The sequence below is a fragment of the Pelodiscus sinensis genome, chromosome 1 (assembly GCF_049634645.1).
Source record: "Pelodiscus sinensis isolate JC-2024 chromosome 1, ASM4963464v1, whole genome shotgun sequence".
Lineage (NCBI taxonomy): Eukaryota > Metazoa > Chordata > Testudines > Trionychidae > Pelodiscus > Pelodiscus sinensis.
The window spans coordinates 9,094,044-9,215,939 of NC_134711.1; the positions used below are offsets into that span (position 1 = coordinate 9,094,044).

A 121,896-nucleotide genomic window follows, 5' to 3' on the forward strand; every position below is an offset into this window, starting at 1 on the left:
GAGGAGGAGGAGGAGAAGAAAAAGAGAGAGTGAGGCAGGAGGGGAAGGAGAAGAGAAAGTGAGAGGCAGGAGGGGGAGGAGACGTAAATACAAATGAAAATTATTAATGCGGAATTTTGTTTAAGAATGACTTACAATATAATTAAAATAAAAATTATGCAACTAAATTAAGTTTCTATCAAACTTACCCAATTCACATTTAATATGAAAAAAGCCTTCAATTTGCACATTTGACGTCTTTTTTCTATTTTTTCCTTGAAAGGGGGGCCCTGCAAAATTGTGCTGCCCTGAACCCCACAAAACTCTCATCCGCCCCTGGATCCTCAATTCAAGGAACTAAGTTCCCTCTCTGGTCCATTAGAACTTAAATTTGCTGCTCTCCACATCAGTCTTCAAGGATCATCTCTGTTTAGGCAGGATGGGGAAAGTGTGGTAGTGGAGCCAACAGCAGACAAAATGGTAGGGATTTACTTTAACAATCCTTTATCATTATTGATGTGGGAGCAGCTAGGGCAGGAACGATAACTCACTTGATCTGTTTTTTGCAATAGCCATTTTAATGTCAGTATGGGTATGTCTACACTACCCCGCTAGTTCGAACTAGGAGGGTAATGTAGGCATACCGCACTTGCAAATGAAGCCCGGGATTTGAATTTCCCGGGCTTCATTTGCATAAGCGGGGAGCCGCCATTTTTAAAACCCCGCTGGTTTGAACCCCGTGCAGCGCGGCTACCCGGGGCTCGAACTAGGTAGTTCGAACTAGTATTCCTATTCTAGTGGAACGAGGCGTACCGGTAGTTCGGAATAGGAATCCTAGTTCGAACTACCTAGTTCGAGCCCCGTGTAGCCGCGCTGCACGGGGTTCGAACCAGCGGGGTTTTAAAAATGGCGGCTCCCCGCTTATGCAAATGAAGCCCGGGAAATTCAAATCCCGGGCTTCATTTGCAAGTGCGGTATGCCTATATTACCCTCCTAGTTCGAACTAGGAGGGTAGTGTAGACATACCCTATGAGACCATAGGACCAGGTGAAAGCATTCATAAATAAATGAGGGGCTAAAAGCAGAAACATGCCCAATATTGCCATGGACACTATTTAGATTTTTTTTTCTCTGTGCTGCTACCCTCAAAGCGTCTACTGTTTATTTCAAAATATGTTAAAGCTGAATGAGGCACAGATCAAAAACAACAATCCAGCTGAATCTGCTTTCTTCCCTTTAACAACTTCAGTTAACATTTGTGGTTTGGAACTTTAGAGCCCAAATAGTACTGTACGCAGTGTTTGAAATGTAAAAGGTTTCTGTTTGGTTTAGGATGCTTTCTTCTTGTTGTTGCAATAATAAAGGACGTTGAGAAATCTGAATAAAAATCAGGACTCCTACAGGGAATTATGCCTCTTGCAAGATGAAGCTGTAGCTCTGAGCGACTCGCTGGGAAGAGGCAATTAATTTTCCCCTTGTGAGTCAAAGCCATTATATAAAATACCACAGTTGCCTCGGGGGCCAAATCGGAGGCACTGAATTATGTATTATCAAAACTCGTTTCACAATGATGGCTTCATGGGCACTTCTGATGTTTGTGTATGAAGAGAAAATTGCAGTCACATGAAAAGATCTGAGTGTCCTCTCACTGTAAATATATTTAAAAAGGGGCTGCTAAAGTGAAGACCTGAAGGGAATTGTTTTTCCCTGCAGAGAGCAGAGGAAGTTCTGTGAACTCTAGCCACCTGAATGGGGTTAGTCTCTTCTTACCCCATTCATCTCCACTCTGGTCCCATTTTCACGAGGGTTGCTCCTTGTCTCTTCAATTTCTCCTATCACCCTTTGGCACCATGACTCTTGGAGGGGCTGAGCTGGGATTGACCCTATCTGGGTAAAATGCTTTCTGTCTGACTGGGGTGCAGGTGGTGACATCACACTTAGGCCTGGATGCCCACTTTGGGTACATGCTACCACCAGAGGGAAGAATTTCTTGGCCAATGGGATCCAGTCCAGCTCCACTCCTGAGCCTAGTAAGAAAGTTTCTGTGGTGTGTCAAGGAGCCAGCTCTCCTCTTTGACAGCCTGTGCACTGGAAGCTTATAGTTTAGTTCTCTAAGCATGGCAGAGGACAGAAAGACCAGGCCAAAGTTTGGGTGCATGTCAAGAAAGAATCTATTAGGTGAGCCAACCAGCTAATAAGAAAATCTCATGTCTAATTTTTATGGAAGGCATTTACTGTGTGTCAGAGATTCATGGGCCATGTTTTCCCACATGAAACTCTTAAAATTTACCACCTAGAACTGGCTAACACGGATCCTGGATGCCCCATTGTCTCTTAGCTACCAGGGTTAAGAAATAAAAGAACAACAAACAACAAACAAAACCCACCACCAAAACCAACCAACAACCAAAAAATAAAAAAATAAAAAAAAACAACCCACCCCAACTAAGTATTTGCCATCTAATTCTGATGGCTGCTTGGTGCTCTCTGTGAAATGAGTTTTATTGTGCTAATGATTTCATGGCCCTGTTGATTGAAGTTGGTACGATAAAGCCATTTGCAGAGCAGAATAGCAATATTATCGAGTGTATGAGCTTACAAATAATATCACGGCTTTATTCTTGTATGACACGAACTGGCAAACTTTAGATACACTAAACCCATTCCAAGGCACACAGTGGGGAGTAATTCCATTGATTTCTAACTACTAGCTCTCGGAACCTGGCCCCCTGGATACAGACTTTCACAGACCCTGCCTTGTCAGAGGTATCAACAGAGATGCCAATGGTCTCCAGAGGCTGATCTCATCGTCCTCACAAAGTGGTGTGAACACAATGGAGGGTCTTGCCCTAAGGGTTTCCATCTCTGTTTGCTGATTTGAACCATCTAAGCCACCTGCTCATTTGAGCTTACTCTGTGAATGCCAATCCTGACCAGACTGCACCTTCTTCTGGTCACTAAGGGAACGCCTACACTGCAACACTATTCTGAAATAACTTAGTCCGCGTCTACACAGTAGGCAATTATTTCGAAATGGCAAGCTGAAGGACTTCTTACTCCAACTCCTGTAATCCTCATTGTATGAGGAGTAAGGGAAGTCAGGAGAAGAGTGCTCTATTTCGAAATAAGTGCTGTGCAGATGCTCCCTATTTCGAAATAAGATACGCAGTTGAGGTAGCTCAGTTTGCACAGCTTATTTCGAGTTAAGCCCTGCAGTGTAGACTAAGGGCATGTCTACACTAGGAAATTATATTGAAATAACTAAATTTGAAATAGTAACTCCCAAAATAAAATCAAAATAGCGTGTCCACACTATGGGGGAGCCTCGAAATTAGTCCGAGGCAGGCTCCGTTATTATGGATGCTCTACCTCAACTTAGAGCCCCAGGAAGCACTGGGGAGAAATTCCTTTGATTTACTCTGGGGAGTAGTTTTTTGAAATAGTAGCAGAGCCTCCACAGTACAGGTTGGACCTCCCTTGTTCAGCACCCTCAGGACCTGACTAGTCCTGAACAAGGGGATTTGCCGAATGAGGGGAGGTTCCTTCCAACATGGCCCATGCTGCCCTTGGCTAGGACTGCAGCCAACCCCACTGTGGCCTGCCCAGCCATGGCTCCCCAGGCTGGAGCTCCGGGGCTGCCGCAGCTTCTGGGACTGCTGGGTCTCTGGCGCTGCTGCAGCTGTCAGGAAGGACCAAGGGTTTGTAGCTGCTCGTACTCTGCAGCCATTCACGCTGCCCCACCACTACCACCTGGGAGCAGTGGTCGGAACTCCGTGCTGTGCCCTGCTCCCTCAACACGGTGCTCCTGGCACTTTAATACAGCTAAATGTAAGTATATTCCTCTAGGACCAAACTATATGCCTCTAGGACCAAAGAATATAGGCCATCGTTACAGAATGCCTCCATTTTCCAGCTGTAAAATGGGGATAACCACACCATTTTCAGCCTTAAAAGGGCACTTTTAGTATTATTTCATTAATGTCTTCAGTGTGCCCAGATACTAGACAAGTAGCAGAGTCAAAGTAATACTGCAATAGACATGCTAAATAATAGTAAATACATTCTCTGCTTTTGTTCTCCCCAGTCCATGTCTATAGCTCCATCCTCAGTACTATGTTTGATTGGCCTACCCACCAAAGTCAGTAGCCTCCCCCCTTTAATCTTCAGGGCAAGGTGGCCCAGTGGTCAGAGTCAATAACTCGCCCCTACTTGTGGGGTAGTGTAGCCTGATGGCTATAGTCTGTGACTCGCCCCTATGCACAGAGTGCTGCAACTCAATGGTTAGAGTCAATGACTCATCCTTACTTGTAGAGTAGTGTGGCCCAATGGCTATAGTCTATGATTCACCTCTGTGTGCAGGGTGGTGCAGTTCAGTGGTCAGAGTCAATAACTCACCCCTACTTGTTGGGTAATGCAGTCCCCTCTGAAGGGACAGGAGGAAGGGGAAGGGTTTATATCCTCCAGCAGGGGGGTCCAGGCCCTCCCTCTCCTCTGGATCCCAGTTCAGGGCTCTGTTAGTGGCTTTCTCTAGCCACAGAATCATCAGGGGTAAGATCCATCCAAAACACACTGAGTCCCTGGCATCGGCTCACTCACCAGGTACCCGTCACCTTCCCTGGGCTGCTTCCTGCTATGGTTGCCTCAGCTTCATCATGAATCTCCGTCTCCCTTCCTTTGTCTGGGATCTGTCCACTCCTGCTTGACTCAGGAACCCGTGAGGTGTCAGGGAGTATCTGGCCTTCAGCTGGGGTGGTAGCACCTCGGCATCTGGGTAGTCACTGTAATTTACTTGGAGCTGGCAATAGATGTTCTCTCCCTCCAGATGCCACCCCCAACTGAGCTGAGGTGCTCTCTTTTATAGCTGTGCAGCTCGAGCATGCCCAGAAAGGTAAAGGGGGTGTGGCTTTCTCAGCCCTCAGGGCTGAGTTAACCCCTCCCCCCTCCATGTGGGGAGAGTAGGCCCTGTCACACTGTGCCTATCCCAGGATAAGGTCCCACTATGTCTCTCTAGTAGCAAATGCCTGGCAAAGAAAAACTCTAAATAATAAATTAAATTGCTGGTACTTTTTAGCCCAGAAGAAATAAACTTGAAAAAGCTTTTAATACTAAGATTTTTTCTTTGAAAATTTTATATTCGTAAATGAAAAAAAACCCAACATTTAAGAAAAATACTTTTATGTGCTTGTCTAACTCATATTTGGATTTTAAAAATTGTGATTTGGAAGAAAAGACCCTTTTCTTAACCAGGCTACAAAATCCCAGTGAGCTTCTGAATTAAACTACAAAAAGGTGAAAAATGCAGAACAAATACTTGAAAAAATACCTGCTTCATTCTAATATACAATAGCTTTGTACTTGGCATTTTCCACCCAAGAAACTCAGACCATTTGAGAGAGGTAGACAATGGAAAGGTCAATGATCTTAATGTTAGATATAGCACGAGCAGTTACTGCAAGTGTGTATACTGGGATTATTATTATTACTTCAGCACTGCTTCTTCCCCTTCAGCTGGCTGCACTGAAGAGTCTTGCTTGTGATGAAGCTGATATGACAAATGACAGAGGTGATAAATACAGATACAGGTTTTACTTAACACCCAAATAAGTCCAATCATTAATATAACCAAATAACATAAAGCTACAACCAGAGAGATACCACTTAGGACTACAGACATGAATACTCCTAAGAGTCAGGGTACGTCTACACTAGCCCCCTATCTTGATCTAGGGGGCTAGTGTAGACGTACCCTTAGGAAAAACAAAGTTTGAGGAAATGTGTCAGTGAAGCACATAAGATAGCAGGTCATGAATCAATTGACAGTATTTCAGGAACTTGATGTGGTCAAATTTTATGGGATACATGGACATATTTTATTCTTTCTTTACCATAATAACATTTTTTCTTGCCCACTATTCATATATGACCATCCAGGTACTAAAATCATAATTCTAATCTATTGACTGAAGCAACTGGAGTCCATTTCTTAATAAATCAAAATAAACAACAAATAATAAATTAGTTACTTTTTTCTGTTACAAATTGTGAGGCCCCCCCCCCCTTTTCTCTCCACTTTGTTCATCTGGGTTTTATCCACACACATGTGTGTGTGTGTACATATATATATTTGTTAGTTTCTAAGGTGCTACTATTCATTGTTTTTAAAAGTTACAGACTAACATGGCTACCCTGCTGAGATAAATCAGAGACATTACTGAGGTTTACCTGCCTATAATTACTATAATGCAAGCTCCTCACCTCCAAGTGCTCCTATTTGAGGATTATTTCTGTAAGTTCTCTGGGTACCCGTTCTTCTGGGTACAAGGTGTATGGTACACAGAACAAGATGGCACTATTTATGACCTAGGGTTAGAGCTGTTTTGTCTGACTAAAAATCAAGTGTGGCCCATAAGGTTCCATACTAAATAAAACAGAACTAACATGTTATTTGTGCTTTCTATTTTCCCATCATATTTCAGTCTACAAAGCGCTATAACCAATCAGTAGTGTATTGTGTCGTTACAAAGTCATGGTAGTATTATAGATTCACAATGCTTTCTCGTTAGAATACCTGTTTAGATTGGGACTAGAAATACCATGAAAGCCACTTTCCTTCATGGCACTTCCCCTTCTGGAAGTTCAGCTGGAGATGAAGAATGAAAGAAAATGAAAAATAATGAAGGGGGGAGAGAGAGGGAAAGCTAATGGAACATTTCATCAACTTTTGGTTCGTTCTGCCTGTCTGGTCCCTGGGAAGCAGAGGGCAGCCACAGGGCAGCATATTCTGGCACCACCGATCTGTCTCCTTGCATTCCTGGACTGGGAGTCGGGCCAGTCCTTTACACCAGCTGGGGGTGACCTCTGGAGTAAAGTGGTTATCACATGGTTAACTGGGCCACTCAGACTATTATGGGTTGGAGCCTTGCTACACTCCTCCTGTGTTTCCTGTTTAGTTAGCAGGTGTCCCCCCCACCGCCCAAACACACACACTGTTTGCTCTGTGACTGACTAAAACAGCACTTTCCCATCCTGCCCTAACTTAGGCAAAGTGTGTTTCTTGTGTGCGGAGTGAGCCCTTTGCATGCACCTCCACACACTGTAACGCTCCTCTCTGCTGCCAGAGGAGTGTAAAAGGGCCTCCGTGTAACTGAGAATGTGCTCCATGAATCTCATGGTGATCCCATTTCCCTGTGCTCTGGGATCCAGTCCAAAGGCCGCTCAAACCCTCATGTTTTAGAAAGGGGGGTGATCAAAATAATCCAGCAACCCCCACTTGTGTTGAGTGAGGAAACGCAAACCTATCTGAGCCACGTTTGGTTGAAGTGGCTGTTTGTTTGCTGCAGCTAAAGATTTGAAGGGGAGCCAGCCTTGTGGATTCTGAGAGTGTCTTTTAATCCACAGAGAGAGAGAGCTGTTTGCAAAACGGCTTGAATCTCAAGCACATCTGAGGCTATGTCTAGACTGCAGGCTTCTTTCAGAAGAAGCTTTTCCAGAAGAGATCTTCTGAAAAAACTTCTTCCAATAGATAATGTCTACACAGCAAAAGAGCATCGAAAAAGCCATCTGCTTTTTCAGAAGATAGCGTCCACACTGAATCAATACTCTCTCGCATTTAAGTTGTCATTATTATGGACAGAGTGGCTATGGGGGCACCTGTGTTTTTTCCTCTTTCGTCTTCTTTCGAAAGAACTCCCTCTTCCCCGTCCACACATGCCTTTTTCCGAAAGGGCTCTTTTGGAAAAAGGCTTCTTCCTCATAGAAAGAGCTTTACCAATGTCAGAAAAACCCCTCTGTTCTTTTGATTTTTTTTCTTGAAAAAACGTTATTGCAGTTGGACATAAGTGAAGTTTTTCCAGAAAAATAGCTGGTTTTCCAGAAAAACTCTGCAGTGTAGACATACCCTGGCTGAACTGAATGACCACAGATGTCTGCAACCAACATGCCCATCTGAATCCCAGTGAATAATAACCCACTGGAGTGACTTTCCTCTCAGGGTCTCAATATCCTGATAGGGATTGTTATTCTCCTTTTACAGACAGGCATTAGAACCCCCACTCAATGAAGTGAATTGCAGAAGGTTGCACAGTGCACAATTGCAAGAGAACTCAGATCTCAATTCTCCTTGACTTGGGCCTTAGCCACTAGGCCTTGCTCCTCACAGTGAAAACAGGGAACCCTTCTCAGTTTCCACACTTGCAAGTCAGGGCCAGCAGGTATAAAGCACAGAGCAGCAGAACTTACACCCAACTGAGGGGCCAGGCTGTAGGAACAGACCTAGCTGATGGATTATGCATTTGGTGGTAGCTGTGTGAGTAATTAGTGCTTTACCTTAGCCATTCCCCCTGTGTGAGGAGTGATGCTGGTGCTCGAATTAGATAATGTGGATGAATGAGACTCTCCTGTCTGTGGATATGTCTACACTACAGAGTTTTGTTGGCTAAACGACTGTTTTTCTGACAAAACTTGAGGAACGTTCACACTGCAATTGAGTTCTTCTGCAAGAAAATAAAAAAAACAGAAGGGATTTTCCGGCATTGGTAATCCTCATTCTATGAGGAAGAAGCATTTTTGCAAAAGAGTTCTTTTGCAGAAAGGCATGTGTGGACAGGGAAGCGGGAGTTCTTTTAGAAGAAGAGGAAAGAGGAAAACGCATAGGTGCCTGGTATTCATTCCGTCCATAGCAATCACAGTTTACATGTGAGAGAGCATCCATTCAGTCTGGACGTTCTCTTTTGAAAAAGCAGATCACTTTTTCGATGCACTTTTGCAGTGTGGACGCTCTCTTTCGGAAGATGTGTTTTCGGGAGATCTCTTCGGAAAAAAACTTCTTCCAAAAGAAGCCTGTAGTCTAGATGTAGCCTGTGTTTAAATAAAATCATGCTGATCATATCTTCCATTCTATCTATTGAATTTCATTCTGAAGAACCCTAATGTGACTTCTGTTATGTACAATGAGGCATGATATAGTCACACCCTGGGCTTATTCAATAGTTGACGTGGTCTAGAGAAGGGTGAGGTAATTCCTATATGAAGATATTCCATGAAAAAAACCATTTCATCCACTGCTAGAATCCAGCCTTCTTAGGATCTGGACAACTCTTTATGACAGGACACAAAGAAAAACACTGTATCCAATTAAAACTGCTGGGCCAGTGTATGGAGGCACACTGTAATTACTCACCTAGGAATTTGGCCATGGACCGGATATTAATAAACCTTCTTTTGTCAAAAGGGCCCCGGGATTTTTAATAATCCACATTGGTTTCAGGACTTCTCCGGAATAGAGTACCTTTCCTCCATGACCATGCTTAAATGCTGCTTCAGTACAGCCAAACGCAGCAAAGCCAGCAATTTATCCTCTCATCATATCATTGACAACATCTGCCTGCAACAGATGTGCATCTCCACAACAGAAGGAAGGTGCTTCAAGATAGCCAGTTTTGACCTGCTACGCCACACCCTCTGTGCCAAATACCACTGTTCCACCTTCATCCGGATACACTTCTCAGATGCTGTTCCCCTTACAAGAGGTCCCATCAAGGCTAGCAGGTTATCCACCAACAGCAGCACACTCCTCCTGCTACTATTTTTTCCTGCGGGAGCGAGTGTTTATTTTCACTGCTGCCCTGGGAGTCGTTCATAGCTTTGCTCCTAAGGAGACATGTTTGCATGGGCCAGCACTTTAGGAATAGAACTCCTTACACAAAATGGGGATAGCAGAGGTCTCTAGGAAAGGCTGGGAAGAGGTCAGAAAGAATGGTCTTGGCTAAAGCAACTATCATTTGCTTTGCGGAATCAGCCAGTCTTTCCTTCACCACCACCACCACCCTTCCCATTAGAGTTTATGGGAGGGATCAGTTACAGCTAGAACACCTGTGAAGCAGCAGGCCTGTAAAGTGGTGTCTTATTTGTACCAGTAGACACCTCCTACAGCTGCTGCCTTGAAGTGCACGGGTGTTGCACAGGCCGACTAACCATTCACAGTGCAAATTTGGGAAAAAAAGTCTTTGTAAAAGGCGAAGGGTTGTACTTCCTAATCCTACACAGGGGAAGAATCTGTGAGAGGTTAATTTCTATTTACACTTTCAGACTTGAAAGAAAATGTTGGATTTAAAAAAAAAAATCTCTATCCATGAACAACCTCCTCCCACCCAGCAAAGCCCTGAACTTCCATGGAACAAAAGCACCCGCTTTAAAGCTAAGTGTGTGTCTAAGGATTTTGCCAAAAAAGGATGGGAGTTAGACATGCACTTCAATGATTTGCTGGCCTGGGTACTATGCAAGGCATTTAAAAAGGCACTAGATAGCATTGTAGTTTTGATTAGGTGTAAGCTTTCTAACTCTCTTTTTTCCCCCTTTAGAGCATCAGAATAGAACTGCTAGAAAAATTTCTGATGGAATCATTTCCCTGTCAAACAGCTGATTCAATACAATCCCACAAAGCATTTTGATTGCATCAATGAAATCAAACTTTTCAATGGCAATTATCAAACTATTTCATTTTAATTCCTGTTATGTTATAATTTATAGTACCTTGTATAAAAATTTTCTTTCATGTATGTTATATGCTAATATAGCAGAAAAGTCGCAATGATAATGTCAAAATGAAACATTTCAACCTTATTGAAATGAAATATTTCTATAAGGTTGAAACAAAATATTTTGTAATGTTGTATTTTGTAATGCAAAACATTTGGTTCCAACCTGAGACTAAACCAAATTTCCGTACCTCAGAATTTCTCATGTGATGGAAAGTGCTTTTTTTTTTTTTTTTTTTACTAGCTATCTTGATGACATACATGATCATAAAGCATAATTGCATATGGCAACAATAATTTACCTGACAGCTCCTGTAATGGACATTTTGTCATGGACCATTTTGTATGTTTCAGACAAGGAAATGATTTCTCAGATATTCCCTATCAAAAAGGTACGGTTAGCTGAAATCTCGATCCAGACCACTGTCTGAGGCTTTGAGCCAAAACACTTAACTACATACTTAACTTAAAATCCCATTGATTTCTACTGACTTCAGAAGAACCAGTTGTTTGCTAAGTTAAACATGTGCAAAAGTGCCTTGCTGGATCGAAGCCATAATAAATAATAATGAAGAGAGTTAAAGGGAGAAAAGAGAATATGTCAATGAAAAAATATCTGAATTTCAGGAAAAGAAAAACAGACTTTAAATCTAGCTTGTGATCTAACCCGGGATCTGATTCAACTAAATCTTTTTTTTTTTTCATTTGGTTGATCACATGAAAGACACACTGCAAGAGTGTGTTATTTGCTGTGATAAAGCCAAAACTATAAATAGAGGATGGTATCTTATCACTTTGAACCTCTCTCTATATCCTTTTGAGCTTGTGTTTCAAAATCAGAGGTTTTTTTTTAACACATCACCAGCTATTACAGTCTTTAGAAGACAATCTAAAAAACCCATATGTCACTTTCTGTGGAGGCAATTCAGACCAGTCAGGGTTGTGTCACCTTTCCATTGCAACCTTGGGTGCCTTACAGTGCTTTGCTACCATATTTTCCACCCCGGGACACTCACAGCCAGCCTATAGCTGGTCACACCTTCAATGTCTGTGTGCCATACTGCCAGATCTGGTTCAGCAGCTTGAGTCCAGAAACCTGTCTACAGCCTCACTCTGGCTTCCACCAGCCTTGGTTACAACCAGTGCAGTAACCCCAAAACACTCCCAATTCTGAATTTCCCCCAAACCATGTTCCCTGAAGCATCCAGCTCTCTTCTGGGGCATGTCTGCACTGAGCAGTTATTTCGAAATAACTCCCCTTATTTTGAAATACCAAGGCGAGCATCCGCACTACCAAGCCCATTATTTTGAAATAATGGAAATACTATTATTGTTATTCTGAAATAAGATATTTGTTATTTTGAAATAATAACTCCTGCTTGTGAAGAGGAATAAACTTATTTCGAAATAGTTATTTTGGGAGTTATTATTTTTGAAATAACGTATTTCAAAATAACCTGGTAGTGTAGATAGACATAGCCCTGGAGAGCTGAGAGAAATAATGTTTCTTGCTCCTTCAAAAAGACAAATGCACCTTTCAGCTTATTGAAGTAACTGAGGTAAATACTCCTTTGCATGAAAACACAGCAGCCCTGAGTGGGGATTCAGTACAAATAAAACAAACTTATTAACAGTGGGAGAGAGGTTAAGTGAGGTCAAGTAATACGATGAAAGTTAGAATTGGTTACGAGCAAATAAAGAGAAAACGCTCATCTAGAAAACTTCAACTACCAAGGTACAGGTTTTGCTCAAGGTGAGTTGTTCTGCATTCTTCTCAGTCAGGATCTCTCAGGGTATGTCTACACTACAAAGTTAATTCGAACTAACGGATGTTAGTTTGAATTAACTTTGATAGGCGCTACACAAGCGCTCCGCTAGTTCGAACTTAATTCAAACTAGCGGAGCACTTAGTTCGAACTGGGTAAACCTCATTCTACGAGGACTAAGCCTAGTTCGAACTTACTAGTTTGAATTAAGGGGTGTGTAGCCCCTTAATTCGAACTAGTGGGAGGCTAGCCCTCCCCAGCTTTCCCTGGTGGCCACTCTGGCCAACACCAGGGAAGCTCATATACCCCCTCCCGGCCCCGGACCACTTAAAGGGCCACGGGCTGGCTACGGTGCCCGTGCCAGGTGCAAACCTGCCAGCACCCAGCTAGCAGACCCTGCACCTGGCACGGCTCGAGCTAGCCACCCGATGCCCCCCAGCCCTCCCCCTCTTCCGGGGACCAGGCTGGCCGTTCCCGGGAGCTTGCCCAGGACCGCAAGAGGTGGGCACCCGCCTGGTCTAGTGCGGACATCGTTGACCTCGTCCACGACCTCCGCACTAGGCACAGGAAAGTGGCTGTCTAGGGCAGGAGAGCTGCCAGCCTGGCCACCCAGGAGCAGGTGTGCATGAAAATCAAGGTGGTCCACTGAGACCCCCGACCCTGAGCCCTGGAGCTTACAATGGCCGTACTGGGACAGACCAAAGGTCCATCTAGCCCAGTAGCCTGTCTGCCGACAGTGGCCAACCCTAGGGACCCTGGAGGGGATGGACCGAAGACAGTGACCAAGCCATTTGTCTCGTGCCATCCCTCTCCAGCCTTCCACAAACTTCGGGCAGGGACACCACTCCTACTCCCTGGCTAATACCACTCCATGGACCCAACCTCCATCACTTCATCTCACTTCTCTTTAAACTCTGTTCTAGTTCTAGCCTTCACAGCCTCCTGCAGCAAGGAGTTCCACAGGTTGGCTCTTTGCTTTGTGAAGAACAACTTTCTGTTACTAGTTTGAAGCCTGCTACCCATTCCTTTCCTTTGGTGTCCTCTAGTCCTTCCATTATGGGAACTAATGAAGAACTTTTCTTGATGCACCCTCTCCACCCCACTCATGCTTTTATAGACCTCTATCCTATCCCCCCTCCATCTCCTCTTTTCTAAGCTGAAAAGTCCCAGTCTCTTTAGCCTCTCTTCATATGGGACCTGTTCCAAACCCCTCATCATTGTAGTTGCCCTCCCCTCTCCCACCCTCTCTCTTCCCCTCTCCCACCTCCTTTTCCCAGTCTCCCCGAGTTTTGTTCAATAAAGAGAGATTCTATTTTTGAACACAATTGTCCTTTATTTTGTACGTCAGGAAGGGGGGCTAGCGAGGGGTAAGTGGAAGGAGGAGAGGCAGGAATGGGGTACGAGCCCCCGATGGGGAGGACTGGGCTGGCTCTGCGGGCTTCTGGGGGCGGAAGCCCTCCTTCAGCTCCCCAATTGCCTCCTCTCCCCAGATGGCAGCCTGCGGCAAGTGCAGCCGGTCTGATGGCCGAGTGCTGTGATGTGCCCAGTGTGGGTACTCCGGGCACTCCAAGCCAGGACTGCTTTGCAAGCGGGGCACTCCTGAGAAATGTCTGTCCGGGGTGGGGGTCGGGACCCTTTAAGCACAGCCCTCAGCTAGCCTGAGACAGCATCTCCACGCTCTAAGTCCTCCTCTGATGCCCTGACGGCACTGCTTCCGGCCATCCTGAAGCCTGGTTCAGGGTCCACTTAATGTGGATGCGCTAGTTCGAATTAGCAAAATGCTAATTCGAACTAGTTTTTAGTTCTTGATGTGTTAGTTTGAATTAGCTTAGTTCGAATTAACTAATTTGAACTAAGTTAGTTCGAATTAACGTTGTAGTGTAGACGTACCCTGAGAGGGAAACTGTTTCTCCCAGATGGTCACAGGATTTAAGGCATAGTAACATTAAGTATCCATATTTCCTCATGGAGCATTAATACATACACATCAGAGTGACATAATCACCCATGTGTTATCCGCTTTCAGAAAAGACCTCACTTTATACACATTTATAATACAGTATTATTATATTCAATCAGTTGATTCAGTTGCTTATCACTTGCAGTTCAAACCCCCAGCCCCCATCTTCATAGGCCAGTAAACCTTTGAAATGGATTCTCCTGAAGGTTACCCCTCAAAGCAAAGTTTATTCAAGCAGTGAGGAAGACAACAGAGCATGGAGTTTTCTTTATCACCAGTCTCCTTCCCCTCCTGCCCCAATGGCGTTTGCTAAAATGAAAATTGATCCGTTTCCTGCAATCTCCCCCATTTGTTAGTTTCATGGCCCTGTTTACTGCTTATATGTTAGCTGAGGTAGATCCTCGTCCCTTTCTCTAAGGCACTCTGGACATATGCATTGCTTGCCAAACACTTAAGAATGTATTTCTAGCACAGACTCATAATGGTTTATACACACTCCCTGCATAGATAGCACTAGAATATTAATGATCAGTGAGTTATTGGTTTTCCAATGATATCTTATCTGCCACCTTTTAGATGCAGATTATGAAAAGTGCTTTAGATGTAGTATGTGAGGCCTGACAAGAACTGCTGACTCAGAGTAGTAACTCACAAACAGGTTTCTTTATCCAGGGCTGTTTGTGTAACTTACGGGGCTCTATGCAGCTCTATCCCCTGGAGCTTTCCCTCCCCATGCACAACTTCTGCTGGGGGAGGGGTGGGGCTCAGGGCTTTCCTATTCCCCTTCCCAGCATGCAGGGCTCAAGGGCTTCCCTGGGGCTTGGTTTGCAGAGGGTGGGGGCTCCTCAGGAAGCTGTCCCTAGTGGGCTGCTACTGGCCAAGAGGACATGTGGGGGAAGGAAGAGGGGAAAAGGAGAAACCCTGCAGTGGACAGGAGAGAGCAGCCTGAGGGAGGGGCCAGAGAAGACTCAGCAGAGGCATATCCTCAGGCACACAAATGCACATGGCTGCACAGGGGTACCTGAAAATTTGGTGCTTCAAATTTTCAGATGCCTCACATAGACACATATTTTGCATAGGCCTAGGAATGGCCCTGTCCATATCACATCTGGCTCAGTTTAACTTAAGTCTGGTCTACGGTCTCGGGGGAGATCAGTTTAAGTTACACAACTCCAGCTATGTGAATAATGTAGCTGAAATCAATGTATTTAGACCTACTTATGTCAGAGTCTTCACCGGAGCATGTCAGCGGGAGACTCCGCTGCCACTTCTCATTGAGGTGAAGTATCAGAATCAATGCTGAGAGTAATTGGCAGACAATTTTTCATGTCTACACTAGACATGATAAATCAAGCCCTGCTGCATTGAGTACTGCCCTTCAATCAAGCCAGTAGGGTAGTGCTACTGTATCCTTAGTGTATGATAACCACCCAACTCTTTCCTGAGCTCTATGCTAAATTAAAGATACTCTTCAGTTCTTCAAGCTGCACCAAACAGGAGTGATGTTCTCACCATGGTTACCTCCTTCCATCATAACCTCTCAGAAATTTCGGTTGATTCTTACTGTATCCTGTAGCTATGTATGACACACCTTGGCTAGTTCATTGAGAAAAGATGGGTGTTTATGATTTAACCAGAGGATAGAGCACTAGTAGAACCTTCTGTTTACTTTACAAAGCCGTAAGCTCTTGCTAAGATTTTACTGTTTGTGGCACATCACTTGATCAGGTGGCATTTGCAACTCCGTATTCAGGGAAATTTTCTCCACCTGAGCCCTTGTAAATGCCACGTGTGCAGTTTCAGCATCTGTGATTCATTAGCTAATGTTACTTCTCTGTAATTAACTGTTTCAGTGTTGCAGGTGCTTCAGGTAAATTTGTCCCAGGTGTTGCTCAATGCGCCAGAGGTAGCATGAAGTTCCAATGAGATATCCGGTGGGATCGTGTAGGGTCTTCAGAAGAATGCAGCTCAATCACAAAGCTGCTGGCTCAGTGCTGTTGGGTTGTTAACCATGATGCTGCCAGTCATGGCATTGACCGCTGGGATCTCCATGGGAGCAGAATAATCCATAAAAACCCAAAGCTATGTGAGAGGTGAACGAGAGAAGACTTCGCAAAGTCCATTCAGGACCTCCCTGTGGCTAATCTAATTAATGTGGGATATGTTCAAATACCATAAGAATGGGGATGAGTACAACACCCCTTGCTAAATTAAAAAATGATGAACTCTATCTACCATTCTAATGGCACAGGGACATGGTAGCTCTCTCTACCATGCCTATCCTGTTGAAAAGGGAAATCTAGTTTAGAACACCAAGTCAGTACTTAACTCTCTAGCTGGCCTGCACGACATCACAGAGGAGATGAATGCAATCTCTAGGGAATTTGACCCAGCTGAATCCTTTTGCCATCCATAGGGTATGTGGCAAACTACCTGCCGGGCCCCATGGATCTCATGCTTCTGGCGGATCAGGGTTTGCCTGAGAGGCTCATTGTGACAGACGCTTTCTTTTTACTAGAGGCAGGGGCACACGTACTGAGCCATGTTCATCATAGGCTAGTTCACAGTTTTGGGGTAAAAACCCCTCGGTGGTCCTGGCCTCCCTTCTCGGGGCATATTCTGTGATGGCATGGAGAGGCTTGGGGGGAACCCGGGCCTGCCCACTACTCCGGGTTCCAGCCCCGGGACTCTAAGGCAGTGGCAACAGGCCAGGTTACTACTGATACGTCTACACTACAGCGCTAGTTCGAACTAACTTAGTTCGAATTAGTTAATTCGAACTAAGCTAATTCGAACTAACGCGTCTAGAACTAAAAACTAGTTCGAATTAGCGTTTTGCTAATTCGAACTAGCAAGTCCACATTGAGTGGACTCTGAACAGGGCTTAAGGATGGCCGGAAGCAGTGCCGTCAGGGCATCAGAGGAGGACTTAGAGCGTGGAGATGCTGTCTCAGGCTAGCCGAGGGCTGCGCTTAAAGGGTCCCGACCCCCACCCCGGACACACAGTTCTAAGGGGTGCCCCGCTTGAAAACCAGTCCTGGCTTGGAGTGCCCGGAGTGCCCACACTGGGCACATCACAGCACTCGGCCATCAGACCGGCTGCACTTGCCGCAGGCTGCCATCTGGGGAGAGGGAGCAATTGGGGGGCTGCAGGAGAGCTTCCACCCCCAGAAGCCCGCAGAGCCACCCCAGTCCTCCCCATCGGGGGCTCGTACCCCATTCCTCCCTCACCTCCTTCCACTTACCCTTCCCTAGCCCCTTTTCTTGATGTACAAAATAAAGGACAATTGTGTTCAAAAATGGAATCTGTCTTTATTGAACAAAACTGGGGGAGACTGGGAAAAGGAGGTGGGATAGGGAAGAGAAAGGCTGGGAGAGGGGAGGGCAACTAACATGATCAGGGGTTGGGAAAAGGTCCCAGATGAAGAGAGGCTACGGAGACTGGGACTGTTCAGCTTAGAAAAGAGAAGACAGAGGGGGGACAGAATAGAGGTCTCTAAAAGCAGGGGTTGGGTGGAGAGGATGCATTCAGAAAAGTTCTTCATTAGTTCCCATAAAGAAGGACTAGAGGACACCAAAGGAAAGGAATGGGTAGCAGGCTTCAAACTAGTAAGAGAAAGTTCTTCTTCACAAAGCAAATAGTTAACCTGCGGAACTCCTTGCTGCAGGAGGCTGTGAAGGCTACAACTAGAACAGAGTTGAAAGGGAAGTAAGATCAAGTCAGGGAGGTTGGGTCCATGGAGTAGTCTTAGCCAGGGGGTAGGAGTGGTGTCCCTGCCCAAAGTTTGTGGAAGGCTAGAGAGGGATGGCACGAGACAAATGGCTTGGTCACTGTCTTCGGTCCATCCCCTCCAGGGTCCCTAGGGTTGGCCGCTGTCGGCAGACAGGCTACTGGGCTAGATGGACCTTTGGTCTGACCCAGGACGGCCATTGTAAGCTCAGGGCTCAGGGTCGGGGGTCTCAGTGGACCCCCTTGATTTTCATGCACACCTGCTCCTGGGTGGCCAGGCTGGCAGCTCTCTTGCCCTAGACGGCCACTTTCCTGTGCCTAGTGCGGAGATCGTGGACGAGGTCCACGATGTCCGCACTAGCCCAGGAAGGTGCCCGCCTCTTGCGGTCCAGGGCAAGCTCCCGGGAGCCGCCAGCCTGGTCCCGGGAAGAGGGGATGGGCTGGGGGACATCGGGTGGGTGGCTCTGTGCCGTGCCAGGTGCAGGGTCTGCTGGCTGGGTGCTGGCAGGCTTGCACCTGGCACGGGCACCGTAGCCAGCCCGTGCCCCTTTAAGGGGTCCGGAGCCGGGAGGGGGGCATAGAGTTTCCCTGGTGTTGGCCAGAGTGGCCACCAGGGAAAGCTGGGGAGGGCTAGCCTCCCACTAGTTCGAATTAAGGGGCTACACACCCCTTAATTCGAACTAGCTAGTTCGAACTAGGCTTAATCCTCGTAAAATGAGGTTTACCTAGTTCGAACTAAGCGCTCCGCTAGTTCGATTCAAAGTCGAACTAGCAGAGCGCTAGTGTAGCGGCTATGAATGTTAGTTTGAACTAACGTCCGTTAGTTCGAACTAACATTGTAGTGTAGACATACCCTACCACATCCAATCTGGCAGCTTTTCCCTGGGCCACTTCCCCAAACAATCCCTCACAGTACCTCTCCTCTGGTACGTGCTCATCAGTCCTCAGCTCACACCCACACAGTTCTTCTACACTGATCGTCCTCCCTCCAGTCCTTCACTCTTTTCCTTCCCCCCTTCCTCGCCTGGGGGTAACCTTTTAAAAAAGCCCCACAGGCCTTAATTGTCTGCAGGTGTCTAATTAGCCTGCAATCTCTAATTAAGCCCAAGTGCCAGCCTGATTATGCTGCACTAGGCTCTTTCCTGCTTATTCAGGGAAGAGAAATCTGTTCACCCAGGGACCAGCTTGTTTTCTTTCCATTAGTGTGCAACAGCCAGCTGGTCTGGGTCTATCACAGATATAAAGAGCAACTTCCATGGGAGAAATTGCTTGCTTAGACCTAGAAAGCCTTACATGTAGCTCTCCTGGCCAAAACTTTGTCCGCAGATGAATAGGATAGAAGTTGGATTCCTGGCTGAGATAATGTACAGAATGTAAATATGGCAAGATGACTTTGACGGGGAGTGTCTCTTAACAACATAAATCCAATCTAGTGTCTGGTCACGAGCTAATGGACACAACCTCAGTTTTCCTATAGAATCCAGAGGTGGGGGCAAAGTAGTGTGCATATGTATGCGAGACAGACAGGGCTGTGCTATTCACCTGTTCATCCAGGAAGGAAGAATCTAGCAGTCAGTATAACGGTAACCTAAGGTAGTAATGATTGTGTGGTCAAATGGACACCATAGTTATCAGTTAGTCCATGCACTGTGGCCACATTACATTGGTGAGAATAGAATTTAGGACCACAAGGCTCTTCTGTTTGAGCTAAAGGAAAATCTCTACTAGCTGTAGCAATATTAGGGCATATTTGCTCCAAGTGTGTCAGCTATGAGAAAGTGACATTCAGATACATTTCTATGTAATGTGTGACATTCTATCAAATAGAATGCAAATTTAACCATGCCTACTACATTACATGTCCATGTGCATTTCATCCTAGTGGTTAAATACACATGAACATGTAAAGGGCCATTAAAAACACCCAGTTCTGTTTCTACAGTCCAACTACTTTGTTATAAATTGCTAAGAGATACTGGAAAATTGTTTGACATATGAGACAAGTTTAGATGATGCCAAAGGAAGGACATTTGTTTCTTTTGTTTGCCATCAGCTTTATAACTGAGTTCCAAAAATAATCTAACAAGCTTCCATGTTAATATGATTTTGCTATGTCAAGCCTAACGGATCATGCTAGTCAAAACTATCTGTTTGTGATTAAATTGCATTAACAGCGCTCTATTAGCTAGTAGCTTAGGAAGATGATTTATAGCATTAGCAAAGCAAATAGCTTGCAAAGACCTCCAGGTCCAGAAAAATTATTTCCGCTTTGCATGAGAGCAGCTGCAGGGAGTAAACACAGTAAAATACAACTCTAGGGTTTGTAACAGATAAGTTTAAGTGAAAGTGTGTGCAGGATCTGCAGCCATAAGCATGCTCTAAAGAGCCTTGCCCTGTATATGGAAGAAGTATGGCTACTAGCTAGCATGAGTAGACTAAAATTTTTTCATTGGTATCTGCGTTGTAAGGGCAGATTTTCAAAAGCACCTAAGGGGTTTATATGTAGAAGGCCTACGGGCTTGAACATCTAAACCCCTTAGACACTTTGAAAAAAAACTTCCCCCATAATTAACATCTCCCTAATGAAAATCCACATAAAAACCTGGTATTTCAGGGGATTTGCAGCATTAGAACAGAGTGAATAACATTTTTCAATTTACTGCCAGCTCTGAAAAAAAACCCAGTTTCATGTTGACCCAAAATTAATTTTGTTTCAATTCTTTTTCATTCTTTTCAGCAAAGCAAAGAGTTGTGAACAAATTGTTTTGGGTCAAACAAAATATTTTGTGTTGTTTCTGTACTCTTTTAACCATTTTTTCAAAAATAAAGCAAACGACATTTGGAATCAAAGGGCTAGATTCATGCAGGGGCTTTAGGTGCAGAACAGAGGTGTTGGCTACCTGTTACACAGCAGTTCAGTGTTTAGGACGTACACTGTGGACAGGGAGACACAGCTTTGAACCTTCACTCAGCGGCAGAGATGTGAAAAGTTTCCTAGCAATCTATTGTGTCTTGTTCAGTAAAATTGTCTCAGATGCCTATTGAACATTGAGGGCCTGATCATGAATAGGAATGGAACTGAGGACACAGGATTAAGCCCTATCTCTTGTTCTAAAATCCCATGGTGCTCTTAAATTATTACCCGAAAACCACATAAAATGACACAGCAGGTTATTTATGATGAGGAAATAGAAAAAAAATAACAACAGAGGTCTGAGATCCAGGCCATCACGCGCTTACATTAGACAGTGAATAATTATTAATTAATCTTCCATCAGCCTAATAACAGGCCTTCAGTTCTGCCAAAGAATTCCCCTCCCAAATTGTTCCCCCATTACCAGTAACAGCCAATTTAGAGGTTGTGTTATTGCATTAGTTTTATTAATGTCACATTTTGAAGGATACTGATGCAATAAACCGTCATAAGGCTATAAAAGAGGGTGGCTACACATATTAATAATGTATTTTATAGTTCAGTTTAATATTCCGAGTCTAAGCTAATGTGCTTTATAATCAGAAGGGAGGAAAAGAGAGCTAATCCATCATCTCTACATATCCTCACAGTGGCTAGCAAAATAGCACCACCATGATATCAATGAATATAATATGTGCTTGCTTAATAACAAGGGTTTTTTTTTGCACTGTTAGTTCTAATTTGTTCAATTGCCTTATAATAAGTTTAGGAGTGTGTTTCTAAAAGATTTATAGGTTCCTTAAGCAGGAGGTTACATCCCAGTGCCTTCTGTGGTTCTCCTTCTCTGCTTTAAGAAACTTGCTGTGCTAGTTTCAAGACAGATCATGGGGAGCAAAATGGAGGGGTCAGATGAGGATAGCAGGTCTACTACTGTGCACACTCAGGGGGTTGATCTTCAGCCTCTTTTCAAGCCCTTTCATTAGTTGCCCTCCAGATAAAGAAATGAACAGTGTTGAGGTTTTAAACTATGACATGAGGGGAAATGTGGCTCTTTGGCTAAGGTGCTTCTCTAGGCTTTGGGAGACCTTGATTCATGGCCATGCTTTGCGGTAGACGCCGTCGATGACTTTGGGGTATTTACGTTGACTTCACTCCTCCAAGGTACTGAAACTCCTTGAACACTGGGGCCATTGTGCCTCAATGAGGATCAAAAGATGGCCCTGCCTCCCAGGTGCTGAGAGGATAAATATAGTGAAGCTCATGAGGCACTCAGTTACTATGGCAACGAGGACCATTTGAGTTCTGAAGCAATTGCTCCAATACTTTATTCTGTGTTTTAGCCAGTAACATCATGCAGCTACCTCACAAGCATCTTGTGTTGGCCAAAGGTCATTCTCCGGCATCCTGCCTTGTTTCCCTGTCTTCAGGGCCCTTTAAGAACTCATGGTTTGGAATGGGCCCCATATGAAGAGAGATTAAAAAGACTTGGACTTGAAAAGTTATTTACTTATTTCCACAATATAAGAACTAGGGGTCGCCAAATGGAATTAATAGGCAGCAGGTTTAAAACAAACAAAAGGAAGTTTTTCTTCACTCAGCGCATAGTCAACCTGTGGAACTCCTTGCCAGAGGATGTTGTGAAGACTAGGACTTTAACTAGGTTCAAAAAAGAGCTAGATAGGTTCTTGGAGGTTAGCTATATCGATGGCTATTAGCCAGGATGGGTCAGAATGGTGTCCCTAGCCTCTGTTTGTCTGGAAATGGATGACAGGAGAGAGATCATGTGAGGATTACCTGTTGTGTTCCCTCCCTTTGGGGCATCTAGTATTGGCTTGCTGTCAGCAGACAGGATACTGGACTAGATGGATCTTGGTCTGACCCAGTATGGCCATTTTTATGTTCTTATGGTTCAAGGGGACTCAAACAATCTCCAAAAGGGGTTCAATTTGTTTATTCCTTTGATACATATGGGCCCTTTTGGCCCCAAGCATATGAGTATTTCTCTCCTGATTAACACATCAGAAATGGTAACACAGACAAACACATAAAAATCTGTAGGGGAACATTTTAATCTGCCGGGGCACTCATTCGTGGATTTAAAAGTAGCCATTCTTCTACTAAGGAATTTCACCAGCCAGTTGTAGAGATAGTGCGGGATTGACATTCATCTGCAAATTTGACACTGTTTCCTTTCCTGCGCTTGAACAAAGACATTAACTGGATGTTGCATTATAAAGCTATCCTCCCCTGCCTTTAACACCTCATTTTTATTTCAGAAGCTGTGAACGGGACACTTCCACCCCCACTTAATTAGCCTCATTAGCAACGGATCCAACAATTGACAGATACCTTTCCCCCCTTCTTTTTCTGTTATAAATTCTGGGTTCCTGCTATCCCACTCCAGCTCATCTGATGAAGTGGGTTTTGCCCATGAAAGCTCATGATACTATATACAGTTTTGTTAGTCTCTAAGGTGCCACAGGACTACTTGTTGTTTTTAAAGTTACAGTCTAACACGGCTACCCCTCTTAGGCTGGTTAACACAAACACCTGCAGCCTTCATCCCACTTACAGGCCCTCTCCTTCTTTCTCTAACTCTCTCCTACTTCTTTAGTTTTTCCCTACTGGCATCCCAGCTGACCCCGGGCTGCACGCGGTGTTTCAAAGTGGCAATGTCGCACAGAGCCTGGGACTGTTCCCCAATTGATTCCGGGCTCCACACAGCACTTTTGCCTTAGGGCTGTTGCTACACTTCAAAGGCAAATATGCCCTATCGACTAGTTGAAATGCATCGACTATTCGATTGGTCCATTACTTGCAATTTAACATCCCTAGTTGTAGCTTTCTAGGCCTTAGCGCAAACGCCTTCAGCGCTTTATGGGAAACCAGTGGGGCTCATTCTGTGATCAGGTGATCTTCGCCCAAGGCTCTGCAGCCCGTGGGGAAAGACATCCTGTTACATATCCCGTTGTGGCTGCAGAAAGCCAGTGCAGGCCTCTGTGAAACTAACAGCCTGAAGGGTTGCTTCAAGCATTAAGATCTTCAGTAGGACATGGGTCTTGTTTTGGTCTGCTGTATAGTCCAAATTTAATTCTGTGTGGTTTAGACCTGTATCAGTTCCTTGTTTCCTTTTAGGCTCCATCTACACTAAAAATACAGCTACACCAGGGTATTGATTACAGCATCCGGCCTCCGGATTAGATGCAACAGAATTCCGTAGGCCATGGATGGCAATGGGAATCCGTCTATTTAGTTCAGAGGGCTTTGAATCAGCACTTCAGGAGAGCCCAAAGGTTGCTCATGTCTCTGGCTGTCTGGTGGCCTATGCTCATCGAGCTAGCTGATGTTGGTTCAGTTGCTTCTGCACAGGTGTCCACATCATAAGAGATCATCATCTCAGCTGAGACCCAGAACTGAATGGTCCATCTGCCATTCTGCTGCCATCAGATCCTCAAAGATGTTCCTTTCAGCTCAGGGTTGGGGAGGCATGTACTCTGCTAATCCTCTTTCTTCTTCTTTATTTTGCATTATGCTATTTCCTAGGGGCCCTGACCAAGATGTGGGTCCAATTGTGCTAGGCACTGTACATTAACAGATAAATATACAGTCCGTGTTCCAATGAGCGCAATCTAAAGAGGTAGGACAGACACAGGATGGCAGATCAGATGTGTTATCACTCCCCTTTTACAGATGGGAAACTGAGGCACAGAGAGACGGTTACTAACTTGAGATCGCAGAGTAAGACAGTGGCAGATACAAGAACTGAACTTCCTTAGTCCAGTCCAGCACCTTATTCACCAGGCACTTCCTGCCTGCCCTCTCTCTCTCTTATCTGTCATATATGTTGAGCACAATCATTATGTTTTGGGTGGAGCTGTCCATAGTGAACTCTGCTCTTCAACTCTGATCTCCCTGCTCCATAGAGAGGGGACACTTGTTTCCAGCACTAGAGACCTAGACTCACTGCCCAGCCCTAAAATTCAGTTCAATCCCAGTGAAGAAAAGATCTGTGTGATATTCCAAAAGATGACTTGTCGCCCTGGCCAAGTCGGGGCAAGCCTGGCTGGATGATGAATTAGCGGGTACATAAGTACCTCTCACATGCTACAATTTTGCATCAGACTGGGAGGGATGAAGCAGAGACAAAAAGGGGTCATGCTTTAAAGCCCATTGAGTGGATAAGAGAGGATTAGAGGTTAATTTGTTGACACCCAGCCAAAGGTTCCATTTTCCCATCACTCCCTCACAAGGCAATAGTTCCTGGGTGCCATGTAAATGCAGGCTTTTAACTGTAGTTGCAGCCATTAATTTGAAACAAAGGACGGCTCTTTTGTGCCTATGCCATGTAACATATTGTTTGAGTCTAATGGCTCTGATTACGGCCATTCCTCTGCAGTGATGGACAGCCCTCTTCCCGTTCCAATGAGCATGTGGCCCTGGAAGAGGTCCTAGTTTCAGCACCAAGGTTTATAGCTGTGGTTTATGGTGATTGCTAGTGGTTTATAAGCTACATTTGTTTCCTGTGTTTAAATATATTGAATTCTAATTGGAAATGGTTGGAACACCACCCTAAAGGAAGAGATACTTGGACTTTAAGTCAGGGGCCAGCTTCCCAGTGTAAACTGAAGGCATTCTGTGGACTTCAAAGATCTTACTCTGGGAATTTTTCTCTAGTCTTAATGAACATTCCCTTTGGGGTGTGGTCCATGGTGGAGTGACCAGAACAGGGAATGTGAGTGGGCAGTAGCTGCGGACAAGCACCCCTCTCTCTGCCTTTGCAGCTTGTGATTTGCTAGCATCCTTCAATCTCACTCACATCCTTGCACTTTGCTTTCATCTCCTCCACCAAAGTGAGATTGGGGCCCCGTGTTTTCCCCGGTTACAGTTCGTTTTACCTTCACTCTGGCCTGAAAACTAGAAATGACCTGGATTTTGTCTCATAAATCTTTAGGTCACTAAATCATCACCATAAAGATCATGGAGTCCATTGGGATCTTTACTATTAACAAAGCAAGGGCCAATCCTGTTCAGGTTGAAGGGCCGGACTCTTTCTCAATGAAATCCACTTGGTTTAGGAGACCAGTGGAAATAGTAAAGAGCTGCCTACATGCATCTATTCTAACCCTGATCACTACCTTAATGGATCTTAGAGCAACCCGTGGAACTCCTTGCCAGAGGATGTTGTAAAGACCAGGACTTTTAACAGGCTCAAAAAAGAACTAGATAAATTCACGGAGGATAGGTCCATCAATACTTATTAACCAGAATGGGTAGGAATTTTTTCCCTAGCCTCTCTTTGTCAGGGGCTGGGAATGGATGACAGGAGAGGGATTACTTAAAGATTCTCTATTTTGTTGACTCACTCTGGGGCATCTGGCATTGGCCACAGTCAGCAGATAGGATACTGGGCTAGTATTGCTTTGACCCAGTATGGCCATTTTTATGCTCTTATGTAACCTACAGGCTGCTTTATATTACGCCAGATGGATATGGTCCCCAACTTACCAGCTGAGAACCGGTGACGTGCAGCTGCATTCTCCCTTATCCAGCATGCCCTGTCCCTCCCCTCAGAGATCTTCTCTTTCCCTGGACAGGCCCCTTATGCTGACTTTGATGGGGAATGCAGATAGCATAGATGCCAGTTTTACACTAGCTGAGAGCCCTCTTATGCGAATACTTAGGGCCAGATTCTGGCTCCAGGCCACCTGAAAGGTGCACAGGGGCCAGAGCAAGGAGAGACAGAAATGGCTCAGAATCTTGATTTAAGTTGGGAGCAGGATCAAAGCCAAGATGTCAGCGGATCGACACTACAGTGTTGCTTATTAGAGGCAAATCCCGCCACATTCCAAAAATAGAGCTGTCGTGTAACAGAACCCACTAACAAACATAAAACGCTATGCAAGGGAAACATTCCATCGTTTATATGACAGGTAAGCTTCATAAAGACTCGTTAGCAAGTTTAACATTCTGGGCCAGATACTTGCTCTTGTAATCTGTGAAAAAGTCCAATAAATTATCAGTCAGTGATTCTCAATATTTCTATTAACGGGGTGAGTAGCTGCCAGTTTTCTCGTGTTGCGCTCTGCATAATTTACACTGCGACTGGATTGTCTGGCAGCATTCCTTCTCAAAGAGGCCACTGACAATAAATTAGTGCACTACACAGATTTAGACATTTTTATTTGTTTATAATCTCCCTCCCTGCCTGGGAGTTGTCAACAAATTCAATTTTTGTTACATTGTCAAGGCTCTGATGTCTATTTTCTTGTAACTACTGCGTCTTACTAGAGTGCGCTGTTGTTCCTTTCGATGGTGCGAGGGAATAGTAAATACCTCCACTGGCTATAGCACGCCTCACCTGAGGAACACTTGGTAAACTTTAGTTAAACCTTGCAGTGCTCCTATGGGATAATCCAATGTTATTATAACTAGAGCCAGATTCTTATGTCAATTAGGCCTTTATCCTGCTAAGATATCTACACACTAGTAACTCTGTGCATTTAGAAACTCAGTGGTGCTGCTCACATGCATGTAGTTAAATGAGCATTTCAGACTTCAACTAGAGAGGAAGGAAGGTCTTTGGGTGAGGTACTGGGCTAGGATATTTGTTTCACTATGTAGCAAACACTTGGGTGTTGGAGGACTTGTTGGAGGACTGAGTCCTGTCTTTTCAGGGCAATGAACTGGATGATCTAATAGCTCTTTTCCGCCACTGACTAGAAAACTCCTAGGCTAGTGCATAGGCTGCAGGAGGGACCCTCCTTCATTTGAGTGGGCTGAAGGATTGTTGTAACAAAGACGGTCTCCTGGAATAGGGTAGTTTTGCTCGCCGTGCTTGCATACCTAGAATTTGTGGGATGTGCCGACTGAACCATAGCAGCACTTTGATTGGATGGAGAGGGAGTGCATGAGTCTCACAGCCAATTAGCATGCACCTCACTTCTCAGGCCTGTACATGGCAGGGTGCAAAGGGTGCAAACACCCCCACCTGTCATGGTCCAGTCTGCAAAGTGGAGCACAGTGCTAGGCACCGGGAGAGAGCTCCTTCTCTTTGGGTCTACGCCGGGGCTTGACTGCATCAGCGCTGCCAGGGCACCCAGAGCCTCACAGGCCCTTGCTGGATTCCTGGCAAAATCTGAGTTTTGCAGAAGTCCCGGGGGAGCAGCAGGGCTGGGATTTCAGTCCTCCTGTCTCGGTCCCTGCTCCCCAGCAACCACCAATCCAAAGCGCCGTAGCACTCAGAGCAAAAGTTAACAGGCAGCGGGGCCCGATCCGGATGGAAGTGAAGGCAGAGGCAGAAGGATCCGCTACCGGGCTGGATTCAGGACCCCCCAGGTAAACCCTGCCACTGCAGTCGGGGGTGGTGGGGGGGGTGAGCTTGTCTGGGTAGGGAACCGAAGGGAAAGCCCCAGTGAAGGCGCAGGTCTGTGTTGCTGAGCTGGGAGTAGTTACTGTCCCATGGAGGCACGGGGAGAGCTCAGACCCTCAGCCGCTCCAGCAGTATCGAATGTATCATAGAATCATAGAATAATAGGACTGGAAGGGACCTCGAGAGGTCATCGAGTCCAGCCCCCCGCCCTCAAGGCAGGATCAAGCTCCGTCTACACCATCCCTGACAGATGTCTATCTAACCTGTTCTTAAATATCTCCAGAGAGGGAGATTCCACCACCTCCCTTGGCAATTTATTCCAATATTTGACCACCCTGACAGTTAGGAATTTTTTCCTAATGTCCAATCTAAACCTCCCCTGCTGCACTTTAAGCCCATTACTCCTTGTCCTGTCCTCAGAAACCAAAAGGAACAAATTTTCGCCTTCCTCCTTGTGACACCCTTTTAGATATTTGAAAACCGCTATCATGTCCCCCCTTAATCTTCTTTTTTCCAAACTAAACAAGCCCAGTTCATGAAGCCTGGCTTCATAGGTCATGTTCTCTAGACCTTTAATCATTCTTGTCGCTCTTCTCTGTACCCTTTCCAATTTCTCCACATCTTTCTTGAAATGTGGCGCCCAGAACTGGACACAGTACTCCAGCTGAGGCCTAACTAGTGCAGAATAGAGCGGCAGAATGACTTCACGAGTTTTGCTTATAACACACCTGTTGATACAACCAGAGCTAGGCAAACAGCCTAGGCAAAAACAGAGCTAGGCAAAAAGCCACTGGATCTGGCCCACAAGAGCCTCAGATGTCTCTCTACCTGTCCTGCCCCGCTCCGCACTCAGTGAAGCAGGCTGCTGTGAGACCATGTGCTTCTGTGAATGCTGAGAGCCTGGGGGAGAGGGCGGAGGCTTCTCACCCTGCTTCCGCCCCCAGTAGCTCCCATTGGCTGTTTTCTGGCCAACAGCAGCTGCCTGTTTGCAGGACAGGCACCATGTGAAGTGCCCCTCCCTCCTCATGCGCAGGGCTCACAGGGTTTGCAAATGTGGCCCTTGTGGCTGCTGTGAGTAGTACAGGAGTGTGGAAGGCAGGGACCCTGCTTAAGGAACCTGCTGGGCTGCTGGCTGGGAGCCACTCAAGTAAGGTCTCCTAGCCAGAGCCTGCCTCTGTCACCCCAGCCCCTCCCTCTCCCAACTCTCTGCCCCCCCGTCTGATGTAACCCAAACCTTCTACACCTTTGCTCCAGCCCCCAGACAACTTCCCCAGACAACATTGCATCCCCTACTACGCCCTTCCTCAGGTCACAACCCCCTCCCAGACCTTGCAACCCTCCTGAACTCCTGCCCCAGGTTACACCCCACTCCCCGATGCTGCATCCCCTCCTGCAACACCCTTCCCCCAGGCCAGAATTCTCTCTTGCACCCATATCCCTCCCAGACCCTGCAACCTAATCCCCTGTCCCAGGTCACCACCCAAGCCCCTGCACCTCTATCCCATGTCACACTCCTCTCCCAGACCCTGCACCCTCTCCTGTACCCCATTTCATTGCCCCAAGTCACAATCCCCTCCTTCACCCAAACTCCCTCCCAGATCCCACACCCCACTCCCTTAGCCCACTCTCCTTTCTGCACCCACACTCCATCCCAGAACCCCACACCTCCTTCAACCACTTACCCTCAACCACTTACCAAATTCTTGGAGTGCCCCCCCCCCCATCAAAAATTATTGCCCACCCGAATCTAAAGTGTATGATTGATAATGCTCCCCTCCCAGCTGGCCAATGAGTAACAATCACTGACCCTTCCCAGCCCCCTCCCCCATCAAACTGTCCCCCACGGGATTTATAATCAATTGCTTCTCGCATCCCCAGGGTTTCAGCCAAAATGATAAATTATAATGATAAAGATTTGTGATTTATAAAGCTTTTATTACTGTATACATTTTTAGAATGTTATCACAAAATCATGTTACCAATCGCTGTTTCCACTCAATTTTTTCATGAACCTCTCTTAGGCACACGCATTGCATGACTAATTTGAACTCCTTTATATTTAAAAAATGTGTGGTCCACATTTACCAAAAAAGCACCCGCCCGCACAGAAATTCCTGCATACTGGCCTGCTTCATGTCCCCTGGGTTTAAGTACATGTCACTTTCGTAATAACACTAGGGGAAAAAAACGATGCATACTAAAACCAGAAGAAAATGGCAACCGGGCATGGGCAGTGGTAAACAAAATGTCTCGTGAATCACACATAGAACCCCAAAGGCCGCTGGTTGTTCACCACTGCCCTGGAGCCTATAACTTCACATACAAGGATATCTCCCTACATTCAAATATTCTATAAGGGGAAAACAGATGTTCCCTGATCTGATCTCTCTGATCTGAAACCTTGTGGGACACACCCATCATGTCATTTCTGTGAATGCTGAGAGCCTGGGGGAGGGGACAGAGGCTTCTCACTCTGCTTCCACCCCCAGTAGCTCCCATTGGCCGCTTCCACCCCCAGTAGCTCCCATTGGCCACTTTCTGGCCAACAGCAGCTGCCCGTTTGCACTATGTGAAGCCACATCCTCAGCTGCAGCACCACTAATATCAATGGGAGTTTAGTCAAGTGATTTTAGCAGACCCCAGCTTTCACCTAGCATGACTTTTGAGCACATCGGTGCTGTAGCTCATGGATCTCAAACGTAACGAGACATTACCTACCTGCTCAACTTTATTTCTCAGTAGCCAAAATAATTCAGCGATTGGGCCTGATTCATTGTTTCATATGCTCCTCCCTTCCCCCACCCCCGCATACGGACTGAGGATCTGGCTTGTTAGCCGTCGCTGTTTAAAGTAGCGACATCCAACCAAATGGCTCTAATCGTGTGTGGTCCAGCATACGATGGTTCCAGGTGTTTGATTAAAGCTCTTCCTGCTCTGCTGGATACAAAGCAGCACACTGAGCAAATGGACTAGAACAGGCTTCCTGCCCCACCAGCGGGGCTGGTAGCCTCTGTGGGCCCCTGGGCAAGGTGTGTGTGTGTGGGGGGGGCAGCTCCACACTACTGGCAGGGGCGGAGCTGAGGGCAGATGGGGAGGGCAGCCAGCTCTCAGTGCTGCCTGGAGCACAGTGCCTTCCCTCCCCCCCCCCCCGCACTTAGCACTCACTGGTGTGCATTGTGCAGCTCTCAGGCAGGAATTTAAAGAGGCACAGGGCTCCGACCACCACCACTTGAATCACTGGGCCCTGGGACAACTGCTCGCTTTGCCCTCCTCCCTCACCCTTGGCAGCAGGCCAGTGTCCCAGGCACGGGTGAAGAGAGGGGGTGATGGGATGAAAGTAAGACAGTTGGAGTTAAATGGATTCACAGCAAGCCATGGTGTATCCAATGGACAACTGGAATTGCCCTGTGGTGTTAGCGGTGAGTCACCTCATCAGCATGTGACCATGATAAGTTGTGGCAATGCAAGCATGACAGCTCTTTCCCCCCGTGCTTTATGAAATTATCTTATAGATAAAATCTGCATAACAAAATATCTCATGTAACCTATTGATTGTAATGTCACAGTCTGCTGGGTCTATGCATCTTATTTTGGTGTCTGTGTCATTCTTGTATGCAAAGTTAGAAATATGCGGTATGGAATGACATATGGGTTTAAATGTGCAAAGGAAAGCCATCTGATGTTTCCAGTACTGGATGATCAACTTCACGACTTGAGAACAGCCTCCTTTGTCCTTTAAGTCTAAGCAGTGGTTGGTCTTAAGAAGACAAGTGACCAACCCAACTGGTAGGGTCTAACCAAGTTATTTTCCATGGAAGGGGAGGGAGTGAACAAGTTCCCACCCAAAGTAAAATCTATAAAACAATGGGAATCTAGCTGTTCCTTTATCTTTGGCTGGCTGGACACCCCCAGGGGAATAGCCAGAGATTCCTGTGAGAAAAAAAATCTTCCCGTGTTTGGAATTTTTTTGCCTGAAATAAGAATAGCTTTAGGGTAAGTTTGCACTAAGTTTTAGGGTGTTAAAACTTGCTATGAGTTTTCTTTTATGTTAAATTTATCATCTACTTTGCTCTGTCCATTTTCACTTGATACCACTTAAATCCTACTATTTGTACTTAATAAACTTGATTTTATATACTATCAAGCCCAGTGTAAATAATTGTTATCTGGGGGCGCAATCAGTGGGCATATCTTCTTTCCATTGTAAAAGGGGCTTGCCTGAATGGTTCATTTGGGGTTCTGATCCCCTTTGGGGGTTGGTTTCCTGGATGCTGTGTCTGAAACTTCATCCTCTTCAGACCTGAAGTGATTCAGTGTCTGCATTGCTCTTCGGGGGAGAGGGGAGATCTCAGTTCTGTGCCTTGGCTGGGGAGACCAGGAGATCGGGCTCAGCAAGACAGGGGGGTAAGAAGCTCCAGAGAGCAAGAAGGTGAGTGTCAGTGGCTTTATCAACACATCTGGAAGCAGCCCCAAGGGGCCTTCTGTGACTGCACCCCATGAGAGCAACATTGAGAGGCAAGCCTACCAATGCATTGTCAGGACATCACTCCTCGAGAGTTGTATGGCTCTGTGCAATCTTTGGGTTGTCAGCTCCCCAGATTATATCACAGGTCTTGCGATATTTGTACGAAAGTCCTGGCTCCGTGGAATTCAATGGCCAAGACTCTCAGGGTATGTCTAAACTACGTGGCTCCATCGATGGAGCCATATAGATTTGTTTGCTCGGCAAAGGGAAATGAAGCCACGATTTAAATAATTGCGGCTTCATTTAAATTTAAATGGCTGCCGCGCTGAGCTGTCAAACAGCTGATCAGCTATTTGTCGGCTCAGCGCGCTAGTCTGAACGCTCCCGCGCCGACATGAAAGCCCTTTATTGACCTCCCCGGTAAACCTCATCCTACGAGGCATAATGGGGAGGTCGATAAAGGGCTTTCAGGTCGATGCGGGAGCGTCCAGACTAGCGCACTGAGCCGACAAACAGCTGATCAGCTGTTTGTCAGCTCAGCACGGCAGCCATTTAAATTTAAATCGCGGCTTCATTTCCCTTTGCCGATCAGCCTAATCTACATCGATGGAGCCATGTAGATTAGACACACCCTCATTGACTGCAGGGAATCCAGGATTGCTCCCTGTGTCTTTTTCTGAAAGCTCCATCTCCTAACTTCAGGTGACTGGGTGAGCGGCTCCACTTTCATTTCAAAATGAGCATGTTTCTAGGCCTCAAGGCTGGAGGGAAAAGCATGAAAACATAATCCCCAGGGTATCATAAAGCACAAAGAAAATAGCCTAACGTCTAATATATAAAGGAGAATGTTTGTAAGTTTGTGCTCTAATAACGTGGACACTATAAGAGCTACCGCAACCAAACTTTGCATGGGATAACCTTTCCTCCAGGAGAAGGTTTTAAGGTACTTTTGGACTCAATCAGGCCTGAGCTCAAGCTGTAAAAATCAAAAAGTAACTTGCCATGCTGCACTGCAGGGGCTGCCCCGCCCACCCTAGGTACCATGCCCTGCGCCTGCGGCCCCCAGCGCCATCCGGGACTTGCCCCCTCCCACCCATGAGGTTACATAAGCGACCCTCTCCCCTCCCCACGCCAGCACGCAGTGCCCTGACCCCCACGCGCATAACAGCTCAGGCACCCACCCTGCCGCCCGCAGCACCTGCAGCCCCTGGTGTGAGCTGGGGCAGCCCTCCCGCACGTAACCTCCCCTCCACCCGGGGTCAGACTCCACCCCCGGGGATGACGCAGAGCTATATTTTAATCCCTATAGAAATCAGTGCAACGTTCCTACCATTCAAAAAAAGATAATGGACTACTGTTTTTCTATGTTTTGTTCCTCCGGTTTCCTGAGCAACGCTGGGTAACTCCAGCTAGTTTATTATAAAACAAAACAAAACTGGTGTATGCAAAAGCAGAGGTGGATCCTACTTAATTTTCTCTACTTTCAAAAGCTAGTTAGTATTTTTCGTATCCAACAGAGCCAGTTCGTACATATTGCCACAACTCAATCATGCGTTTTGAGTGAAGATCAGAAAAATAAAGACAGAAATTAAATATTACAATTAAAGAATAGATTTTAAATTAACACACATCCCAATTTCATTATGCACAGATATCTACAGCAGGATTAAACCATATAAAGAGAACACGATAAATATGCTAGAATAATAACATCACTAAACAAAGATAATTCTGTGTACATAGGAATAGTGGAATTGTCACACTAGATCAAATCAGTCATTCATCTACTCCAGTATCCTGTTGTATAAGGTGTTTCAGATGAAGTGCAAGGAATCCCGCAGTGTTCAGTTGTGGAATAACCAGCTACCAGCGAAAGTTACCTGGGAAAGTTGCTACCTATATAAGCATTTAATCTATCTATATATTTTAGAAATGTGTGTCTGTCTGCCTGTCCATTTGTTCAAGAACTCCTCCTAAATGGGAGGCACTAGGACCATCCAAACTTGGTAGGCAGCTTTCTCTTATCCTCACTTAAACCACGTCAAGGCTTGATTGGGACAGGACAATGGGATGTGCCTGGAATGTGACTGTTTCCCATAAAATGGAAAGGGAGGGGGTCTGTCAGGAGGAACATGTATACTGTACTGTACAAGGACCCCAGGGGGCAGCAAATGTGCCAGCCAGAAGACGCTAGCCGGCAACACCCAACATCCCAGCATGCCCTGGGGAGCAGCTAGCCACTATGTGCATCCCCTGAGATCCCCGGGCTGGCTCGACGGAACACCAGCAAGTGGCCTGCACAGTATCCCTCACCTCTGGACGTGCTAGGGGAGACCTGTGCAGTCCACTCCTCAGCTCCCAGGCTGGCACCAGGGAATGCCAGTCGGGGGGGGGGAGGGCATCTGTACCTGCCCTCCCACTTCCCCCAACTCAGGTCAAAGTTGGTGGCAAGGGTGCATCCCTCTCCTCTCCCCTCCCCCGGGAAGAAGCTGGGAGCTGGGGTGCATCTTTCTCCACTCCAGGCTGACTCAGGAAGAAGCTGGCAGCCAGGGTGTGCAGCCCCCACCCGTACCCCTGGTGAATCTGGGCAATGCTGGGTAAGTCTTATAGTTCCTTTTCATATAGGACAAATGCTCAGGACCAGGGATGCAACCGAGTTTCAGAATTACCAAAGCAATTTAGGAGCACAAATCCCGTTGGCTTTCAGTGGGTTTTATGCTTCTGAAAAATCCCACTCACGATTTTCAAAACTGGGTGTCTAAGTGTAGATCCTATTAAGCAAGCGCTAAATAAATGGTCTGATTTTCAAAAGTGTTGAGCATTCAACCACCACATGAAATCAGGCTTCATATGTAGGTGCCTTAATATAGGGTTTAAAGCCAACTTGCGGGCACTTGCTGTTGAAAATGTTGGCCTCGTTAGAATGTGTGGGGATTGATCCTGCTGCCATGTTAATTAATGGGAGCTTTGCCCCTGATATCAACAGGAGCAGGATTGGGGACTAAATTAAATTCAGTCATTGCATGAAAGTCAGATCTGGTGCAAATTTCAATTCTCTGGAATTGCAGCTGTTTACACCAGAGCTTAATTTGGACCAGAGAGTTTAATCCTCATAAGCATCTAAGCAGGAACTAATGAGATAGAGAATTTCTCTCAAGACTATGCATAAAGTTATTAAAGGATCAATGAAAACTTAAAAACAAAAATGCAAAAGTCCCTTGCAAAAATGTCAGTTGTTCATATATAATAAAGGTTCTCTCATTAGCAATTTTTACTTAATTAGATTAAACATGTATACATTAAACTGTCTGGAAGATATCTTCTTTAAATGATGGCAAAATTCACATACCATTCCTCGATATAGATGAATTATTTTGTATTAAAATGGTTTGCCCCTTCAGTCTAGCCAGTCTGGAAATATGGTTTTATTTGGGATTTATTTTCCCAGGGGCTTAAATGCTACACAAAACAGACCAAACTGCCGAGTTTGTATTAACATAATTTTGCTGTAATTTAACAACATGGTATTGTGCTTTACAGAAGCAAAATCTTTCTTTTCATTTTGCTGTGAGAGGCAGTGAGGAAAGGCGCAAAACTATCAGTAGCTCCTCCAGCTGCCATCCCACTTTCAGCCTCCCCCCAGGAAATGTGGAATAGGGAGGGAAGAGGAAGATCATTGGGGTCCGGGCTGGAGGCGGGACAGAGTCATGTGGAAGTCACATGAGGAGGTCAGGTGTCCCCCTTGGCTGGTATGCCCTCCCCTCCCATACCGATAAGAAATGTTGTTGACTTGCACCAAGGACTGTATCATACAGAGAAGAGGCGCTGGAACAATTTTTATAGTGGAGGTGCTGAGAGCCAGTGAACCAAACTGTAAACCTAGGCTGTGTCTAGACTGGCAAGTTTTTCCGCAAAATCATTTGATTTTGCGGAAAAACTTGCCAGCTGTCTACACTGGCCGCTTGAATTTCCGCAAGAACACTGACGATCTCATGTAAGATTGTCAGTGTTCTTGCGGAAATACTACGTTGCTCCCATTCAGGCAAAAGTCTTTTTCCGAAAGACTTTTGTGCAAAAGGGCTAGTGTAGACAGCATAGTAGTGTTTTCCGCAAAAAAGCCCCGATCGCGAAAATGGTGATCGGGGCTTTTTTGCGGAAAACCGCGTCTAGATTGGCCACGGACGCTTTTCCGAAAATGCTTTTAACGGAAAACTTTTCCGTTAAAAGCATTTTCGGAAAATCATGCCAGTGTAGACGTAGCCCTTGTGTATAATGGACACCACTTCAAGTCAGCACTCCCTTAATTCCAGTGTCTGTGATACAGAGAGAGGCACTTGCTTCAGAAAAGATGAGTTCTGAGCTGTATGATGTTTTAGAGTCTGTCAAAACGGTCAGTGTTATCAAGTCCCAGAATAAATAGATTCTCAGCATCCCAGGGTTGGAAGAGACCTCAGGGGGTCATTGAATCCAGCCCCCTACCCGATGTGGGACCAATCCCAACTAAATCATCCCAGCCAGGACTTAGTCAATCCGGGACTTTAAAAAGGTCCAGGCCACTCAATGCTTGCTGGTTTCACATTCTTTGCAAAGAGGTTTGCTGGCTTCACACAGAGGTTTGCTGGCTTTCAAGTGAGAAAGTAGATGGCAGACTGTCTTGCTTACACACGGATGCGCATGGTTTTCTTTCTGATCACACATACCCTTCTTGCCTCTGTGTTTGACAATACAGAGTGGCTACGTCTACACTGGCATGATTTTCCGGAAATGCTTAAAACGGAACAGTTTTTCGTTATAAGTATTTCCGGAAAAAGAGTGTCTACATTGGCAGGATGCTTTTCCAGAAAAGCCCTTTTTCCGGAAAAGCGTCCGTGACCAATGTAGACGCGCTTTTCCGGAAAAAAGCCCTGATCGCCATTTTCATGATCGGGGCTTTTTTGCGGAAAAGACTACTGTGCTGTCTACACTGGCCCTTTTCCGGAACAGTTTTCCAGAAAAAGGACTTTTGCCCGAGCAGGAGCAGCATAGTTTTTCCGGAAAAGCAGCTGACTTCTTACAGTAGATCGTCAGTGCTTTTCCGGAAATTCAAGGGGCCAGTGTAGACAGCTCGCAGCTTCTTCCGGAAAAGCGGCTGATTTTCCGGAATAAGTGGCCCAGTGTAGACACAGCCAGTGTGGTTAGCTCAACTGGCCTACCTCGCAGATCTGTTTAGCCAGCGTAATGATCTAAATCTGTCCCTGCGAGGCCATGACACTAACATTGTTAATCTCTCTGACAAAGTGAAGGATTTTCTCAAGCATACTGGAAGTCCGAAATAGGAGACAAAGACTTTGCCTTTTTCCCCCACTGCCTCATGCCTGATGTCAGCACAGGGAAAACCGAGCAGGGCAAAATTAAAGAAATAACAGTGGATCATTTGGCCCACTTGGCATCTGAGTTCAAGTCCACAATATTGAATACAACTCAGTTGAGCTCGACTGGGTAAGGAACCCATTCATTTTATCAGATGTTAGCTACAGTAACCTCTCCGCCAGGCTGCAACGCAATCTCCTGAGGCTGTGATCTGCAAATGAAGTTTAATGACTCCGCACGAACTCGGTTCTCGTGTTCAGTGCAGAAAGAGGACATGCACCTTGGGGATCATGCTTTGGATGTCCTGTTACTTTTCGGGTCAACATGTCTTAGTGAAGCCTCGCCTTTCTGCCATGACTGCCATTGAGCCAAAGAGTGGGAAATAGAATCCATGTGGAGAAAAACTTAACAGTTGCTGTCACTTCACTCTCTCCCAGAATTACAAGGCTCACAAACTGAAAAGCCGGCATAAGCACCGCACTGAAATGTAAGTTCAATATTTATATTTCCATCAATTTCTTTTCTAATTTCATGGCAACAATGAGACAGGAAGCACATTTTCAGTAATTGTGCAGTGACACTGCAGAGGGTTTTTTTTTTTTAATGTCTGAATCTGTAAGCAAGCAGTTTTTAAATGCGGTGAATGTTGGGGGTATACAAGAGAAATCAGACTCCTGAAAGGGGTACAGTAGTCTGGAAAGGTTGAGAACTGTTGCTCTAGAGCAGTGGTCTCCAGCCTTTTTAAGCGTGAGATCACTTTTTGAATTTAACTGCAATCCAAGATCGACCTCAAATATAAATACCCTTGCCCCTTCTCCAAGGCTCCACCCCCACTCACTCCATCCTCCCTCTCTTGCCCATCCTCACTCACTTTCATCTGGCAGGGGCAGAGGGTGGGGGTGCAGGCTCTGGTCTTGGATTAAGGGATCTGGAGCATGAGAGGGGCTTTGAGCTGCTCTTGGGGAAGGCCGTTGGGATGTAGGAAGGGATTCTAGGTGCAGGCTCTGGATGGTGTTTGGATGCAGGGGTGCTCAGGGCTAGGACGAGGGCTTAGGGTGCAGGGGGGGGGGTTCATGACTGGAGTTAGGGATGTGGGATCCAGATGGGCACTGCTGGTGGCACCTGGTTGGTGGTGCAGTGGGGCTAAGGCAAAGTCATCCCTGCCCTGGCCCACTCCCTAAAGCAGCCAGCAAACTCTATCCCAGGTCCTGTTGTGCCCCTCTCTCTGCTCTGTGGAGAAAAGATACAGAGTGGGAGAGGGGGCACCCTCCTCTCTTCTTCCCTGCATAGAAGGCAGAAGCCTCCCCAGGGGAGGGGCAGTTCCAAGGCAAAGGGCGGGGGGTGTGCAGCAGTGGGGAGAAGGGGCAGCTGAAGTGCTACACTTGCTAGCCTCTTGGCCAAACTAGTCAGGATCACCTGTCAGAGGCTCCAAGATCTACCGGTAGATCCCAATCGACTGGTAGGTGTCCACTGCTCTAGAGTGTGCAGGAAAGCCCCAAGGCAGAGGCACCGATTATGTGGGTGCTCCAGGGTTGGAGCACCCACAGGGAAAAATTAGCAGGGGCTTAGCACCCACTCGCAGTGAATCTCCCCCTCTGCTGCCCTCCCCCCCAGCATCTCCCACCTGCCAGCTGGTCTACTCCTGCCCCTCCCTCCCAGCACCTCCCACAGCTGCAAAACAGCTGTTTTTCAGTGTTCAGAGACTCCAGAAGGGAGGGGGAGGAGTGAGGATGTGGAGCGCTCGGAGGAGGCAGCAAAAAAAAGCCATGCGGTGGTGGAGGCCTGGGGAAAGCGAACTGGGGCAGGGGTGGGGACTGTGGCAGGTGTGACGGGCTTAGGTCTCGTCCCCTTGGCCAGGGGAGCGTGGGTCGGACCCTCCTAGGCTGTCTCACCGTTCACTCTGGTTCAGGGCTAGCTGAGTCCCTCCAGTCAGGGTCTCTAGCCCCTCTAACGGCGGGTACTGCCGGCTCTCGGTCCCCTGATCCGGGGCTTGGGGGGACACGGAGGAGGAAGGGGGGCCCGGGCCCGCCCTCACTCACGGGCCCCAGCCCAGGGCCCTAAGGACTCAGACTGTCTTGCAGTCTCAGTCCGGCTGACGGGGGTTGCGTCCCTAAACTCGTCAGCCCACGGGCTGATTCACCGCCCTGCCCTGGGCTGCTTCCTTCCTCCCCTTTCCATTCACCTTTGTCGCTTGCCTCTGGTTCCTCTCGGGAAGGCAGTCCTGAGCGGTTACCCTCTTCTTGGCGGGTCCGCTCCTCTTTCGCTGCCTCCCCCCTCCTCTGCCGATGGGAGCGTTTTCTAATCCCATGGCGGCAGGATGCCGCCGTGCGCCCCGCCCCCTGCGTCGCTCAGCTGGTACCTGTGATCCCCCGCCCTCCGGCGTCCAGCGGGGCTTTCCCCTTGTTGAGGCACGGCGTCTCCTAGCTGCGCCGCGGCGCTCTCAGCTGAGCCGTGGCGCTCCCCCAGCTGAGCCACGGCTCGGGAGCAGTTGGCACACAGCCGGTACGGGCTCCGCGGCCCTTCCCTCAGGGCGCACACCCCCGGGGTCTCAGTGCGGGGTCTCGGCGCCCCGTCACAGCAGGGATGGATTGAGCAGAAGTCAGCGCCTATGCCCCAAGGGGTCCAAATGGGCCATAGATATGGAGGCAGGACCCAGCTATGTGCAGGTCCCTGGTCTGTGCCACCCAGAGTTCCAAAGTCCACCCGCAGGGTTTCACCTCCCAACCTGGGTAGAAATGGGGGTGGGGGGATAGATAGGGGGCACCTTATATGAAACTCCGCCATGCCCCACCAGCTGTCTCATCCCACGCCACTGGACGCTTTGCTGGGCACCTGCCTCTGCTCCTCGTCTGCTGCCGCCACTGGTCACCACTCCACGCCATGCCGATGGCCATTCCTCACCTGCCGCCGCTCCACGCCACAGCGCTGGTCACCACCACTTCCCTGGCTGCGATAGGTCTGGCTCTCAGCCAAACCAGTGATTTCAACTCTTTAGCCACCAGCTGGACTGGCAAATGAATCCAGCTTTCACTGGACTAGTGAAAAAAAAGACTCCTCAGGGAGGCTGCTGTAGGTCTGTCCTTAAAGCAAAGGGGGAAAGGTGCAGGCTGGGCCAGTCTTATAGCTCACACCTGGCAGGTGTGAAATAGGCTGACTCAAGCCCTTTAACCCTTTCCCTCAGCTCTGTTCACTCAACTCTGGAAGGGGGGAGGCTTGTTCTTCTGAGACCTCTTCCCATGATGGTGGTGTCTCTCTTGCAAGCACTGGTGGCATGTTTTACAGTTCCCACATTTAGAGGTAGCATGATTAGTGACCCCCACAACAGTCCCAAATTATATACAATTCTCCACATTCCATTCCAACACTGACCTTTCATCAGCCCTGGCTGAATGGGATTTACATAGCCATGCCTCATATTCTCTCCTGAGCAGTATTTACATGTCAACAGTTAACAGTTAATTACCTAGCAGAGCTAAACTGTAGTGGGCACACCCACCCCTCCTTTTAGCTGGCTAATAGCAAGCAGCAGTTCAGCCCCTGCTTACACTATAAACACTAAGGCTACGTCTACACTGGCATGATTTTCCGAAAATGCTTTTAACGGAAAAGTTTTCCGTTAAAAGCATTTTTGGAAAAATGGCGTCTAGACTGGCAGGATGCTTTTCCGCAAAAGCACTTTTTGCGGAAAAGCATCCATGGCCAATCTAGACGCGGTTTTCCACAAAAAAGCCCCGATCATCATTTTCGTGGCTTTTTTGCGGAAAACAGTACTGTGCTGTTTATACTGGCCCTCTTGCGCAAATGATTTGCGCAAGAGGGCTTTTGCCCGAACAGGAGCAGCACAGTATTTCCGCAAGAACACCGACAATCTTACATGAGATCGTCAGTGTTCTTGCGGAAATTCAAGCGGCCAGTGTAGACAATCAGATGATTTTGCGGAAAAACTTGCCGGTCTAGACACAGCCTAAAAGAGCAAAGACTTGCAAATACAAGGATGGCAGCTCCAATAACTGTCCAATAACTCCTGGGGCCTCTGCATGTAGGTAATAAAGGGGAACGCAGCCCCCAATCTCCCCTCAGTTCCTTCTTACCACCAGGGACAGTTATTGGAGCTGCCATCCTTGTATTTGCAAGTCTTTGCTCTTTTAGGCTGTGTCTAGACTGGCAAGTTTTTCCGCAAAATCATCTGCTTTTGCGGAAAAACTTGCCAGCTGTCTACACTGGCCGCTTGAATTTCCGCAAGAACACTGACAATCTCATGTAAGATTGTCAGTGTTCTTGCAGAAATACTGTGCTGCTCCCATTCGGGCAAAAGCCCTCTTGCGCAAATCATTTGCGCAAGATAGCCAGAGTAGACAGCACAGTACTGTTTTCCGCAAAAAAGCCCCGATGGCTAAAATGGCAATTGGGGCTTTTTTGCGCAAAAGCGCATCTAGATTGGCACGGGCGCTTTTCCGCAAAAAGCGCTTTTGCAGAAAAGCATCCGTGCCAATCTAGATGCTCTTTTCCGAAAATGCTTTTAACGGAAAACTTTTCTGTTAAAAGCATTTCCGGAAAATCATGCCAGTGTCGACGTTACCTAGCTGCTTCGGAATAGGCATTATTTTTCATAGAATGAGGTTTACAGAAGTCGGAATAAGCTGTCTGTTATTTCGAAATAACAGAATTGCTGTGTAGACGCGTGCGTAGTTATTTTGGAAAACAGTTGTTATTCCAAAATAACTTTGCTGTATAGACATACCCCCAGAGTTAGGATTTGTTTAAAGAGAAACAAGAGCTTTGGAAGGAAAATAAGCCCTCCTGCCTGACTGACTGACTGAGGACAGGAAGAAACTTTCTCCCAGAATTCCCAACTGCAGAATTCTTTTCACCTTCATCTGCAATTAGGCCGTGCTGGAAATGAGAGGGTTGATTCAGTGTGACAATGACTCAGACAGACCTAAAGTCTCCCTCCCTCTCTCTGGTTCTTTATAACCCCTTTATTACCTCCTGATTGTTCCTCTCCTTGTCAATGTGTGCATGCAAATGTTGATTTCCATCTATAGATGGCAGCAACTTTCTGAATCAATTGCAGAGGCTAGTTTCAACGCCGGGTTTCTTCAACATTCTTATGGACGGCAGCGCTTCATTCATCGGGTCTGCTGGTGTGCATAAAGAGTTCGCTCACCTTTGGGGGCAGAGCCTTTTGATGCTTTTCCATGAACTTTTGGATTGACAAAAGCTGCAGCTCGGCATGGTGGTGGTGCTTGCCGAAAGGTGCTTGGATTCTTTTATTGTGGTATTATCTGCTGGCTCAGAAAGACTTAAAAAAAAACGCAAAACAAGTTGTACTCCCTGCCTGTGGTTGTTGCTTGCTCCTAACATATGTTTGGCTCTTATCATTTCATAGCAGCTGGCAAACGCAGCAAAACCACCAGGCTGCTCACTGCGGTCGGTAATCAGTTAAGTACAGATGCCCAAGTAGCTGCATCTACCATTACACCTTAAATAAAAGATAATTTATGCTGAGTTATCAGAGGAGTGAGCATATTTGCCCAAATACAGATGGCACTTTCTCATAGCAGTGCATTATTGGGGTCATTAAACGGGAAGGTTCAGTAACATTGCACAGAAAGATGGCCTGCCACAAGAAAAATAGCTGAAGGCAGTGCTGTAAAAGTCTGCCTTTGCATTTCATATTCTGCTTCCCTCTGAAAATCTCTGCAGGCGATGAGTTCGAATGGCGCATACGGAGAAACACAGCTTCTCCTGTGGGGACACTCTTACACCTGTCAGGGAAAAAAGTAGATGAGGAAGCACTATTAACTTGAGCGACTTAGAAGGCAGAATAAGTTTCACGTGGAGGCAAGAAGGAGAGGATGGTTGGGGGTTAACAACTGAATCCAAAGCTCCTTATCATCTGTGGAAAGACTCTTGTTACCTTCAATAGACTTTAGATCAAGTCCACAGAGCTTCCTAAAGCCTAAAGAAGGTGCTGAGCTTTAAGTACATGCTGATGATAAAATGAGACGTTGTCTATGTCTACCCTGCAAAAAAGACCTAGTGGAGCAAATCTTAGAATCATAGAATACTAGAATTGGAAGGAACCTTGAGAAGTCATCACATCCAGTCCCCTGTCCTCATGGCAGGACCACGCACCATCTAGATCATCCCTGCTAGATGTCTATCCAACCTGCTCTTAAATATCTCCAGAGATGAGGATTCCACAACCTGCCTAGGCAATTTATTCCAGTGTTTAGCCATCCTGGTAGTTAGGAAGTTATTCTTAATGTCCAAGCTAAACTCCAATTTAAGCCCATTGCTTCTTGTCCTATCATCAGAGGCCAAGGAGAACAATTTTTCATGCTCCTCCTTGTAACACTTTTAGTTAATTGAAAACTGCTATCATGTCCCCTCTCAGTCTTCTCTTTTCTAAACTAACAAGCCGAATTCTGTCTGTCTTCCCTCATAGGTCATGTTTTCTTAGGCTAGGACTATCCTGGAGGAGAAAGTCGACTTAAGCTACACAACTCCAACTATGAGAATAGTGTAATGGATTCAACGTCCCTTGAGTCGAATTTCTGCAGCATCTCCATTGTGGGAGGTAAGCGGGAGAAATTCTCTGTCAATTTCCCTTACTCCTCATAACCCGGTGAAGTACTAGCGTCATTGGGGGTGCCATTGACAGTTGATTTAGTGAGTCCTTATTAGACCCACTAAATCGAGCCCTGGAGGATCACTCTCTAGCGCATCAATCTCAGGGTAAGCATGGACAAGTGCCTGAGTCAACTAGCTTTGATTCGCAGGGCTCATGCTAGAGGGCTAAGGACAGCTGCATAGATAGTCACATGCAGGCTGGAGTCCAGGCTTGGAATCCTGGAGAAGGGGGTAGGCCTCAGATCAGTCTGCTGCTGCTCCCAGTGTTAGAGCCTCTAGGAGAGCAGCATGTCAGTTCCTGCTACCTGCACTTGAATTTGCCCGGGCAATGGGAGGGGAATGGAAGCTCTGCTGTTGGTGGTCCCATTCATCAGAATTCGTGGCACAGCCACTGCATGGAAGCCCCTCTCCCCAGGCAAATTCAAATGTAGGCAGTGAGGGACCAGCGCACGGTTGTTCCTAGAAGTTGCAGGAGGCCAGAAAGAATGGCGGCACCTTGAAGTGGGCATATATTTTATGGCCAAGCAGCTCTGAGCCTGAAGGGGCTCTCCAAGTGCACGGGACCCTGAGCAGTTGGGTGGTTGGTTGGGTAAGACATCCAGTCAGAGATAAGAAAACTAGCACCTGATGAATAGACCTAAGAGTAGGTCTGTGCTCAGGCTGGGCTGTAATTTTCAGACTGGGCAGACATAGGCATGCTATCGCTCATTAAACCAGCAAGCTAGATATAAAAGTGTAATCATGATGAGATGGACTAGCCACCTTAAGTAAGTATCTAGAATCCCCGGCAGGATTGTAATTGGCCAGCTGGCCGTTCACACCCTCTGACACCATCACACCTTCACTGCTATTTTTAGCATGCTAGATTAATCAAATTTAGTGTGCCTACATCAGACCCTCCACGATGCAGAGGAACGTGCCTGCTCAGAGTCTGCCAAGCAAGACGGGGGAAAAAAACGGTGAATGCTTTTGACTCACACACACATTTTGGAAGTTCTCAATCTGTGTGGTCAGCTATTCACAAATTGTAAAAAGGTGAATTTGTCAAATGAAATCTTTCAGCCCGGATCTTAGTTACTTACCTTGGCAACCGTTACCGAACGGCGTAAAGTGCATTGGGTTTCTATAAGGAAGATGATGTACATGCTGTTATTAGTCTGTCATACGGTACTGTATTTACTGAATACCTGCCCCAGAGACACGTTTTCCAAATGAGCACTGGTCCCATGATTAGAAAATCTATAAGGCTCATTCATATCATTAACATGATTGTTGTTTGTATCAGGGTACCACTCAGGACTGCTAAGGGGGGGGGCAACAAAGGGGGACTGCCCCAGTGATTCGAAACAGCCTGGGGCTCCTGGCCACCATTGGTGCCACTGTGGCTGCAGCAGGGCCTTTTAAATTACTGCCAGAACCCTACACAGCATGCTGCAGGCGATGGTGAGCGCTGCCTCTGAGGTAGGTGCAGTGCGCGCCAGACAATGCTGAGGCCGAAGCTAGCCCTAGCCCTGCCCCTTCTGTCTGAGGTCCCACCCCTTCTGGGAATGGGGAGCTAGGTCCCCCTCCTCCCCCATTTCTTGCCCAGGAGCCTGGCAAGTCGGTCAGCCCCACTAGTACCACCTAGAAAGACCCAACCAAGATCAGGGCCCTATTGTGCTTGGCGCTGTGTATACATAATAAAAACCATTTTTTCTATGAAGCGCTTTCAGACTACATAGACAAGTCATGCAGTGAGATGGGGTGAAAGGACATATCTCTTTTAAACAGATGGGAAACTGAAACACAGCGAGGCTAAGCCCCAGATGTTTAAAGGTAATTAGGCTCTGCTTTTCTCAGCATTGCCATGCCTAACGAGTATATTTTTAAAGATCTTTGGATGCCTAACTCCCACTGAAGTGCCTTTAAGATGCCGCTGCCTAAATCTCATTTACAAAAGTCATTTAGATTGTTAGGTACCAAGATTTCAATGCGAGTCCATAAGACTTAGGGGCCTAGCTGCCTAAGTCACTTTTCAAAATGAGACTTAGCGTATGTCTACACTGAAATGAGACACCTGCGACTGACCCATGCCAGCTGACTCGGGCTAAAGGACACAGGCTAACAAACTATTTAATTGTGTTGCGGACATTTGGGATTGGCCTACAGCCCAAGCTGCAGAACTCTCCCGTCTTGCCTGAGCCTGAATATCTGTGTAACACTGACAGGCAGCACCAAACCTGGGACTTGTGGGGCTTAGTGATCTTAGTGCGTGAACCGCTACAGCTTGAGCTGAAAGCCAACTAGCTCTTAGCTAAGGCTGTAGTGGAAACTCACTCTTTCCCACTGCAAGTGGTCTAAGTGCTGCTACATGGGACAACGAACCACACCCAGCAGGTGTGTGGGTTACATTTACACCACATGTAAGTGGGGGAATGGTCCCGCTATTGTGGGGAACTTTCCTGGCTTCTATACCACCCCGGTGAAATGGACCAGCGAAAGGATCTGAGTCCCCGCTCCCACTTCCTTTACCCCACGGCCTCGCTGATCCTGAGGGCTCCCCCTCCACTCTCCTGAGTAGCAGAGCCCTTGAAACCCCAACAAGGCTGGGCCCAGGTTTCCTGGGGCTTAATCCCCAACCTTGTAGTCACTAGGGGCAGGAGTTAGGGTGCCCCACTCCGAGGTGCTCTCTTTACACTGCAGGCCTTCTTGGCCCAGTGATCACTTCATAAGGTTCAAAGCAAATACAATTTATTAAACATCAACTGATTAAAGAGAAAAGAATAAAAAAAAAATGAGAATGGTTAAATGAGAACACACAGCCCTGCTCTGTAGCACCGGGATATCAAAACAGCAGCCTGCAGAGTGTAAGGACAGTCTACAGTCTCTTCCTTAGAGGCCCCTTAGAGGCCTTGGATATGCTGTGGGGGGGGGGGGGGGGGCTGCAGGCTGGACACGCTTGCTCTGGCAGTGACCACACAGCCTCAAGCTCTAAGTGGCTAGACCCCTCTCCCAGTCCAGAGCCTCTCCCCACACTTTGTAGTTCCCAGCTGCTCACCACATCCAGCTGCAGGCTGAGCTGCTTGGCCAGTCTCTAGCTTCTTGCATTACTTCTCTGTTCCTTTTGGCTCTCTGAGCACTGCCAGTCTGCTGCTCGACACAGGGTCTGCACTCCTTGAACTGTGTGTGTCAGGCTCAGCTGCTGCAAAAACTGCCCCTCAGCACACAGCTTGCACTCCTTAGGCTGTCTCTCAGCTCTCTGTTCCTTTTGCAGGACTTCTTCTGCACACAGCTTGCACTCCTTAGGCTGTGTCTCAGCTCTCTGTTCCTTTTGCAGGACTTCTTCTGCCCACAGCTTGCACTCCTTAGGCTGTGTCTCAGCTCTCTGTTTGCTCAGAGAGAGCCAGAACAATCCCAGCTCACAGGGAGGACGGGGCCTGGCCTCTCCCCTTCCTCACTGGCCTCTCCAACCTGTCAATCAGGCTGAGCTGGAGTGTTGGCTGCTTTCCATTGTCTCTGGGGTCTGTCAGTCTCATGAACCTTTCCCCTTCTGAAACTGGGAGCTGGCAAACCAAAAAACTCCCACAGAGTTTTAGTAAGGAGTAACACTCCCCTTACACACAGATAAACAGCAACGGCCTGTTGTGGCATACCTCAGCCATTATAACTGTGTGGTCAGGCTAGGTTGTGCCATTCTTACTCAAGGTTAATTGTCTCATTAAACAAGAGAGCAGAGTCTGGTTCTAAAGAGAGGGCAAAATTTCATTATTCTTTGACATTTAGTTTCACCCTTTAGTGGTGCTCTCTGCTGGTTGTGGCCTTTGACCCACACGCCGTTCTTACAGGGGTACTAAAGCTTTGCCCACATTTCCTTGCCTAGAGACACAAATAAAAGACAAACATTCACAAAGCTCCAAACTCTTTCCGAGAATACAGAAAAGCTGAATTTCCTGTGGCCTTGTTTTTTTTTCTTTTATCATTATTATTTTTGTGTGTAGAAACCAACCATAAAGGATATTTCAACCCACCACTATTCACTGCACCAGTTATGTTAGGGTACGTCTACACTACAGCGCTAGTTCGAACTAACTTAGTTCGAATTAGTTAATTCGAACTAAGCTAGTTCGAACTAACGCATCTAGAACTAAAAACTAGTTCGAACTAGCGTTTTGCTAGTTCGAACTAGTAAGTCCACATTGAGTGGACTCTGAACAGGGCTTAATGATGGCCGGAAGCAGTGCCGGCAGGGCATAAAAGGAGGACTTAGAGCATGGAGATACTGTCTCAGGCTAGCCGAGGGCTGCGCTTAAAGGGTCCCGACCCCCACCCCGGACACACAGTTCTAAGGGGTGCCCCGCTTGCAAAGAAGTTCTGGCTTGGAGTGCCCTGAGTGCCCACACTGGGCACATCACACCACTCGGCCATCAGCCCGGCTGCACTTGCCGCAGGCTGCCATCTGGGGAGAGGGAGTAATTGGGGGGCTGCAGGAGAGCTTCCACCCCCAGAAGCCCGCAGAGCCAGCCCAGTCCTCCCCATCGGGGGCTCGTACCCCATTCCTCCCTCACCTCCTTCCACTTGCCCTTCCCTAGCCCCCCTTCTTATTGATGTACAAAATAAAGATAACGTTTCTTCCAACATTGACTCTGTCTTTATTGAAAAAAAACTGGGGGAGACTGGGAAAAGGAGGTGGGAGAGGGGAAGAGAAAGGCTGGGAGAGGGGAGGGCAACTAACATGATCAGGGGTTGGGAACAGGTCCCAGATGAAGAGAGGCTACAGAGACTGGGACTGTTCATCTTAGAAAAGAGGAGACGGAGGGGGGACAGGATAGAGGTCTCTAAAAGCAGGGGTTGGGTGGAGAGGGTGCATTCAGAAAAGTTCTTCCTGAGTTCCCATAAAGAAGGACTAGAGGACACCAAAGGAAAGGACTGGGTAGCAGGCTTGAAACTAGTAAGAGAAAGTTGTTCTTCTTGCCAAAGCAAATAGTTAACCTGTGGAACTCCTTGCTGCAGGAGGCTGTGAAGGCTAGAACTAGAACAGAGTTGAAAGGGAAGTGAGATCAAGTGATGGAGGTTGGGTCCATGGAGTCCTATTAGCCAGAGGGTAGGAGTGGTGTCCCTGCCCAAAGTTTGTGGAAGGCTGGAGAGGGATGGCACGAGACAAATGGCTTGGTCATTGTCTTCGGTCCATCCCCTCCAGGGTCCCTAGGGTTGGCCGCTGTTGGCAGACAGGCTACTGGGCTAGATGGACCTTTGGTCTGACCCAGGACGGCCATTGTAAGCTCAGGGCTCAGTGTCGGGGGTCTCAGTGGACCCCCTTGATTTTCATGCACACCTGGTCCTGGGTGGCCAGGCTGGCAGCTCTCCTGCCCTAGCCGGCCACTTTCCTGTGCCTAGTGCGGAGATCGTGGACGAGGTCCACGATGTCCGCACTAGCCCAGGAAGGTGCCCGCCTCTTGCGGTCCAGGGCAAGCTCCCGGGAGCCGCCAGCCTGGTCCCGGCAAGAGGGGGTGGGCTGGGGGGCATCGGGTGGGTGGCTCTGTGCCGTGCCAGGTGCAGGGTCTGCTAGCTGGGTGCTGGCAGGCTTGCACCTGGCACGGGCACCGTAGCCAGCCCGTGCCCCTTTAAGGGGTCCGGGGCCGGGAGGGGGGCATAGAGTTTCCCTGGTGTTGGCCAGAGTGGCCACCAGGGAAACCTGGGGAGGGCTAGCCTCCCACTAGTTCGAACTAAAGGGCTACACAGCCCTTAGTTCGAACTAGCTAGTTCGAACTAGGCGTTAGTCCTCGTAAAATGAGGTTTACCTAGTTCGAACTAAGCGCTCCGCTAGTTCGATTCAAATTCGAACTAGCGAAGCGCTAGTGTAGCACCTATTAAAGTTAGTTCGAACTAACGTCCGTTAGTTCGAACTAACTTTCTAGTGTAGACATACCCTTACCTCTTTGTGCCTCTGTATGATGGGGATAATGATATGTCTCATGCTTTGTAATGTCCTTTGAGATCTACGATGAAAGATGCTATGGAAGCGGTGAATGGTGGATGCTATTTATGGCAACAGCAACATCAGTTTATTACAATAGTGTCTAGGAATGACAACTGGCTAGAAAATGGAAATCTCTTCCCTTGAAAAAATTGACACTGCTGGGGGGGAAAAAAACCCTGCCCTGAATCAAGATGAAAAAAAGTAATCACTAACATTTGGAAGCACCAAAATGATATTTTTTGGATTGCTGGCTGCCCACTTGGCAGCAGGCAAAAAGTGAACTTGACAAGAACCTTCCATTGTTGCATAACGTGTTGTGGTAACCGTGTTAGTCCCAGCATATTAGAAAGACGAAGTGTGTAAAATAATATATTCTAGTTGGTCAATAAAAGATATTACCTCACTCCCTTGGTCCCGCTGGCACCCTTCCCAGGGAGCCTCTGGGGAAGCTGAAATTTGGGGGCAAAATTAAAATTTTCCTGTGGAAAATTGTGATTTTGCAAAAAAAGGGCATTTTCAGCCCCAAAATCATTCCAAAGGAAAACTCTTTCAGGGACCACAACTGAGACTGAAGCCTTAGAAGGCAAAGCCTTGTATGAACAAGCAGTAGGAGACAATCGCTGCACTGAAGAGATCCCCATCTAAGTAGCTATGGCATATGTCGGATGGGAAGATTCAAGTATTTTTAACCTCATTGTTCAGATGTCGAACTGAGGCACAAAAACAAATCTCTAGTTCTGTCAGAAATTAGACTCTGGTCTCCGCAGTCCCAGTCCAGTGACTTAACTATACGATCATCCTTCTTTATTCATATTTATGAAATATTATTTTTAGGACCAAAATCCTTGGGTCCATCATGCAGCTGATTTGCTTTGGTTCTCCTAAGGGGCTTGGAGCCAACCTCTAGAAGTTATTTTTTCATCAGCATCTATCAGTGTCACCTACATTTAGAACCAAGTGTCCCTGCACTTCCAAATAAGTCAGCAAGCTCTGCATGACTGGTTGTCTTTACCAATATACTATCAGTGCTAACTCGTTAGGACATGTGGGGAAAGATTACTCTGTGCTTTAGTATTCTACATGATACAAGGAGTCATACCAAAGGGCCATTCTATTTTATCTTAACTGTTTCCCCCTTTGCTTGTATTCCCTCGCTACAGTTGTCTCTCCTTAGCATTCTATTGGCTATTTAAATGGCCTCTCCCCCATTCTTAAGCATTGTTAGAAAAGACAACTCCATTTATTCCAGGGTCCTTTTCAAGTCTTGTGATCCATTTTAATCCCATTGATAATGTGCTCGCATATGACACTTTTCTCATCCAGGAACCCTTTTTGAACTCTCCACCTGCATGTGCCAGTCAGAAATTGTCAGCGTTAAATTTAATTTGCCATGTGTCAGTGCAGTTCCCATAAATAGTAGAACTCAATGGTTTTGTCCTCTTGTGAGTGTGGGTATTTAAACTGCTTCCTGCAATGACGAGCCTCTGGCAACCTGAATCATATTTGTGCTAGACAGATGCTCCCTTGGCAATATTTAAAAAGAGCAGTAATACTGGGGCAGGCATGGCCCAATAGGATTGTGTGGCATGCCAAACATTTCCAGTACTATGTTATATACTGCGCATTTCCTCCTCCTATTTATTTTTTGCCTTGTGCCCGGGTCCTACCTCAATCCCTGCAGCTGTCAGATTAAATAATATTTTTATCATGTGAAACACTGTTGAGTTATAGAATAACATCTCTGGCCATTTAACACCTTTATCCATACCTTGCCTGGGCCAAGGGTTACTGACACACCATTCTCCTTTCCTGATCCTTATGGAGAACCCTACAGAACGTAATAGGGAACTTTCTATACATTTCTTTTTAACCATTTTATGGAGTGCAATAGGAAATTACATATCTGCTATAGAATTCTCTAAAAGGATTCTAACAGCTCATTCTCTATTAAATGCTATCGGCGTTTGAAAATAATGTCCATAGAACCCCATTAAAAGTCTACAGAATCTTTCTGGTTTTTAACGTGTTCAACACGAGTTGGGGTGAGATCATGTACTGGTCCAAACTGATTTACATGAGCAGAAGAGCTGGTCCTTGAAGTTTAACCAGCAGTTGTAAGCAGGGCAAGTTTCCATGGGGTTATGCCTACTTTACATCAGCCTAGAGTTTGACCAAATAAAAAATAATAGTTATTTAAAATATGCCAGACCACTCATACCGGTTTGCTTAATTCAGGCATGTAAATGACATCTCTAGAGAGGATGAGACATTAGAACTCTTCTGTCCCATTCTTCACTCTGCCGTAGACTTTTAAAACCGTAAACAAGTCACTTTAATTTCTCTGCTAAACAAGAGCAGCTATCTAATTGGGTCTATCATGCTTACCCATCACACCAGGGTGTTACGAGAATCAACACTTAAAAATTTGGGGTGAAGAAAGCCTGATCCTCAAAGCCCACTGAAGTCAAGGAAGAGACTCGCATTGATTCATGTGGGCTTCGTATCAGAACCTGAGTGCTATTATTATTTTGAAGGCTTTCACCTTTGAAGTATTGCATCAGCCTTTTGCCCACTAAGCCAGGTCTTAGTTTTAAAAAAAAAGCCTAGAGATTCACGCTTTTTCTCCCTTCCCTTAATAAATGAAGATGTTTAAATCAAAATAGGGGTCTCTACATTAAAGCTTCTGTGAGGAACTTATTTTTCAGTTTGCTGGTAATTCAAACAAATTTTAAAAATAGTTTCCAGTTGTCCCAAAAAAGTAGTATTTTTAAAAATTTTCAGGCAAATTGAAAAGAAAAATATATTAACTTCAGGTTTAAGAAAATGTTTTAATTGACCCCCAAATTAAACATTTTACTTTGATTTTGAGCATTTTAAAGAAATGTTTTCAAAATTCAAGGAAATTTCAGAGCAAAATTATTTTGAATAAAACAATCAAAATGTTTAATTTCCCAATTCTTGTTGCCACAATTTTTGGAAGGGTTTGACACTATTTGTTTGGCAAAACTGACTCCAATTCATGAAATGTCTTAGGGTATGTCTACACTGCACAATAGGATGAAATAAGATACACAATTTGCATTCCTTATTTCAATGTTATTTTGAAATTGCTTATTTCGAAATTTGGCACTGTCTACACAGCACTTATTTCAAAATAACCCGCTCTTTCGAAACATCTCTTACTCCTCGTAGAAGGAGGTTTACAGGGACATCAGAATAGTGAGCCTGTTATATTTCGAAATAACTGGTGCGCTCAAAAGATGTGGACTGCCTTTTTCAGGATATCTTGGGTATCCCGAAATAATGCTGCAGTGCAGACATAGCCTTACTGTTCCTGAATCCTCATTTTATGCCAGTTTTTGTTTGTTGGTTTTGTTTTAGTTTTGCCAACATCTAGTTCATACAGTCATTTGTACTGGCGTAACTAAATTGATTTCAACTTCTTTGTGTAGACAAGTCCTTATATTTGTGGAAAGCAACCCCTAAAGTGGTTAAAAAACTCAGCAAAAAGCAGATCCATATAGAAAACATGAACCATATTTTGCAGTTTTTAGCAGAATCAACAGAAAGGACAAGGACTGAGTGACTTTACTACAACACTGACCTGTTCAAGGGCATCAGTGGTGGGGATCAAACCTGAGATGTCTGAAGCTAAAGCATGCATTTCTCCTGAATGAGCTAAAAGCAGCAGTTCTGTTACCCAAGGCTGCAGCAGGCTTTGCACTATCTAGCTTCCCTAACTACTACTACAGTGGGAGAAAGTGCCACTCTGAGCAAACAGGGGCTTAGAAAATAAAATCCCCTTGCACCTCTCAAGATTATGGCCTCCGAGGCCTGTACAAAGGCATACTGATGCCTATATTGCTGCCGAGTGGGATGTAGTGGAATGGAAACCAAGACTGTCTAGCTGCCCCTTTCATGATCAGAAAATAATCCCAGAATTGCCATCCATGGGTACGTCTAAACTACATGGCTCCGTCGACGGATCCATGTAGATTTGTTTGTTCGGCAAAAGGAAATGAAGCCGTGATTTAAATAATCGCGGCTTCATTTACATTTAAATGGCTGCCCTGCTCTGCCGATCAGCTGTTTGTCGGCAGAACGGGGCAGTCTGGACGCTCCCCTGCCGACATGAAAGCTCTTTATCGACCTCCCTGGTAAACCTCATCCTACGAGGCATAACGGGGAGGTCGATAAAGGGCTTTCAGGTCGGCGCGGGAGCGTCCAGACTAGCGCGCTGAGCCAACAAACAGCTGATCAGCTGTTTGTCGGCTCAGCGCTGCAGCCATTTAAATTTAAATGAAGCTGCGATTATTTAAATCGCGGCTTCATTTCCCTTTGCCGATCAGCCTAATCTACATGGCTCTGTCGATGGCGCCATGTAGTTTAGACACACCCCACGTGTCTATTCATAGGTTTAAAAAATAGGCAAGATAAAAAGAATAATTCTGCCATATAAAAGATATTAGACCAAGTGTTTCCCTAGGTTACACCATTGTGATCCCACTGAAGTGATTTGAGTTGCTGGGAAGCAGAATTTGACCAATAACATCCATTAGAAAAAAAATGAAAGTGTCGTTACCCCTTTTCAACCTGCATAGCTAGTCAGGGCCTGGTAGGATTTTCAGTGAGGAGGTGAAATTTCTGATGGAGTCTACTCAGTCTTGTTTATTTATAAGGGATTCACACAAAGTCCCTTATCTCTGAATGCAGGTGGAAACCTCCCTCTTCCTCCTGCCCCCCCCTCCCAAAAAACCCCACAAACAAACCAAGATAGCTTCTTTTGCCTGCAGGGCTAAAATCACCTCTGACCCAGATGTCCTCTGTCTAGCTTGTCCCTGAGTTATCCACCACACTTGACCAGGTTGCCCCTCTGTCCCTCCCGGTCTGTTCTGCTTCCAGAGTGTCCACTCTCTTTAGCAGCCAGAAAAAAACAATTCCACCAGTCCACGCACCAACCTCTGTCCTTTAAAACCCTTGGATTACAAGATTCAGGTTATGACCGGCATTATCATGTGCCCATCCGTGTAGGGGCAGCGGCCATTATTTCTGCCACCTGGTTACATTTGCATTTGTTCTGCGTGGAACACAGCAGTTGTACATTGACTCATAGCAATGTGAGCCCGATCCATAATTCTGTATTAGAGAAAAACAACTTCTCATTGTTTTTGCAAATACAGACCAACATGGCTGCTCCTCTGAGATCTGTGTTAGAGAAGAGTCCACTGCTTTAGGGCCCACGGCTGTCAAAACCAGTGATAGCCTTTACATTGACTGCACTAAGTTATACATGAGCATTTTTGGACCTAGGTCAGTCTGACCACAAATGCACCTCTAGCCATGCCAATGCACCACACATTTACCCAGCTCCTGCCTTAGTGTTCATAGAATAATTGTAACGTGAAACATTAGTGAAGCAGCATGAATGTTTCATGAGTTTGAATTTATAAAACATTTCTGATTTTTCCCATACACATGCCTTTCAAAGATAACTTTCAAGTGCTTGTTGTATTATGCATCTCCCTTTTCAAGGGAACAGCATGATTTTCTTGAAGACATATCCATTTAGAGGTTGCCATGGCAATTTGTTCCCACCCCCAAAAATGCTTTAAAACAGATTCTTCCATTGTCTTTTGATTTGTGCAGCTTGCAACATGCTTCAGTTTTCTCCCTGCCCCAAAGTGACTCAAGGTTTGTGCACTAAAAAAAATAAAAAAAAAATCTTTCCATTTTAATTCTTCTCTAGTAGATGCGGAAAGCATCTTCTTTCACAAAGCCAAATTTTCCTATTATATAGAGTGATTATATACAAATGTGTTTTTCTCCTCCAAGATTCTATCCACAAAATTTGCCTGTACATGCATAACATTTGTTTTTGTACATATTACATTGGTCATTATACACCCAATTAATCCTTTGCATGCTGATGCATGTGATTTAGGCACAGAAGTGTCCATAGACTGGTTCATTTTGGGCAGCCAATTTGTGTAATTTATAAAGACGGTCAAATTTACACTGAAACATTTTTGGTGATAACAAAATGGGAAGTTTCCAGGAGTCCATTTTTTATTTCACCAACTTTTTCTGGCTATTTGAAATAAAATAAAATAAAAATAATTTTCAATTTTTGTTAGTCAAGAAACTAACCAAAGATGCTGATTTACACAGAAACCCCACCACGAACTGTGAAAAATGTTAAGAAAAAGGATTTTTTATTACATTTTTTATGCAAAATATGTTTTTATCCACTTGAATAATATGGCTTCAGCATCATTAGATGGAACTTCTGGAATGGAACACAGAGACTTGGTCTACACTACATGTGAAAGTCAAACTCCAGTTATATAAATTACGTAGCTGGAGTCAACATATCTGAAATCCCCATCCTCACAGCAGGAGGTCGATGGAATCAAACGCTCCTGTCGGTTTCTACTATACCTGCTAAACTGAACCCCAGAAGTCAGATCACAGTAGCGTTGCTCTTCCATGCAGGGTAGATGTGCCCAGAGAGAATAACATGTAAATTCTCCCACCTTCCTTGTTGTAATTGATAATTAAAAGTGAACCAGCAAAGTACTGAGTGCTTGCCAGCTCTCTAGAGAGAATTTATTTTATAACCGTGATTCTGTTGTTGCATTTTTTTAAAATAACGTTGCTGTTTTAATACCAACGTGTATTAGTTAGATGCTGGGAAGGACATTCTATTGTATACTTCATTAATTTTGAGGGTATTCACTAATTAAGCTGCATAAGGGGCCTAAGTGGAGGTCGTTCCATTGGCTTAAGTGGATGCTGGATCAAACCCAACAGGCCTGTGAGGCAAAGTGTTAGGGTACGTCTAGACTACATGCCTCTGGCAACAGAGGCATGTAGATTAGGGTATCAGACATAGTAAATTTACATGGCTGCTGCGCTGAGCCGACAAACAGCTGATCAGCTGTTTGTCGGCTCAGCGCGATAGTCTGGACGCTCCCCTGCCGACATCAAAGGTATTTGTCGACCACCCAGGTATGCCTCCTGGGATGAGGCACTGATCAGCTGTTTGTCGGCTCAGCGCGGCAGCCATGTAAATTTAAATGAAGCAGCGATTATTTAAATCGCCGCTTCATTTTACTATGTCCGGTACCCTAATCTACATGCCTCTGTCGCCAGAGGCATGTAGTCTAGACGTACCCTTAGAAATTGGATCAGAGTGAGAATAAAACCTACATTTTCAAAACTGCTCAATAGTGGTGAATGCCCCATTTCTGGCGTAGGGAATAATTTTGAACATTCTGGATGCAGGTGAAAACAAGCTGAGGATTTATTGTACACCAGCGCTGTGGAGTACCAACCAGGGGTTAACCTGGAGAGCACTGGTTAATCAAAACATTACAATGAATTATATAGGCAGCAGGTAGTGGAAGCAATTTCATAGGTCCTAGCAGCAAGACATAATGAGCATATAAGCCAATAAACTACAAAGGTTACACAGTATCTCCGCCCACCGCCAATTAAACATCTTATCAATGATACAGGTAGTTCTTCCTAACAAGCTAAATAAGCCAACATAAACAAAAGACATGTTGATGGCAACTTTGTTTGCTGAAATTATGATGTTTCTACTGTAGAAGGATTACTGCTCCACGTTGGCGTGGTCCTTGGGATCCAGGTTTATTATCTAGAATTAAAGGAGACAGTAAGAACGACTTCCATGAAGTTTGTTTCGGTACCAGCCAGGGTCTTATTGGAGTGAGGCCCTCTTGGAATGTGGTTGCCAGGGCGACCAGGGTCATGTTAACTGCTTGTTCTGTGTGTTCCCAGGCCTTGCCTCAAATTTAGGATTTGAAAGAGAGTTCTTAGCAGAATACCCTGGACTGCCTCAGTTTACCCCTACATCTGGGGTCCTTGATTGCACCCCACACTGGTGAATGCCATTGGAAATTGTTTGCTTAAATGACTTGCCCATGGTCACAGGGGAAGCCCAGGGAAAAGGTGGCAATAAGACTCAGGCCTCCTACGCATATTCTTCAGCCACAAGATGCCTGCAACCTGTGCGTGCATCCCTTGCTGATAACAAAGGGAGCTTCCCACATGCCCAGACCAAGGGCAGCACATGGCTCATAAAGGACCTGAAAACACTCCCAAGGAAGCTTTGACGTTGAATTCGGTGGGACCAGGAATAGGTGCATAGCCCACAGACACCTTTGCATTTGGGACTCTTGCCAAATGTTGTGTTTGGAGGAGTCAAAGGATGGCTTCCTCTCGCTGTTCTCAATGGAAAGTCAAAGACGTATATTCAGCAAACTAGGGCCTCCCAAAGCATGAGCATGACTGTGTATAGCTTCGTGCAGCTTGCAGGTTATGCAAATGTCTGGCTTTTCCCCCCCTTTGGACAACTGGAACTATGATTACTGCCATAACACAGTGCCTGCTTGCCTTTGCTATTATGTGTTCTGGAACGATGAGTCCCATTTCCAGCTTCAGAGAGGATCTCTGCCATGTGTTTGTGAATGTATTTCAAGAGAGAAAGAAAGATAATAGCTACCCATTTTTAAATATAATATTCTGCCTGGTATTTTACAATTCTCAAGGTCCTGGAGCTACCCATCAACCCATTCCATTACCATGGGAACAATCTGATTGGACCATACCAACAGTTGATCCTATTCAGTAGCCTACCTTCAGTTATGAGCAACACCAGAAGCTTTCGAGGAAAGTGAATTACCTTCACCTCTCCCCCCCCCCCCTCACACACACACACACACACCTGCAACAGTCAGTTATGGGATACCCTGGCCTCAGGGAAAGTTTCTTCCTCACCCCCAATTTTTAGAAGCCAATTCATCGTCTGAAGCATGAAGGGCTATATCCCTTCCAAAGCTCTTAGCTATTTTAAAAACATATTTAGTAATATAACTCTGGCTATTTGTGTTACCTATATATAAAGGTAGTTAGTCTGGAATAACTAACATTATTCCAAAATAACACAGTCTGCAACTACACTACAAGCAATTATTTCGACATAATGTCGAGCTGGAGGACTTCTTACTCCGACTCCTGTAACCCTCATTTTAGGAAAAGTAAGGGTATTCGGAGGAAGAGTGCTCTTTCTTGGACTTCTGGCTTTGTAGACAGTGCCAAAAGCTGAAATAAGCTACTTCGACTTAAGCTACGCAATTGATGTAGCTCAAGTTGTGTAGTTTACTTTCAGCTTTAGCTCTGCTGTGTAGACATGCCCTAAATGTTAAAACCCTTTTTGAGTTCTGTTGAGTGCTTCATCTCTATATCTTGTGGCAAGGAGTTCCACAGGAAATTTGCTCACTGGTTGAGGTAGCAAAATATTCCTTTACATCAGATTTCAATTTACCATTTTTCTGTTTCATTTCATATCCCCTTGTTGTTTTATAATGAGAAAGGATGAAACCTGGAAGCTCTTAATACACCTAGAAGAAATGCTGCATGATGAAATAGTAGTCTTTACTGTAATAATTAAATTGCAGGTATAAAAACAGGTATGATGAACCCTCTTTGTTTTTCAATGATCCAATATCGTTTGATGCATAAAGAATATAGAGATCACTGCAGCCTTCACTGAATTGCACCAGCTCTGTGGTAAATCAGGATAGCTATTTATAGTGCAGAGATACAATATACAACAATGTTGGACACAAACATTGTCAAGGCTACTGTTCCCCCTGAACTGCAAGGAGAGTTTTAAGTAGGCATAATATAGTTACCCACATTAGAATTCAGCAAGAGCCACAGGTCTGAAATGTCTGCTCTTGGAAAAATGCCGTGTGATATTTAGGCCTCAATAAGGAAAACACTTAAGCATGTGCTTAAGCCCCACCCTGTTCAGCACTAGAGCTGGATGACTAATGGAATTTTTAAATTCACCAGCAATACCAGATAACTGGGGAGGAGGAGAAGAATGAGTTCGGGGGGACAAAAAATTCAAAATTTTCAGTGAATTCAAAAGTTGAAAACAAAATTGAGTCCGATTGAACAAAACATTTTGTTTTTTCAGATTTTGGTTTTTCTTGGACAAAACCAATTCAACAAAATTGACATGAATCTGCCAAATGTTTGGGTGGCCACCTCTGCATTGTTGGCTGAAAAAAAAAAAGTTGTATGCCAAAAATATCAACCAGTTTGCTTCAGGCCAGCCTTAATGTTCATGCTTAAAATGCCAGCAATACTGAAACTTCAGCAAGTACTTCAAGTTAGGCAATTCCATATTCAGTAGATCAGTGGTAAGGATGTGAATGGTTAGTCGGTTAATCAGCAAGCTTCACCTTACTGGGTGATGCTTAAGGGTTATGATTTAACCTACAAGGGCTGGAGCAACCCCCCGCGCACCAGGAGCAGGGGTCTGCTCCAGCCCGGAGGTGCCTGCCTTGGGCAGGGGGTACTCCCACCCAGCCAGAACAGCCCCCCTTCCATCCCCACTTAAGTGTTTAATTGGTTAAATATAACGTTTAATTGATTAAACAGGATTTTACATCAGTAATCAATGTTAGTCAACCTAAGGCCTGAGGGCTTCTTGTGGCTCATCGGAGTGCTACATGTGGCCCACGAGACATTTTTTTTACTATTGCCCATGCTCAGTGATGCCAGATCCCGTTAGTTTCCATGTGGGTTTTTTTTCTCATCAGTGTTACTATAGTGACATGCACGTACAGCAAGGACACATGAAGCGGGGTGCATGCTGATTTCACTCAACATTGCCTGTGAGAGCCATGCGCTTCCTCTGCATCCAATCAAAGTGCTGTTACAGTTCAATCTTCATACCCCACAAATTGTAAGTAAGCAAGCAGTTAGCAAAACTATGCTAGCCTGGGACACTGTCTTGGTTACGACAATCTTCCAGCCCATTGAGATGCCTATAGTGTGCCCTTGTTGCAAATAAGGCTAACGGCATATTGGGGTGCATTAATAGGAGCATTGCCAGCAGATCAAGAGAAGTGATTATTCCCCGTTATTCAGCATTAGGGAGGTCACATCTGGTCTATATCTACACTGGCGGCTTCTTGCACAAGAACAGCTTGCGCAAGGGGTGGAGGTTCTCAGAGAGAACTGCCTGAGAGCCACCCTAGGGAGGTGGCTAATAAATTGTCTGGGACGGAGAGGGCCCAGTCAGAGAAGGAGACGCAGACTGCAGTGGATCAGGTTACAGTATGGACCCAACCTGCGAGGATGAAGCATCCAGAAGACTCCAAGGGTTCATCTACACAGCAGGGCTAAAGTCGAATTAAGCTACACAATTGATGTAGCTGAAGTTGTGTAGCTTAAGTCGAAATAGCTTAACTCACCTTTAGGCGCTGTTCACACCAGTGTTTCTTAAACTGTGTACTGCTCAACAACAACTTTCCGCTGGTGTGTTTTTTTGGGGGGGAAGGGGTTGTGTAACAATTTTTCCCTGACGTTCCGCATTTAAAAAAAAAGATTGCTTGGTGTTCCATGGTCTTAAATAGTTTAAGAAACACTGGTCTACACAGCAGGAAGTTGAAGGAAGAGCACTCTTCCTCTGACTTCCCTTACTCCTCATGAAATGAGGGTTACAGGGGTCGGAGTAAGAAGTCCTCCAGTTCGACATTAGTTCAGAATAAAGGCTTGTAGTGTAGACGCGCATTATGTTATTTCGGAATAACGTCAGTTACTCCGAAATAACACTGTTGTCTAGACGTACCCAGAGTGTCCAACAGGAGGTGCATGTGGCGGTGAGGCCTGCCATGTTACAGTCCTGCTTTTAGCAGGGGGTTGGACTTGATGGCCTCTTCCAACCCTATGATTTTGTGATTCTGTGGAGGGGTACTCATGCCTTTAATGATCCACAGCACCTCTTTTATAATTTAAAAACTTCAAGTGCGGGGCAATCCACCACAGCAATAGGTAAGTTGTTCCAATTACCCTTGCCATTAAACTCTTGCATCTTATTTCCAGTCTGAATTTGTCTAGTTTCAGCTTCCTGAATGGCATCACTTTGGATTTACATTGGGGTAAGCTGTTCTGTTGTCTCAATCACTAGGTGCAATATTGAGTGCAGGGCTTTTAAGACTGGTGTGGGCTCATGTTCCATGCTTTGATTCTGACAGTGTTTGGCTTTTAGTGATATTCCACCACCGGAGCTGTCAGGCTAGCATAAAACTAATAACCAGGCTGCATTACATCTCGATGATGTGACAATGGTACTGATGATGCTTACGCTCAGAGACTGCAAGGTAACATTTCTTTGATTGCTTATGGGAGCACTTTACAGCTGAAGTATAATTTCATTTATTAGAGGCAGACAGCTTATAGAAATGTGTGAAACACAACAGGTAACAAAAGAAAAGCTTGGGAGACTAATGAGGCACGGGGCTCATGCCTTTGCAAAAAACCAAAGGCTTCCACAGACACATGTCTGATGCACTTTGCTTTTCAGAGACGTAAATCAATCAGAACATTCAAACCATGTTATCCTGGAGTGCTGTAGCAAATACATTTCATCTAAAATTATTGATGACTTTGCTTTTAACCAGGGAATAGAGGCCAAAAAAGAACAAGAAATCATCAGCTGTAAAGAAATATAGCTGGAGTGAAGCAGGGGAAGACACCCAATCCAACAAGAGAAAAAATATATACATCCGTGAAATAATAAGAAGAGCATTGTTTAGAAAGCATCTTCTTTTCCAGCAGTCTCACCTCACTATTTTGGGTGCACAGACATCATTAAAACACAATTTTATGCTAACGCTTTCAATGCACAATGGAAGCCAAACATTCACAGTGTTAAAAGAGAATGGAGAGAAATAAGAAGTGATAGAATTGCAACCAGGGAAGCAGAAGGGCCTAGTGTACACATGATTGAATCCTGGTTGGGTTCAAGACAGTGGTAAAATTCCCAAGTTGGACCAGCATGCAGAGCTACAAACTCTTGAGCTGTTAGTAGAGCTGGATTAAGAACTGGTTTTGGTTTGGAGGCCAGAATAAAACATCCAGAAAAAATAGGCTAGTTTTGCACCAGCACTGAATGGTTTTCCTAGATGAAAGGAAAACCAGACGTGGAGATGGTTCATTTTGCATATTTCAGGAACAAACAACTTTGGCATTTCCAAAATTTTTATTTTTATTTTTCTTGTCTAAAACTGTTCACTGAATTTGAGCTGATTTTGCAGGTAGTTTCAGCTGCTGTATAATTAACTTATTGTGCTTCCTCTGCCATTTCTTGATAAGAAAACAATCAAAGCATGTCTCATAGTGTGTCCAAACCAACAGCGAAACAAACATTGTTATATATTTCCCTCTTCCTACATGAAGCAGGTGCCCTCTGTCACCTTGACCCGCTATTCGGTGCTTGATATTCTCACCTGTCCACTTAGCTATAGATCACGGAACCCCTTCAAACTCAGATCCTTTTGAGTGGAGATTGTGATTCAGTTTTTCATCAGGAGACAAACCCAAAATGGCTCGAGTCTCCTCTCAATTCGTAATTTCCTGGAGCTTGATTTACTGTCATACAAAGGCCATTTTACACCACTCTGGCTTTGCAAAGGAGCCTTGAAGCAGGAGTTAATTAGGTGCTTTGATCCTGCAAGAGCAGTATATGGCGTCCTTAGTGTAATTGGGCCCAAAGATTTTAAGGCCAGAAGAGAGAATTTTGATCATTTAGTCTGATCTCCTGCATAACAAAGGGCATAGAACCTCACCCAACAATTAATGACCCAGGGCCAAATGTTTAGCTGAAGAAGAGTATATAATTTAGAGAGACGTCCAGTCCTGATGTAAAGATGAATCCACCAAAGCTGTTCCAGCACTGGATCCGGTGTAACTCTTCTGACTCCGATGAGAGTGAAGGATTCTTATAGACTTCAATATAATCTGAATCCACTACTTCAAAATACATTTCCATCATTTAAGGAAAAGGCAGAGAAACAGAATGGCCAACTCAGCCAACCATTGTCAGCAGGAACCGTTTGGCCTGCTCTACACTAATGCTGTCTGTTGATTCTCAGTTATGCTAGTTCAGTTACATAAATAGCATAATTTGAGTTGACATAGCTGAGATCAGTTTACAGCAGTGTCCACACTATGCTATGTCCTTGGGAGGCAAACTCCTAGCAACATAGCTTCTGCCTGTCATTGAGGTAGATTATAGACATTGATGGGAGAGTGCTCGCTCGTCGACTTACATAAGCACATAAGAACATAAGAATAATCATACTGGGTCAGACCAAAGGTCCATCTAGCCCAGGATCCTGTCTTTCAACAGTGACCAAGGCCAGATGCCCCAGAGGGAGCGAACAGAACAAGTAATCATCAAGTGATACTTTTTCACCCATTTCCAGCCTCTGACAAACAGAGGCTACGGACACCATTCCTACCCATCCTGGCTAATAGCCATAGATGGACTTATCCTTCATGAATTTATCTAATTCTTTTTTGAACCCTGTTAAGGTCCTGGTCTTCACAACATCCTCTGTCAAGGAGTTCCACAGGTTGACTGTACGCTGCGTGAAGAAAAACTTCCTTTTGTTTGTTTAAACCTGCTACCTATTAATTTCATTTGGTGACCCCTAGTTCTTCACCAGACCCCCTACATCTGAATGTCTTCACCAGACTCAATACATCTGTGCCACTGTATCAATCTCAGCACTGTTAATTTAGCTGTATAGTGTAGACAAGCCCTTTGCTACTGCTCACGTTTTGTATTAAGACCCTTAATTCTCTCAACTAAGCTGTAATCTCACTGATAAAGAGCTGGTTTGTTAACCAGCCACAGTAAAGTCATCAAAGCTGAATAAATGCAACATTAGGAAAACTATGTTTCCCTCTTCGTTTCCCCCCATGCCTAGTGAAAAGAAGGCAAAGAGAATGAAGAATATTGTTGCTATTAGACTTCTGTTCAGAGCACTCATTTGAACAACTGTCAGCCATGGAAATTTATCCAAGGTTCCCCAGATAACATCTCCTGTTATGGGGATTATTTTTGCTTGCAGTGCATTTAATTTAACACTGAAACTACTGAGCTCAATGATCTTTAAAAAGCGGCAGCCTGGCTAAGAAAGGGAAATGAATAAGTCTGAACAACTAAATGTTACTCAGCAAAGCAGAAAGGAGGCGTCCATCTTTCTTAGCAACAAAGCACCGCACAGGCAATTTGCTGCTGCTTTGCATTCTGCTGTGTCATCTGCTTCAGTATTGAATGGTGCCGGGTAGCCTCCTCTAACAGTTTCTTTGTTGGGCCTGAATCTGGAAGGTATCCAGGTCTGTGGAGCACTCATCCAGGGCGTTAAGGCAGGATCAGGCCCTTCCTTGCAGCACACACATCTGTGCAAAATCTGGATGAGCAGTTATAATACACAGCAATGCAAGTGCAGAATCTGGGAGGTGCTTACCAGGTGACGGTGGGCATTGTGAACAAGGGGAGAATGTGCGGCAATTAAAGGCAGTGAAAGGATGCATGTGAGTGCAGTAGCACAGACAGGCAGCTGAAGGAGACTGGTTGAGCTGAGAACTCTAGTTAGCTCGCCCCGGAGTATTTCTGTGCTCATCTTGGTCGCATTCATGTGCTTTTTTCAGGACACATGTGAACCCCAAGAAGTTGCTGAGAATTTCAGGACTAACAGAGGGTCAAGAACTTAGGAAAACATGGAGAAATTCATTAAAGACGTATGGAGATAGGGCAATTTTGAGCAAGCTCTGGAAAGCACAGCATATGCTCAAATACCATGAGGCTCTACATTAATGAGCTCTCTGGAACTCCTCTCCTAAAGATACGTTTGCCAAGCCTACTGAGTGTGTTAGGCATCATGAATGTTCTACCTTAAAAACTATTGGATGGCAACAGTCATCTCCAACCGTATCACTTTCTGGAAGAATAACCTAATAACGGAGTTTATTGCTGACCTGTGGTTTGTGCATCTTGCCTTTTATGAGTCTCTTTTACGTTGCAAACATCATATTCCCAGTGGAATTCTGTTAAACATGAAGGTGTTTGTTTTCTCCCACTTGTGAGTACCACTCAGTCTGGGACGGGGTGCAATCCGTGACCAAGTTATCGCTCCCCAGTTCCGTGCTCGTGTAGGCTCCTGCAGTCATTAAAACAACGTACGTAACATCTACAAAGCCAGCCACTTTGTCTTCCTTCCAGTCATTCCTGAAAACTCACCTGTGCTCCAGTACAGACAGAAAGCTGCCATCTCCTTACAGCTTGGCAGGTGGCTGGATGAGACTTCTGCTATCAATTGGCTAGGATCATGCACATATGGAGGGGCCCATCTATCAGCTGGGGAAGGTCTAATCTTGCTCCAAAACATTGCTCAGTCCCTGTCCTTTCGATAGAGCTTTTTCCTTATAATCTCTGCAGTAAAGATCCAGAACCAAATGTCACCACTCTGGGAGAGTTTCATTGCCGTCAGGCTCCTGTCTTACCTGCCAGGCTTCATGGGTCTTCCTCCCAGCAATTCATAGCCCTCCTCAGCTGACGTTTCCCTCCCTCAGCTGGCTTCTGCTCCCAGCAGTTGTCTCTCTCAGGGGCCTTTTGCCTGACATGAACAAAGATCCAGCTACTTCCTTGGCTAAGGATCTCCCTCCCTTTCTGCTCCTTCGCCTAAGAAAGCCAACTAGGAGCAAGCATGTGACCTGCAGCTACATCCCCTGGTTTTATAGGCCCATGGGTGCAATAGGACATACTTAACCTCTGCTATACATTGTTGTTACTCCTCCTCCCCCTCGCCATTCCCGTCCTTATTGCTCGTCCGTTCCACCTGTTGAATTTTGTCTTGCGGTCTGTATGCACAGTGCCTACCACAATGGGCCTTGACAACAGCTCATTAAAGACGTGATTGTTCAAGACCAGTGGCAGTTACAAAAAAAATAATCAGTTCTGTTCAACCTGCACCTGAAGACTCCAAAATGTTGGGTGAGTTGAAAAAAGTCCATTTTGGGCCTGTTTCGGAGCAGGGGTTTGAACTGAGGTGTCCTAGCCAGTGAGCTCAAGGGGTGTGTCTAAACTACATGCCTCCGTCGACGGAGGCATGTAGATTAGCCAGATCGGCAGAGGGAAATGAAGCCGCGATTAAAATAATCGCGGCTTCATTTAAATTTAAATGGCTGCCCCGCTCTGCCGATCAGCTGTTTGTCGGCAGATCGGGGCAGTCTGGACGCAACGCGCCGACAAAGAAGCCTTTCTTGATCGGCACAGGTATGCCTCGTGAAACCAGGTTTACCTGTGCCGATCAAGAAAGGCTTCTTTGTCGGCGCGGCGCGTCCAGATTGCCCCGATCTGCCGACAAACAGCTGATCGGCAGGGCGGGGCAGCCATTTAAATGTAAATGAAGCCGCGATTATTTTAATCACGGCTTCATTTCCCTCTGCCGATCTGGCTAATCTACATGCCTCCGTCGACGGAGGCATGTAGTTTAGACGTACCCAGGGTTACAGGGTGTGGAGATAGGGAAGAGAAGTGCACCATTACCATCTCTTCTTCCGCTTCCAGTCATTTTGTGAATAGCCAGAACTATTTCATGAATATTTGTGAGGTAACCAAAACTGTATTTCTAATAAACAAAACTGTGCCCAGCTATGCTGCACAGAAAAACATATTTTGGGCAGAAACAACAGTTTCCATCATGATTTAGTTGGGGTTGGTCCTGATTCAAACATGGGGTTGAACTAGATGACCTTGTCAGGTCTCTTCCGGTACTAATCTTCTGTGATTCTATGATCAGAAAATTATTCAACCTGCTCTAATTTTGACCTGCTTGGGACCTCTTGGCATGGCTGTCATTTAAATTATTAACTAATTATTAATTATATAGTATATTGCAAAGCACCTACCTGGTCACTGCTCCTGGTAGAAGCTACACTGCTGAGAGAGTGGGTCTTTCATTTTTTTTGTTAGCTGTATTTTCTCAAGGCACCTTAACAACTCCGACCCCACCCACAACGAAGATGAGGCTACGGGAATGGAATCCTATTTCATTTGCACCTGCTGAAACCACATTGCAATGAGCTTTGTATTTTCAACTTTCATTTCATTTTGTATTTTCAATGCTTTTAGCTTAAAAAAAAGGATGAATTTCTCCCTGAAGCATCTGTGTGTATTGGAATGCGTGGAAAGAAGGATTGTGTAGATACAGGGGATTTTAACTGGGATACATATGCTGACCATCTCATGCAGCCAGTAGCAAAACATCATTAGAGTTTCTAAAAATTATGGATGATGATTTTCTAATACAAAAGACATTTAATCAAATATGAGGTAATTCTACTTTGGATCTCATTATGATAAATAAAGATGAATTAATCAGAGGACTGGAAGCTGATGGTTGCCTAAGGATCTCTGATCATGACCTGATTATATTCTGTATGGGCCAAGAGATGAAAGTCTCAAGCGCTAATATATATATATATATATATATATATATATATATATATATATATATATATATATATATATACACATGATGCTCAAAAGGTCTAATTTCCCAAAGCTGAAGAAAATTAAGAGACAAATTGACCGGGAAGAAAAATTTTGACTGAAAAATGCCAATAATAATGAGGAGGTCTTTAAGAAGAGTATGTCAGATGGGCCAAAAAAACCCCACAATTCCATAATTAAGTCAGAGGGCAACTTTGACTGAAAGTCCATCCAAGTTCAGTGATAAAGAGAAGGCAGCAATCAGGAATAAGAATCCTGCACATCCCATCCCACCTTCATAAATCTCTTCACTATTATTATTCCCATTTTACAGATGGGAAAACGGAGGCACAGAGAAGGGATCTGACATGCCCCAAGTCAGCAAGCAGGCCAGTGGCAGCATCAAGAACAGATCTTGGATTTTATGAGACCCAAGATAATTTCATACCCGCTAGGCAGCATGGTACCTCTTGTTTATTTGGAACAAAATAAATGATAGCAGAAGTATAGGCCAATTATTAGATGAAGATGGAAAAATATGGTTCCTATGCACTGTAATAACACACAAAATAGTATTTATTATGATAAAATTGTTAATTATGATGCAAAATAGACAGACATGTTTCATAACTATTTCTGTTCTGTATTTGGAAAGTAGCAGTATGTCGTTCTCTTATTATGAGAGTAACAAGATAGGTGAGGCAATAACTTCAGCTTCTGTTAGTGGAAGGGACAAGCTTCGCAACTTCATTGACCTGTTCGTCAGATCTGGAGCAGATAACCAGTGTCACTTTACCATCTTCACACCTGAAGGACAGCTCGGTGAAGCTCAAAAACTTGACTTTTCACCAGACGAAGATGATCCAATAAAAGATACTTCCTCGCCCGCTTTCCCTTATCTTGAGAATAACACAGCTACAAAAATACATTCTCTTAATACATGAGGATAATGAAGTTCTTTCCAGTTCCTTGACTCCTACTTCTTGTCCTCCGTTTCAAACCCTTGCTATTGGAATCTACTTTTTCATTTGGGCTTCTCCCACTGTTATTATTTGTATTGCACTAATAACTAGAGGCCCCAGGTGACATTGTGCTAGGAGCTGTACAAACACCTAGTTAAGAAGCAGTTGCTGCCCTGTTTATAATCTATGCATAATCCTCTGTCTAGTTCCCTTCTTGCGATTCAGAGCCACTTTGTTTCTCGGAATCATAAAAAGCCTTCTTCAGCTCTATCGAATACAGCTCTTTGCCTCAGCACAGCATTCGGGGGGACATGCTGCATGAAGTACACCATATTACAAATGTATCCTGCTGCATTGTCTTTGACATTGAACAGACACACACCCATACACTCATGACAAATGGGCTGATAGCATTTCATCATTTGAAGTCCACGCTCTCTGCATGACACTGATTGAGTTGGTGGCACATCAGCTGGCCGTGTGCAGTGAAATGGAATAACGTTTTGGGCTGTCGCTGAGAGTGGTACGAGGGGTTAAGTGCATCTGGGGCGGAGCTAAGAGAATTCACAGGCAGGGGAAGGAAGCAGCAGCAACCTTCATGACAGGGGACCTTGCTGACCTGTGTCATTAGCCGAGGCAACCTGTGCGAGCTTCTCATTTGTGCCTGGCAGGGGGAAGGTACCGGTAACTCATGTGCATGCTGGAGTTGATAATTTTTTTCCTTTATGGGGGAGTGTAATTCCAGGGTAACACCAATGAAATTAATTGACATTGGTGTAACTCAGATCAGAATCTGACCTTCCATCACTACACAGAAGGACTCTCTCTCTTCAATTAATGTCACTGGGATACTAACACTTTAACTTACCGAGTTACAATGATCTCAATGGTAACTAAATGAACTATTACACAGCTGGTCATATTTCACAGGACTGTGTTCCTAATACTCTGTGTTGCTGCTGTAAAATAACTTCATTTCTTTATTCCCAGGTGACTCATTTTGTAGTGGGCATCATTAAATTAAAAACACCAAGGACCACACAAGGATTCAAAAGGTGTCCTCTTCCAGCTTCTGGAAAAAATATGTGAGTGGGGGAACTAAACAATAAGGGTACGTCTACATTGCAGAGCTATTTCAGGATACCAGAAATATCCCGAAATAGTTATTTCGCGTCTATTGCAGCAGCCCGTTATTTCCAAATAGATTTCAAAATAACAAGCAGCTTATTCTGACATCCCAGTAACCCCCATTCCATGATGGTTAAGGGGAATTTCGGCATAGAAATTTATTTTGAAATAAGTGCTGTGTAGACTGCGCCAAATTACAAAATGAGCTATTTCAAAATAGCATCAAAATAAGCTATGTAATTTGCATAGTGCACATTTCGTAGCTTATTTCGAGCTAAGGGTGCTGTGTAGATGCACTAAGAGCCTTTGTAAAGTTAATAACTGAAACCTTTGAGAGGAAAAAGACATCTATTCAGTTTCCAATGCTGTCACTGATTTTCTATGTGCTTCATTTCTCTGATTCCCATTTTCTGCTTTGTAAAATGAGGATAGTGGTCCTTCCTGCGTTGAATGCTTTTTCTGTCTTGTCTATTTCACCCAGGGAAGGTAGTGCTTCTTCCAATGTATGTCTACACTAGAAATGCAGTCCTAGCATAACTGCAGTGCTGCCAAGATAAAGCTGGGGCGTAGACATTTTCTACAGCAACAGAAGAGCTTCTAGTAAACCCATCTCTCTGACAGGCGGTCACTAGGTCGATGGAAGAATTCAACTAGTGGGGTCTACATTAGAGCTTAGGTTGGCTTAACTACACCATTCCAAGTGTAACATTTTTCATAGCCTTCAGCAAATTAGTTAAGCCGGTCTAACTTGGTTGTGTAAATCAGCCCTAAATATTTTTACAGCACCTCGTACCACAGTGCCTCAATTATGGTTGAGGCTTCTAAGTTCTACAGTAGTGCTATTAATGAAGACTGCAGTTATTAATAAAGAAGTTGAGAAATTGGGTCTGTACTGAGGGAAACATGACTCTGAGGCCCGGCGTACAAATGCAGCATGAATACTGTAATAACAAAAGACCTGATGTAATGACCTCAGATGAAACCCCATAGTATCAAAGGGATAACACAGGTCAGTGATCCTAGCTAGTTCTTCCATCTCAACAAGGAAAAGAGGCTTTGGTGCTGTAGCAGTAACGCTGTGCCTTAGAAAACCTCTCTTAAAGCCATTAAAGACAAATTGTGCTACATGTTATTAGTTTAGAATTTCAATTAGTGCCTAAAATTTGCCATCCGCTTAGCCTGAGCCATCTTGCCAAATGAAGGCTGCCCTTTGTTTGACTGTTTGCCTGAACACTGCAAAGACAGAAGCAATTTATTAACATAATCCTATTTAATAAGAAGACTAATCATGCTCACTAGAAAGAGTAGATTGGATTTGTCAAAGTGATTATATTCAAAGCATGCCAAACAGAGGGGGTGAGCAGGCATAGTCTAATGTATCTTCAATGGTCCAAATTCAGCTTGCAGATACACTAGGGTCCATCCAGTCAGTCCGCTGAGTCAGTGATGTGCAAGAATAGGCAGAAGTGGGAGCAGGATAAGGTCCTGTACCCAGATGAATTAGTTAGGACTTGCCTGCAGCATTACCAGCCCCAAGAATTCAAAATTAATTATTCTGTTTTAAAAATTAGATTTAAAAATATTAAATGTTGGGAATATTTTTGTTTACCTTCTTGGTGGTGCCTTTATGAGTCAACCCTTCCAGCTTTTCTCTGCATTTGGGGGAGCCTGAAACTTTCCCCCCGCAAAAAATGAAAGCAGAGAATCACATGACTCCAGGAGCAGGTACTTTAAGAAAAACTACAAATACACTTTCCGAATTACAAGCATTGACAATTCTGCTATTGTGGATGACCTGCCTGCCTAGGACAATACGTGAGAGACCTGGTGTAAATGAGGACAGCATAGCCTCTACTTCCCCGAGGAGGGGTATGGAATGAGCAGAGCCTTGTGTTCACCCCACCCAGTTCATCATCCAGTGAAGCAAAACTAGTTCAGGCCAGCAGCAAATTACAGTACAGTTCCTGCTCCACCAAAGGGCTAGTGGCTTGCTATCATGCCAACTGCAGGGGTGCTGCAGATAACATGCACCGCACCTTGCTCAGGCTGTTGCATTTGAAGCATCCACCAAAAAGGAAGCTCTGTTGTACTAAACCCTGCATAAAGAGTGCCTCATTGCTTCCTTGCACTCCCTAATCTGGGGGCCTGTACCCATCGGTCACCTCCAGTTTTGTGCGTAGGTTGTTACACTCTTAGAGCAGAGACTGCCTTTCTGTTCTGCGTTTGTACAGCACCTTGTGCAATGAGACTCTGGCATGTGACTGGGGCTCCTAGGATGTACAGAACAGCAAATTAATAATACCATGGAGAGGGGAAAAGCATGGGACAGAGATTTGCCCACTGTCAGGCAGCAGGGGCCGTAGGGAGGCTGGGGACACAGTGCAAGTTTCCTGAGACACTGCCCAGTACCTATACCAGCACCTGCTCTCTTCCCCACTTCTGGAATTCCATTGGTTGTACTTGTACCAGCTCCATTGGATGAAGCGTCCCTGTATTACTGCCTTTGGCCAGAAGGATTTGGTACCCACCTCGTCAGCTGTAACTCTGCCTGTTGCCACAGCTGCGGGGCACAGACAGGAATCAAGGCAAGCAAGTGGGGGTGGGGAGTTGGCTTTTCAGACTCACTGCATCACAGCCGCTGCATAATATATTCTTGTGTACTGCGTGGTAGTCATTGACCCTACACTGCGTTGTACAAAAGAACACCCTGGTGAGACATGGGGTTCACGCTGCTCTCAGCTGCAAGGATGTCTCACACTGCTCCATATGTGAATATCCACATTTGCGAGCCAGGTGTCTTTCACCATTGAAAAGGCACTTGGATTAGTTTTCTTCTTTGCTCCTCTGCACTTTTTCTGTCTCTTTTCTTTTATCTGAACAGAAGGTCCCATTCAGAAAGGCGTTAGGCTGGAAATGTTAACATGGGGCTCAAATATTCCCGGAAATTGTCAAGGTTCGTTCTCTGCTTGTCATGCAATGCTCGAGAAACAAAAGGCAGAAAATTATCTCACCACGGTTGCAAGCCATTGTTCTTGCTTCTCAGAGCTGATCTTAGTTTCTTTGACTCGGTGGATGTTTTATTCTGATGGTGACAGATTCTGATACCCACAAAGTCCAAAATATAGGTCCCCAAAACCACCACTTCAGCTGCCTGTGACCCTGCAAATGGCTAAATTCCATAGATGCCTAAGTTTCTGATGATAAAGTCCCCATAAATGCTCCATTTCTGCCAGTGGGCATGTGTATATCTATTTAAATTCTGATGCCCGGCACCTGGCTCAGCGTGTTTCGTAAATTAGGCATTCCTCTGCCTATCTCACCTTGTCTATGTAGACCAGATTTGCACAACTTGGAAAGCGGCGAGGGCCATATTACGCCAAAGAAAACAGCTGCAGGCCACAAGGGTAGGTTGGGGGGGGGGTGACACTTTTTAAAGATTTTTCAATTAAATCAGGCCTGCACAACATACGGCTAGCAATGCCCTTACCCTCTCCTCTCCTAGCATCACACTGTTCCCCCTCCCACTGACACCTCCCCTCCTGCCCTTTTCCTCATTGTCTCCATTTGGCCCCCTGGCATTTGTCTCTCCTGCACCCTGCCCCTTGGTGCCTTCCCCTTTCTCCTGACCTGTCCCCCTTCCCTCACCACAAGCCCCCTTCTTTCTCCTCCCGTACCTGGCTTCTGCCTTCCAGTTTGTGGGGCTGCTGGAGCCTTTTTGAATCCAGCGGTCGCCTGCCGTGACATCACGGTGACGCCGGCGTCCTGCCCTCTGTCTCGCACCCCGCTTTCTCACGCCGGAGCTGCACACTGGCAGCCCGGCGGTGAGAATCACCTCACTTCTCCCTCCCGAGTGGTGCTCCGCTCCTCCACCCGTCTGGCAGATCGGATGGGTCCGTGCTGCCTGTAGTCATCACGGGCTGCACAGTGAGCCCTTGCGGGCTGCATGTGGGATTTAAATATCCTGGGCTTCATTTGCATGTTCCCGGGCGTCGCCATTTTTAAATGCCCCGTAGTTCGAACTACCTGCAGGAGGAATAACAGTAGTTCGAATTAGGAGCTTTAATTCGAATTACCTAGTCCATGCCATGTGTAGCTGCGGGCAGGTAGTTTGGACTAAGGGGATTTAAAAATGGTGCCTGGACGGGAAGATGCAAATAAAGCCCGGGATATTTAAATCCCTGGCTTCATTTGCAACTTCAAATGCCTACATTAGCCTCCCTAGTTCGAACCAGGGGGGCTAGTGTAGACATACCCACTGGGACATGGACTTCCTCTTTCTCTGGGTGTGTAGAGACCATAACACAATGGGCCCTTGATCTTGGAAGGTTTGGTTGCACCTTCCTTTGTTAACTTCAATGGCACTACTATGGATCTATGCCCCATGAGTAAGGCTGGTAGCATCAGACCCATTAATAAAGACCTGTTATGAAATAATAATAAATGAAGCACAGAGGTTATTGAAGAATAATACTAAGTTTTTATAAAGCATTTTTCATTACTAGCTCTCAAAGTTGTGAAGAGGTGATTTCAGTTCCTGTGTGCAAGCATTTTCCCCAGTAACAGGAGTATTTAGGAGGCAGAAAGATGAATGTACATCTTTTAAAAAATCCAGATTTTTTAGGGCACAATACAGTTTGTCATTCATTCAGATATATTTCTCTGTTTCTTGCTCAGAAACCTTTGACTCATCTTGAAACATTTGCTTCTTTCTCCTACTGAAAAGTATTTAAAGATCAAAGGGAGAGCGAGAGACTAGACCAGAAAATGTAATTGGTTGAGAATATGGATTTATCCTCTCTCTGGAATAGCATAGCTCAGAGGAACTTATGTGGAATAATCCTTGCCCCTTAAGATTACAACCCTTGGCTTGGATCATACCAAATACCAGCCTCAAATTGCCCCCCCACCTAGCCATTCTTTCCCATCCCCACCGTGGAAACATCCATTATGTATTCTGTCTGGTGGCTACAGTATTGATCTGATGTTACCCACCTGACAGATACCTCCACCAGAACGTGTGGCTCCATAGATGGCCTGCTTTAAAACAGAGTTAATCAAACGGAGACGTTTTACCACATTGTGGCACATAGCACAAAGACTGAGGGCACAGCAAAGAAAGTCGGCAGTAGGAGAGTCTGGTGAGACTCAGAGAACCGCTGATCTGAGGAGAATATGAAAACATCTAGGCTGCGTCTAGACTGCAAATGACTGTTCCTGCGCAAGAACCCGCCAGTGTAGACATAGCCCTAGTGGTACCATCCCTTTGCTTGTTCTAGCTAAGGAACTTGTATGACCCCAGCTCCATTGCCCATCACAAACATGCCTGGGTAGGAAGAAAGTACCATTCTCCTCCGATGAAGGTCTAAGATCACATCGAAAGTGTGGAGCTGAGCTGCAGTCTTCCAAGTGCTTGGCGAGTGTCCTTTAATCTGGGCCTTCCTTCCACTGATTGTCTTACTCTATTCACCTATTGCTCTGCTCTAGGAGACTGACCTAAATACACCTGAGTGACCTGGTGACTTATGTCCATGGGAAAGGAAAGTCTCTGTGACACTGGGCAGCAGAAGCTATCTTACACCACAAAATAGGAATTGCTAGGTGGATCAAACCATTGGGCCCTCCAGTTCAATAATTTGTCTCCAATAATGGCTTCAGAGGAAGGTGTTAGAATCCTTTTAATGGTCAAACAGCTAAGGACTAATTTGCCCATAATGCAAGTGACTGCACAGTCTTCTTCATTTAATAGTTGGTTTACACCCTGAAGCAGGAAAGTTTATATCCATAAGCAAGTAATTAAGTAAGTAGTAAATAAAATTGACCTCATGTAGCTGCTCTCCTTATTATCCATATACATGTCTGATCCCAGTTTGAATTCTACTTAACTCAGCCTCCGCAATGTCATGTGGCAAGGAGTTCCACACTTTACTTATGCATTGTGTGAGAAAGTATTTCCTTTGGTTGGTGTTAAATTTACAGCCTTTTAAATTCACAGAATGTCTCTGTTCTTTATAATAAAAGAAGGTAAATACCTTTTCCATACCATCCATTATCTACCCTGGTATTTGAAATATCTGAAAGGTTTAATCCCTTCCAGTTCAAGAGGGAGTGGAGCTAAGCAGGGAAGGTTTTGCATATCTAAATCACTTGCCAAGCAAGGTCTTGAGCAGCTGAACAGGCAGTTTTTGGGGGGATAGCTGTGGATCCTGTGCTTGGAAACAAAAGGACATGGTGAGTTGTATGTTTGGCTTGTTGCTGTTTGTTTTCTTTGAGGGTCACCATGTGGCAGGGTTTCTGGGCTCAGCCAGGTGAGAATGATATGTTTGTGGCTCTGTGAGGACCCTGGCAGGGACCCTGACATCTGTGATCAGTCTCCAAGTGGTTAACCCCTCCCTATGAATGAGGAGTTGGCACTTAAGTAGCAGGGCTGAGTAGAGAGGTCAGCTGGCAAGCAAATTGCTGACCAGTTGAGCAAGGGCACCAAACAGGAATTTTGAAGGGCATTTAGACAAGTAGCTTAAACAGCTTTCTTTCTAGGGACACTTCTATTCATACCATGATGGCACTATGGCAATGACTTGCAACACATGTACCATGTTTTCTTTCCTGCTGGAAGGGAATTGCCCTGTAAGACACACAAACTGGTGACAGTGATGGAAGAAAAGATTTGTGGCTTGAAAGGAAAAGCACGGGCACTGCATGGTTTCAGAGGGTTTGAGGAGTGTTTGGACAGCCTGTTTCAGGAATTGTCTCTGCTTCAGTGTGAAGAAAACAAAGAAACAGGGAACCCAGAAGAGAGAGTGGAAATCAGAGTAGAGGACTGGCAGTTGGCAACTACCAGAGATGCGCGATCTAGGCTACAGAGTTGGAAGCAGAAGAGGATGAGCAGGTGTGACTGCTAGAGAGAAGAACAACAGGAGGAATTCTACATCACTAGAGGTATCCAATTGCTACCCAGATTTCAGCATGGAAATTGTAGAAAATCTTTCCAAAGCTCCGGGTAGTTGAATGGTGTGGAGAGCTGTACAGGACATGCCCACCACACCAGATCTCTCACAAAGCAGTCACCAACCATCCAAAGAAGAAAGACAGTCCCTGTCAGGAACCTATGCCAACAAGACTGGAAAGAACGTTCTTCAGAAGGCAGGTGGACAATGGGATGGTGTGCTGTCTTCCCAGAGCCGAGACACCAGCTGTGACAGAAGGAATGGACAGGCTTCTGAACCCTGTGGGCAAGGTTCCACTGGCGATGGTACATACCAACACTAAGGACACACATCAAAGGATCCTTCACCGAGTCTACAGGCACTCGGGACACTCAGAAGCATGCTGAAGCCTAGGCATGTCCAAGTGGTCATTTTAGACGGCCCTTCTATTCCATGTGGGGAAGGAGCTAGATGGAAGGAGATTCTGGAGTGGCTGGCTAGCAGAGTGGTGCCATGCCCTGGTTTTATGGAACACCGGACCACCTTTTGGGGGGAGGAAGAGCTACACAATTTGGATGATCTCTGTCTCAGCACAAGAGGAATCAATCTCCCAGGGGCATTCCAGCTAGGCTGGTCAGGAGGGTGTTCAACTAACAGCAAAAGAAGAAGGTGAAAGGGCCTGATTTTCTGTTTCAGCACAAAATCAAGGTGTCCTAAACAAAATTAAACAAGGAACCAAGGTACGTCGAGAGAGGAAATTCTTTAATGGCTTATACACCAATGCTAGGCGATGGAGTAATGAACACGAGGCAGTGCAATTGCTTTTATGAGCATACATTTGACTTAGTTTGTATTAAAGAAACCTAATGGAAGATTCACACAATTGGAATGCTAAAATAATAGAGTCATAGAAACATGGTGCTAGTTAGGACCTCTAGAGGTCATTTAGTCTCTCATACTGCGGCAGGACCAAGTACTTAAAAGATAATTGTCTAGCCTGTTCTTAAAAGCTTCCAATGACTGGGATTGCACGACCTCTCTTGGAAGCCTATTCTAGTATTTAACTACCTTTACAGTTGCCATTTCCCTCCTAACATCTAACCTAAGTGTCTCTTGCTACAGATTAAGCCAATTTTATTTAGTGTTAACCCTTCAGTGACCATGGAGAACAATTGATCAGCCATTTCATAAACTGCCTTTAACATATTTGAAATCTATCAGCTCCTACCTCACTTTTTCTTCCCTCTAGACTAATTGTATCCAGTGGTTTTAACCTTTCCTCACAGGTCAGGTTTCTAAACCTTTTATCCCCAGTTATAACCTATTTAGGAAGGATCAAGAGGGCATAAGCAGGCAGGGGGAGTGGCATTTTATGGCAAAAATTGATTTCAAAGGGAGTGAGGTGCCTAGGAGCATTTGAAATTCTAGTTTGGTACCTATCTGCCTTTTTAGGCACCAAACTACCTTTAAAAATCTGGCCATCAGTACTCAGAAGGATGGGGATCCTAAATCCCTGAGGCTCTGCTTTTTAGAGATGTGGTGCAGCTGTCATTTCTATTGACTTCACTGGAAATTTGGAATACTCAGTGTCTCTGAAAATCAAGCCCGATATCTGTCGGACATGCCAGCATGAATACTCTGCAAATCTCTCGCTTGTAGCGTGCCTATGCAAATTGGAGCTATAAGATTGCCCTTTGGTTTTATTGGAATACATGACTGAAATACACCATAAATAAAGTGAGACATGAGCCTGACCACTGGGAGTTTTGTCTGAGTAAGAAAGGGAAGATTGGGTCCAAGATAATCTTGCTATTCAGAAGAGTGGGGGGCCCAAGGAACCTCTAGAATTAACTGATTTTGATGGCATTATATTGGGGAGAAATCTGGTCCTATATATTTTGCAAAAATTTACATGAAGATGATTCTTTTTCAAAATATGCACACAAAATAATAGCACTTGCAAGCCTGATTTGTTCTTCTGCTGATTGCTATTTCCACTGACTGCCGCACTAATTTAGAATCTGTCCTGACATTTTTTTTTTATTCTAAAGGCAATTGTCATGATCCTCCTTCATTTCTTACATATCACTGAACTGCTCCCTAATCAAAACCCTCCCAGTCTTTGCCTTCCAAGCCATTAAAAGCCATCCTCTCTTCACTCACCTCTCTCCTTGACCTTCACTTCTGTCCTGGCACTGGCTGGAAGTGAGTTAATTCACCCTATTTAAAACACCTAAGCATTTAACAGAACCATTAAAGTGTAAGGGGGGGGGATTAAAAATTAAAATTGTTAATAAAGGACCCCTGTTAAAATCCTGCAGATTCGGATTGCCCCAAATAAGGATCTATCACTCGTTTGGTTGCTGACAGGAACAGAGAGAGAGTGACTGTAGGAAACTCACAGACATTTAAATTTAAATAACAAGGAAAACAGCTCTGCAGTTTTGTGTTTGTTAGGCGGAAAGCTCAGGTCCTGTTTTCCCTCACAGATGATGGTTAAACATCCTATACTTAATAAAGGAGTGGACAATAACACAGCTGTGGTTCAGCAGGGTTAGCTCGTGGCAGGCCATCGCCACTATATTTACCTGCACGGCTGCAGATACCGGTGATCCCATTGGCCATGGATCACTGTTCCCAGCCAATGGGAGCAGCAGGAAGTAGCGTGGACTGGGAACAGTGATCTGCAGCCAATGAGAGCAGTGATTGCCAGTACCTGCAGCTGTGCAGGTAAATACACCAGTGGGGGCCCACCAGCAGCTAACCCCGGATCCAGCGTGTGGGCAGATATTTGCCCACCCCTGACTTAACAGGTAAGTTTTCCTCAGGTCTCTAAGAACTAACAGTCTGGAACTGGAGCCAGACCTACAATTGCACCTTATGAAATGGTACAGGCGGAAATCAAGCGCTACCACAAAAGGAGGTGTGTAGTAAGGAAAATAGTTACAAAATGAGATATCAATTCCCATACAGGTTATATGCCACCTTTTGTTAACCAGAGACTGCCCTGGGACTGCGCACAGTGCAAATGAAGAGCCAGTGGCAATGTACAGCAGGTAAACATATCATTACACAGTGAGCCTTAGTCTCACTTCACGGGAGGGTCTGATGCACTTGCTAACCTCATTCGGAAGCCTGCAAAGCAAGATGTGCTGGCTAATCTACATACATATTGCTGCCAGGAGAGGTTGTGGTTGGGTGCTTGCCTTTGGGTGCACATGAAAGGTTGTGGCAGCTAAGAATGGGTTCAAAATATTTGTACCTGAAGAATGTTGTATCTCACAGGTTCACCTTTCAAGATACTGGAGGACTGGTCACAGCAGCTTATTCATGTGTTCAGAGAGAGGGATCTTACTTAGCGGGGTGCCCAAATATGTGAGGCCCTGTGTGTGCAAGCACTTGACAAACACCTACCAGTGGCTTTGTTACTTCTCCATCTTGCCATTGTTTGTTGAACTGGATTGAAGTTCCTCAAGGAAGCCAGCGATGCTTCCTTCCCCAGGGGCTGGTAGGATGGGAATATAAAGGAGAGGAGCCTTTTAGGGGCCCTGCAGCAAAGGTTTGTTGTTTTCTACCTCCTGCCAATCAAACCAAAGGGATCTATTTGCAGGCCTTTGTGTATGGCTTGCCTAGCACTGCACTGAAGTTTGCTGCAGCACCAGTGTGCAAAAAGCCACAGCAGAAGAGTAAAAGCAATGGGGCAGAGAAACGGGGCTCCCAAGAAAAGCAGATGAATTATCGTCAAAGTAGGGAGACATTCCACAACAGTAAAGTGTGTGAGGATGGTAATTAAGGCAGTGGGAGGGAGCTCAGGAGAGCAGGGGGGGCCGAGAGGGTTGCCCATAAGTGCTGAAACTAGGGGTACAGGGGGTGCTGTAGTACCTCCTGGTTTGAAGGGGTTTCCATTATACATAGGGTCTACGGTTTGGTTCTATAGCTCTCAGCACCCTTACTAAAAAAATTTTCCAGCACCCTTGGGATTGCCAGGCCCCTGGGCAATATGGGGGACCCTGTCTCCATGCTCTCTGCAGGGGCGGGGCTTCAGGCAGAAGGGGCGGGGCTGCGGCAGCCAACCCTCAACAGTCCTCACCCTCAGAGCCAGCTGGAGCACTCGGGATGAGACTCTGGAGCGCACTGCTTAGCACTCCAACAGGGATTCTTAAGGACCGGGGCTCTGGCAATAACATCAGCCAGAGGCTGAGGCCCTATAGAATTGCCGGGCCCCAGGGCAACTCTCTCTGCCCCTGCCCCATCAGCAGACCTGCAGGAGACCTACATCATTCTAGTGGTGCCACAATTCTTAGTGTTGCCACAAATTTCCCATGCAACTGTAGGCATGTCCGTTACTTGCGCTGTACAGGCATTTGTTGTATGTAAAATCATAGCATGTTCCCCTGGTTTGGCTTACGGGGTGCCTGTAGCTCTTTTCCATGGTTTCACGGTCACTGATCGATAACATGAAGAAGGATCTGCATCTGACCTGCTCTCACTAATCTGACGACAGCAAAGTGCAGTTACTCCTGGTTTGCACCCATCTAAGAGAGAGCAGAATCATTCCGAAGCGGCAAAAAAGATTTGAAAGAATGTTTCTTTTTATCGATTTGCAAAATCTCTTTCTGCATGCACCGTGGTCAAAATACGTTCTCTATCAGGCCAGTGCAATGCAGGGGCTTTCAGTCAATTAACTAATTAGTGGAACCATTTTCCAAATTCCACCTGAGCCCCGGCTCAACCCCAACTTGTTCTGTTACAACAGACGTGCTTCCTCTACAGAACAATCAGGCAATATGGAAATACCCCAGGTAGTTGCAGTTCAGTGTGTGTCCGGATGAACAGGCATCTATTTGTACTGACACAATTATGACAACATTTGGTGCTGTCTCTTGTGAAATCATACTTGAAAAAAACTCATTCGCATTATCTAGATGAGAAGCATTGTCATGTGGACTGCAAACTGCCAACAAGGCGGTAAACAAAGGGCAAAACTAACAGGCAAACAATTGATTTGAGGTGTCCTTTGGGGCATGGCAGATCTAATCTTCTCTGCATTAATGATCAAGAAAAGCAAATGTACAAATAATACTAAATTGAGAGGAGCTGTGCAGTGAGAAGAGATGTAACACAAAAGAAACTGGGGAAATTAAATACCTAGGCAGGAAATAATGGAAGGAGCTTTGTCCAGAGAAAAAGAACCTGAAAGGGGAGGGGGAAACAGGAGGGTGTTGCTGAAAGTGGCCTATGATATGACCAAAAGTAAGCGGAGAAGTCAATATCAGTGTGCAGTGGGCATCAGATTACGAAGCACAGCCACAGGCTAACGACAATGGGTTACCGAGCTACATACTAACTACACCCAACATATAGATAGGATAAAAAGGCCACTGAATCTGGCAGACAGTGTTGAGTTTGAGCATTATGTTATTAGAAACTTCCTTCCCCAAACCTGATTAAGTGTACTACAGGTTGAACATCTCGGCTACGTCTACACTGGCATGATTTTCCGAAAATGCTTTTAACGGAAAAGTTTTCCGTTAAAAGCATTTTCGGAAAAGCATGTCTAGATTGGCAGGATGCTTTTCCGCAAAAGCACTTTTTGCGGAAAAGCGTTGGTGGCCAATCTAGATGCGCTTTTCCGCAAAAAAGCCCTGATCGCCATTTTCGCAATCAGGGCTTTTTTGCAGAGTACATTACTGTGCTGTTTACACTGGCCCTCTTGCACAAATGATTTGAGCAAGAGGGCTTTTGCCTGAACGGGAGCAGCACAGTATTTCCGCAAGAACACTGACAAGCTTACATGAGATAGTCAGTGTTCTTGCGGAAATTCAAACAGCCAGTGTAGATAGCTAGCCAGTCTAGACACAGCCCTCTAGTCCAGAACTCACTAGTCCGACAACATCCGTGATCTGGCCTGATTTTAATTAGCTGGATGTCCACTTCTCATGGGTGTGGCCAAGTTTCCAGTGGTCCCGTAAAGTTTGTTTACAACCACCAGTCCTGTCTCTCAATGTTCTCTGCTGTTTTTTAGCTCTAATTTACCCCTAAATGTCCTCTAAGAACCCAGTAAGAATTGGAAGTGCTGGTAATGCTGCTAGACAATATTGACTTCTCATTTGTGTTTTCTGTTCCTTTTAATTCTTTTTTATTTTTTCCTCTTTTTAATGTTTCCTTGGTTCTTCACCGATAATGAGGAAAACGTATAACAACAACAACATTTTCTGCAAAAAAGTCACTGAAGAAAAACAATTTTTCTTCAAAAAGCATCGTCAGGTGAAATATATCAACCAACTCCAAGAAAAAAATCTTTATAGCCAAGTAAGTCTTCTGTGAGACACAGCAGAATGGAAAACAAAACAAAAAGCTTAGTTAACTTCAGGCGTTTGTCTTAGTGATAACATCCTACAGCCCGAAGACGCTACAACTGCTTAACTTCAACTCCCAAACAACAATTCTAACAAGGCTCAGGGAAGGTTGCAAATGATATGTGAAGACAGGTCTTTTGGACACCAGCGTTCAGAAGAAATAAAAAGCTGAATACATTCCAAGGGTCTCTTGTCTCCAATTAAAACGCAACAGAAAGTTTTTGGATCTTTTTCTGTGAGTTATGCAGTGGATTCACGGGAAAGGTATAAAACACTATATAACTGTCACTCCACAACCATTTTACAGCCTGATCCTGAACCATTGAAATTAGTGGAAATTTTGCTACAGGTTGAACTTTTCTAGTCCAGCATTCTCTGGTCTGGCAACATCTGCGGTCTGGTTTGATTTTAGTTAGCTGGACGTCCATTGATTATGGGTGTGGCCAAGTGTCCCGTGGTTCCATAAAGTTTGTTTACAGCCACCAGTCCTGGCTCTCAGTGGGTATGTCTACACTTCCACCCTAGTGCGAACTAGGGTGGCTAATGTAGGCATTCAAACTTGCAAATGAAGCCCGGGATTTAAATATCTTGGGCTTCATTTGCATGTTTCCGGGTGTGTTCCTCATTGCAATGAGCAGTAACAGTAATTTGAATTAGGAGCTTTAATTCAAACTACCTACTCCGTGCCGCGTGTAGCCGCGGGCAGGGAGTTCGAACTACGGGGCATTTAAAAATGGTGGCGCCTGGGAACATGCAAGAGGGATTGCTCGTGGAATGAGGAGTACAGCTAGTTCGGATTAGGCTTCCTAATCCGAACTAGCTACTCCGTGCTGCGTGTAGCCGCGCGGCACGGGGTTCAAACTGCCGGCATTTAAAAATGGCGCCGGCCAGCTTCATGCAAATGAAGCCCGGGATATTTAAATCCCGGGCTTCATTTGCAAGTTCGAATGCCTACATTAGCAACCCTAGTTCGAACTAGGGTGGCAGTGTAGACATATCCAGTGTTCTGTGCTGTTATTTAGCTCTAATTTACCCCTAAATGTCTTCTAAGAGCCCAGTAAGAAGTGGAAGTGCTGTCCTAGACAATATTCCATTGTCCAGCCAATTCTCTGGTTCAGCACCGGTTTGTTCCCAGGGTGCCAGACTAGAGAGGTTCGAACTATATTACAGAATTGTGCAGAAGGGATTGGGGAAGGGTGTGGGAGGAGGAAAAATTTGATCTCTTTGTGGAGAAAGTGGGTGGATAGAATTTGGGAAAGGCAGTGAGGAAAGGATGCCATCTATACTGGGGCAGAATTAAGATTGTGGTGTGTTCTCTGTGCTCTATGGGGGTTGTTCTGCTGGTGAAGTGGGTGTCTTGGGTGTGGGAGTAGAGGGCATATACTCACGCTACATTTACTTTTTTATCCCCTTGGGTTTTAGGTTTTTGTGTGGTACTGGGTAGGAAGCACATTTCCCATCATGTGTGAATTTTTGAGATTTCAAAATATTTCATGTTCCAAAATTGAGGCAAAAATGAAAATCTTAAATTTTTCACAAACTGATAACGCCCCCAAATATTTCAGATTAGATCGATCAAAACATTTTGTTTAAATTGTTTCAAAATGTTTCATTTCAGTCTTGGCTTTTTTTTGTTTTTAATCTCTTTTATATCAATTAAAATGTGAAGGCAAAAAGGCATTTCAAACTCAAAACCAAAAGTTTTCATTTAAAAATTGCAGAAATGGGACATCTGACAATTCTGAGACTTTTTCCAACTTTTTTTTTCAAACCAGGAGATGTTCCCTTGATCAATTTTGGTTGCAACGAATCAGCATTTGATGACTAAAAAAAGTTGCACTGACTTGCTCTAATTTTGTGTAAGATGCATTCCTTACAGAGCACCATTAACTGACACACAATGCTGGCATTTTTCTATTAATTAACTAAGTGGTGGCACTTTGGAAACAAGAAGCAAAAATGAACTGGCAGCTGGATGGATCAGGAGATAAGGAAAGGCTAACCATGTTAAATTTATATAACTCAGCTCAGCTGTGACAAAGTGTGGGCGGGACATAGAGATGTATTAGGCTGTGAATACTGCAGTGTGTGGAGATTTTCAAACTAAACTAGACTAGGAAATGTAGACGAGGGAACAATCCTGCACTGGCAAGGAGATACATTGGGTGACCAATGGATTTGGTTACTTTCATCTCTTGCTTTTCTATGACTGTATCAGTTATATTTATACTTGCATTCATTCTCACAGCAATACATATTCTCTGATAACAGATAATACTGATTAACTGTAGTGTACAGTTTAATTTATTTTACTCCAGGCTAACAGTCACATTTGTTTTAGATTTGAGTTCTTATTCAAGCCAGTAATTTTTAATATACAAATTTTTAACAAATGAATGCACTGCTCATTATGTCATATGACACAAACTGCAATATATATGCGTACATGTGCATTCACTCACTCTTTAGCTAAAACACAGAAGGGGCACAGTTATCTAACAGGCAAGGCATAGGCCTGGAATCCCAGGTTCTGCACTTGATTCTGCCACTGATGTGCTTTGTGACCTTGCCACAGTCACTTCACCTCTGTGTCTTTCCCGTCTTGTCTATATACACAGTAAGCTCTGCAGGGATAGGAGGACTGTCCCTTGCTATGTGTGTGTACAGAACATAGCACGAACGGACCCCAAACTTGGTGGTGGGATCCAGGCACTGCCTTAGTATAATTAATTAATAATAACCCACATTCTTTATATCTGTATCTACACACACTTTTCATCCAAAGGTATGCTAAGAGAAAGTTAAAATTGCATGACTCATGGAAATATCAAACACGTACTATTCCTCATAGTGGAGGCTGAGTTACATATAAAGGCTAATGAGGCAGGTCCTTTAGTTCAGGGTAGTGGCCTGTTCTTTAACATCCTCATATTCCAGGTTCAATTCACACCATGGTATGTTGCATTATGTAGGTTTGTGTATGCATAAGAACATAAGAACAGCCGTACTGTGTCAGACCAATTGGTCCATCCAGCCTAATATCCTGTCTGCTGACAGTGGCCAATATCAGATGCCCCAGAGGGAGTGAACACAGCAAGTAATCATCACCCATTTCCAGACAAACAGAGGCTAGGGACACCATTCCTAACCATCCTGGCTAATAGCCATTGATGGGGCCTAACCTTCATGAATCTATCTAGCTCTTTTTTGAACCCCATTAAAGTCCTAGTCTTCACCATATCCTCTGGCAAGGAGTTCCCCAGGTTGACTGTGCCGTGTGAAGAAAAACTTCCTTTTGTTTGTTTTAAACCTGCTGCCTATTAATTTCATTTGGCAACCCCTAGTTCTTATATTGTGGGAAAAAGTAAATAACTTTTCCTTATTCATTTTTTCCACACCAATCATGATTGTATAGAACTCTCTCATATCCCCCCTTAGTCTCCTCTTTTCTAAGCTTTTCCATGTCTTTTTAATCTCTCTTCATATGGGACCCATTCCAAACCCTTAACCATTTTTGTTGCCCTTTTCTGAACCTTTTCCAATGCCAATATATCTTTTTTGATATGAGGTAACCACATATCTGCGCAGCATTCAAGATGTGGGTGTATCATGGTTTTATATAGAGGCAATAGGATATTTTCTGTCATATTCTCTATCCCTTTTTTAATGATTCCTTACATTCTATTTGCTTTTTTGACTGCTGCTGCACATTGAGTGGATGTTTTCAGAGAACTATCCACTTGTTCCTTGACTTTCTGTGTCTTACTTTCCCCATCTGTGAAATGAGGATAAGAATATCCATAGGACCTGAGTTATTATGAGGGCACATGAGCCAATGTTTGTCCAGGCCCCCCGCCCCATGAAAATGTGAACCACTGTATCATGGGAGAGCAAGGTGTGGGTTTCACTGAAGCAGCATTCAAGGGCTACTTGAAACTCCCAGCCAAGATGCCATCTCACCTCAATGTGTCATCAGTGCCTTTGTTCTTGGTATGCTTTCTTAATCACAACACTGCAGAGAGCATTTCAACGTGTTTCATGACAGGGGCTCACGTTACAATAAAGGATTAAGATAAAACCAAAAGTCTAGCTTGAAGCGACATCCCTTTTCCCCAGGCATTTCAACTCTGTCTTCATTATTGCCTCTTTAATTGGGTAATTATAATAGAGCTGACAATCACTGCATGTCATCCAAAGATGTGTTTGATCTCACCATTTTAAAAAACAAGCAGTAACATAATTAAACTTCTCATCTGTCACACCCATTCCCTCCCTCCACCCCCCGTAACAGGGAATACAGATTCGTGAGGGATATTTGTAAACCCAGGGAACTTGAATTGTATTAAAAACATATTTAAAAAATTAAAATTATGATCTAACATTTTAAATTCTCAGGAATTTTCCTGCTCCTGCTTGAGGGTGAGGAAGCTCTGCAAGGAATAATGTGACCGGAATCAGTCTATGTAGAGAAAACCTAGAACCATACAGTGGGGTAAACTGTGCCACTTCATTTTGGGGAGTGGCCTGCTTTGTTTCTCTCTCTTTTAGATTCTTGTGTGTTAGGGTTCTATCTAGATTCTAAGGAATAAGTTAATTTTATATGCAGATATACCTATCTCATAGAACTGGAAGGGACCTTGCAAGGTTATCAAGTCCAGTCACTTGCCCTCACAGGAATGCCAAGTACCATCCCTGATAGATTTGCCTTAGATAGCCCCCTAAAGGATTAAATTCACAACCTGAGGTTTAGCAGACCAATGCTTAAACCACTGAGCTATCCCTCCCAACAGTATGTGTCCATTAATGGTATTTGGTTGTTATCTAATTTCTCCCTATGCTTGCTGGGCCCATAACAGAAACAGCATAGTGTTATGTACTAGCAAAGATCATAGGCTATCATAGCACCTCAATCACAGACTTTATAAGCCAACAGGATTTGGGTCAAAAGGATGGGACATTATAAAGGAGTTGTCATTCTCCCAGCAAGACAAGCCCATAAACCAGCAAGTTTAACACATCAGTTGTTTAGGACGAGGTTATCTGCCCGCAGTATAACCCTGCCTCCTAGTCAGAGCCCTGCGAAAGGAGGAGCACTTATTCCACTAATGTCTGTAGGCTTCAGGATGAAGGGAGGAGGAAGATTAACTGCAAGGGGCAGCATGGTAAAGATCAACTCTGTGTGCCGGCTTCAGTATTGGGAGATGCACGCTATTAAAGGGCATGTAGGAAATCTATTAGGAGAGGAAATGAAATAATGTCTCTGTGTGAAAGGAATGGAGGCTTTTGAATAACATGCAAAGAAAAATACCATCTGCCCTTTTGAAACACAATGAAGATAAAAAAGGAAGAGCAACCCGCCCCTCCCTCCTCCTTCCCCCCCTCCCTCCGTGCTAAGGGTGGGAGCGGAATCAGATGATTAAAACGGCAGAGCAGACACTATGGCAAAGCAGCCCTGGTTTTTGCTGCACAGAACTGTACTAAATGTCACCCCGTTTCCTGGCACTACATTTTTAATCCTGCATCCTGTCTACAAGAGTGTCCCAGTGGGAATATTTACAGAGATCCTCATCCAGGCCCTGATCCTGCGCCAGGGCCAAAATTTGTATCCGATTGTGGTTCTCCAGGATAACGCTGCCTCTTGCCCAATGCAGGGAAAGAAGAGTGTGGGCAATGCCTCTTCTGTCCCCTAGAGAGGTTACTCCCATCACAGGGGCAGAGAATGTCCTCAACCGTCCTGTGTATGGGGAGGGGGGGTAAAGCCTCATCTTCCATCCCATCTGTAATCACCAGCCAGCAGATCAGAACGGGCCTAGAGGAGGGAGAAATTTGCAGAAGGGGAGCAGAAACCATGGGCTGGATCGGGACTTGTCTGCATGGGCCATTAGGACCCGAAAAGCCAGGGTGTGAATCCACAGCCTACTAGCTTGCAAGGCTGGAATCTCCCCTGTGGACCCTGCTACAGGCCATCAAAATGATCACAGTATGCCCCGGCATCCTGCAGAGCTTACAACGCGCTGTAGTTGTGTCCATATGGGATGTTGTAGCACAACCAGCTGGTGCTCTGCAGCCCCTGGCTTGCCACACAGTAGCATCCCATGCAGACACAGACAGTCGGAGAGTCTCATGTTCGTTTCTAATGTGCTCAGAGGTGAAAATAAGCGGGTGCGCCCTGGTGAGCCGCTGTAGCAGGAGCTGGCTGAGCTGTGACAAAAGCCAGCGGGGAGCTATTTAAAGAGCCGGCAGGGCCCCAGGTTGCACTAGGACAGTACCTGTCAGAAATTTTAAATTACTTCCACTGTTGAACGTGCTTCGGAGCTAGTGCAGCCACATGCTGCCCCTTCCTCAGAGTTGATTATATTGTTATAGTCTAGCCCTAACGCTGTAACTCCCTCTCTCCAGAACTGTCCACGCTTCTGCCATGCCAACCAAAGTTAATCAAAGCTTTGGAATATATCGGTTACTGTGTGTGATCCACACCCTCTCTCCTTCTGGCTTTATGTGTGACAATGTATGAGTGGAGACACTGGATAGATTTCATAGTACAGCTGACTCCACCTGAGCATTTAATCACATGCCCCCCATGACTTTATGTATGTGGCAAGTAATAAACTCCTTTAATACAATATATTTTGCCAGAATGTAGTGGGGAGGGATAAAAGTGAAGGGTTTCTTCCATGTTATTAATTGAGCAGAGCTTAAAAGGCAGCGTGTGTCGAACAACATGGCTGCATTAGGCTCCCAGGGAGCCAGTAAACCAGACTGATCCCACAGCGCCTCCCTGGCCACATCATCTTATACAAACACGTGATACAAAAGGGGAAATTGCTTATATTGTTATGTAATATCAGATCGTGTGTTAAATGCTTCCAGTGCCTTTTTGTGACCCTGGAGGTCTACAGGCAACAGGGAGAGAATGAATTTTAATGCAGCCTCCTCTTCGCTCTGCTTGTTTGAAAGTGGCAGCACAAGGCCTAGTCCTGGAAACTCTTACTCACACAAGTAGTGACTAGGTGGGGGGAGGGAACACTATCCATCAGAATAAGGATCCTTCATGCGGCAGCCACCCTCTTGGCTAACATACCAGGAACTGACCCAAGTGCCTCTAGAGGTAAGTGAAGCAAAATGCAGGACAATGTAGCACTTTAAAGACTAACAAGATGGTTTATTAGATGATGAGCTTTCGTGGGCCAGACCCACTTCCTCAGATCAAATAGTGGAAGAAAATAGTCACAGCCATATATACCAAAGGATACAATTTAAAAAAATGAACACATATGAAAAGGACAAATCACATTTCAGAACAGGAGGGGGATGCAGGGGGAGGGGAAGGAAGGAAGGTAAGTGTCTGTGAATTGATGATATTAGAGGTGGGGAGAGTGGGATGTTTGTGAGCTAATGGTATTAGAGGTGATAATTGGGGAAGCTATCTTGGTAATGGGTAAGATAGTTTGAGTGTTTGTTCATTCCTTCTCGGAGAGTGTCGAATTTTAACATGAATGACAGTTCAGAGGATTCCCTTTCAAGTGCAGATGTAAAAGGTCTTTGTAGCAGAATGCAGGTGGTTAAGTCATTGAGAGAGTGTCCTTTCTGGTTGAAATGGCAAGAAACTGTTTTTTGTTTGTGATCTTGTCTGATATCTGTTTTGTGGGCATTAATCCTTTGGCGAAGTGTCTGAGATGTTTGTCCAATGTACATAGCAGACGGACACTTTCGGCACATGATAGCATAAATTATATTTCTGGATGCGCAGGAATATGTGTTCTTGATCTTATAACTCACTTGGTTAGGTCCAATAATGGTATCAGCAGAATGAATATGTGGACAAAGCTGGCAACGGGGCTTGTTGCAAGGGGGGGTGCCAGGGTTGGTATTACTGTGGTATGTCCTGTGGTTGTTGGTAAGAATCAACTTGAGGTTAGGTTGTTGGTAAGAATCATCTAGAGGTAAGGGCATGCACTACTAACACACCCTGCTCTAGTAGCACCTGTGGTGGACTCACCCTCTGTGGACAGGCAGAAGGGGGAACTGTAACACACTCACCAATTGGCTACTCAAACAGAGTACTAGAGGGACTGTTAGATTGGATCAGGCCCGTGATCCATCTAGACCAGTGTTCTGTCTGACAGTGGCCAGGCTTAGCTGCTTCAGAGGAAAATGTAGGAAACTCTGCATGAGACCATGATAGGATACCCTGCCACCAGGCAATATTTCCTCCTACCGCCCCAATAGTGAGCCTCTCACCAACCCTGTGAGTTAGGGAAGGGTTTTATTCCAACTTTACCAATTAGGGGCCTGTGTCCAAGTGAACAAAAGCGGGAAGAGAGACTATTTTGCATGGTCCAAAGGGACATCATAGGATGGAATTAAGAAACGGATATTCCTGTCTGTGACCTGGCAGACGATGGAATAATCTCTCAGGCGCAATGGTAGAAGCTCTATAGAGAGGATGGATAAAGTGAGAAATAACAGGGAGCTCTACATAGGCCTTCCAGATGAATATATTAAATGATTGTGAGCTGGTGGCTGAGTTGACAGAATCCCAGTCAGTCTTAAACACACATACTTGAGTTCCAGCTTTGCATATCTTGTTTACCAAGGACTACACCTGCCTGAATGCTGTATACCACACACAGACTTCTAGTGACTGAATAACACAACTAAAAATAAACATATTATTACAAAATCTTTCCCAACTGCTCTAAACAAAGTCCACATGCTTTGTGAAACACTCCCTTTTCCTGGGGTCTGGCTTTATTTAGAAACAAATTAAGAACATGACAAAATGCTGAGCTCAGGCATTGCCTTTAGGCTTGGCTACTTCTAGGGTTAATCACTCATGATTGCTCAGACCATTAGATTTTCTCTCCCCACAGCTAAAGAAGTGGGTCTTTGCCCACGAAAGCTTATGCTCCAATAAATCTGTTAGTCTAGAAGGTGCCACGGGGCTTCTCGCTGTTTATGCAGATTCAGACTAACACGGCTACCCCTCTGATTCCTCTCCCCATAGTGTCACTCCTACATCCACTATTTCTGGGTGGGGTCATGAATCATCTGTCTATTGAGACAATAGAATCAAATTAACTCTCCCCCAACGGGATCAAACCCTGCTAACTGGACAAGTGCTTTAGGGAAACAACTCCAGCCTGATAAAATGGTCTAATAGACCTTTTTGCATCACTGTTTACTTTGATTGTAGGCCTCTTGTAGCCCTACATCATAGAAATGATAAATATACAGAGGTCTAGTATTTGTGATAAATGACCGACCAGCTAGATAAAGGGCAATAAGGGTGTCAGCTGAAGTGTTTCACCCACACATATGTCTCTATTAAACCAAAATGACAACTATTCACAGCGTTGTCATTACTTTAGGGCAGCGGTGAATGACTGAACTGTGCAATATGTAATTAATTTAGGGCAACAGTGAATGATTGAACTGTGCAATATGGTAAGTTAATGACTTGTAAGTGAAAGGAAATTGCTTAGAGTATTATGAACTGACCCAAAGCCTGAATTGGCTAGCTATGACATATATTATAATATAAAGTAGGGAAGATGACCTGTCAAGACTGAAATGACTCAAGCTACATTTACGCTAATGTTTATTAAATACACAAAAGAAGCTACTGGAGAATGCATCGTAAGCAAAAATAAGGACAAGCAAAATACTGAAAAAGAATGAAATACTCCAGTGAAGTGGCTAATATATCTGGGTACCACTGCTATTTACTTGATATAAGCAGAACTACTCCACTGTGTGTCATAGACTTTCTTAATAGCGGAAAGGAACTTTCCTTTCATTCTCACCTCTGGGTTTTGGATCCAGAAAGCATGAGTTCTAGTCCTGAGTGGTCATGGTGACAACAAAGCAGACTGAGATGAAGGGTTACCAGGTGTCCGGTATTGGCCCAGACAGTCAATTATTTGTAAAATGTCTGGAATTTTCTGTTTTTCTTGGATGGAAGGCCACATGGCAAATCTTTCCCTGCCATGTCTGGCGGGGGTGGGTGGGGCGGGGAATTTAAAGGCACAGTGACCCTTTTTTTCCTTTTTTTGCTCAAGAACTTCACCCCTCCCCCCCACCGGTTTTTTAATTTATTTATTTATTGCTCAACAAGTTTGGTCCCCCCTTTTTTTTTTTGCTCAATCAATTTTTTTCTGCCATGTTCGGTATTGTTTGTGAAAGTATATGGCAACCCTACTGAGATATAAAGGGCTTTTATTTTTGGTTATCCAGGTACTTAGGAGGTTTATTCAAGGCGATTTGAGTCATTAAATCATTTAAGACAGCGGTTTTCAAACTACGGGTCATGACGTAGTATTGGGGTGTAGAATGTCAGGCACTGGGTCTCGCTGCTGCAGGGGGATCAGGTGACCAGTGGCGGTGTTAAGGCTGCTCCCTAGCACCGCAGACTGCGCTGTGCCCCAGAAGCAGCTTGCAACAGGCCGGGCTCCTATATGGGGTGGGAAGATGGGTCAGTGAAGAGAGAGTGAGCAGAGCCCCTGCCCTGAGCAATAGCTCCGCACTCCCATTGGCTGGAAACCTGCTGCTGGCTGCTTCTGGGGTGCAGCATGATCTGCAGTGCCAGGAGAGGCAGGACGCTGCCTTAGCCCTCCTCCCTCCCCCCCGCACCACTGACTGGGAGCGACTCAAGATAAGCTCCTCCTGCACCAGCCCTTACTCTCCCCCCCCCCCCAAAAGCAGGAGCCTCCTCCTACATCCCAAAACTCTCATCCTCAGCCCCACCCCAGAGCCTACTTTCTAGTCAAATTATGTTGGGTCACGGGCATCAACGATTTTCTTCAGCTGGGTCATAAGGACAAAAGTTTGAAATCCACTGATTTAAGGGAAATAAACCAGTGCGAATGGAACAGTAACACGTGGAAGGAGTAGAGGGGATAGAGTACCCTGTGTGTATCTGATGGTACATATACAGCTGCTCCCCAAGTTGTGAACGGTCGAGTTACGACCGTTCACACTTACGACCAAAACTCCCATGGAGTGGTCATAAAGGCGGTCCCCGAGTTACGAATGCAACCCACTCTTATGAACAGTTGGTCGCTATGTAACTCAATGGGGTCCGAGTTACGAAAAGATCGAGTTACGGCCAAGTGTTTGGTCCGTAACTCATTCGTAACTCGGGGAGAGGCTGTACACAAAAGTTCAACTCTTAAGTCATAAAGGGTATGTCTACACTAGCTCGTTAATTCGAGCTAGGTAGGCAAATCAGGGAACCGGGGTTGCAAATGAAATATCCCGGGCTTTATTTGCATGTTTCCATCTGGCCGCCAATTTTTAAATCTCCTTTAGTCCGAACGAACTGCCCACGGCTACACGCGGCAGTTTAAAGTTTAAAGGATTTAGTTTGGATTAACTTTAACCTGCCGCATGTAGCCACGAGCAGTTCGTTCGGACTAAGGGGGATACATACCCAAAGAGAATTTCCTGGCCGCCTTGACTCCTGTAATTGGCAGTGATCCAATCAATTCCCCTCCTTAGCAAGACAGCAGTTTGGCGGGCAACAGACATAGATGACAATGTCTGAAAGGATAAGTACAGAGACGTGCCCTTTACTGCCCAGGGAAGTGGCTTTTAGTTCACTCTGATGGGGCCTATGATCATCGGCCATTAGATGAGGGAGGGGGCATTAGAAAACTGTGCTGCAATTACACAGCTATTAGGATGCCATCACCCATGGACTGGACGACGTGGCCAGTTTTAGCGCTCAAATTCCAGGTGCTAGTTTTGCAGAAGTAACCAGATGGCGTCGGAGACACCCAAGTCAGCTAGCACTGAGAATCATTTCGCTACTAAATAAGAGCCTGATTTGGGGCCATGCAGAGCCCATTTCAAAGTGCTGGGTGTCCTCAAATACCATCCACGTCTAAAGCAGTGGAGAGGGTCTAACACGGAGCAGTATCAGGTGGAAACTGACCCCCACCCTCTCTCTCTGGTCAATGGTGCTCACCCAGCATGGAGAATAGTGAGCGCTGGTACCTGCCAAAGCTTTTTGACAAGTTACAGTCAGGCCTAAAACTCCCAGAGACATTGCATCCTCGGCCTGATTCTCTCCTGCCTTGTACCCTGTACCTACAGCTGTGCATTGTAAGGGAAAGGTTACTCTGAAATTTAATTTGAGTCCTTGAGGCTTATGGATTCGGTGTTTTCAAGCTCACACTTGCAATGTAAACCTGGGTTTACCAGAGCTGGATCTGGTCTCCCCAGCATGCAAACATAAGCCATCCTGCACTGCTAACATAAGCCATCCTGCACTGCACACACACCCTGACTTGGGTCTGTGGTGTGACTTGCGTCCACACTGCAAAACGAACAGGGGTCACAGTGAGACACAGCTCCAGGCTTCAAGCGGCACTTCTGCTTTGAAGTACCCCCTCCTCATCTCTCCCCCTTGTTGCCTCTTCCTGATAGAGGCAGAAATGGGGGGGAGTGACTAGTCGACTAGCCTGTCAACTATCTGATAAGCATAGTCAACTAGTCCTTCACATCCCTAGTCACAAGCAAAGCTTAGTGTACACTGCAGACATACCTGAGGTGCAAAATGTATATACTGAACTGGTAGAAGTCTCAAACCCAGAGGTATATGGCTATACAATATAAAAGTCAGCAAAGAAACAGTAACGGTGCATCATATTATTATTATTATTATTATTATTATTATTATTATTATTATTATTATTATTATTATTATTATTATTATTATTATTAATAATAATAATAATAATAATAATAATAATAATAATAATAAATGGACTCTCCTGATCCATGTTATCTATCATTTAAAGCTTTTGCTTACCATGACAAGTTTTAATATCCAAAGTCAGGTTGTTTTTAAATACAAGTCTTCTGATAACACTGTCCCTTGCAGTTGTGCTAAATTAATCTTAGAACATTGTCCATAAGTATTCTCAGAGCCAAAACTATCCACCTTTGCTAAAGGCACGCACTACCTTCATGCCCCTCTGCTTCTGTGAGTCAGCACTGATATGAATATGAGCTGGAAAAAAATTCTCCACATTTTAATCTGTTGACAACAGTTTCTCTTAATGTCAAGTTTTGACCCCATAAAAGCCATAAAACATGATGTGTTTGCAGAATGTATTCACCATTTATGATGAGTTCTATTAATAGATAATTAAACACTTAAAGAGTCTTGCCGTGCCCTTCTTTGAGCTTCTTAGTGCATCATTTCCATTGCATTCACTTCACTGGGCTTTGAATTTTAAATCTGTGTCTCTTGCTTACATTGCAAACCCTGTGTTTTGCACCGCACTGAGTACACTGTCTGCCCTAGCTAATGATGACGGCTGCACACTATGCGGCTGAATCAACTAGAAATGATAGAGAGGCAGAGAACAATATGACAACATGTTCACTGCTAACATGGCTGGTGGATTCTCACTTAAGTCAGGTCTACACTAAAGGGGAAGGTCGAATCAAGAGACACAACTCCAGGAAAGTTAATTATATAGTTGGAGTTGATGTACCTTGATTGGAGTTTCCCCACTGAGGGAGGCTGATGGGAGCAAATTTTCACATCGGCTTCCCTTACTCCTCTCAGGAGCAGGAATACCGGCCATCTATGGGGCACGCTCTGAGTTCGATTTAGTGGGTCTTAATTAGACCAGCTAAATTGAACTCCGGAAGATTAATCATGGCAGTGTCCATCTTCCCCAGAGTGAAAACAAGGCCTTAGAGAGCTGACTGGAGGAGGGGAATTCTGTTGAAGTGAACTGATCGGAACAAAATTCTCTGAAAGTTTTCCAAAAACAGAGTAGTTGAAATGCCCATTTTCAGATAAATGCCAAAGCATATGTGCAGGCACCCCTATCTTGGTGTGTGAGAGACCCAGCTCTGACTCCCTTCTTTGTCTAATCTGGAACAGTTTTCTAGCCCAAATCACTCTGGGTTTGTCTGAATTGCAGCAGCTATAGCCCCACAACTACAGCTGTGCAGTGTAGTATGCCTACTTCTTGAATCAGCGGAAGGGTTTTTTTCCATCAGTGTAGGTAATCCTCATTTCCAAGAGGCAGGAGCTAAGCTGATGGAAGAATTCTTCTGTTGATGTAGCTAGACCTACAGTGGGGGTTAGACTGATCTAAATAAATTGCACAAGTCACAACACTTTCACAGCCCTGAGTAATATAGCTAGCTTAACCTAATTTTTAGATGTAGACCAGTCCTCTGAATCAAGTGAATCAGGGAAGCTGTGAGTCTGTCTGGAAGAAAACTTGATTGAAACCGAATGTCTCCTCAAAACATTTCAGTCTAGATGAAACAGCATATTGGAGTGAAACTTTATTTCACCGAAACAGCTTTGACCAGCCCTACTCATTTATTTAGCATTAAGCCATCTTCAAAGTGCCAGCTATATTGTCTTGAAGCAAAAAAGACAAAGGGTGGAAAAAATAATTGCATGAAACTGACAGTCTCTCCCTGCTACCGGCAAATACAGAACATGTCAGCAGGCTGGAGAAAGTATCAGATGAACAGGCAGATGCTTCTGTTAGCAGCCTTGATTGTAGGAACTGCCATTCCCAATCTTTTTGTGAACTAGAAAAACTTCCTCCAGAACAAAACAAACCTGTAATTATAATAGCTGAAGGTGCTTTCTAAGGGTACATCTACACTGCACACTGATTTCGGAATAAGCTATTCTGGAAGAATTAATCCGAAATAGCTTATTTTGAAATAGCACATCCACACTACAGAGAAGCCTCGAAATTAGTCCGAGACAGGCTCTCCTAATGTGGATGTGCTACCTTGACTTAGAGCCCCAGGAAGCACTAGGGCATAATTACTTTGAATGGCCCTGGGGAGAAGCTATTTTGGAATAGCAGCAGTGGAGTGTCCATACTACAGCTATTTTGGAAGAGTCATTATTCCTTGTGGACTGAGGTTTACAGAAGTCAGATAAGCTGTCTGTTATTTTGAATGTATTTTGAAATAATGGAATTGCTGTGTAGATGCTCATATTGTTATTTCGGAATAATGGCCGTTATTCCAAAATAAAACTGCTGCGTAGATGCATCCTAAGGACATGTCTACACTGGGTAGTTATTTTGAAATATCTTCTCATATTTCGAAATGGCAAGCAGAGCATCCAAACTATAGCTATGTCTAGACTACAAGCCTCTTTTGAAAGACAGCATCTAGACTACAACCACTTCTTTTGAAAAAGCGAGCCGCTTTTTCGAAAGAGAGCACCCAGGCAGTCTGGATCCTCTCTTTCGAAAAAGCCCTGTTTGTATTCAAGAACACCTTTTTTCAAAAGAGCACTTTCGAAAAAAGGTGTTCTTCCTCGTAAAATGAGGTTTACCGCGGTCAAAAAAAACTGCCGCGTTCTTTCAATTTAATTTCAAAAGAACTCAGCGGCAGTCTAGACACAGGGGACGTTTTTTTCAAAAAAAGGCCACTTTTTTCGAAAAAACTCTGTAGTCTAGACACACCCTACCAAGCCTGTTATTTCAAAATAATAATTCCTGCTTATGAAGAGGAATAAGCTTATTTCAAAACAGTTACTTAGGGTACGTCTACACTTCAACACTATTTCAAAATAACTAGCACTATTCCGAAATAACTTAGGGTATGTCTACACTTGCACCCTATTTCGAACTAGGGATGCAAATGTAGGCATTCGAAATAATAAATGAAGTCGGGATTTAAATATCCCGCACCTCATTAGCATAATCTCGGCCGTGCGCTGTTTCGGAAGCCAGCTGATTCGAAAGTGAAAGTGCGCTCCAGGCTGCGTTAGTTCAAATCAAACCACTTGGTTCAAACTAACGTTACTCCTCATGAGCAACCAAGGGGTTTGATTCGAACTAATGCAGTCTGGAGTGCACTTTTACCTTTGAATCAGATGGGTTCTGAAACATCATGTGGCCGAGATTATGCTAATGAAGCACGGGATATTTAAATACCAGCTTCATTTACTATTTCGAATGCCTACATTTGCATCCCTAGTTCGAACTAGGGTGCAAGTGGAGACATATCCTATGGGAGTTATTATTTCAAAATATTTTATTTCAAAATAAACTGGTACTGTAGATATAGCCTAAGAGACATGCTCAAACAATAGCAAAAAAAGCTCACAGATCAATGGAGGTAAATGGATTTACACCAGTTAATGATCTGACCTGTAAAATTTGAATGCACTAGTTATCCATTGTGCAGTTTACATTGGATGAATTGCTCAAGAAGCATTTTTCTCAGCTCTTTGTATTAGATGCGTCTTAGCATGGCTTCAGAAATCTCTTGTCACCCTACTATAATAAATGCTGGCACTTGTATGGTTGAACTCGGAATAAAAGAAATCGAATGCAAACATTTAGTAGAGCCAAATAACTCCTTTTCTCTTTTTAAATCTCTCTGTGTAGTGCCTTTCACAGAAGCATCTCAAAAGAGTAACAACAATAGCAAGTACTAAACCCAACTAGTGGTAAGAACTACAGGAATCAAAGTTGCCAGTTCTGATTGTACCAAGTTAATAGTGATTTAAAGTTGCCATTTAGGCCCAGTTTTGTTTGCGAATCAGCAAAAAATTACAGATAGAAAAAAACTATTAATTTATCTAGGTTTCCTCTCTCCCAATGCAGGATTGGTTCCCTGGAGCATATTTGCTAATGTTATGCTTAACTTTTAATGTTCCATCCAACTGATCTATATTTTATACTAGTAGTTACTAATAGCTCTCTAGATGTTGTCTAGTTATATTGCCCTATCAGCATAGTGCCTAGTAGATCTTGCTGTCAGAAAGCTTTCTCTGATATTTTTCTCCATTCCTAGACCTGGACTACACTACTGTGAAAGGTCGACTTAAGATATGCAACTCCAGCTACATTAATTTCGTAGCTGGAGTCAGTGTATCTAAAATTCTGTTTCTGTGCTGTTCATGCAGTGGGAGATCAACAGGAACAAACATTCCCATTGGCTTCCTTTACTCCTCATGAGGAGCAGGAGTACCAACACCAACAGGGGTGTCCTCTGAGTTTGATTTAGAGAGTCTGTACCAGATCTGCTAAATTGAACCCCAAAAGATCAACCGCAGCACTGTCGTTTTTCCACATAGTATAGACATGGCCCTACTGTTTACATCTTTCAAATATTTGTTCTAATTACTCCTGCTATACTCAGTTTCTAGGCACCCAGTATAAGTATCTCAAGATGGGCATCTGAAAATTGAGGTATCCAAAATTATTGACCATTTTTCAAAGTTTTGGCTTGAGCTTCCTCTGTCACAGTAAGACTATGTAGCTATAGCTTTCATAAAGATGCCTATTTCTTGGGGTGAAATCCTGGTGCCACTGAAGTCAATGGCAAAACTCCCATTCGCTTCAGTGATACCTAGATTTTATCCCTTGTGTCTAAGAACTGAGGGATTGATTTCCATGAAATCATAGAATAATAGAAGAATCACAGAAGATTAGGGCTGGAAGAGACATCAGAAGGTCATCTGGTCCAACCCCCTTCTCAAAGCAGGACCAAATCAACAGGAACTTTTCCATTTTTTTTCTGTGGGCTTTGGATCGAGCTCTAATACTAGCAACATTGGTGTTGGAAGTTCTTTGGGACAGGGATGTTGTCCCCATCAGGAGTCAGCTCTTCTCACTCTACAAGTAATAGAGAATAATTAGACTTGGTCAAAAAAAATGAAACCATCATGAAAAATGTCAAAGTTGTCCTTGTCATGTGCTCCTTCCAGTAAATGCTTTGAGAGGGAGAGGAGATTCCCCTGCTGAGTGAACAAGGTGTGAATACTAACTTTGGTGTGAGTGAGGCCATATCTTTACTAAGTGAAAGATTGATGCTGCTGCAATCGATCTTCTGGAGTTTGATTTAATGGGTCTAGTAAAGACCCGCTAAATCGAACTCAGAGGGTGCACCCATCAGCTGCTGGTACTCCTTCTCCTGCAAGGAGTAAGAGAAGCCAACGGGAAGGTTTGCTCCCATCAGCCTTCCCCTGTGTGGATGGCAAGGAAACTCGAATCAAGGTATGTTGACGCCAGCTACATAATTTACTGTGTCAGTTGGGATTGAGTGACTGTTTGAGACTTTGTTGCCATGGACATCCTTGATCAGCCTCAATAAGCCTTGTGATCATCCTTCCCCTGTGTAGATAATGAGGGAGTAGAGCAAGCTAACAGAATGGGTTATCTTATGAAAAGACGGTCACCGTCAGCATGGCTGTAGAGCACTGCTGAGCAAAACTTTATTAGACACAAAATATCTTGTTTCGGAATTCCAGGGTCTCGAATGTGTGTTATTATTTTATAGGTAACGATTTGCTTCCATTACTTCTACTTGCTATGATTTGAATCTCTGAGCTTTGTTAAATTAACCTACTCTGGACTTCACTATAAACATATCTCAGTGCTGTGTGTTCAGCGGCACGGTGATCTGAGGTGGAACCAGTAAGCTGGTGTACTGTGTCTCTGAAAGCAGCAGATCTGTGACTATTGCCCGGGGTTGGGTAGAACAGGGGTTGGGCCCTACAGGGGGGATGTTCAGAGGGCGTGAGGGTTGGAGTCCACCTTTCACTAGCCAGCAGAGAGTCAGCAGGGACAACGTAGGTCCAGAGAGAAGGGCTTGTGCTGCTCATGGAGATGGGGACTTGACCCAGGCAGGCTTAGATGTGGCTTCCACATGCTCGGGGCAGGTCTTAGCAATGTGCCTTGCAGCCCCAGGGACGTAGGGAAGCATCACGGTAATGCCTTGCATTGGCTATTATAACCACAAGCAGCTTATAGATAAAATACTTTTATCCCAAAGCCTTTATTTTATCCCAAGCCATTTCAAGGGGCCTGTTACTTGCTAAAACAGGAAGTCGGTTCCCCTGGGCTGCCATTTTGGATCACACAGTCCCATGGCAAAGGCCTTTGTTCTGTTAGTCATTAAAGGCCTTTAACATCCAAGTGCTTTGCTGCTGCTTATTATTTTCTGTAAAGAGTTTCAGTACCCTGCTCCATTTGCTGCTCCTTTTGTTTCCCATGGGTGTTCGGAAGGAATCACTCAGAGGAAAAATAATCCCTTGGCAGATCGCTGTTTCTCCCCATCGAACTGGTTTGGTTTGCACATCATTAGTCTGGGGGCAAACAGAACAGTCCCTAGTCATTCAAACACCAGTGACTCCTACTGCTATTTGGGAGGTGGTGGTGTCAGTTGGTCATTGCAGGGCATAGAAAGTCAGGATTGAAGGGTATGTCCCAGATGCTGAAGTGGGAGTCGCATTAATGGCAACCGCTGGAACAGGTTCCTGCCCTACATTGGATCCACACCTCACCACCAGTCGGAACAGAGGCAGCAGACGGATGTTGAGAGTGTGGCAAGCTGGGAATGCCCTACTAAGAGAGTCGGCTAATAACACTTCTGCGTAGAGGCTGGAGGATGGCAGACATGTTCTCCCACAACAATGCTACAAGACTCCATGGGATATGCCCCCAGAAGTCCCACTGTATCATCTGCCAGAGTGGAAGTGGTAATTCAGGCACGGCATGTGTGGCGTTGGGAAGTGCAGACTCTCATAAGAGGGCTAAGTTAGCCCAGGTATCCAGACCCAGATGAACTGTGCCATGAAGGCCTATCTCTCTGTGGAACTTCTAGGATAATCTTCCTTCCATCCTCACTTAGTCCTTTCTGCCCTTTGAGGAGGCAAATCACACCTGATGGAAAAGCTGGGGTAGAACTTTACAACATGATACTTTCTTGTTTCTTGCCTTTCTTAAAGGTTTGAACTGGGAAACAGTTAACAATGTTGACCCTTATGTCTGGTATATGAGTTTGCACCTGTAGCAACAAATGAGGCAGTTCCTCAGAGATCTTCTTTCAGGCTCTCTGCAAACTCCGGCAGATATTGCTGTATCATTTATATTTGGGTCAGAACCTCCAAAACATCTGTGCAGCCATAACATCTAGAAACTAATTTTATTTTTAATGAAAGCTGAGACTGTGAAGAAAACCATAGGGGCTGTCTTCACCCCACCTCCAGTCCCGTTGTCAGGCCAGGAAGGTATACTCCCCACTTTGAGACATACTGGGTTTAATGACTCACCTATGGCCAGAGAGAGTCTGTCCAAGTCTGGATTAGGAATGCTGTTGTATCCTGCCTTCGGCCCTATATTCAAATGATTACACCCGGCCTCTTGACTCAACCAGTTCCCCTCATCTCACACAACCGGCCTTTGTGATTATAGATAAATAAATGCTTGGATTCTTTTTTAATAAAAAGCACTTTAGTGGAAATTAGTAAAATAACTGAAGGGGGAAAATATTCTCACAGGTCAGAAGAAGGTTGGCCAATGGCCCGGGAACAAGCCTCAGATTTGAAGACCTAACATCACGTCACTTCCTTGTGTGACCTTGGGTAAAGTTACTTAGACTCTCTGTCCTCCTGTTTCCCCGCACAGTGGAGATAATAGCTCTTCCTTCCCTCATAGGGGTGTTGTAAGGATCCATATGTAGACTGTGAACGTTACGTTAGATTCTAAAGTGTTTAGCTACTACACTGATGTGGATTCTATAAGAATGTATGATGAGTGGATGGTGACCAGGAATAAAATTTATAACCAGAAAATACAATCACAAAGGTCCTGATGCAAAACATCTTGCCGTCAATGGGAAAAATGCTCATCGTCTTCAATGGTCTTTGGACCACATGCAAAGTACACAGAATATTTGCCCCAGTGTGAACAGTTTTATGAACAAGGGAAGAACCTGTCCATTCCAAAGCCCCTCTCTCTCCTTTCTGCCCCCGCCCCCCAGATAGCTTGTTATCCTTTCCCCTCAGCACCTGCACAAAGACAGGGGAAAGCCAGGCTGGCGTTAGGGGTTCCCCAGGGATTATGTAGTGCCCCCCACCTCGTCAGGACAAACTATCCCCTGGAACAAACTTGTATTGTGGCCTGATTATGCCCTTCGCCCACTCTCCACTTACTAAGAAAGCCTTGGCAATGGTTGGTGCTGATAACAGGAGCCATAGCCTTTTGTCAGAAGAGAATTCACTTGTGGAAGCCATGCCAGAAGCCCCAGGATATTAGAGAGCAGAGGGGGAAGGAATTATTTGGAAAGCGCTTGCTTTACCGGCGGTTTATTATGCTCATGTCAACTCTGCTCCCACTGGGGTATGTGAGCTCTGTGCTGCACACGCAGCAGGCAGGGGCACTGGACAGAAACTGCCATGTGCCAAGCAGGCTCACGGCCACTGAGCTGACCCCAGAGGCACCTTGTTTTTCACGTGCTGCTACATCCAACTGTGGGCACTGTACTTTGAACAGCTAGTCAGGAGAGATATTTACTGTCAAGCCCAGCAATAATGTCATCTTCTAATGGGGAAAACAGGCCACATGCTATGGAAATGATGATACATGGGGTCTGTGTGTGTGTTAACACAGTAAATGCTACAGAAATCCATCATTGCTAATTGCTTCATATTTCTTCTCCAGGGCTGTTCCACTTCTTAAGCAGTAAAGAATCCACAGTGCCGCTGATTTTGTTTTCTCCTGCTACTCTAGATGAGTTAACCACACTTATCTAGTGGGAGCTATGCCAAGAGCCCCTATTCTCTCTACCCGTCACTTTTTGTTCATCTGGATCTTTTGCATAAATTTACAATATGATGGGAGAGGCGGGGAGGGGGCTTCACGTAGCACAGTGGAGAACAGGACAATGCCATAGTTTTTCATAGCCTATGATTTATATCAGTAGTGGCTGCTAGCTGCTCTGGCATAGAATCATAGAATGTTAGAACTGGAAGGACCCTCGAGAGGTCATTGAGTTCAGTCTCCTGCACTCACAGCAGGACCAAGCACCATTTATAGCATCCCTGATAGATGTCTGTCTAACCTGTTTTTAAATATCTCCAGTGATGGAGATTCACAGCCTCCCTAGGCAATTTATTCCAGTGTTTAACCACCTGACAGTGAGGAAGTTTTTCCTAATGCCCAACCTAAACCTCCCTTGCTGCAATTTAAGCCCATTGCTTCTCGTCCTGTCCTCAGAGGTCAAGGAGAACAATTTTTCTCCTCCTCCTTCTAACACCTTTTAGGTACTTGAGAACTGCTATCCTGTCCCCTCTCAGTTTTCTCTTGTCTCCGAGAGGTTTAAGCTGGGGGATGTAGGTAATGACCGGTGGTGTTCTGTTATTTTCCTTGTTGGGCCTGTCTTGAAGTAGGCGACTTCTGGTTAGTTGTCTGGGTTTTAACTTTTAAGTTGTCTCTTCTCAGTTTGTCAAAGGTGAGCCTGGATCTAAATGGCATATAAAACCCCAAACTCCTTTTGTATTTAAAACTAATAAGCGAAAGTTCTTCACACAGTGCATAGTCAACCTGTGGAACTCCTTGTCAGAGGAGGCGGTGAAGGCTAGAACTATAACAGAGTTTAAAGAGATGCTAGATAAATTCATGGAGGTTAGGTCCATAAAAGGCTATTAGCCAGGGGGTAGGAATGGCCTCTGTTTGTGGAAGGCTGGAGATGGATGGCAGGAGACAAATCGCTTGATCATTGTCTTCGGTCCACCCTTTCTGGGGCACCTGGCACTGGCCACTGTTGGCAGACAGGCTACTGGGCTAGACGAACCTTTGGTCTGATCCAGTACGGCCGTTCTTATGTTCTTTGGGGCTGCTGCAAGAGGGATTGATACATTGGACTACTGCTTCCAAGCTGTTCAACTTAGAGCGCAGGCTACAGCCCATAGTATTCTTCAGGAGGCAAGAAAACTGGGTATATGAAATCTTAGGGTGGGTTCTACAAAGGTACTTGCTTACCTAACCCCCAGATTTAGGCACCTAAATCTCAGGTTTAAGTTACAGTTTTGGCTCCATAAAACTCTTGCCACAGCCTGTAGGTTCCTAAACTCACTCAATACCCATGTTTTTCCAGAGTAAAACTTCCTAAGGTACGTCCCATAGTCCTGCCTCTAGGCATGCACCCTATTGCCTCTCGAAAGGCATCTCCCTAAGCCTCAGAGGAATTCACAAACCAGGGGAATACAGGTGTTCAGCTGCCTAACTCATGAAGAGCTTAGAGGCCACCTATCAGATTGAATCCTATTCAAAATCCCATCTTATAATGTTTAGCCCAGTGGTTGTGAAGACTAGGACTTTAACAGGGTTAAAAAAAAGAGTTAGGTAGACATGATGACTTCTCAAGGTCTCTTCTAGTTCTATGAGATAGGTATATCTCCATATATGTCTAGACTACAGAGCTTTTCCGGGATACCTCTGCCGCATCCAAGAAACACATATGCTTTTCCAAAAAAAATTTTTGGAAAAGCAGCCTTGTTTTTTCAGCATCCCTGTAAACTTCATTTTACAAGAAAGAAGGGATGTTCTGAAAGAGGGTTGTTTTTTTCCCAACATTTGGCCCTGTGTAGATAGGCCCAATGCCGGAAAAGCCTCTTTCAGAAGAAAAGAGGAAAAAGATACACAAATTGTGTATCTTTTTCCGACTTTTCTTTGTAGTGTAGACATAGCCTCTGTCTGGAAATGGATGACAGGGGAGGGATCACATGAGGATTACCTGTTGTGTTCCCTGCCTCTGGGGCATCTGGTATTGGCCACTGTTGGCAGACAGGATACTGGACTATATGGATCTTTGGTCTGACTCAGTATGGCTGTTCTTATACTCTTATGTTCTTATGTGGGAGACCAATTATCCTCCCCTGCCAGAGAAGGAGAAAGAATTTGATGCAAGAGATAGTGAGTACTGAGTAACGAAAGCAGAAACAAAGGGCTCCCTATAAAACAAAATAGCATATTTTCTAGACACTAAACAGGACAGCTCTTGTCTAAAGAAGTTTTTGTCATCCCTATTGTCTTTTTCAGCGTTTCAACCAAGTTCAATTGTGATCTCATTGTCATGAATCTAAACGCACTGCGCCTTCACTTCCTAGGTGCAGAATAAAGATTTGGCCTCTGTGTCTTTTCCTTATAACCCCAAATTTCATTATCCACACTCAGACGCAGGATTTTCCCCTATCCCACCCCCATTGCTTGCTTGCTTTTACAGTGTCTCTTCCCTGTTGACCTCATATCCCTGCTGACTTATATAGATGAGCATCCACAGTTTTTGCTTACAATGCTTAATTTCCAAGCAGACAAAGAGACAGGGAATAAACATCATTTGTGTGACAGAAAACCTGTTTGTCAACTCTGTCTTGATACACATAGTTTTAGAATACATCTATAACTCAGCACCTGCTAGCTGTACATACATTTCACGGCAATATTAATGACCGGTGTGCCTCTGGCTTTCATTTAACCCCCCACATGACACTCTTTGGTGAACCAGAATATACATATCAGACTCAGCCTATTGTAACCCCTTTGCCCTCTGGCAGCGAAGGGTTCTTGGCTCACACATGTCTCCCATTTATCAAGCTCCGAGTCATTCCTCTGAGGATTAGAAGACCTCCTTGCCCTTCCGGAAAATGCAGACCCATAAGGCAGTGTTCAGGTTCGATGTGTGGATGCAAGTGGCACCTTGTATTGAGAAGACAAAAAAACCGCCCATGTGCTATCGTTCTAGTGCAGGGGTGGGCAAGAGGCTGCCATCGGGACAGATCCAGCCCACCAAGCCACTAGAGTGGGGACTTTAAATGTGGCTGCTTGATTCTGGGAGCAAGGAGGGATGCCTTGTGCTTTGCCCTGCCCACCAGCAAAATCTCTCAGCTCCCATTGGCCAGTTTCCGATCAAAAGCAGCTTATATATTTTGCTGGCGGCAGGGGCAGCCCATGAAGCCTCCTCCCTCCCTCCCTCCACCTCCTCCCCCCTACTTCTTCACCCTGCCTGGAGCAGAGCCATGTGGAGCAACTTGCAACTGCAGCTTTCAGGTTCCTGCAGGGCTGCTGGCTGGGAGCTGCCTAGTAAGCACCTCCCAGCCAGAGCCTGCCTCTGGCACCACCACTCTCTTCTCTCTCCCCTTCCCCCCAACTACCTGCCCCAGACAACCACCCAAACCCTCTGCACCCCCTTCACCTAGGTCACAACTCCCTCCCAGACCCTGCACCCCCTCCTAGAGCCCCTCCCTCAAACCAGAATCCTCTCCTGCACCCATACTCCCTCCTAGAATTTGGACCCCAAGCCTCTGCCCCAGATCACAACCTCCTTCTTCCCCCAAACTCCCTCTCAGACTCGACACCCCCCTCCTGCACCCCAGTCTCCTACCCCAAGCTCCCTTCTGCCCCCAACCTCTGTCCCAGACCCCAAACCCTCTCAGTAGAAATGCAGCCCTTGAGCACTTGCCAAAATCTTGGAATGCCCCCCCCCCATTAAAAATTATTGCCCACTCCTGACCTAATAGGTGCCCTTAGTAATGGTGGTAGCATACTTTTCCCCTTCACATTTTATGGTTGATATTAGGCAAAGAAAATGTTTTTTCTTTATTGTTGAAGATGAGCTACAATGAGCTTCCTCAACTTTTACAGTAGATTTCCAGCAGAACCACAGTGGTTGTGATCTGATTTGTCCTGGCACACACGTGGAACACAAAGCACAACACACAGAGAACCACTGAGATTCCACGGTGCTCATTTGTATCGGAAACCATAAAATGGACCGAGGTTCCTGAACCTTAGCAAACCAGGACTGAGCGTCCAGTTACAAATAAAACAATGATTTGCATTGTGCAATGGAGCTTTGCATTGTGCAATGGAGCTTTGCATTGGAGCTTTGCATTGTGCAATGGAGCTTTGCATTGTGCAATGGAGCTTTGCATTGGAGCTTTGCATTGTGCAATGGAGCTTTGCATTGTGCAATGGAGCTTTGCATTGTGCAATGGAGGTTTGCATTGGAGCTTTGCATTGTGCAATGGAGCTTTGCATTGTGCAATGGAGGTTTGCATTGGAGCTTTGCATTGTGCAATGGAGCTTTGCATTGTGCAATGGAGGTTTCTCAAACTTAGTCTCATGAACCAGCTAAAGTCTTCAAACAAGGTAGGAGGTGAGGGACAGCTCCAAGGCAGAGGGCAGGAGCAGCACGGCAGTACTGAGAGGGGCAGAAGAAGTGCTGGCACTTAATAGCCTCATCACAGCTAAATCTGTCAGGGTCACCTGTCAAAGGCTATGCCTACACTACAATGATCTGTCAGAAAAAGGTACACAGATTGCACTCCATAAATTGAGGACCTTTCTCCAATAGCTTTTTCGGAAGAGGCTTTTCTGAAATATGGCCCATCTACACTGGGCCAAATTTCAGAAAAGACTCCTCTTTCAGAAGAGCCTTTCTTCCTTGTGGGAGGAGGAAGACAGGGCTTCCATAAGAGTGTGTCTGCTCTTCCACAAAAAAAAGAAGAGCAGATGCGTTCCCTGGATGTGGCGGAGTTTTTCCGGGTTACTGGAGGTGTAGACATAGTCAAAGGCTCCAAGATCTACCAATAAATCCCAATCTACTTGTTGGTGACCACTGGACTAGATTGAAAAACAGAAGGCACCAGAGCAAATACAAATTAACCAGCTTATTACAAACGGCATATGGAGAAGCTGCAATTTATTTGTTTCTCCTCCATCTCCTCAGCAAACCTGTATGTCCTGTACAGACTAACTCGGCTACCCTCTGAAGCAACCAGAAGAAGGCTATCAAATCAATAAATAAATGGAGCAAAGCTTTTGCCACGTTACATGCTGGGGGAAAAGTGGGAGGGGGAGAAAACCTAGGTACTGTCAGAGCCGGGATACTAGAGTGATTTGTGCCACAGAAATGCCTTTGATACATTGATAATGAGGAACATTACAATTAAGATCTGTTTTGACATGTTTCAAGGGCTAGTAAGGCTGAAACGGTGGACTAGCTAAGGATCAAACGTTGCAGTAAAAGTACTACAAACTGGCCTGTATTTGCCAAGTACTTTCTGTTTTGAATAAAGTCACACACATAAAGTGGGAGGTGCATTATTAAGAGTCATATTTTTTGGCTGGGAGTTAATTTGTATGGAGATGCTAATGCAGATAGGATACACTAGTGGTCTAAACAATGTGAAAGATGAATATAAATTTGCAAATCAGCTCGCAGGCTGTAAAAATTGGCGTAGGTTTCTGAACAAATAACTGATTGTTTAGAAAACTCAAAGTCACCGCTATGTTTCTCCCAGCTTATTAAGCATCATAGTTGTCATATTAAGCCAATGATGTATGAAGGTTTGCTTTTTGTTATGAACTCCAGATACAGCAGCACAAGCAGTGGTACAAAATGAAGTCAAGCTTAAGCCTTTGGACTTTTTTTCCCTCTGGCTGAGTGGAGAGACTGTCTCAGCCTTTTATCTTGCCAAAGAGCCCAAACCTGAGCTCCTATTTAGGTAAAACTGAACTTAAAGTCAACTCCTTGGGATCTACAAACTACAGCTTCATTCCATGAGCGCATATGTCTGATTGTTATCAATATTGGCAATCTGTTGATATTTTGGTACTTTAAATTCTCCAGCAACAATGCAAAATTGCTAATATTTTGCACTTCTACTGGGACTTTCAGTTGTGGCTCTCAAAGAACTTTCCATGCTTGAATTAATTAATGAAACCACGTGACTTTCCTGTGCGGTGCATTAGAAAAGAACTGTCTCTTCTGTTTTCTAAAGCTGGGATTCCTGTATCAGGATGGCAGCTGTGGATGGCCTCCAAGCAGTTCAGCAGCTGTTGTTACACTGCATAGAGGCCGGGAGTGTAAAGAGGGATTTGGGGCCAGGGTGGTGTGATGGACAGTAGATCCATGATTATGTAGTATTTGTAAAGCGTGTGTCATGTTCCCTCTAGTGGCAAGTCCATATAAAAAAATAACAGTCTACTGCTGCTGCCAATTAACAGAGTTAAGGTATGTCTACACTACCACCCTAGTTCGAACTAGGGTGGTAATGTAGGCAACTGGAGTTGCAAATGAAGCCCGGGATTTGAATTTCCCGGGCTTCATTTTCATGTTGCCGGGCGCCACCATTTTTAAATGTCCGCTAGTTTGGACTCCGTGCCTGCGGCTTCACGCAGCACGAACTAGGTAGTTTGGATTAGGCTTCCTATTCCGAACTACCTGTACTCCTCATGGAAGCCTAATCCGAACTACCTAGTTCATGCCGCTTCTAGCCGCGGGCACGGAGTCCAAAATAGCGGACATTTAAAAATGGCGGCGCCCGGCAACATGAAAATGAAGCCCGGGAAATTCAAATCCCGGGCTTCATTTGCAACTCCTGATGCCTACATTACCACCCTAGTTCAAACTAGGGTGGTAGTGTAGACATACCCTTACTTCCTTAGCTTCCGCAGTAGAGATCTGTATGTTGGTGTTCAAAATTCTAGGTTCACACCTTGTTGGTGACCTGTGACAGTGGGTGTTATAATGAAACACCCCGAGCAACCACCAATTTCCATGTTTGGCTTGCAGCAGTCGCATCTTCTGTTCCAATAGGCTGGAATGGTGGTTGACCTAGGAGCTATCCTGTTTCTTGACTATGGGTTGAAGAGTGCCAGCTTCTGTGTTACCCCTCATACAAAGCCCCTTTGTTCTGGCCTCGGGGCTTCTTTGGAAAATCAAGCATGTGAGTGTGTAATTATGGACCGGAGCATACTGCATACATGCAAGGAAGCTGAATTAAGGTTGCATAGCCAGCCATAAATCTGGCATTTCCTAATTTTCTGGTACTCGACTTTCCAATCCCAATAATTTTTTAACAGAGCTCTGGTATGTAGTCATGCAAGAAGTTACTGACAGGGAGCTAAAATGGGGGAAGGGGCGGCACCACTCCATGGCTCCTCCCACTTTTTACGAGCTGTAAGAGGGAGCCACAGGGGGATGGTGAGGAGAAGAGAGAGGAGCGAGAGGCGGATGGGGTCTTTGAGGGAAAAGGCAGTGCCAGAGCCGGTCCTTGGGAGAAGGGGCAGCACAGGGACAGGGCCTTGCGAAGAAGGCACAGTATGAGGGTGGAGCCTCAGAGAAGAGGGACGGGGCTTCTGGGGCAGCATGGCACTGGGGGCGGGGCATGGTTTGGGGAGTGCCACTCCTGGTTACTGCTTGGAGTTGAACCTCACTTTCAGGCTATCCTGATGGAATCCTGGCAGCTTAGAAGCAGTGACTATGGGCCGTATGCTTTAATGCAGGGGTGGGGAACCTTTTTTGGGTCGGGGGCCACTGACCCACCAAAAAATCAGACAGGGGCTGCACACGAGTGAGAAGCAAATCAATCAATCAATCCATCAATCAATAACACCTTCACCGACTGACCCCCGACTGAGAAGGAAAAGACACTCCCCACATTCCCTTCACAAACCAGACTCATGGGGGGGGGGGGGGCACAGCCAAATAGATTTTGGCTGCATCTAGACTGCAGGGAGGGGGGGTTGGAAAAATGGCCAATTTTTAGAAAAACTTCACTTATGTCCGCACTGCTATTGCGTTCTTTCGAAAGAAAATCGAAAGAATTCAGGGGGTTTTCCGACATTGGTAAACCTCATTCTTCCAGGAGGAATGCCTTTTCCGAAGGAGCTCTTTCGGAAAAAGGCGTGTGTGGATGCAGAAGAGGGAGTTTTTTCGAAAGAAGAGGCCTCTGGGGAAAAGCACAGGTTCTCTGGTAGCCACTTCATCCACAGTAATCACAGCTTACATGTGAGAGACCATCCAATGATTGTGGATGCTCTCTTTCGAAAAAGCAGATCGCTTTTTCAATGTGCGTTTGAAGTATGGACACGCTCTTTTGGAAGAAGTTTTTTTTAGAAGATCGCTTCCAAACAAGCTTCTTTCAAAAGAAGCTTGCAGTCTAGATGTATCCTTTGTGTGCTCCAGCCCCATGGGGGAGCAGTGGGGGCGGGAGTGGAGAGCCAGTATGTAGTCCCTATTGTTGGGAGGGCTCTAAGCCTTTGGGGGCTGGATCCAAGGAAGCTGGGCCACATCTGGCCCCAGGCCTGCGGTTTCCCCTCCCCTCTTTAATGAATTGCATGGAATGTAACAGCAGCAGGAATAAGGTGATATCCACCTGAGATAAACAATGAGAATGCATCTCAGAGGGGTAGCCGTGTTAGTCAGTAACTTGAAAAACAATGAGCAGTCCTGCATTACCTTAGACACTAATAATTATATTAGATCATGAGCGTTAGCGGGTAAAACCCACTTCATCAGATGAGTTGGAGTGGAAATTACAAAATCCAAAGTATATATAACAGCAAAAACAGTTACCTGTCAATTGTGGGACCAGCATTAATGATGAGCCTAGCTTCAAGGGTGGATGTATTTTCCCTGTCTTGAATGTTTCCTAAACTACCAGGCTGTGTCTAGACTGGCCAGTTTTTCCAGAAAATCAGCCGCTTTTCCGGAAAAACTTGCCAGCTGTCTACACTGGCCGCTTGAATTTCCGCAAAAGCACTGACTTCCTACTGTAAGAAATCAGTGCTTTTTGCGGAAATACGATGCTGCTCCTGTTCGGGCAAAAGTCCCTTTTGCACAAAAGGGACAGTGTAGACAGCTGAGATGGCGATCGGGGCTTTTTTTGCGCAAAAGCGCATCTAGATTGGCCACGAACGCTTTTCCGCAAAAAATGCTTTTGCGGAAAAGCGTCCGTGCCAATCTAGACGCTCTGTTCTGAAAATGCTTTTCACGGAAAACTTTTCCGTTAAAAGCATTTGCAGAAAATCATGCCAGTCTAGTCGTAGCCCCAGTGTTTTAGAGGTCTTAAGAAAACGGAAATGTATCACAGGATAACAGGGTCCTGATGCTAAATAAATGCCAAGGGTGGGCACTGCCAGGTTGCCAGGGAGATATTAATAGAGGTTTTCTGAAAGCATTCAGAGGGGAGCACTTTGATGCATTTTGCCTTGCCAGGCTTTGTATAGCCGATGGAGAAAAATGGAGTCAGTTTTGTTTTTCATTTATTTTGCTTAGCTTCTATTTTTCAGGTACCACAAATGACTTCTTAAACTGCTGCTGTTAGAGCAAGCATAGAGAGACCAGGTAATGTTCTGCATTTACACTGCACTTTTCCTCTGTACATCTCCAGGCACTTTATAAAGCTAGTAAAGGAGGCCAAGACTGTAACATGGCTTTTAAAAATAGCTACATTCATGGAGGTTAGGTCCATCAATGGCTATTAGCCAGGATGGGCAGGGACACTGACCCTAGCCACTGTCAGAAGACAGGATGCTGGGCTAGACGGATCTTTGGTTTGACCCAGTATGGCCGTTCTTAAGTACACTTGAATCTCCCTAATCCAGGTGTCCCTAATCTGGGAACACCCCAAATGCTCTTCCCCTGAGGCTTTTTCCCTCTGCTCCCCTAGCAGTAGGGGGTGGGGTCTGGGAGTAGCAGAGAGCACAGACCCACCTGTGCCTCCAGGAGTGGGGAGGCAGGTAAGTGCCCCACCCCACTCTCACTCCCTAGACCCTGCAGCGCCTTCCCTGGTGTGGCAAAATCTTAAATCCAGCATACTCTTTTTTCCCGGGATGCCAAATTCAAGAGGTTTAAGTGTGTTACTGATTATTAATATTTATGGTATGAGCATAGAACTTAGGAATCCCCGCCCTGGATCTGGGCCTGTATTAGGTGCTGAACTAACACATAACAAAAGACTGCCCCAAAGAGCTGGCAGGCATTCTCCCATCCAATTTCATAGGTGAGACTTTTGTGTGAAGGGCAATTAAGGGACTTGCCCAGTGTCATGTGATGAATCAGTAGCAGAGCCAGGAATGGAATCCAGATTGCCTCGTTCTAGTCACATGAGCAATTTATTAGAGTCCAACTGATCCCATAACAAAGACTTCTTGCTCTTGATGTGAAAGGAACTATAATATATGCCTTAAAGTGTCTGTGCCTTTAAAAGTTGCTGTGGCGTTTTAAAACCCATTTGTGCAAGATGATGAATTTCCTCAACTCCTGCCAGTGTCAATAAGCACTGAGAAAGATCATCCTTTCGGAGAAGGCTCTCATCAAACCCAAGTCCTTAAACATCATGCATCCATCCCTGAAAAAATCACCAGGGCTGTGTCTACACTGGCAAGTTATTCCGGAAAATCAGCCGCTTTTCTGGAAAAACTTGCCAGCTGTCTACACTGGCCGCTTGAATTTCCGGAAAAGCACCGATGATCTAATGTAAAATCATCAGTGCTTTTCCGGAAAAACTATGCTGCTCCCGTTTGGGCAAAAGTCTTTTTCTGGAAAACTGTTCCGGAAAAGGGCCAGTGTAGACAGCACAGTAGTGTTTTCCGCAAAAAAGCCCCGATCGCGAAAATGACGATAGGGGCTTTTTTGCAGAAAACCGCGTCTAGATTGGCCATGGACGCTTTTCTGCAAAAAGTGCTTTTGCAGAAAAGCATCCTGCCAATCTAGACATACTTTTCCGAAAATGCTTTTAACAGAAAACTTTTCCGTTAAAAGCATTTCCAAAAAATCATGCCAGTGTAGACTTAGCCCAGTAGTGTAGAAATCACGAGGCTTTAAGAACTAATAACCTTGGACTCTTGCCAGGGCTTGGGCCTTTAGAGTTCCCATTCTCATGCTTTAGCATTCCCATTTTCTCCACAGCCATGATGACTAGAAACTTGATCAGCTGGGCTCAATCCATAGGTCTGGATTGGAATTCAAGATGAACTATGAATTCCATATGATGCATTTCTTAGGACATTGCTGGGTCTAATGCTGGGAGCTAATGCAATAATGCTGATCAATTTAAGAATGAAAAATGTTAGATCTGATATTTTGAGCTAAAGTCAAGGGAAACAGTGCAGATAAGAATACTGGGCAACTGTATGAGGCATGCTGGGAATTAAGCAGACAAAATGTAGCCTAGCACAATAAGTTCCCACCTTCAAATGTGGGGGAAAGAGTCAAACAAAAGGGAAGATTTAAAAGAGATTAAAAACTATAATTATGGGGCAGTACATTATATCTAGAAAATTGTCTCTCCAGATATGGATTTAGAATTAGATAATAAAGGGAACGAAAGAGTCATCCCATGTGACAGATAAAGCTTCTGAGTTTATATATGGCAAATGGAGTCACCATTCCCAAATATATACTCACAAAGCTGAAGATTAAAAAAGCAGGTAAAGTTGGAGCAAATCTGTGGCTGGAGTTACAAAATGTGAAATCATGTCTAATTTTGCAGACATGCTGACAGCTGTGCTGGTGGAAATAATGTTAGCATTAAACAGGATAAGGGATGTATGGCCTACTGCAGCTGTTATCTTTTCAGATTCATTAGCAAGTATTCTGGCAACCTCAGAAAACATGAGTAAGCTAAAGAATGAAACATTGGTTTTGACAATAGAAACAGTATGCTTGGGTGTGAACATAGTACTAGCATTGATTCCAGCACATGCCTGGATACCTGGCAATGAAATGGCAGCTAACAAAGTGAAAAATGTTTTGCAAAATGGAGAAAAAACATATACAGATTCCTCTGATTAAGCAGGGATTTACAAATTTAGTTTCAAAGGAATTTGAAAAGGAATGGCAAAAATTGAGAACAAGGAGAAAGAGGAAGAAAAGTTTATGAAGTATGTCCCAAAATAAAGACTAATCCTCATCTCCAAAACTTGGAAAAGATTGGAGACGTACTTCTATTTACACTGTTAGCTGGTCATTGTGGTCTGAATAATGGTTTGTATTGATGAGACAGATACCAATGTGGGTTACATAACACATAGAAGGAAAAAGACACAGTGGATCACCTAATATAGGCATACAGGTATGTGACAGGAAAGAAAGCCTCTTAAAGAAGACTGTAGATGATTTAAGGTGACAAAATATACTATGAGGGATTCAATGGGGTAACTTTAAAAAAGCTGGAAAAACAACAAATATTCTAGCAGCACCTTAAAGACTAGCAAAACGTGTAGATAGTATCATGAGCTTTTGTGGGTACAACCCACTTCTTCAGATGACAGGAGTAGTAAAAGTCCAGATCCAAGAATAAATAAGGGAAGGCGGGGAAGTAAAAAAATCTAAAAAAATTGCGAATTGGATAGTTCAAGTTACAAGAGACTGATAACACTGCTGTGTGGACATACCCTAATCACTTTTCTTTTGTGTGACTTACATTCAATATATCTTTTCAATTGCTTCTGAGATGCCACAGTCTAGTCAACCATTGTCGCCCCTTCACAGAAATAAATACACTTTGCAAAGGCAAAAAGTTTTTCCTCTCAAACATGAAGGGTGCGTCTACACTGCACCCATAACTCAAAATAAGCTATGCAGCTTGAGCTACACAAATAGCATAGCTTATTTTGTGTGTTTTGTGTTTTGAAATAGCTTATTTTGTAATGATTTTGAAATAAACCGCTATTCTGAAATGTCCCTTACTCCTCGTGGAACGAGGTTTACAGGGATGTTGGAATATCATGATCATTATTTTGAAACAAAATGCAGGACTATGTAGCACTTTAAAGACTAACAAGATGGTTTATTAGGTGATGAGCTTTTGTGGGCCAGACCCACTTCCTCAGATCAAATAGTGGAAGAAAATAGTCACAACCATATATACCAAAGGATACAATTAAAAAAAAGTGAAATAAACCATCTTGTCAGTCTTTAAAGTACTACATAGTCCTGCATTTTGCTTCAGCTACACCAGACTAACACGGCTACATTTCTATTATTATTTTGAAAGATATTTCAAAATAATGGGCATACTGTTAAGATGCATAATAGTTATTTGGGAATACTGGAAGTATCAATACTCAGAAGCATAGACATACCCAAAGAGGCCCCATCATGCAGATTTTCAATGAGCAATAAATGTGTGATTTATATTTTTCTTCCCCAGCTAACTTCAGCTTTTCCCCCATATGAACATGTAGAGTAAGCAACAACTCTTGCCCAAAGTTTGCTGCCTCGCATCTGGCCTTGCAATATAAGTTACATCGTCATCATGTCTTTGAAACCAAAGGCATATGGAGGTCACCTATAACAATCATGCCACACTAAATTTGACAGGATTTGCTATTCATCTGCATACTACACAATTTTCCTCTGGCATAGTATAAATGTGCCTCTGTAACCACACACCTCCTCAATGCGGTGTACTGTCCCATCTAGTGCCACCAAGAAAAATCCCACTGAGAGTGAACCTGCTTGAGAGCCAGATGGCTTTTGGCTCATGCACTAAGTTCCAGAGGTCCCAGGTTTAATTCCGCCAGTTGACGTTACACCTCCTCCCCTGGGTTAAACATCCTGCAGCAACTCACATTTGCACGGCACCTTTCACCCAAGGGATCCCAAAGCATGTTGCCATAGTGTGCTGTAAATAAGATTTGTTTGCTGCAAGTCCTGGAAAGTATGAAGTCTGAATTCACTACTTTCTGCAAGTCCTTGTTCACAAAGAGGTGTTAGTCACATACATACCTTGGCAATGTTAGCTCCTGCCTTCTGGGAAGAATGTTTCTAGGTCGTACTACACCGCATGGCATTGGCAATGGTGGATGAGGGATCTGGGATGGGAGCGGAGTTAGAGGTTTTGATTTACACACTCTCACTCCTATTGCTTTTGATTTAATAGTTTAATAATTAACCAGCAAGGGAACAGAGACTGAGTTTATAAGCAGTAGGTAGAAAATCAATTGCTGAGCGTACATTGCTGCTTGGGGGCAAATAAAGGCGGCAGCAGACTGAGCGAAGAGAAATCATCTCCTGGACACTTTGTGAAGATGAATGTATTCAGGTTCGTTTATAAAAGGACGTCATCCTTTCACCTTGGCGTAGCATGGAGCAGCTGAAAACACAGCAGGCTCTGCAGGGTGACAATGTATTGACTAGCAGGGGGCTGATTCTTCATTGCCCTTTGACCCCTTCCCATACATTATGTTTGCCTAAAGAAGTCACAAAGCTGCTGTGCTGGTAGACCAATGCCCCATCCTCAGCTGGTTGCTGGGAGCTGGGAGGTATAGAATCAGTTCTGCTGGCGTTAGATCTCCGGTGCTGGGGGTCTATTGGAGGAATGAGCAGGGGGAGGAAGGCGGTGTAGCCAAGGCATCCTCATACTTCTTACTCTTATAATTGTTCTCCTTGACCTCTAAGGATAGGACAAAGAGCAATGGGCTTAAATTGCAGCAAGAGAGGTTTAGGTTGGACTTTAGGAAAAACCTATTACCGTATATACTCGAGTATAAGCCGAGTTTTTGAGCACAGTTTTTGTGCTGAAAAATGCCCCCCTCGGCTTATACTCGAGTCAGCATCTCGAGAACTGAGGTGGGCAAAGCCGCAGAGGCGCGGGACCCCCCCCCCCCGCGGCTGCGGCTTCAGTCCGGGAGCCTGTGGTCTGCTGGGGACGGTCCCCAGCAGACCACAGGCACCCAGATTGAAGCGGCAGCAGCGGCGCTTCCCCGCGCCTCTGAGGCTTTGCCAGAGCAAAGCCTCAGAGGCGCGGGGAACCTCCGCTGCTGCCGCTTCAATCTGGGAGCCTGTGGTCTGCTGGGGACGGTCCCCAGGAGACCACAGGCTCCCAGATTGAAGCGGCAGCAGCGGAGGTTCCCCGCGCCTCTGAGGCTTTGCTCTGGCAAAGCCTCAGAAGCGCGGGAACCCGCCTGGTGCCCCTGGTCTGCTGGAGACGGTCTCCAGCAGACCAGGGGCACCGGAGCAGCTTTCGCCCCGACTCATTTCCTACCCTAGGCTGCCTTATTTCCTACCCTAGGCTTATACTCGGGTCAATACTTTTTCCCAGTTTTTTGGGGTAAAATTAGGTGCCTCGGCTTATATTCGGGTCGACTTATACTCGAGTATATACGGTAACTGCCAGGGTGGTTAAACACTGGAATAAATTGACGAGGGAGGATGTGGAATTTCCATCACTGGAGATATTTAAGAGCAGGCTAGATAGGCATCTATCAACCAGGGATGATCTAGATCAGGGCTACTCAACTTTGGACGCCCCAAGGGGTCACAATGATACTCACAGCACATGCCAAGGGACGCAACTTAAGTGGGGTTGCATATACATGCAAATATATATGCAAATATATATGCAAATCACTTCTTTCACACTGACAGACATGAATACAAAGCACTTCCCTCAATGCCCTGGTGCTCCCGGCACCTCCTCCCTGGGGGCTAAAAACACCGACACCCTGTACCCATCTGTTCCAGCCAGCCTCTCCGCTTGCATCTTTCAGTGCCCACCCCACCAGAGAGGTGCCTTGCCAATGTGGAGCATGTTTTCAGTGGAGGCCGTGTTCAAAGGATCCCACCTGTGTTGAGTCCCATGTAAACCCAAACCACACCACGGGCCGCATGTTCAGTAGCCCTGATCCAGCTGGTGCTTGGTCCTGCCGTGAGGGCAGGGGACTGGACCCAATGACCTCTCAAGGTCCCTTCCACTTCTAGTGCTCTATGATTCTACACTATGGCTATTCCCAGCCACCCCACTGCCCAGTGACACCAGGTATGAGCAATTGCAGTCCTCAGCCAATGGGCATCTTCCCACCCCCTCCAATGGCTTTTGCTCAGACCGAAAGCTATTGCAGGTGAAAGCAGGGTAAAAGGGGAATTGGACACAACATTTGCATCAGGA

The 121,896-nt window shown here is 45.0% G+C and overlaps 1 long non-coding RNA gene across 1 annotated transcript; it reads right to left on the reverse strand.

The window, feature by feature from the left end:
* Positions 1-58,179: 58,179 nt before the first annotated feature.
* On the reverse strand, positions 58,180-120,108 carry LOC142828209 (uncharacterized). The gene is made up of 4 exons (XR_012903104.1): positions 119,736-120,108; positions 82,466-82,592; positions 81,472-81,562; positions 58,180-58,319 (listed from the first exon to the last, which is right to left on the reverse strand). It is a non-coding gene; the product is annotated as an uncharacterized LOC142828209 (long non-coding RNA).
* Between the last annotated feature and the right edge of the window lie 1,788 nt (positions 120,109-121,896).